This window comes from Neovison vison, chromosome 4, assembly GCF_020171115.1.
Source record: "Neovison vison isolate M4711 chromosome 4, ASM_NN_V1, whole genome shotgun sequence".
Classification (NCBI taxonomy): Eukaryota; Metazoa; Chordata; class Mammalia; order Carnivora; family Mustelidae; genus Neogale; species Neogale vison.
The window spans coordinates 216,804,543-216,919,663 of record NC_058094.1 but is presented as its reverse complement, the minus strand read 5'-3'; the positions used below and the strand labels follow the sequence as shown (position 1 = coordinate 216,919,663).

Sequence of the window (115,121 nt, the reverse complement as noted above, 5' to 3'; positions counted from 1 at the left end):
GTGGTTGGGAAAGCAACTATTTGATCACACGGTGAATTTTTATTAAGCATCTGCTATGAGTCAAGCACTCTTCTAGATGCTAGGGAAGCAAGAGCAAACAAAAGTGAAACTTCTAGGGGCGCCTGGGTGGCTCAGTGGGTTAAGCTGCTGCCTTCGGCTCAGGTCATGATCTCAGGGTCCTGGGATCGAGTCCCGCATCGGGCTCTCTGCTCAGCAGGGAGCCTGCTTCCTCCTCTCTCTCTCTGCCTGCCTCTCTGCCTGCTTGTGATCTCTCTCTGTCAAATAAATAAATAGAATCAAAAAAAAAGACTCACTGTTTAAAAAAAAAAAAAAAAAGTGAAACTTCTATACTCGTGAAGTTTCCATTCAGAAAGACAGACAGTAATCAGATCAAACATCAAATTTATCAACCGGTGGTGAGTGCTACGGAGAAAAGGAAAGCTCGGGGCAGCAGATTGCAACCTGCTGCTTCATATACGTTCAGGGATGTCTTTGCCGATTTGGTGACATTTGGGCAGAGACCCAGCTGATGGAAGGATCCAGTGTCTTGAGCCTGTGTGTGTGCATATGTCAGGGTGGGACAGTGGCCGTACATTTAAGTAGAGAGACCCAGTCTCCATTCTCCCAACAATGACAAGGCCACCATTCTGTCCTTCAAGCCCCGTAAGGGAAGAGGAGGCGCCCTGGGACAAGTGTTCTATGCCCAGTGAAGCTGAGGGAACAGACCCAGAGGATTCAGTCTTAACTCTCCAACTACAGCAGTCACTTAGCGACCTGGCCAGTCACATGGGAATCTGGGGGAGTTTTTGGTGGGAAAGCGCCAGGACTAATGAAAGAGGGCATATCTAAGAGAATATACACGTGAAGACCCTGGTTCCATCCCTTGTGACACTCTAGATGTGTGTCTGAAAGCGGTGATCTCATTTTTTAATGAGGATAATTTCATTATTTACTCATTTAAACTCTACACCCAACATGGGGCTTGAGCTCACTGACTGAGCCAGCCAGATGCCCCCCTAAACTTTTTTGATTATGTGGCCAGTGGTAAAAATCTTTCATCTACCCCATAAGTGTTTGCATTTATTTTTAAACTATATACATGCACTACTGAGACATATAGTACATATGTTAAAAAACATGCACAAAATAGAATTAAAAGGCTGTTTTTAAAAATGAAATACACAACAGTTGGAAAATATTTTTATTTTATTTACTAACGGTAAAAAAAAGTCCTACGTTCTCTCAGCAAAGAAAGAGTAGTGTTTATTTTATCGAAAACAATGTAATTCAGTACTTTTCAGTATTTTGAAAATGTTGGTTTAACACATCATTTAGGGCAACAGAATCACATAGTGATAAGTATTTCTAAAGACCAATTTTCAAATTTCTCTCTTCATCGCATACATTTCTTTAAAAAAAAAAGCAGTTAATACCTCCTTTGTAGCTTTAAAAAACTTAAGGGACCCATTCAGCATGTTCATTTCCTTCACAATACCAGCTACTAGACGCTGTGACCCTCAGGGGTCCATCAGCAAGAGAGAGCCCACTGCAGACCTTCCAAGCAAACAGGGCATTAAGAAGCTTAGGGCATGTTTAGGAGGACTGGACGCGTTTTGGGAAGTTGCCACCAAGGTTCAGCAGGTCTAAGCAGTTACTAGGAGGTTGGGGCGGTCACCCAGGTCAGAAAAATGCAAGGAACCCCCACTGCTGATTAGATCTGCCCCAGTTACAAACATGAGGGCTCACAGATCACCTAGACCCTAGGGGAGAACTTGGACCTACTGTGACCTACCCATTTTGCTAGGTGCTGCCAAAGAAAAAAGTAATACCACTTTTTCCTCCCACCTACAAAAATCTCACCTGCATATACCAGCAGAAAGAAAGTACATCCAGAACCTTGAAGGCAAAGGAGTATGGGAGGCATCATTTCCATAATTCCGGTCCCTGGACCACGGAGAGCGAGAGCAACACACACGGCTGCGGGGGTGAATGCTGGCTAACAAGAGACTGTGGACCCCGCAGGAGTGTCCCCCCTGATCGTGTCTCATCCTCACGGAAAAGAAAGGCAATTAAGAAACACTTGCCTCTCTTGTAAAAGAAAAATAGCAATTAATTTTTCAGTTGTAAAACTCCTGTGAATACTTCCCAACAAGATAATCACTCAGTCTCTTGGCAGTTTATAGGATTTTCACGGCTACTTTGCATTACATAGTAATTTCTTCTGTTGAAAGGTATTACTTTTCATCACGTTAACCTAACCAATCATCTCCTGTAGCCTATAAACTGCAGTACGTTGTAAAAGAAGTAAATGGGACTATGAACAAGCAAGCCGACATGCTAGATGCAGGCAGAGAGCAGCGATCTATTCCTCTCCCCACCGTGGCTCGCAGACCTCCTGGCTGAATTCCTCCTTGCCAGCATGAAATTGTGATGGTTCATGCAGCTATTCCAAGAGCTAACAGGACGATTAGCTGTTTTTCTTTGGTTTTAAGAAAATCCAGGCTGTATGACATTTAAAATTCCAAACTTCACCCATCGAACTTCTCCCCGTTGTCGGCTGCGGCTGCCATGGGCCAAGAAGGGTGGAGGACACGGCCAGCTTCTCCATCTCCTTGACCTGCTCTTTGCTCCTCAGACACGGCCTGTTTGTGGAACAAGCTAGACTTGGCAGGGGTCAAGATAGCCACTTTATGCTCTCAAGAGCGCCCCTACAAACCTGCTATGATGCTTTGTTTTTTCCTTCTGCCTGGATGACAGCTCCGGCTTTTCCAGTCTCTGCAAAGTAACAAACAGGATGAAGAATTTCCAGCCTCCCCTCGTCATTTCAGAAATAGCCTCTCTTCCTGGGCATTGGCAAGTCTCACCCAGTCATCTAGTAAAACTTCAAATGTCAGTTAATTTCCAACTTCTCCCCTTCCCCAGCATGGCCCATCTGCGGGAGGATGGGGGTCACGGTCAGCGCCATTCTGATTTGCCACACACACTTCCTCTTCCCAGCGGCGGCTGTTCTGGGCCTGCTGTCCCTACTCAAGTGGCAGACCTGCCATCTGGTGCTAGTGTCCTCTGGGAGGAGCTTTCCTCACACGTGCTTCCTCCTGGGTTCCCCAGACTCTGTCCATCCCCGCCATCTCTCACCTGAAGTTCCTCTGTAGGCCACACCTTCTCTGGTTACTGGGATTCCTACCCCAGGCTCCCCGCCACTGATGTCATCTCAAGCCTCCAGAGGTTCCCTTCAGCTGGACTCCTTCTTAAAATGAGCGAACTTCACTCCTTTCTTGAGAACTACATCAGGCCCACAGGAACTCAGGAGCTTTGGGCGTGCAAGCCATTCCATTCTGAACCCAGGCTCGTCTTCTCAAGGAGCTGGCCACCGACGGGTTGCCTCTTGGCTTTTAGGAGGGAGTCAGACACCGGTCCCTGTGTCCCTCAGACTCCACAGGATGTGTCAAGCTCTTCAAATGGTCCTCTTGAAGTGCCCCCTCATTTGGCACGAGGCAAAGAGGAAGCAGCCCCACCCTCTCTCCGGGTTGGGGAGACTTCGGGAAACATCCAGCATACTGACAAGGATGTCCACAGAAATCCTCTCACATTCTCTTACATCTCCTGGGGTGGATGCCAAGCTAATCCTTCCCAGTAGTGAGCTAGTGCTTCCCAGGATCCATTTATTTCACAGTCTCTTAGCACAGGCGGCATAGGTGACCTAGCTCCTCCTCTCTTTAGAATGTGGACAGACTTGGCGCCTACTGTTTTGTTCTCAGCCTTTGGGGTTTCTGGTGAAACTGACACAGAAAGAGTCCTATTTTAGTAAGTGAAGTTGCTATGGTCAACCCCTCCTCCTCATGGAACTCCTGTCCTTTCCTCAGGACACCTGATGCACGGGGGGTGACAGACAACAGTCTGACTTATGAACTGGGCTGTGAAGGTACAGTTAATAGAGAATTAAATACTAAAGAGCATATATAATTTTATATTAAATATTAATATGTACATATTACATATTTACATATAAACTATTTTATACAAAATATCTATAGGCTTTTGTTTTTGACATTATGAAAGATGAGATGTGCAGAGACTCCTCTCAATATAAAACACCATAAGCGCTGGGTGAGATTTTAACAAATACGCACACACAAAAAACACTTTTTCAAAGCGTGACAGAGCTGACAGTAAAGGAGTCAGAAGAGCCAGAGATGGCAAAGGAAGAGGAATAGGAGAGTGAGGATGAAGCAGCATTTGCCCTGAAGAGATCTGTTGATTTCCTGGTGGCCTAGAGTCAGGATTTCAATTTGCCATAGGCCATCAGAAGCAAAGAAGGCCTCAGACTAGCATGGGAAAGGTCAGATCAAAAAGTCTTAAAAATTGGGGCACCTGGGTGGCTTAGCTGGTTAAGCGTTTGGCTCAGGTCATGATCCCAGGGTCGCGGGATAGAGTCCTGCGTGAGGCTCCATGCCCAGTGGGGAGCCTGCCCCTCCCCAGACCACTCCCCCATCCCTCCCCCACCCCGACTCCTCCCTCTGCTTTTGCTCTCTCTAATAAATAAATAAAATATTTTTTAAAAAGAATTATTTAAAAACTCTTACAAAATGATGGAAACCCCAAATTGACCTCATTGGTGGGAATGAAAAAAACATCCCTGATCTCACTAAGAAGAGACTTTTGTGGGGTTGTTGTTTTTTTTTTAAGATTTTATTTTTTAAGTAATCTCTACACTTACCCAACATGGGGCTCAAACTCACAACCCTGAAACTGAGAGTCACATGCTCTACCAGGCAGGTACCCCGAGACCTTTCTGTCTTAATCTCAGCTCAAGGTGGGCTAGCAGGGTGGAGAACCTTCTGTAAGAGTTCCTAACCAAAAGCAATAACCCGTCACATGCTTTAGTGGCTGAAATTCATCCTGTGTCTGAGGCCCTGAAATCCTTAAGCTAACGCTTAGTTTGGTGTGGTCCTTGGTTGGTAATGTTCCTAGGAGCAAGGAAAAAGCAAACTCAAATACTCTTTAGAGGGACATACTTTAAATCTAGGCCTCAAAGAATAGATGAAGCTAAAAAGTGTAGAGATATATAATTTAAAAATCACTGAACACAAAGATAAGCCACTGTGAACAAGTTAGCAGAAAACAATAAGACTGGACCCACAGTTTGGGTCAAGATCTGACTCTGGTGCTTGGGACTTGGCCCTGAGAAATGCCCTCTGAGGCACTCAGCCTGGTTCTTTTTTTTTTTTTTTTTTTTTAAGATTTTATTTATTAATTTGACAGAGAGAAATCACAAGCAGATGGAGAGGCAGCCAGAGAGAGAGAGAGAGAGATAGGGAAGCAGGCTCCCCTCGGAGCAGAGAGCCTGACGCAGGACTCGATCCCAGGACCCTGAGATCATGACTGGAGCCGAAGGCAGCGGCTTAACCCACTGAGCCACCCAGGCGCCCCACCCAGCCTGGTTCTTAACAGCACATGCTAAGGCCCCACCTTGGCCTCTGCCCTTAGTATACATTCCCAGCTAAGAAAGCTGTTTATAAACCCTGGAAAAAACAACCTCACAAGTGAAAATAATCAAATATTTGAGGAGTAGAGTCACACCAAAAGAGACAATAACTGGAACAAACTGAACTGTACTAGACAAACCAGAATGGAACAAATCAAGAATTTAAGATAAGCATAGTAAAGATCCTTCCTGAGATAGGAGGACAATAATGACAAATAAGCAGCTCTAGAGAACCAAATGGAAATACTGGGTATGATATATGTAATAGTGAATAAACCTGATTGATTGGATAAAAACAAGAACAGCTACATAGCTGAAAAATGAATAATGATCCAGATCAGCTCAAGGAATTTTCCCAGAAAGTACTAGAAAGAGATGGGGAATATGAAAGAACATTGAAGAAATGATGATGTAAATATCTGTACAATATGTGTTCCAGAAAGAGAGAAAATAGATTTAGGGAAGAAAATATTTACAGAAATCATAAGAGCTTTCAAAACTTAAAGATAAAAAAGATTCTAATACATAAGGTCTCATGGAGCACCAAACAGAATAAATATGGCAAAACTAAATTTTGACACATTATAGTGAAATTAAAGAACACCAAAGACAAAAACAAAGTTCTAAAAGAAGGAGCAGATAGTCCACCAAAGAGTAAGAATTTGATTGACATTAGTTTTTCTAACACTGGAGACAAAAAAGCAACCGAGTCATATTTTCTAAATGTTGAAGGAAAATAACTTAGAATATTATATCCAGCTAAACTAGTCTATAAATGTGAGGAGGTAAAAATGGTAAGTTCAAACATGCAAGGCCTTAGAAAGATTACAGTACAAAGTCACAAAGTTTGGAAACTCTCCTTGAAGAAGTACTTTTATACTTAATATACTTAGCTATCTACTATAATTATACCAATATATAAGTACTTAATAAGCACATGAAAATATACTCAACACCACGAGTCATTAGGGAAATGCATATCAAAAGGATGAGTTTCACTTTATACCTACGCAATAGCTCTCATCAAAAAAATGGAAAATAACAAGTGTTGACAAGCACACAGAGAAATTTAAGCTCTTCTATATTGTTAGTAGAAATGCAAAATGTTTCAGCTACTGTGGGAAACAGTTTTGTGGTTCCTCAAAAAGTTAAACAGAGAGTTTCCATATGGCCCAGCAGTTCCACACCTAATCAGATATTATTAGTACATACCTAAGAGAAGTGAAAACATACATCCACACAAAAACTTGTACAGTAGTCCCCTTGACCCACAATTTCAGTTACCCATGGTCAGCCATGGTCTGGAAGCAGATGATCTCCCTTGCGACAGCGTTAGAAGGTGGGTGGTAGCCTAATGCTACATCATAATGCATATGTCATTCACCTGCCTTCATCTCAACATGTAGGCATTTTGTAGGCAAGGGTGAGTACAATACAAGAAGATATTTTGAGAGGAAGAGACCACATTCACATAACTTCTATTACAGTATATTATTATAATTGTTTTATTTTATTCATTATTATTAATAATCTCTTATTGTGCATAATTTAAAAATTAACCTTTATCTTCGGTATGTATGTATAGGAACATAGTATATGTAGGGCTCAGTACTAAAAGTTTCAGGCATCCACTGGGAGTCTTGGAACATATAGCACTTGGATAAGGGGGAACTACAGTACAAAAATGTTTATAGCAGCATTATTCATCCTATCCAAAATGTGCAAATGGCCTAGGTGTCTATCAACTGATAAATGGGTAAATAGAAATGTGATATATTCATACAATGGAATATTATTCAGAATATAGATACCTGGGATATCAAACAACAATAGGGCAAACACATCATAAAGAAAAATGAGAGACATTATATATTGGTGGAAAAAAAACAGATCAAAAAGATATAACCGTAAAGAACATGGATGTACCCAATAAAATTCATTGTTTCCTGAAAAATTAGACTGAAGAAGATTGAAAAAGACTGGCAAGACTTAAGGAGAAAAAGGGAGTGATGCTTATAAACAAAACCAAGAATGAAAGAGGAAAACAAGGATACATTAAAGATTATGAGAATAAAAATATTATGAATACATTTCTAAGAAATTTTCTGGAGGTGTAGTTCATGTTATTGGTCTTATAGGGAAAGTACCTGATATAATCCAACTCATACCTATAACCATCATTCCCAGAAAATTAGGAATAGGAATTTTTTAAGGACTCTTTAGGAATTGTTTTAGGGATTTTTAGGAATTTTTTTTAAAAGATTGATTTTATTTATTTATTTATCAGAGAGGGGGAGAGAGAGAGAGAGCATAAGCAGGGGGAGGTGGCAGGCAGAGGGAGAAGCAGACTCCCCGCCAAGCAAGGAACCCCATTTGGGACCCTGGGATCATGACCTGAGCTGAAGGCAGACACTTAACCAGCTAAGCCATCCAGGCATCTCAGAATAGAACTTTAACTTCATAAAAACTATATACGAAAAATCTAGAATGAACACCACACTTAACGGAGAAAATAGAGATAAGGAACAAAGATGTCACTGGTTTTTTTTAGATGTCGCTTTTACCACTACTCTTTAACACTGTATTAAAGGGCCAGTGTAATAATGATCTAAGATAAGACAAAAGTGAAAGAAGTGGAAGAGGAAATTATACTGTCCTCTCCCCCTAGCTTATCTATCTATGTATCTATGTATGTATCTATCTATTTAAGCAATCTTTACACCCAATATGGGGCTTGAACTCACAACCTAGAAATCAAGAATTGTACGCTCTACTGACTGAGCCAGCTAAGCACCCCCTGTCATTTTTTTTGTAGATTATATGATCATCTCCATTGAAAAGCTAATAAAATAATCACGAGTTATTTGAATTAGAGAGTTTAGCAAAGTTGTTGAACACAAACTCAACGTTCAGAAATCAGTAGCATTCCCTGATACTAGTGAACACTATTAGAGTGTATAATGGAGAATAGCGTGCTATTCATAAAAGCAATTATAGAGTACCCAGAAATCAATGCATGAACAATACCTCTATAGATCTCTATAGATCAAACCTAAAACTATAAAGTTAATAGAAGAAAGTGTAAGAGGAGATCTTTGTGACCCAAGGGTAGGGAAGTATCTCCTAACAAACCCCTCGACACATATCTGTAGAAAAATGGATCAATTTGACCATTAAAAATAAAGATTTTCTGTTCAACAGAGGATGTCATGGACAAAGTTAAAAGAGAGATTATAGATGAAAATATCAAGCACATCTCAACCTGGTAAGAGATTATTATCTGCAACAAAAAGAGAAAATGCAATTGAATGATGAGCAGAGATGAACAGCCACCTCGCAGAAGACTATCTAGCCAATAAGAAATTGGCGGCAATCTAGGTATCTACCACCGGAGAAACATTTCTGTAAACTGTGGTGGATATATAGTATGGAAAACCATGCAGAGATAAGCAACACACAGGATGCCCACATAGCAACACGGACAAAACTAAGAAAAGGGAGAAAAGGGGGAAACAGCAAGATTTATAGCCCCAGACCATTTGTATGAATTAAAGGTGTACACACACAAAATAACACGACTTTAGAAGTATACATGGACGGCAAGGGCCATGTATCAAGTGGGCACCTATGAGATACGGGGGACTGGGGACTAAGGAAGGAAGGAGAAACTGAATCTTATAAAGAGAGGGACTGAGTTTTTGTACTGAGTGGTGATGACCATGTGCTATGAATTGAGGCCTCTGATTAATGCATTGCTTTGCATTTGAGGTACAATAAAGCAAAAATAAACTACACATAGCACATACATGTTGTTTAGAGTGGGAGTGGCCATCTGGCTGCAAAGGGAGAGCCTGAAGTCAGACTGTGTGGAATCTGACCCTTTGATTGTCCCCGCGGAGACAGTGTTGAGGACACTGAACCACTGGGTCAAGCTTTCACCTATACCACACTCACCTCTAGACTACTTAGTTACATGAACCAAAAGATGCCCTTTACTGTTTTTGTTGAACAGACTTTAGTTTTAGAGAAGGTTCTCTTTGTTAAGCCAGGCGTTTGACACCTGCGATCAAAGAATTCTGATGTTTATCCACTTCTGTACTTTAAGTACTAAAAAAAGGAAAGATTTTTTTTTTTAAACACTACGGCTTCACCTCTGTAGTTTTGGAAGTTAGGAGAACAAGAGGAAGCATGAGTTTAAGAAATGAATTTAAGAAAAAAGGCAGGAGAGAGCGAGAATAACATAGCCACCGTTCATTAGCTTGTATGTGCTAGGCACTATGCTAGGTGCTTTCCAGATCTAGTCTCTAACTCAGCCACGCCCCCACCATTGGCTATCATCACTGCACATATGAGGAAACAGGCTAAAAGGAGCTAAGCATCTTGTCTAAATTAGGGCCACAGCTTTATAGCAGGGACTTGGGAACCCATCTGTCTAATGTCAGCGTGATCTCCTTCACGCTATGCCACCTATTAGAAAAAAGAGGGGGGAAACGGTAGAGGGACAGACACAGGGACACAGAAGAGGTAATTATACAGACAGAAAAAACAAGCCATGTCAAGGCACACACCGATGGGGGAGAGCATCATTTTCGAGGTAAGGATCCTCATGACATACCGGGGCATACTGGCATCAGAGGGGCCCGTCCTTCGAAAAATCACATGATCTCACTTGCCATGTAATTCAACCCTCGGTGCACCCAGAACCAGCTTTTCTGCTTCGATTTCCAATTTTCAAAACCCTTTAAAAAAATGGTTTATCAAGTACTTCTCAAAGCTTTACTTGGATAAGAAGCAACGTCAAAGATCCCAGACACTGACTTTCACCTCTAGTACGGCAGGTCATTATTACCTATACCAGGATGAACTTCTATATACCTCCACAGATATCACAGTCAGCCTTGTGACGGTCATCTAAATGCTCATCAGTTAAAAACAGATACAATAAATAGTGATGACACCACAAGTTGGAATACTGTGAGCTGTCAAAAAGAATGACACAGACCCCCATGTACTGATGTGGAATAACCTCCAAAATAACGGGAAAAAAAAAAGTACGTTTGCTAAATTTATGCTTAAGAGTCAGGTACGTATTTATACCGATAACTGAAAAAATTGGTAGCACTGGCTCCTCTGAGAAAAGGATATAGAACCATGGCTAGGAAAGACATACTTTGTACTCACTGTATGCCTATGTACTTGGTACTTTTTTTTTTCCTATCCCAAGTGCAAGGATAATCTTTTCCCGCCACCCCCAAAATCTTTATTTTATTTTTTAAAAGATTTTATTTATTTATTTGAGAGAGAGAAAGTATGAGAAGGGGGAGGATCAGAGGGAGAAGCAGACTCCCTGCCAAGCAGGGAGGCCGATGCGGGACTCAATCCCGGAACTCCAGGATCATGACCTGAGCCAAAGGCAGTCACTTAACCAACTGAGCCACCCAGGCGCCCTTTATTTTATTTTTTAAATTAAGTAGGCTCCATGTCCAATGTGGGGCTTGAACTCATGACCCTGAGATCAATGATCCAGAGTTGCGTGCTCTACCGAGCAGCCAGGTGCCCCCAAAACTCTTTATCTTAAATCAAGCAGTTCATTTTGTCTTCTCTCCAAAACAGATCCAACTTTGGGATCTAATAGGATCTGAGTAGAAGAAATACAGTCTTTTCTTTTCCCTTCTCCCAGTGATGACACAAGGAAGAGCCTCTTTCCCATCTCTCTCCCTTTCTTCATCCAAGGCCACCTGTTTGTTTCTTTAAAACAAACAGAAAAAAAACCTTTCTCATGTCCTCCGTGTTTGTTGAAAATACTTTTAGGTAAAAGGATGGAGAAAAAGCACTCATACCACCATTCTTTAAATTTTGGGAGTGTTAAGTTTTTCTATTTATTTTTCCTTGCCTATGTGCATTTACACATATATTGGCTTTCTTAATGCCTGGATATCTTTGCCATTTCTTATTTTAAAAATACTTTATTTAATATATTTTTAATTTACTTAACCAATCCTAACATGGCCTTAGACTATTTCAAACTTTTACATCATTGCGCAGAATCTTTGTACAATCTATTTCCCCCTTAGAATCAACTTATAAAAGGAAAGTAACTCTACCGCCCATTAATTTGGCCTTAGAGCCCCATTTGTAGTGGCTGTTCTGTGTCCATGTCCTAGACAACCACTCTCCCATCCTAAAGCTCAGGTCTGACACCATTTCCTGCCCACATGGACAGTGTAAAACATAGTTCCTGCTCCATATATCTTTCTATACTCCCTTGAAAAACCCCACCTTCCAGACACTTGACCTTCATTCAACTCTAGAAGATGGGTTGCATTTCTCTACCTGATTACTTGCTGGCTCTCTAAAGGTTATTCTGAAATCCTTAACTCCTGGAGCTAGGTTATCTTCTTAGAAACTTTTCAAACCACAGAATATAATACATAATAAAACAGAACGAGTTTGAATGTTAAGAGCTAAGGCTTCCTGGTGCGGATTCCTGGGTCACTGTGCTAGATGCTTTACAGGCCTTACATAATTTATTAATTAGAGTTATATGAAAAAAAATTCCGTGGTCAAATAAGATTGGGGAAATTCTAGATTTAAAAATATCTTGCTTACAGGGGCACCTGGGTGGCTTGGTTGGTTGACCTCAGCTCAGGTCTTGATCTCAGGGTCATGAGTTCAAGCCCTGTATCGGGCTCCATATTGGGCATGGAGCCTACATTTAAAAAAAAAAAAAATCTTACTTATAATAACACCTTTAATGTGTTAATACACATTTACAAGACGGTGACAACATAGTTGAGTGTAGTCAAATAACAATAATTATCTTTAGGGTTATTACTTCCCAAGAACTGGCTTTGGCAAGTCTGTCCTTAACATGTTTTTTAGTAAAAACAACTGCAGCCTATTCTCCATGCACAAGGACCAACCCTTTTAAAAGTTCATGTTAATGATAAAGCACCAAAAATACATGTAAGTATAAGGAAAAAGAAAAAAGCACTTATATAACCACTCTTTATATATTTTGGAGTATATGTCCTTTTTCAGATTTTCTACGTGTATATACATACACAAATGACAAACTGTTTCTCCAACAAGTTCCTTTCTCTTTATCCTTTCCCCACCCCTTCCCCAGAGTTCTAAGGTTGACTTCTTTTTCCACCCTTTATCTTACTTGCACTTTTTTTAGAAGTCTTCTACAAGTAAGGATTTAAATGATTGCTTTCTTTTTTTGGTCTTTATTTTTTAAAAAATTCTAAAGTAATCTCTATACCCATTGTGGGACTTGAACCCACTCCTCCAAGATTAAGTCACAGGCTGTACCGACTGAGCTAGCCAGCCAACCAACCCCATGGAAGATCACTTCTGCAGATAATTCTCACATCTACATTTCAAACCTTGAGCCTGGCAGCGCCCGCGCGCGTGCGCACGCGCACACACACACACACACACACACACACACGCACGTACACACACGCCCTATAGCCTGAAGGAAGAACCTAGTGGGCCTGTGTTCTAGGACTTCCAGCCTGGCTTCTACTAATCCCAGTGCACACCTCATACCAGACCAGTCTCTTTCCTGCTTCTTCCTGACTCTGCTCACTCTGCTCAGGACATTCCTTTTTCCTTCTTCCTAGCCAAATCCCAGTATCCCGAGACCCTGCTCAAGTGCCATCCAACTGACAAAGTCTTCCCAGCTCTCTCCAGTCCTGTTTCTCCCCTGCTCTAAACTCATATGTCAGGCAGCAATGGACCACACCTTTGTGACAAATTTTGAACTGTAATCTTTTAGCTCGTCATGAGATAGCAGAGTTTGTTAATACACTGACGTGGGGACCCTGCCCTTTTCTTCTGTTTCTGATAGCGCCCGGCACAGTATAATACAGACAACAGATCCTCAAACACTACTGATAGAATGAGGTATTAAAACCCAAATTAGCCAAATAATACAACGGACACGAGAATAATATGTACATTCCTCTTTATTTAATACAACACATAACACATACAAAAAGAAAAAAACACTCATGTAAAAGGTCCTGTCACAGAAGGATAGACAGGAAACATCTACACTGAATCAAATAAGGCTCCTGCTTTAAAACAGGGGTTTGCTAGCTATACCTGGAATATGAGCAAGGCTGTTGCAAAAAAACAAAAAGAAAAGAAAAAAAAAAAGAAAAAAAATTCCCTGCACTGAAGGGGTATATCCATAGGGCTAATTTACTAAATTCACAGGTCCATATTTAGGAATGTTTAAGCCCTCTCACATATCCAAAATTCATCAGGGTTTTATGAAATGTGTGGTTATTTTTTTGGTTAAAAAAATTTACCTGTCCTTCTTTCTGCTTAGAAAACAGTGACAAGAGCTCTCTAAAAACTAGAGACCACCAAACCACCCAGAGTTTGGAAAGCTCTACCATTCAAGTTCAAAGGGTGTGCAGAACAGAGAATGCAAAGGCAAGATGGCAGTGGGAACTTAACTTCTCAGTCATGTCCTGGCAGCCCGTATTCAATCCACCGTGGAAAAGACAAAATGGAAATACCTCGGCTCAGTGCAGGGGTCAGTAGCAGCAGTTTGTCCATATTCCTGCTCTAAGTAGAGCCGGAAATTAAACAAGCACCAGTTCGTCTCAAAAGAGCCTTATACAAACACACACACATACATACCCACACCCATTCACATGTCCTCACCACCCCCTTTTATTTAAATTTATTATTATTATTTTTTTTTACTAAAATAATACAAAAAAGGGAGACAGGTATATTTACAAAAATCCATGGCTGGTACAGTACATAATTTTTAAGACACACTAAATGCTACAATCTTTCAGGTCCTGAGATTATTACAAATATCAACTCAAAGCTGTGTTCAGGTCCAGTTTTAAAGGAGGAAAAAAAAAATCCCAAAATATTAAGTCACACACTTATTTAAAATACAGTATATCCCTTCAAGTTAGCAAAAACGCACCTCCCTAGAAACAAATGCAAGACAGTAATCAGTGCCCTTTACCCAGAGGAGCTGCAATTCTTTAGGCTCCTTCCTTCGAGATCGGTTGTGGAACATGTTGGCATCTCTGTCAAGTGTGGAGGCGGCTAAAGAGGAAGATGTATACCTGGAGGGAAGTTCCTCTAGAGAGTGAACGTTCACTGTATTGGTTAAGTCCTGTTTTTCCTTCTGTTACCAAATAAAAGTCTTTCCCTTATCAAAATTCATACCCCAAGTGTTGGAAATATGTGCTCACCCAGACTAAAAATCAGAATCCTTATTCCCAATCAGTAATAGCAAAAAGATCTGCAGTCCCACAATAATTTTACAACTGCAAATAAACTTTCTTGCTTGTAATAAAGAGAGAGAACACCCATCCCTTAGTTACCTCGGTAGGCTCTGATTAGCGTATTATTTGGGTCACAAAATTCTCACCAGCCAGAGATTTCTTTTCCTTTTAAGCTTGACAATGTTTCGTGAGCAAAACACAAGGGCAAGCCCCAGATAACATACCTTTCTTAAGGACAATTTGAAATTTTTGATACTTTCTATAATTTTTTAATGACAGCCAACAAAAGGACAATACAAAGTTTGAATCTTTTCTGTGGCTGGATGTAGATCAGAGGAAATGATTTGTAGGCTGAAAACCTGCCTCTGCTGGTGGAAAAGGCCCCTTGCTTATTGGAAGGTCTCAGATGGTATATGTAATTAATTATGTAGGCAGAGCCAGGATTTAAAAAGTCGGCCAAAGATGGCCAACTTTCTAACTAACTATATAAAACAGCAATAGATTTTATCAGCTGAGAATAACTTGTCTTTTAGTGCCCCTAGCCAAAATCAGGGTAATCCTTGGTAGTTTTGCAGGTATGGGAAAGAAAAACTCTTATGTGCCAGTCCAGGGCACACTAACCTTGCAAACAGCACAAAATAGCAAAAAAATGAGGAAAGGTTGGCCTCAAGGACAGAAAATATAAGATAGGGAAGGTCTGACAAATTAAAGGCAGGTTGTCACAGAAAAACATGCTGACTGGCTGGTCTTGGTTACTGTTGACTCTTAAATGTGCTTAGAGGGTAGATGGAGTTGTTAACTTCAAAAACAGAAGTATTTCCAAGTTATCTTGAGTAATACTTATCTTTTTTATATTTCAATTAGGTTTCCATTAGTGCTCTATTATAAAATATTTTAAAACTAGATTTAAGATAAAATAGAATTGTATTATCATTAGCAAAATGGGAGCAAATAACATACAGAGTTTTCTGAGGAACATAAAACTGGTTCTAGGAAATTATATGGCCCGTGTGAAGCAGACCTTTGCAAAGCAGGTTTATTCCAGGGGAAGGATATGAAAATAAGCAAGGCAGAGTATTATGAGAAATAAGAGCCCTTAACAAAGGTCTGCATCTCATTTGAATGACCTTGAAAAATATAAGGAGGAAGCCATGAATTGTAGCAACCACAAGGTATAGTAGTAGAGAAAGCTAGTTTTTAATACAAGGGAGAAGGAAAAAAAAAAAAATTCTAGTCACCAGTGAACTTGATGCCAAATCCTGGACATAGAATCCCCTTTGATTAGACTACTGAGGTTTCTGAAAGTATCCTTGACCTGTTTGGGATACAGTTTGGAAAACTGCTAATGGTTCACCATAAATGGCAATATGTAAGAAAGGTTAAGAAGTTAAAGAATAACAGTATGAAGAAATTAAATAAAGATCACAAATAGCTACTTTTAAGCCAATGATACTTTGGGAGTATCTGAGAAAAATGTTAATTTTTCATTTCAAAGTTGTTCAAAGGCAGTCTGATGATAAGCCTCCACCAAGTCCCTGTCTGAGTCTGTGCAAGGACAGGAACATTGTCCTGGACTATGCCTGCAGTCTTCACTTCTGAATGCAGTGGAGACCCAGGGAAGACCGCCAGAGTGAGTGAGAAAAGGACGTGAAAGTCTAGTCTTTCCTCTAGGGACTCCTAGCAACTGGGTGATGAAATGGTTAACTTAAGGGCTCAAACTAGAGGTAAGAAGTAGGAAGAAAGGAATTCAACATTAAATATTCAAAGCCATTTTTAATTAGAGTCTGACCAACTGTTCAGCTCTACAAACCTGAACACTGTGCCACAGAATCTAGAACTTTCTCAGAACTGAACATTGGGATGATTTCTTCTTAACAACCCCAAGACATTCCATGATTCTCACTACAGTTTTGCACTAGAAAAAGGATCTGTACTTAAGTTTTTCAATATAAAGTTCACATTTCAGGATAGATGAACACACAAAATATCTGTTTTATGCTTCTGTTAATTTTCTCTAGAGGAACAAACACACATTCAACAAAACCCTTATGCCTTATTTCTTTGGGTAGAAGTCATTTAACAGTTGTATTTGAAGAATGGAAAGAGGGAAAATGTGGAAAATAAAGAGTATGTTTATCTGCATAGTTGATATTTAGAGGTTACTAACTAAGGCGTTATCTTGAAAAAAGCAATAAAAAGCCAAAAGGTGATTTTTAAGACAAAAACATCCTATCACTAGATTAAATGGGCCTTGGCCCATTGTGGGAATTAACACAGATGCTTTGTCTGCTTGGGCCTGGGGCTTTCTCTTGACTCACTTGAGCTGGGTAATTTGTTCCTCATCCTCTACATTCTCTTTCCTGACCCTGAATATGTGCTATAATTTAAATCTACACACACTCTCTAATAATTTTTGCTTAGCATTTAGCACTAACTACAAACACAGCATCCATTTTTTCCTGTTGCTGTTGTTTGAAACGATAAAGGAAAATTCTAAGTATCACTACCTAACATGCCAGGATGAGAGGGGGATAAAGAGGGGGAGCTTCATTTCTTCTTTAGAGATGGGCAAAACATGCTTCCTTCTGTCCCTTCCCCTTCCCACCCCACGTCCCAGCTAAGAAGTGAATCCTGCTTCCTCTCTCCCATTTTCCTACAACCTGAGCAGTGGATGGCTCTGACTCTTTAAGGGGTGGAAGAAGCAGGAGTTACACAAAGGTAGACCAGCTAGTGTCTACCCAGCTGTGTGTAGTGCTTGCCCCGACAGCACAAAGGTGGATAAACCTGTAGTGACAGGATTAGTACACAGTCTCTGATGTACAAGGACGAGGAGACGCCCATTCATTCCTCGAAGGTTAAAAGCTTGGCTGTCCATCACCAGACAAGTGACATAAGGAAATTAAATTGCGAAGATGGAAAAGTGAGGCAGCTAAAACTTGCAGGATCATTTATCAACTCCAATAGCCAATCATCCAAACTTTACCTAGCTGTAGCTCCACAACCTTGGCAAAAATCACACGTGTATTAACATCATAAAAGGCTAAAAAAACCCCCAAACCTACTTATAATTAAGAAACTTAGTGTGACTCCCCCGAACCCTTGTTAACCTGAAACTAACCATTTTAATCCCACCACAAATATGTTTAAATAATATGCATCTAAAGTAGAATTCCAGTGATTTTTCTTTAAAATTAAAAATCTTATGGTACTTTTATACCCATCACAGGGAAACATTTTTTAGCCTCTGTGGAAAGATGGTAATACTTTTTTAATTACATAGGACATTTTAGAAAAACTCAAAGTATTTTTGAAATAGTAAAGTCTCTGATATCCCTGGGAGGTAGGTGAATATTATTATACCCAATTTTCTAATGGGTAATCTGAGGCACGAAGGTTAAATGATATTCCCCCTGTTAAATACAGTAATTCCAGAGTAACGCGTCTGAGCTGAGGCTGCCTGATAGTGCTTCCGCTATCCGGTGACTCTACCAGGAGCCGCTGCTTTCTGTTATCCACCAGTCTCCTCTTCCCAATTAAAATGTCTTTAAAAGGGGGCACTTATTAGATATATTTGTACTGGTCTCTGAGGATTGGTTCAGCTTAGTCTCCCTTTGTGTGTCATATCTGTTTTTAACAAGAAACAGATGAATCTTAGATACTGAAGATTACACTATTCCACTCCAGGGAGAACTCTAAATAGCTATAAAATCAGATTAAGCCAAATATAATAATTTGGCAAATGAAAAGAAAACCGAAGACCTCTCAAGAATGCTATAGTTACGTGAATGTTTACGTGAGTATCTGAAGTCTAAGTTTATTAACCTTTTCACAGATATGCAGCTGTATGAATTCTTCGAAAATCATTTTCCAGAAGAAAATACGATGCACATTGAATGTGGACAAAGCTGGTAACTTCCTTCAAAACGTACTCAGACATAACACCGATCTCCTAACTCTGGCTCCCCCATGTCTTTACGCTTGCCTGCCACAGTGCACCTATATCAACCTGACCCTCAAAAGACTCTTGTTATTCCAATGCTTTCTCCAGGATTACTCATGCCAAGTTTGAAGGGCAGAGAGCAGAGGGTTACATCCAGGAATAGTCAATGAGTCCACTAAATTTACTTAAATTGAAATAAATGACTTATTCTATTTATGTATTTTTGTTAATGTCTACAAACAGATATTCAAAGGGGAAGATAGCATCTTGTGTAAAGACAATTTCCCAATCTACCCATTTTAATTGACTAAAAGCAATGGAATAAACAAGCCAGAAGTTTTGCAAACATCAAAAGGGCTGTGTTTGGAAAGGATGCAATGGTACAGCAGCTACTAGTTATATATATATATATATTACATATGTATACATATATATACACATATATATGTATTATGTATCTTACACATATATCCTTATACATATAAAGAAAAGGAAGAATATTACAGCATGACATGACGTTGGCAAGTTTGAGATTCTTCCTCCTGAATCCCCTGACTTATAAGCCTGTACTTAGGATATCTGAGAACACTTTTAAGAGGGGGAAAAAGAAAGAAAAAAAAGGCACTTAACAAAGACAAAGGCCTGAATTGAGCATGTTTTAGAGGAGTAATATAAGCATTTTACCAGAGCTAAGAAATGATTTACAGAGAGTTAAACTTTTCCCCTTCAATTTTATGAAATAAAACTGTATAACATGTTTGTAATCGGTCATTTACCCACTACTGCACTTCTGTTTCATTATTACAAAAGCAAAAAAACAAAACAAAACAATCATACATGCACAATAGAAAGTACAAGTGCCCCTTTTGAGAACATATGGTCAGCAGAAACTACAGTGCTGAAGCACAAGGGAAAGTTCTCAAGTTCGGCCTGATTATAGATTTTTCTCACTCTGCTATTTCTAATTTAAAACAAAGAGAGTCAAAACAGCAACAAACAAAAAAAGAAGCCAACACAAATTCAAAACCTACATGATAATAAAAAGAATTCCGGGACCAGTGTGCTTTTATGGTACACTCCTAAAATAAAGTATCCTAACTCTATGTATGGGTCAAGTTATATGACAAAACCTCCTAGAGATAAAGAACTGTAAATCAGATTATAATCGACCAATACAGGCAAAGTTCATTATACAAGTGTAGCAGCAAATATGATAGACAACTGGAGTTCTAGGAGACTGTCCCAAGGGACAGAGAGTTCTCACAATCAATGGCAGTTTGAATAACAGTAGAGTTTCCATCTCAGAAACTGTCGTGAACCAAGTAGAGGAGGGAAGGGGTGTGGTAAGGGCAACCGGAGAAGAAAGACTAGAGGGGCCTGCCCTTTCCAACCCTGGGTAGTAAACAATTTAGATCTGCTTTGGGAAGGGAAAAAAAAAAAAAAAAAAAAATCCTGGGTTAAAAATCTTTTCCAGTAAGTTGTTTTCAACAGGTGTCAAACCCACAGTATCCAAACAAGTATGTGCCCGGTTCTTCCTCCTACCTTGGTGATGCAAGAAACCCTACTCAACTTCTGTGATATTAAAAAAAAAACGTAATTTGGGCTAACAACATCCATCAAAGGGGTGGCAGGCATAAAAGAATGTATGAACACGAGCCTCTGATTTCCTCAGAATATCAGGATTCTGCGACTTCAGATTAACTTCACTTCTTTTTCCCAAACGTTTTTCTTCAGGTTGATCTTAAACCCCTGATTTCTTTTACCCTCTGATCTCAGAAGCATATGAGAAAGAATTATCATTGAGTTATAGTGGAATTATTGCTTGCATTGATTCTGGAGGCTCTGAATGAGCTTGACACTTTGCTCCCAAACAGTCTCCAACCGAGGCTCAGCACGGCTGTCTCTGAAGACAACTCCGCTGACCGTTATTGCTTGTGAATACTGAGGATTAACTTGTATGTACAGTAACAGCTTATACATCAGTGAAGGCAATTTAAATACAAGACAGTTGAAAACGAACAGCTTAAATTTTCCTGAATCAAGAGTCCCGCCGAGTGGGACATAATCAAGTGTGCTGATTATTTTTGCATTGGGATGTTGCTAATGCTCTTCGGAAATACACGTTGCTCTATATCCTTTCTGACTACTCACCATTTTAAAAAATAACATAATTTGACTTTTAAGTGCAAAAATACAGTATGAGTCACAAGTCTCTGGGCTAAAAAATAACTAATTTATATGTCTGTATTTAGTAAGAAAAACTGTAAAGACAGGTGCCCGTAAAGTATGGACACCATTTTCAATGTTATGATCTAGAAAAGAAATAGTTCTGTATTTACAGGTAGGAGCTCTCTGATCATACTTATCTATTTAGAAATAAAAGGATGCTTGTTTCATCTGTACAACACAAAAGGGTAGACTTGATTGAAATGGACGTAAGTTAGTGAAAATGTGGTATGGGGCTGAGGGCAGGATCTGGCAGCAGTCCTCACGGAATCAAGACTGAAGAGAACAGAATATCATCTCCCTGTATATGGACTTCTCAGAGCCAAGGGCCTTCAGATATTTTTACTGGTTAGTTACAAAATAATACTTGGGGGAAGAATTGATAATCCTGTTCTTCTCTAACGGAGACAAAAGAATCATCAGGGATCTTCACATGGCATGATTGAGAACTGATGGATTTCAGAAACTGAAATTATTCCCTGACTTAAACTAGTGATGCATTTTTATATAGAAATAAATTTATGTATACACACAGATGAACACGTGCACAACTATCAGCAGGAAGAGAGATTAATATGCACTCTGACTCCTGGTTCAGGAAGTGAGACCAAGGTCAGCTTCCCAAAGGCAAAATCCTATACAGACAGTATTAGCAAAGACTTTTTTTTTTTTTTCCCAAATTAGATAAGAGCAACAGGTATACTACACTGGAATAACTCAAGAATTGGGTAAGCTTCCCTAATTAAATAAACCAAACAATCTTTAATCAGACATATTCAATTCAAGTCAAGCCTCTAGGCAACATTGCAATATCCTTTGGAAGCATCCTCTAGGGTGGACACAACATTCATATTTGTTCTACTGGTAAACTAAATTCTTAGAGGCAAGTAATTATAGCAATGATTCCTCTGAAACAGTCCTCTGCCTTACTGTAACATTTTGGAAATAAAGTTTTCAGTTACTTATTAACTTTTTACTATGAAGCAAGCCAATGTGACTCTGAAGTCAAAATACAGGTAACACAGATCTGAACAGATCTGTGATAACTCATTCAGTCCTGTAGGCTATTTGGGACTTTTGTTTAAAAAGGAAAAAAAGGCCACATTAATGCACTTATTTAAATAAATCTAAAGGTATAGGGTGACTTGTAATGAAAACATGCAAATCTTGCTACTACCAATCTGATGCCATTTTTTAGGTGAGTCTGTTATAAATGGATCAAGCTTACACCAATCTTGGGTACGGTTTAAAGACATTCAGAAGTCTAAATAGGGAGAAAAAAAGAGTGAGAGAGAGAGATTGATAGAGACAAGACCAATGACGATGAAAAAAAAATCAAATGTATCCAAAAAGAATCATAAATTTCTCCCTTAACATCCTTTGTTGAATATGTATTTGCATAAGGAAGCGATGATAACTAAGCAGTCTTACTACTGTCTGCAGGTTTACTAATGTATCAATATTCTCAGTAAATATTAATAAAGCTTTAAGATCCCAAATGCTCCAAATCCATTTCACTACACTGGACACAGGGAGTAAAAATACATTGTGATTGTTATAAAAAATAATCCCTTGTACACATGATCTAATGTAATTCCTCCCTTTAAAATACTATCTTAAAAATTGCAAAAATATAATATATGCCATTTGAATGACCAGTGAAGAGGCATGTGCAGTACACACTTACACCTGTCTATATCACCTGAAGTACCACTAGCTAAAAGACCAGGAGAAGTTGTGAGCTGAGGGGAAGCTGGGGAAATCTACAGTTCAGAGCGGTAGGCCTGCAAGGGCTAAGAGCACCAAAGTCGCAGCCCTACGTCAAAAATCCCCATTTCTGAAGAGAAAAATGTGAACAAAGCCACATTTTAACATCAAGAATGGAAATAAGAATTAACCAGCTCAATACCAGATGCACAAATCACCTGAAGAAGAGTTAAGTACCTGCTTCTGAATGGAAGACGAAATTGACCCTTTTACAAAAAGGGGGCATCAAAGTTTCGTCTGTTAAGAGCAACAGGCTCAATTTCTTGACTTTTAAAAATCTTGATGATTTAATAATATATATCACTGTGCTAAAATAACTTTCCTGAAGCCTCTTTAGTCCACTGATTTACACGGGGAGTTGCTACACACTGGAGAAGATTCAAGTTTGTTCAGGATTGTGTGAGGGTATGATATTTACTCAGCTACTGTCTGTATCAGACACAGGGTCATTAAAATTTGTGTGGCAATTTGCTGCATAGTCCACTCAAATAGACATGATTGTTACTCCTGACAAACTGGCCTAATTCCAGATATATTGCCTTTTATTATGCAATTATATCTACAAGTGTTCAGATCCAACCCCCAGGATGGATGGAGTATACCCAAATCCTCAGATTCCTTCTTCCTCCCCCCGCCGGGGAAAAAATCAAATTTGTACTTCTGTGGGTTTGACAACTGAGTCTCTTTCAAGTCAGTTAATATGATAACTTTGTCTTTCTTTAGAGGAGACCAAAGGTCACTAACTTTGCACGAATGCATTTCTTCCTCCTGCACCTGGCTTTACTCAAGTAACGTTCTCTTTCCTTTTTTCCTCCTCACCACAGTGCTTGGGACGAGAGAATGTAAACATCGACAGAACAGCAGCCCTATGACCACAAGAGGACTTTCCCATCAGGTAGATTCCATCAGCCAGCTGAATGTCTCATCTCCATTGCTTGCTGGGAAGTCACTGAGATTTCCGTGGTAATTTAGTGTCCCCTTTACTTTGGCCTCCATCTGAGAAAAGAGGTGTTTAATTGGCATGGGTTGGCATGTTATAAAAAAAAAAAAGATAAAACAAAGAGAACAATTAACTTTTAATATGCATGTGAAGGTCATTGCTAAAAAGATAACCTTTAATATCTTACATGGTACAGCATTAGGTTGAGAAACATAACATAAAGGAGATAAATTAACTCAACAAAAATGATCCTCTTATCTCAAGTGACTGTGGTTTAGTTGGTTTTCAGCTGAAATACTATTTTCAACAAGTATTTATAATTGACCTCGGAGCCAACTGTGACAAATGCTGTGAGGATTATAAAGGAATATAAAAGACATAATCCTCATGTTTAAGGAACCTACCACATCTTTCAATTCCTTTAGAAGACAAGGTCAATTCCATTTTCCTGTGAGTGAAATTAAATTTCTTGTCATGACACAGCATTTGATAATGAATTCCCAATTATTTACATAAATGAATACAACACACAGCAAAAATCCAGCTGAGCTTTTGTTTTGGTCCTAACTGGGCTAGAGTTGTAAGTGATAAGGAAAAGTCTGCTCCTGCGAACAATGGTTTCTAGGTTTACGTACGGCTTTTTAACTTTTGTTGGGAGGATGTTGGTTACTCTTTTTAAACTGGGCGAGAGTAGGACGCAGTAAGCTTGAGAGCTAACAGAATGTTAAAAAAAAAAAAAAAAAAGTCCTGCCTTAGCAAGGACAATGAAGCCTCCCTCTTCTAGGCCTGAGAGAAAAAGTCGGGGGAAGGCATGAATGGTTGAAACACACAGGTGAGAAAGAATAAATTACTGTACTGTAAGATCTGTCCTAAGGCTGGAGGAGACCATGAAAGTCACATTGCTAGGTTCATTCATGTGATATCTAAATTACTCCCGTAAAACATAAAACAAAAAACTGCCTCTACTGAAGAAAAGCTAGATCAATGAGACAGGATAATTGTTTCAAAAGCTGTATAAATGAACACTATTAAAATAATTTTGGTGACATCTAAGGAATTGGCTTTTTCATTTATAATGAGATATTATGTGCCTGTGTTTGGAGAGACAATAATTTTGACCTGACGTATAAAATTAAATTCCTAAAATGGCAAGGAAGGACTATGCTCAAAGAGGTATTGGTAAATTAGCAAAATAAAATATTCATATTAAATGAACTGTGAGATTCTTTAGACCAAGGTTTGGCCCAAGGCCCAGATGTGGCCCACCACTGCTTTCTAGTTTTACTGGAACCCAGCCACACTTATGTTGATGTTTTTGTCTGCGGCTGTTTTTGCACTACAATGGCACAGTCAAGCAGTTGTGATAGAAACTACGTGACCTGCAAAGCTGAAAATATTTACTATTTAGGCCTTTTTACAAGAAGTTTATATGTTATATAAAAAGACTATATAAAAGTTAAAGTCATTCTTTCAAGGGCTGAGTCTGGGGCAGCTTACCACTTAGGTCTTTTACAGGATTAATTATAACCCGCTGCCTTGAGATTGCCACACAGCTCCCACTTCTGCATGTGGTCAACCATAAACTTGTTCAAAGATCATTTTAAATGCAGTGGCCAAAAAGAATAGTGAGGTCCCAGTCAACCCCCAAAGCTGAACAGTTATTTCTGTTCAAAAGATCCTGAAAATGGTCTTCAAGAATAGTATCAACAGTCCACCGAGGTCAACTGCTGGTGAAAGCAAGAACCTTGAGGCCAATATGTGATGTCCAGCGTCTACTCCCTAATCTCACATTTCACACGGATCTAGCCGGCAGGCAAGTTATCTAATGCATACAGTTTGGATCGTATAGACTGAATCACTGCTAAAAGGCAGAAAGGTTAAATGGTTAAGAATACAGCCCGTTGGGACGCCTGGGTGGCTCAGTTGGTTAAGCAGCTGCCTTCGGCTCAGGTCATGATCCCAGCGTCCTGGGATGGAGTCCCACATCGGGCTCCTTGCTCGGCAGGGAGCCTGCTTCTCCCTCTGCCTCTGCCTGCCATTCTGTCTGCCTGTGCTCACTCACTCTCCCTCTCTCTCTCTGGCAAATAAATAAATAAAATCTTAAAAAATTAAAAAAAAAAAAAAAAAAGAATACAACCGGTCGAGTCAGACTGTCCAGATTTGCATTTCAGCTCACTTCCTAGGATTATCATCTTGGGCAAGCTGCTTACCTCGAATACAGTTTCCTGGATCTATAAAACTGGGGGCTGTCATTAGCTCACTCACAGGCCTGTTAGAAGGATTAAATTAGCTAATACATTAAGTAGTCACAGGACCACTTGGCACTTAGTAAACCTTCGATACATATGAATTATTATAATCAATGGACATGATTTTTGTACACTGTTAAAGGAATCCTCTTCTTTGTCCTCATTTCAATATAGTAAACACATGTCTTCAAAAGGTTTTTTTTTCCACATGTAACAAAAGGTCTCATACCTATTTCCTTTTTCTTATAAGGAGTTTGTTGTTAGTAAGAATTTAGTCATATGAAAATCTGTTTTTTCCAACCTTTGTCATCTCATTCAGTTTTCAGAAAAGGTTTGTAATCCGATTTATAAATCTATATAAATATTAAAAGATGAAAAAATAGGTGGCTTTCTTACCATTGAATGTTTGCTGTAAATGTGTAGGCAGAGGTGAGTGGGAAAGTGTTGCTGCATGCTGAGCTCCTGGCTGTAAACCCTTTAGTAAATCTGAGAGAAAAACAGACCTGTCAGTAATCTTCAACCTAAGATTTGAGCCCTCTTAGATCAAAAATAAAAATATTTAATTTATCTAATGTATGATATAGCCCCTAACTTCAGAGTCTTTCTTAAACTAGAGCACACTGAAAAATTTATATGTATAAAAATATGTGTATGCAAATAACCCAGCAACTACGACTCCCTTTTATTAGTAGTTTCATTAAGATAGAAATGTGGTATAGATGGTTCCTTTAAGAACTGTTAATAAAATCTGATTCCAGTAATTTGACTTACATATAAATGAAATAAATTGCATTTCTTAAAAAAAAAAAAATTCTGTCATCTTCACTAACTCCACATGGACTATTCTCAATGGGAATAGTCATGAGGTTTCCTGCTCTGACACACTAGGAAGCCCAGTAACTCCAAGAGCCCCACTTACTCTGAGTTAGGCTATGGTGGAAAGCGGCTGAGGTAGATCCCGAGGTGGTTGTCACTCCAGCTGTGTCCGTTCCAAAGCCAAGTAGCTCCAAGGGAAACTGGAAGGGCATGGTCACTGGAACAAGGCCACCCAGCATCCCAAAAGGAGTCACATTTTGATTTGTTACAGACAAAGGTGATGTCATGAGAGTCAGAGGTGAGGCATTAGCCAATAATGACGCTCCTGCTGTGGACTGCAGAAACCAGGGGTCAAAATACATAAGAAATCAAATCTTTAACCTGAATTGATTTATTTTATCTAATATCCGTATGGGCGCAAGACTGTGTCCTATATCTAACAGAAATGTTAGGAGACAGAAAATGAAGACTGAGGTGAAAAATACATTTCTAAGAGCTACCCATATTGGTTTAGAAATTCATTCTCTATTCGGCTCTTCATTGCCAGTTTAAACTCCTTATTTTAAAGCCAGTATTACCACTCGTTCACTCATACCTCACCTCAGACTTCCACTTTTCCACTTTTGCTCCTAAGCCCTCCATCTGAACTATGGGTCATTAATTCCATAACAATTTCAATTTGGTCTTTGAAAATGCTTGGTAATTTCACTGTTTGTTTTACCATCTTTCCTGATACAACTCATGTGGTTAGTGTTCTAGATGAGGACCCTCTCAGAGCCTGTAACACAATACCCCCTGCTTTCATCATAACACCTTAAAGAAATGAGGCCATCCACATGTTCTTCCTCTTCCTTTATTAGCTCTAACTGCCTCTCCTCCAAAACTAACCATCTGACCTATGCCATGAATCCTCCTATGCCGAACTTTCTGGTACAAATATCAAGTATTATACCTTTCTCCAAGTTTCCTCTGCCTTGTCATACACAGAGACCTCATCTTTTTTTTTAAACAACCACAGTTACTCCTGGCTGTTCCTCACCCCCTAGAAACAACCTTATTTGTATTCCTTTTGTTAATCAAATTTACTAAATGATACCCTCCATTCCCCACATTACCTAGTTTCTCCTTAACCCCTGAAAGCTGGTTTCCAGGTCACTACTTTTCTGAACATAAAGACTCCTTACAGTAAGAGGTGTTTTAACACTCCTCTCTCTGGGCGTTGATGCCAGGTGTAAGAAAAGTACATTTAAATCAGAAATACAGTTAGCTAACATTAACTAACTTTCCCTAAGAAATTACTTACATACGCTTCCTTAAGCTAATTTAATTCTTTGAACAATTTTCTATCTTTTCCCATTTTGGCTTTCTTTTCTACATGTACTTATCAATTAACATTACAATAAAATTGTCTCAGTATCAGATATTATCTATGATAGTTGGTGCAACTGTGACTTTTCTTTTGTAGTCTTATTTTACCAATTCTAAGTTTCCCTGGCCAAAATTTTTACAGTTCTAAATTCCGTCAGAATACTGAATTCTTCGAATTTTAGTCAGTAATCGATGTTAACTATCATCAGGTTTATTTTGTGTGCTCACTCCTCTTCAGTAAACATTACTAGTAAAGGGCTTATCATTTTATTTCTTAGTTAATATATGAGAAAAAATTTAAATGATCTTCCCATATATATATGCCACAGCATATATATTTCTTATACTGAACAGTCCATGCCACTGCTAAACAAAAAATGAAGAACACCTTCCAGAAGGCTTTAAATCTGGTTTTACTACTCTTTCTCTAATAGCCTTCCCTTCCTTTATATCCTTTGTTAGCTCTCAAATTTACATCCTCGTCTCGGTTTCAATTCTGTAAATCTAAAAGCTCAGGGAGGAATGGCACTTGGCTATGGAACACTCATCAACAACTGAACTCAGCAGCTCCTGTAATCATGTGACCCCCACCTTATAGCTCAACAGCTATCATTAATAGTCTCGTTCTTTCTGGGCATCAGGGCTTAAAACCTTAGTTTTTAGACATCATAAAAAAATGGACAAGATGAACTTACTGTCAACATACCCATTCTTTTTCTTTTTTTTTTTTTTTAACCACCACTTCCTCCAACACTTAAGTACAAATCTTCATCACTTTATGCTTAGACTTGGCCACTTTTTTCTAGTCTTTCCCTTAGTGAGCCAACTATGATATACAAAATGGATTCACTGGAAAAAATTACTAAATTAGAAATAAGGACACTTTGGGCGCCTGGGTGGCTCAGTGGGTTAAGCCGCTGCCTTCGGCTCAGGTCATGATCTCAGGGTCCTGGGATCGAGGCCCGCATCGGGCTCTCTGCTCAGCAGGGAGGCTGCTTCCTCCTCTCTCTCTGCCTGCTTGTGATCTCTCTCTGTCAAATAAATAAATAAAATCTATAAAAAAAAAAAAAAAAAAGAAATAAGGACACTTTGAAGCAACTTAGATAGAAGGGATCCTGCATCAATTTAAGAATTAAAACTTTTTTAAAATCATAATTCTCTTGTAATCTCAGGATAAGATGAAGCACACACTCCAAGACTATGTGCCCCAAGTGGAGGCCCCTACAGAGGAACATTAAGTACTGCTAAGAAGGAGAACTCATGCTTTTCTGGAGAAGGCTAAGTGAAGTATTAAAATAGCTGGAAAATGTAAATTAGGGCAACTTTCCAAATTAAGTGAGCGATCAAAAATGATGTCATGCCGTAACTGTGTAACAGTTTGTATTTTCAAAAAACTCCCATGTCCACTTTTGTTTATAAAACCAAAATGAAACATCAGACTATCTAAATATTACATAGCGTTCATAAACTTCTCTCTCCCTATAAGATGGAGACCTTTCAAAAGTCGGTCGGGTATCCTACTGTTGATATCATCCAGAAGCCTAGAGGAGAAGCTGCCAACCAAAAACAGGCAAACAGTTCAGGATAATGTTCCATAATCAAACATACTTCCATGACCTACATATTTCATTTCCAAGGGAAAAAAATGAAGGAAAACCATGCTCTTCCTGTGGTGGGTATTCTACATATCTATGCATGGATGTATGTGTGTGTATATATATATATAGAGAGAGAGAGAGAGAATTTTAAAAAACCACCTCCCCATTCTCTACAAAAACCAGGGAGATATTTTGAAATATAAATCTATGAAGACCCTCCAATGGCTTCCCACTGCACACAGATTAAAACCCCAAGTTTTGATCATGGCCTGCAAGGTCCTCCATCACATGGTTCTGGTTGATCTCAGCCCTCCTCACCTAATCCATCTCTCCCTAGTCCAGCCATGCATACCTACATGTCCGGCTCTTTCCTATCTCCATGTTTTCACACCTACCACCTCTCTAGCCTGGACTGTTTGTTCCCTCCTATCTCCAAATGACTGTTTATTCAATTCTCAGCTGAAATGTTATCACCTGAAAGAGGCTGTCCCCAAATCCCTTACCTATGTTAGCAGCAATCACACTCTACCATATTATTGTTTTAATTTTTCATAACACTTAACATTTTTAAAGAAAATTTGTTTTTATCCCTCTACCTAGAATATATGCTCCCTGACAGAAGAGACCTTGAGTATGGTGTTTACCCTAGCTCCCCAGCACCTAGAAGAGTGCCTGGCACATAGTAAATACCTCAGAAACATTTGCTTAAGGAGTGAATTATTTGGGGAATTATAAAGTGGCAAAGACAGGATTCACAGAACATCAGTTAAGCTGAAGGGCAAGAAAGAAGAGGAAAGCCTTGAGCAGGAAGTTATTAAATACAAAGCAGGGAAAGGTAATAATCTGAACCCAGAAAGATTTTAACTTCTGTTAAGCCTGTCCTTTTCATTCTGCAAATGAACAACAGATAGCTGAAGATGTCTTTCAGACAGGTGCTGAGTATTTTACTGGCACAGACAGGGAATCTTCTTTTAGTGTTAGAGTTCTAGAGAGACACGATCTAGAGACCAAAAGGTTTCAATGAGAGGCTATGTTAAAAAAACAAAAACAACAACAAAAAACAAACCACAGGTTCTCCCAAAGTTACAAAAAACCTTATTCAATTACTGATCTTTTCTTCAGTCAAACCAGTAAGACAGAACAAAAAGGATCAGATCTGAAGGAAGGATCAGTAAGGCCTTCAAATCATAAAGTCATTTTGGAAAGGATGAAAACCAGAAGGAAGGAGCTAACTTTTTGGAAATACAAATTTTGCCATATAGGTTCCCTGCTGACAAATGAATTGATATGCTAAGCATCTAGGTTCTCCTGGGGTAGATGATCAAATACAAGAAGGACTGGCAGGAAGGGGAAGGGTGAGGGGTGGCAGCAGGGGGGGTGCAGAACTCAGAGACTCTGGAGATGGCAAAGGATAAAGATTTAACGTTCAATTCAAAGTGAAGGGGGGAAAAAGGCATTTTTCTTGAGGAAAAAAGCCAAAAACTTAAAATAAGAAAGCAAATGAAACCACAGTTTATGGTTTAACTCAACAGAGACAATACTTTACATAGTCATGGATTTAACCGAAAGTTGTAATTTTATTCTTTTAGGAGAATGGCAAAGGTATAAACACAGCTAAAAAAGAGTTATCATGACCAGAGAAAACAGTAAAATGAATAACTGTCTTCCTTTCATTCATAATATTTAAAAACACAGAAAAAGCTATGAGAATTAGAAGTAACTGATGCTGGGAAGGAGGACCCATGTGGCAGGAATGTTATAATTCTGAATTTCTGTTATAATTCTCTCCTTTATTCAAACTGAGGATTAACGTTAAACATGGTCAACATCTTAATAAAGGTAATACACAAAGAGGAATGTGAACTAACTTCCAGACGTTAGTTATAACTTAAATTTTAACATACAATCCCTAATCAGTACTTTTTTTCATTTCATTTTTGATGAAAGTAAAATTACACAAATAAAACATCAGTGAGTCCTAGATTCCAACTAGTAAAGTATCAGTTAACTGAATTTTGTTTATATTAGAGTTCTGGAATAAATGAATTCATTACTAAGCCTACCGTAATGGCAGAGTAACGATCTAGGTTTCATGTGTTTATGAATACTAATGCTTAGTTTGTACTCAATAGCAGAAAACATCTATAAACACCAAGGTAAAAATTCTTTCATTAGATGTTCCTATTCCACATCAACAGGAAGCAGTAAAAAGAACACTTTCTAAGACAACGGAATTCCACAAATCAACAAAAGTCATGTTTTCAAAAAACACTTTGGAACCTAAGAACACATCATAACATGTTATGTATTTTTTTTAAAAGCTTGTTATGAAACAGCATATTATGTGAAACCCATTTTCTTGACAAGAATCCAAGAAAGTACCAGGAATGGGGGACTTTTCTTTTTTGTGTATTTGCCTACCATGAATATGTATTACTTTTTGGGATGGGGGACAGGGAAGAAGAATCTTTAAGAATCAAACTGGTCACATGAAGGACAAATCTGACAAGTCTCAGGATACAGGGAGTGGCAGAAAGATGAAAACAATGGCAGAGAAGATGACATGGAAAGGAGAGAGACAAAATATGAAGGATAAAGAGTTCTCAACAAACCTAGGGCAAATGGTTCAGAAATGATACTGAAACAATCATTGAACAAAATATTCTTGAGTTGAAAAAGCCACCAGCTATAAACTTATAGATTAAAATCTAGCCTAATTCGAGAATACTTAAAATTCAACGAAAAAGAGAAAACCTTACTAGCATTTAGGCAGAGAAAACACAAACAAGGGAACAAATATTGGAATGGCCTCAGACTTCCTATAATCCTCAATACTAAGCAAAGGTTAGTGGAACAATATTTATACAACATAGGGAGGGAGACAGTTAATGAACCCAAGAAGTCAATATACTTAAGTGTGACAGTCAGAAATTACCAGGTATGTAATGCTAAGGTAAAATAGGTATGTGTTAGCCTTCTTGAAAAGACTCTGAGTGAGGCACTCCCTCTAACTGTGAGAAAAACAAATTAAAATGGGGAAACGGTGGAATAAAAGGATTATTGATGGTAATTTGACATAAAGAATTATATATGAGTAACTGCAAAATTCATGACAAATAAAAAGTTTATTTGAAGACAAATGGCTAGGGACGCCTGGGTGGCTCAGTTGGTTAAGCAGCTGCCTTCGGCTCAGGTCATGATCCCAGCGTCCTGGGATCGAGTCCCACATCGGGCTCCTTGCTCCACAGGGAGCCTGCTTCTCCCTCTGACTCTGTCTGCCACTCTGCCTGTGCTCGCTCTGGCTCTCTCTCTCTCTCTCTGACAAATAAATAAATAAAATCTTTTAATAAAAAAAAAAAAAAAAAAAAGACAAATGGCTAAAGAAAAAAAACCCATATGTACAAATTTGATTAAATACAAAACTCAAAAAGTTGGCAGGGGAAAGGGGACTAGAGAGAGGAAGAAAGGAGACAAGTGAGGGTATGTTAACCTCGTAAGTTACTGCTTTGTTCTGGACTCTGACAACATATCATTTTAACTATGCATTATGTGTTTTTCAAAAATTGCAGAAGTACGTATGTGCTACTTTACCGGGGGGGGGGTGGTAGGAATCCACATCCCAACAAAAACCTCACCCACCAACTATCCCCAGTACTGTGATGTCAACATCAGGAAATTCCTTGGCCACAAGCTGTAATAAGCTATTAGGGACAACCCATAAGCACAGTTATTGAACAGACTCAAAGGGAAGATCACACAACCTTACACTTTATCCCACGAACGTATGTAACATACATACCTGCACACTGGCTGTTACCACTGAAGACCCTGAGGCAGAGGATGGTCTGTGTGGAGTAGACAACGGTTTAGTAGCACCCTGTGTTCCACTTCCTGTTCCCCCAGAGAGACTAGTCCTATTTGCTCCGCTTGAGTTTAGGCTGCTACCTCTGCTGGCAGGTACATTCACTGCGATGCCACTCAAGCTATTCTTCCCAACAGTTCCAGCGGACGAGGAGTTGGTGAGCTTTGAAGGGGCCTGAAGATTTTTTGTGGCTGGAAGGCCTGAAGTGCGATTGGAGGGCAGCAAATTCAAGGTGGGCGACTGTCTGCTGAGGTTTATCCCACTGGGCTGTTTGTGGACTGGGTTGTTACCGCTGGAGTGGCTACTCTGGGCTACGAGTGCATTTGGACTGGAAGAGCTTGGGGGTACAGGAGGCTTGGGAGCGGGGTTGGATTTCGAAATAAGTTTAGTTGATACTGAAGGCTTAGCTGACAGAGAGGGCTTAGGCGAGGCAGAAGGCTTAGGCGAGGGCAAGGGTTTAGGAGATGTGGCAGGTTTTGGAGATGCGGCAAGTTTGGGGGATGCAGCCATTGAGAAGGGAGATTTGAAACCCTGCGTGGACATCTGTGACACCATAGCCTTGGCTAAGTAGTTACTGGAGGTAGTGGTACTGGGTACTGTCCTAGAAACCAGGGGATGGGACCCTTGAGAACCATTTCCAGGTGAGGGAGTAGATAAGGGAAGGCGGTACATGAGTGGCTTATCCGAAGTCTTAATAAGCGGGGATGAACAGGCAAGTTGGGGATTATTACTTAATTTCACCACTGGGTTGGTCTGTGATTTACTAATGGTTGCTTGTAATGGAGACACATAGTTTTGTTGGACAGCTGAATGCTGGTGCACCTTTGTTACTTGTGTTAACGAAGAAGCATCCTGGGCCTCAGGTGTTCCCAGAGCATGAGAGGAGGCAGCAACTTGGGCTTGGGAAGAAGAGGACACGTGGGTCTGTGAAGAGGAAGCAGCATGAATCTGACTTGACCTCTGTAGTCCTTGTTGAAGCAGCCTGGCTGGCAAAGGTTCCAAGGAAACTTTAGGGTTCTGAATTGAAGAACCAGCGATAAGGCCTGAAGAGATGCCAGTATGAGCTAAATCCTGGGGTTTCTTTGGTACTGGCCCTGTGTGACCGGCAATAAGACTGGATGAATGTGCAGTCTGAGGAGAATCTAGTTTTTTAGGAGCAGCCAGCGGCAACTTACTCATGATACTTGCTAATTTTTCTTCTCTCAGTCCTGGACGAGGTTTTGCAGTTGGCATGCTTATCCTTGAGCCAGCTGGAGGGCCTTTGTTCCCATTGTTGATAACAGCTAAAGCTTCAGAAACAAGATCCAGTGCAGGTGGATGGAAAGAAAGGTCTTCATCTAGTGAGTCATCAAGGCAGATGGTCTCCTGGGCTGGTGTAGAGCTAGAGCTGGCAGAGGCCACGGCAGATGTGCTAGAGCTCACTGAGGGGCCACCAACGGGAGCCGCCAAGGAGGCAGGAGTTTTCTGGTCCTTTTTTGGACTATACTCCTAGCATAAACAGCATTATAGTGGAACAAATTAAATGATTAATAAACTAAACTACTAAGTATAGTCTAAATAAACTACTAAGTATAAGTCTTAAAAGGACAAAGAACTTCTCACAATGATTAAAATTCTACTGGAAATCTTTAGACTGAAAAAACCGAAATGGTTTTGAGGACAGAGCTCTTGACTGAACTGTCCTCAGAAGCCATAAGCATCTGATACATTGCACACAGCTGCCACACCTTAGTGAGCTCTTCTAAGAAGACGTGAAACCAAGCCAAAGGAACGTTCGTATACTACTTGCATTACTGGTGAAATCCTTCCTCACCCCAGCCTGCGGGCATCAGATACTGATCCAAATCCATCTGTTCAGGGACTATACTCTTTTTATTCTCCTCGTACCTAGGAGAAATTCTGCCTTTATCCTAAGACTCTACCCTCCTAATGTAGTATGGTTTTTGCTGGGATACTGACCCACATTTTCTGCTCCTTGTATTTCTGCCTCTGTATGCCCTGTCCAATAGCCACCCATAGCCAATACATAGAGAAAATGGTACATTCAAACTGGGACTCAATCCAAGCACACTTAAACTGTGTCTTCTATTCATTATGGTCATTTTAATTTATTCAACATATATTTACTAAAGTATCTACTATGAGCAAGGCACTGTACATTAAGAAAACAAGGTTATGGGAATTAAAATTCTGAATACCTAAGATAATTTTTTTTTTCAAAACATTTACATTTCAAGGAAGAGAAAAGAAAATTAGAACCTAGTTTAAAATATTCAAACAGCAAAAGAATTAAAAAGTAACTTTTTGGGGGTGCCTGGGACTAATGTATCAGTTGGTTGGACTTCCAACTCTTGATTTCAGCTTAGGTTCCCATCTCAGAATCCTCAGATTAGGCCTGCATGGGCCTCTGAGCTCAGAGCAGAGCTCTCCCTCTCTCTGCACTTCCTTCCCTTGTCCTCCGTCTCTCTCAAATAATAAATAAAATCTTAAAAAAAAAAAAAGTTGTTTCCCTTAAAAGGCAAATATAAATTTGACTCAAGTCATTTTTAAGATTAAGAAGAAATACAATTATTACATAAAAAGCACTTCAAAATTTCTTTGATTAGTTTCTTAAAAAGAAATTCAAGTAAACCTAAACCCAAAGTCTTGAATTCCACATCAGTTTATATAACCACAGCACTTACCTTAACCATAGTGGGGAAAGAATGGAGAGGAAGTGTCTTTACCATCACCTTCTAAGGTATTACAGTAAAGAAGCTGTTAAGAAGGCTGTTAAACTCTGACTTCCTCAGCAATTTTTCTAAGCTGCTATTCTGAAAGCCCTGATGGAAAACTCCACTACCTCTCAGAATTCTGTAGTATAACTGCATTAAGTTCAAAATTGTCTGTTAAGATGAATGGGTAATACATATGAGACACGTTTGCTTTGACATGCCATCCATCCAAGTTATGATTAGTGAAAATACCATTTTTATTTAGAAAGAACAGAAACTGAGGGTGGGGAATGTCCTGGAATAATAATGGTAACACTACCAATAGAAAACTGCTTTTTAAAGTAACTTTTCATTTTTTTAAAAGGATAAACTGGTTTCATTTTTAATTTTCTTCCTTTCTATGTATCTATTTATTTATTTATTTTAAGTTCTAGACCCAATGTGGGGCTTGAACTCACAACCCTGAGATCAAGAATCATATGCTCTTCTGACTGAGCCAGTTAGGTGCCCCTAAATTAATTTTTTCTTCTAATGTTAAATCTACTCATGAGTACTATATAAATTTATACTAGCAGAGATAATTGTCCAGAGAGTATAGAAATGAGTCTAAAAAGCAGGTTATCCCATTTAGAAAATGGTAATTAAATCTGAATAAATGAATGACTGTTTGGATGGCTCAAAGGAGGGCTGGCAAGGACAGAGATCCAGAAAGAGGGATGGTGGTTGTGTAGCAAAAAGGAAGAGCTTTTTTTCCTGGAGACTTTTACTTTTCTCCTTACTGTTCTGTATTTCCATTTTCTACTGTATTTCCTTATATTACCTTTGTAACTAAAATAGGTATTTGAGGGGTGGTAGGGCAAACACAAATCAGCAATATAGTTTTTCTATTTGGGGAAAAGGAAACAGTAATTTAATCACAAAGACACAAACAAAATAGGTAGTTCCCCTACACCACCCTAGTCATTATTAGAATTCGGATAAACATATGCTTGAATAGATGTATCAACATTTAACCAATACTCTATGGCGAGTATTAGGAGTGTACAAATAAAGTGTCAAAGCAAAGCATGAACTCAACACATGTGATGCAATACTGGCTCATTATTATTTGGATTAGAAGACAAATGAGGTAGGTAAGAAAAAAGACTATTTACTCTGTATTCAAAGAGCCTCTAATGCTAAAGGTTAAGAAGGCCACAGAGTAACGAATACTGACCTACTGGCCATAACCTCATAAGCCAAGAAACTCATCTATTCAAAGAGATGAAAGCTATGGGGAAAGTCTAAAACCTAAAGGCTGTTGGCTTTCTTTACAATTTTCCTTTCACATGATTATAATTTTCACTTCTATAGCTTATACATGATTCTTTTTCAACTCTGCTTTGTCTATTTGGTATTTTTGTCCCTTCTCCTTCTTTAAATATTAAACAAGTTAAATTCCTTTATGTTCTAAACCCAATAAATCCATCACTTGCCCTTCTCAAGGATCTAATTCTGTCAGATGTTTCTGCTGGCTCTCACTCATAGCAACTTATTTCCTCGTGTTTTCATATTTTAAACTCATATTTGACATGGTATATATGTGGTAAGCCTTTGGGGCCTGGGATGAAACTGCATTATTCCAGAGAGAATTTGATAAGCCATTTGCCCTGGGTTAATAACTAATCTAATACCTTTACGTTCTTTTCAACGCTTGATGATTCCCCAGATCTTGTAGAAGCAGTATAAATTAAACTCCTAAACCAGGGAAAATTCTCAGGAAGGACTTCCTTCCCCTAATCTAGAACTCGGGCCAAGACACCCAAGTTTCTTAATATTTCTGCTGGTGAACGGATTTTTTTTTTAAGTCCTTCCTTTTACTAAAGATGTTATCCTTTGAAAGTCCCAGGTTTATGCAGAGTTTCAGTCTAATTCCTAACCTATGTAAGGCAAGAAACTCCTATCTGCTGCGGTCTGAGAAGAAATTTAAAAATAAACCATAAAGTGATGGATGAAAATCAGCAAATGCACCTAAAGGCAACCAAAGTTTCAGTGACAGATTAACACTCCGGCAGCTTCTTCTCTGTTTTAGGCCTTAGGGATTTCTCTTACATTTCTGTAATCTCAACTATGCATTTAAAGCATATTTGTTATATTAAAGGATATTTGTTTTTATAGAACACTTCTAATTTATATTAGGTTAACTCTTACTATTTAATTCTCTGAAATACAATGGTTCTAGGAGTTTTACAAAGTTTAAAAACACTCTTCTTAAAAGTATGGACTCTATCCACCTGTGCCAAATACATACATTCTTTGCATTTTAAGAATGTATTTCAATACTCCCCAATTATGATTAATTAAGATTTGGTTCAATATTTACCTTCACTTTGGGTTTAGGTGCAGGAATCACCTTTTTCTTTGCCCTAAAACAAGAGATTAAAAAAAAAAAAAAAAAAAAGCCACTTCAGTAGCAGTTAGGTCACCATTAGGAAATTATAACATAATCTTGTCATTACGTGGGTAACTTCTTATGCTATTTGGAAAACTCTATGAAGGAAGGAACTATAATTAAATGCTCAGTTTATATGTGAATATACAGTATCATTTCCTCTAATTTCAATCAACTGGAAGAAAGGCCACACCATTAGCAAAATACCAATTAGAGACAAAGGTTTTTTAAAAATTAAATGTAAATGCTCAAAATTAAAAACAAAAAAACAAAAACCCTCAAGACAGGGTAACAAAGCTTCCTAAGGAGACTCACTTCAAACAACTGGTAAGAATTTGTGATTATTTATAGGAAAATAAAGCCTCAAGAAACTTTCAGTTCAAATTAAACCATAATTTGAGGAGAACCACTGCCAAGAAGTTATAAATGAGATGACATTTTAAAAACAAAACAAATCTTTGTTTTTAGAGAAAATTATTTTAATATACAAATTCAAATTAAAAATGTCAAAATGACAGGAAAAAAGGCAAGAAAAATACCATGGAGCTGGAAACCTTTGGGAACCAGTGTGAAAAAGTTTGAAGACAAAAAAAACCTTACAGTTCCATAATAAGAGGAAGTATTCAATGTTGAATTAAAGGGTTAACAAGCCAAAATATCTCACACTGAGTACTTCCATTTCACTGAGTTGAAAATGTCATCCATTAAATTAACAAATATCATGATTAAAATGGTCAATATACAACTTCATTAAGGGAACAGTAATTTTCAAAGTTTTTTTGATAAAGACCTTTGGGGCCCACATATCCCATTGATTTCCACTTTCTGATATTAAAAACACGAGTTGGTCATAGTAATAAAGCTATTTAAAAAAAAAATGGGGAAGAGGATCTATGTAAACATCAGTTTTAGGTTTAAAGGAATTAATTATTTCTACCCTGAATTGTAACAAATTTGATTTTATAACAGTGGGGAAATTAAAGGCCAGAAATATTACTGACACCAATATATACGTATCCCCTGCCCCAGGATAACTAAACCACCAGCAATAAACAAGAATGGCAAGAACTGAAAGCCATAACCAACCCAATACAACCCTGACAGTACGCTAACGAAGTGTCCCTCCTAAGCCTTGCAAACATTTCCATTGTGATTGTATGCAAGGAGACGGAGAGTTCTGTAAGTTACCCAGCTGTTAGCCAGACCTCTTAGAATACCTAAATACAGTGATCCATAAATTCTTAGCAACTTACTAATATTTTATTAACTATTACTATACTTCTATGCTACAGAGAAATAGCTCTAAGTTGTAGGTAAAAATAAAACTCCTGAAGTCGACCAGTATTCCCCCCAAAATATAACCACGAAAACTCCAGCTTTTTATTTTTCCCTCTTAGGTTAAGAGACCTTACTTTAGTACTCACATCACTAAGGAAATACCGAGTTTTGAAGAGAAGGGAAGGAAATGAAGAATAGGTTAATTTTTGTGGAATGAAACACTCTGCAAGGCAAGGCAGGGTAGGTATGTATAGGAAACCATCTTGGAATGCACAAGGCTATAGGTTAGCTACATTAATGGTCACTAAGAGAGAAAGAAAAAGGACCAAAGAACTGGAGGGAGAAAGGCCCAGGAACAAAGGAAACCATCAGAACCTTCCTATTTACATGGCTCCTACCTAACAAATCTTGGGCCAGCACACATTCAGTTTTCTGGATAATAAATGTGTTCTCAGGTTTACACAAATAGTAAAAATGATTTTTTTAAAAGGCAGTAGTAAAATGGGAGATTATTCAAATGTACATTTAAGTACTATTTCACCAGCCCTTGTTTACTAAAGCACATAAGGTGAGCAAAAATAAATGAAGAAATCTGGAGTCTGTTTTACTCACGGAGCAGAAGTAAGATGATTATGTACACTCCGGCTCTCCTTAAAAAGCATTCTGCAAAAGTTAAAAAGACATGATTATTTTTGTGTAACAGATCATTATAGCCAATTTCTTGTTTTAGTTACACAGTTTTTCAGCAGTCTATTACTCGCTTATTTATCAAATGAAAGTTACAATGGCACAGAGTAAATTCAAAAATCTATTTTATAGTCAGTTTTATAGCACATTTATTTAAATCTTTAACAGACCTTTTTTAAAATTGAAGATGGAATGCTTTAAGATGACAGAGATAGCCACATCTATTAATTTCAACATTCTTAACTCTTTAAACTTTAAATTGTGCTACTCTTAACTTCTGAGATACCACTCTACATTGACTATTTTGACCTAAGGTTGGGGCTGCCTTTTCTACACTCTCCATTTTGTATTTAGTTCCTTATCTTCACAATACCCATGTGAAGTTCCCCTCCCAAAGTTCCTAACCATCTTCTACTCCTCCCATTTCTCTATTAGCAAATTTAGGTGCAAAAAAGAAAAAGGAGTTGGCTAAAAAAATAAAAAATAAAAAAAACAAATAACCACCCTTCATGTCTATCTCTATATCTCACATCCATGTGACTATTTTGTCTTTTAAGTGCTTGAAGTTTTCAAAGCAGAGGTCATCTGCGATGACTAGGTTCTTCGTAAAATGAATGCCATATATGTGTGTGTGGGTGTATATACGTATATATGTATCGTTAATAATAGCAATAATAAGAAAAGTAAAGTAAAATCTAGGATGTCATATTTCTTACCTTGCCTGCATCCAGCCCTTAGGCCACAATGGTTTCACCTCTGTCTCCATAAAGGATTTAAGATAATCCTCAGCGGACTGGCTTTTATTTGGCTCTAACTCATAGCATCCCAATTTGATCTCAACAAGGTTACATAACAAAGTTCTAAACAGATTAAAAATATATATTTATATATAAATCTGACTGCAAAATTGTGGAAAATTAAGCTTGAAACAGATTTTTTTAAAAGCACATAAATCTGACAGCAATAATAAAGACTATTATCTCAAGAATTCAGATGACATGAAGATAAATAATTTCCAATACACATCACTCATTGCAACTACAGCCAAATCCCCAATATGAAACAATTTCCTTTGATACCTTTCATCTAGGCACCAAAGATCGAAAGGGATAGTCCTGTAGCCAAACCCTCTACTTGGGTACGGAAATACTGGTAAAAAAGATGACTGATTATACAAGTATATGGAGTACTTCACCTTCTGAAACCAGTATGACTTACTTAATTATTAGAAGATTAGCTTATAAAAAGTAGGATATGAAAATAAAAGTGAGAGCACTCTAAGAATATTAGGATCAAATCAATCTTCCTTTGAATGAATTTTTCCTACAGACTAATCTTTGGTTGTTTGCAATCTACTCTTTCATTTACTATATATTCTTTTTTATTAGAAACCTTAGTTCTGCATTATCTATTTGGTTAAAAGTGAAGGCTTTGGTTAAATTTTACCTGATGGTGTCATTCCAGTGGAATTTCTTTCTTGGTCCTATGACACGTTTCCCTGGTTTCTCATCATCATCTTCCTCGGATCCATTTTTTTCTCGTTCTTCATCTGTTTGCAACCTAAAAATGAAAAAGATTTTATGAAGCAGAGGTTTTTTTTTTTTTTAAAGATTTTATTTATTTGTCAGAGAGAGAGACAGAGAAAGAGTATAAGCAGGGGAAGCAGCAGGCAGAGGGAAAAGCAGGCTCCTCACAAAGCAAGGAGACAACTCAGGACTCACCACCTGGGCTGAAGGCAGACACTTAACCAACTGAGCCACCCAGGTGTCCTGGGAGGCGGAGTTTTAGCCCAACAGTGCCTATGATATGCTCCAGAAACACTTATTAAACCGTTTAACTGAATATTAACTCAAAAGGGAAAGTGAATGGGGAATCTACCTTATATGTAATACTTTGAAATGTGTTATAAGGTGGTTTGGTATATAAGGTTTTCAAACTGTAACATAAGGCCATGAATACTTATATTTCAGTTCAGAAAATATTTGTGTCCAACTTCAGCCAAATTGGCTGATGTGTGAAATGGGTGACCAGTGCCAGCTCTTGCTTTGATCACTCCCATACACTAAATCAAGAGACCTTTTGCTTTTAACACAAAAGCAATTGAATGGGGAATGTTGTGTCATTTAGAAAACACTCAATTACACCACTTCAGTGGTACATGTGGATTTCTACTTGGTGGTAACATCTACGTAAGACCAATCCTTCAGAGCTAAAAATATTTCTCAAATGCAAAAGCCGCTCCAAACAGAAGAGGTACATACTTGGCACACTTAGCTTGACTACGAGCTTGGCAGTCCTCCTGGTATTTAAATAGCTGTTCAGGCATCACGTTGCTAACAGCCAGTTTCAGTTTTTGCAGAGGTTCTCTTAAACGATCATCCTGAGGAAAAAGTATACTAAAAGTTTTTTTAAAACACATTTACGAGAATTAAAGCAGATCCACAAAAGACATTGATTATGGATTTGAAATGAAAACCCATTTTTTTAATGTAAACATATTTAAATGTGGATGCTTCTCCTACCACACTGACCTTTCATAATGCACACCGGATAAAAAATTAGGATGACCATACTTCCCAGACCGCCAACGAGAATCCCAGTTTTTGCTTGGTACCCCAAGCATAATTAAGTGTTCCTGACATTTTTTTCTTAAGATTTTTTTTTAATTTGAATTTAGTTGACACACAATGTATTCCTTTACATTCTTAAAAATGTCCCAGCCAATAAATTATATGGACACTTTAAGATTAAATACAGATCAAAATCTATATGCAGACTACTACTGGTTGATCACCATTATGAAGAGGAAGCAGTACCATAAGTGGAGATATTGCTCTGCAACACTGGAACATAGGATTCGGTCTGGGAGACGACAAACAGGATGCTGGCATCCTGTTCTTTCATTTAAAATTGTTACTAAATATGACTTATACTGCAAGCAAAAATGCAAGGTCAAGGCCAAAGAGAAAGAGGAAACTGTAAGACTCTTACTATTTTCATACATACCAATTAATAAATATAACAGCACATATGACACTGTCTGCTATAAAAATTCCATTAAAAGAAATGTGAAACATCCAGTATCATGGATCCTAGGTGATCACTTCTTAATTATAGTTGAGACTATCTGGAACAGCCCAAATATCCATCAACAGTAACATGAATAAATTAATTAGGATGTATTTATAGAATGGAACACCAAACACACTGTACAGCAAATGTACTCCAAAAATGGAGTTCACCACATGTAAAGACACAGATAAATCTGAGGTGCATAATGTTCAGTGTAAAAAAGTCAGTCACAGAAGAAAAGTATGGAGACAGTATGACTCCATTTATATGAAGCTCAAAAATAAATAAAATCAAACAATATATAGTATTTAGGGAGTAAAAGTACACATGCTAAAACCATATGAAGAAAAGCAAGGGCTAAGATAAATGTCTTCTTTTACAGCCAAGAGGGATACTAAATAACTTCAAATATCAAATCTGGTATGTTCCTTAGAAAACATCTTATAATGTATAAAATGTTGTTCTCCTGCCTCTAGATCTTTTTTTACTGGTACCCACTCTGTCATGTGAATGTATGGCAGTTAGCTCCAACTGCCAGTGTCTGAAGGAGCCAGGCACAGACACAAAATCTGTGATCTCAAGTAAATTTCATTTGTTTATTTCTCTGCTTTAAACTGAGAAAGATTTCCCAATTCAAAAGATTTTTTTTTTTTTTTTTTTAAAGAGAGAGCACAAACACGCATGCATATGGGGATTTGGGGAGGGGCAGAGGGAAAGGGAGAGAGAATCCTGACCAGGTTCCATGCCCAGCTCAGAGCCTGATGAAGGGCTCAATCTCAAAACACTGAGATCATGAAATGAGCCAAAACCAAGAGTCAGGCTGTTTTATTAACAGTTGTATAATACTTATAATAAACAGTTCTATGTCTCTCAGATCACATTACAAGTGGTCCAGGGCACCACATTCATTCCCCCATTAGAGCCATGGGGGGACTTAGACAGCCATGTTGTGCTATGTGACTCCCAACCTCTGGCCGGAAAAGTTTTGGTTGACCCAAGATAATATAATCAGATTTTCTGACCCATGAACTTGGATTGGGATGAGAGGGCTAAGTCAGTCTGTGTGTGTGGCTTTTCTGTAATATAAAACCTTGAGACTAAAGTAATCTTATTTTCAGGGGCACCTGGGTGGCTCTGTCAGTTAAGCTTCTGCCTTCAGCTCAGATCAAGATCCCATGGGTCCTGGGATCAGGCCCAGGGAGGTTGCTTCTCCCTCTCCCTCTCCTTCTGCCTGCTGTTCTGCCTATTTGTGCTCTCTATCTCTCTATCAGTTAAGTAAATAAAATCTTTAAAAAAAAAAAAAAAAGTAATCTTATTTTCAGATGACTTACAAGGATAAAAATGAGACATGGGAGATGGGTAGAGAGAAATAAGAGTTAATCTAAATTATTAGTTCCCATCCCTTCCTGGCTGTTATTTTTAATTCCATGAAATACCTTTATTAATAGAAAAAATGTCATTTTGGGTCTTAAATTACATTTAAGTTCTTTTCCTTTACTTGCAAGTTATAAATATTTTTAAAATATATAATCAAATAAATCATTAAGGGAAGTGTAATCAGGGCAATGAAGATACTAAAAACCATTTTACATGAAGTGAAGAAGGGGACATAATACAAGCTTTCAAAAACATGAAAGCTGTGAAGGTGACAATTATATTTATGAATAGGCTCAAAGGTAGAACTAGGACCAATGGGGTGGAAAGCACCTGGATTTGTCTCAGTGCATGGAAGAATTTTCTCATATTACAATGAAATATGTTTCTGACCACTGGAAGCATTCAAACTTAGACAATTACCTAGTGAGGTTGTAGGGGAGGAGAATCTAGCAAAACATGGATGATTACACCAAAAAATCTCTAAGTTTACCCTGGGATTCTTTCCATTGGTTTGTGTAAAGTAGGTGTGAACATATCTGCATAGATCCAGCTCAGTAATGAAAAAATGGAGTTCTAAATCTGTCATATATTTCTTGAGGGCAAAACTGTATCAGCTGTGGAACTGAAGTTATTTTACCAGTCCAAGAATCTATGTCTTAGAAAACATTCTCATCTAGACTTATCAACTGTTAAAAAATATAAGTTTTTTCAAGAGATCCAATATGCCTTTGACAACTCCTATAGTTATTCCATATGTACAATAAGACTGTAAATATAAAGCACCTAATACACAAAAGCCCCCAAAAGAAACCAGTCTCTTTATAGGTTATAAAACCCAAGATATGGATATTATTATTCCTTGTCTTACCTGGACGTTGAGATGTAACTTCTTTAGACGTTTTACCAGTGTTTCTTTATTGCATGGCACAAAAGCTTCAAGATGGGAGTAGACACCACTACGGATGACAGGGCCTAGTTCCTGTAGCTGTAACTCGATGCTGAACAAAAACAATGACAAATAAATAGTACAGAGCTTCCTTCAGGTACTGACACAAGCAAGGCGGCAAAGGCAGTAACTCTTCCCTCGTTTTATCTTTCCATGATTTCCTAAACAGTATTTTTCAAGGAGAAAATACAGAAAGAATTTAAACAACAATAAACTGATGAATAATTTTTTTATGAACAGGGGTAAAGTCTACATTTTGGGATAAAGCACAGGAACTCAATTAACCAAAAGCTTATTCCCTCCGACAGATACTCATATCCTCTCTCCCCCACTGCAATTGCTACGCTAGAGAGTTACATAGTTTTGATGAATTTAGAGTATTTTTTCCTTACAGGTGTTTAAAAAAATTTCAGATTTGGAAGAGGTGAAGCCCTTCGGGATACACATAGAGACTGTTTTTCATCCATCTTTGTCTCCTCCATTATGCCTGCACTGCATAAGCTAGATATTTAGTAGTTCGTTCAATTTATTCCAATTCTTCATTTCCTGTTTCCATTTGTAAATTAGTTTTTTAGACCAAAAATAAATTGTTAAGTGGGTATTTAATGTAATAGTTATTAAAAAATAAAAAATAAGAAAAGGAGAAGAGTTTTAACAGCCACCATACTCTCAGCAGGACAAGTCTACTAATCAATAATTGAGGTTTCTACTAAGATGAAAGACACTGTATCTATCTGGCAGCTGCTATTGTAGGAAGGTAGGAATGCATATTGATTTGAAGGCCAAGACCAAACTGGGGCTCTTGGCAAAAACTATGTCCAAATCATCCCATTCTATTATAGGAGAAGGTGCAGATATATTTAATAAATAATTTTCACAAATATAAGATGAATCCAAAGAGTCAATTAATAGCATCTGGGGAAGGAAAGAAGCCCTCCCATATCAAGTATATCCATAATTAAAAGATACACTGCAATTTCAGAAACAACAAAATGAAAAAAAAAAAAAAAGAAACAACAAAATGTGGAGAACTATGCTCTTAGCACTGGCCATAAAAATTCTTGGTATTAGAGAAGTCAAACACATAGATGAATGGAAACATGTTTAGAATCTATAAGAACCAGAAGGTCAGATGCAGAGGATCATATGGGAAACAATCACTACGGTCATGAATTCTGTGTATAAACATTTGGTTTAAATAACATTAAAGGAAGGATCTTTATTAAAAGTCTAGACTCTGGGTAGGAGGCTTTCTAGGCTTGCCACATAATTAAAGATTAATTAAGGCTGAAAATAAAATAGAAACTCCAAGTAATAAGAGATTCCAAGTAAGAACAGAGTGACTCAATACACACTTATAAAAATCGGTGGTTTCCAAAGAGAGGGGAAACTCAAAAACACAAAGAGCTGACTCCCTGCTCCTATGCCAATACCAGGTAAAAATTAGAGAAACATATTATCCCTGAAGGTTACCAACAAATTGGTCTATCACAAATATATACAAATTCCTACCTAAGAGCAGTTATATTTTTAGCACACATCCCTCACACATTTAACTTTTTTTTTTTTCTCACTAAGAATTCCAATCTTCTAAGGTCTAAGAAGTACCTAAAACACATGGTAATGAAAAGTTTGAATTTCAGTAATTTTTACATTTCAAAAAAATAAAGGTTCCCCTAAAGCAACAAACTTTCCCTGAGCCTGTCTCCTTCTATCTATCTACCAGGTTCTTTCACTTCTTTAAGTGAAGTCTATCCCCAAAGCAGATATCCATGCATGGAAGTTATGTCTGCCTTTGGCTCAGGTCATGATTTCGGAATCCTGGGCTACAGCCCCACGTCAGGCTCCCTGCTCAGTGGGGAGTCTGCTTCTACCTCTTCCTCTGTCCTCCCACCCCCACTCATGCCTTGTCTCTCAAATAAATATATAAAGTCTTAAAAAGAAACCCAGGATATATATCTCATTCAATCAGTTTAAAAATACTAGCAAAAGAAAAGCCAACTAACTCCAAATGAATTCTGGAACCTACTTCATTTCCTGAATTAGTCCTCTAGTGTTCCATATATCTTACCAACACTGTCCACATAACAGAACCACTGAAAACTAGTAACTGAGGACTTAGGGAACAGTAATCTAAATACAAAATCCAAAACAGTTCTTATTTTATAGCAAGAATTCAAAAGCCTGTTGATTGATAACACACAAGAGAGATGTAAATTCCTCCTAACCCTAAACAACTTAAGAGTATCTGTTGAACACAACTCAGGCTGGATTGGGATCATGGGCAGAGTCTCAAGATTTTATTAGCAATGTATGCATGAGATAAAGGAGGAAATAGGGAAAAGAGGTTAAGTTGGCAAATTGCATATTTGCTGATCCAAGTCAAAATCAATTAAGCAAAAAGAGAAAGTGTTCTTATTCCAACAAATTCACCCCTTTCTGCCCAGCATAATGAAGCAGTGGTGAGGCAGAGCCAATACACCTGGATAATTTCATAAGAATTTACTTCCCAAAATAATCATGTACCGTGGGCTCTCAGTCTAGAGAAACAAGGAATGTTTGTTTAGGGAAGTGGAAACGGAGGCTAAGGGCATAAATAAGTGATTAAAATGGAAAACATTAAACTCTGAACACTACAGCTTTATAGTACTGGAGGCACACTCTGTGAAATAAAAAATAGACGGGCTCTAACAAAACTCGAGGATTTAAGATAGACATAGGGAAGATTAAGGGAAGCTGCTGGGGGCAGGGGGATGCCTGGCTGGCTCAGTTGGAAGAACATCCAACTCTTGATCTCAGGGTCATGAGCCCAAGCCTCACACTGGGCATGGAGCCTACTTTAAAATAAATAAAGTAAATTTTAAAATAAAAACAGTTTTTAGAGGGCAGGAGGGGCAACTGGCCAGCTCAGTCAGTAGAGCAGGTGACTCTTGATTTGAGGGTCATGAGTTCAACACTCTTGCAGGGTGTGGAGATTACTGAAAAAGAAGAAGAAGGAGGAAGAGGAGGAGGAGGAGAAGAAGAAGAAGAAGAAGGAGAAGAAGAAGAAGAAAAAGAAAGAAAGAAGCCTGCTAGTGGAATGCTGATATTCTGCTCATCTGAGATGTTATGTCCCAAGGATGGTCCTTTCTTTCTCTCAGGGGAGAAAAGTCAGTCCCTCTTACAGAAGAGTAAAATAAAAAAGCACTGTCTTAATCATAGGAAAAGGACCTGATCCAGTAAACTTGGGGCTCTCCCGGTAGAAAGAAAAAGCAGCCAGTCAGCTTCCTGATTAGGGAATCTGGGACAGCTCTGGTTAGTAATGGTTACACTGTTTATTGAATCTGGGGTTGTAAAAGGAGCAGGCGCAGGCAGGAAGCATTTGCCTTGCTTCCAGGCAGACAGAATCAATCTGAAAATCTCTGGCTAAAATAAAGAATAGGAATAAGAAATTCCTCGGTCACCAAACCAGTAGCATACTAGGTTAAATATTTTATGGGTCTGCAGGGGACCAAAAAGATTTTTTAAGTACTCTGGAGAAAGAGAGATTGCACTTAATTCAAACAATAATCAAAAGGGAGAGGGAAAAAACAAACAAACAAAAAAGAAAATAGTTATGAAAGCAAACCAATTCATCATTCTTTGTGTCTTATGAGAAACTCCCCCAACACACATTTAAAAGACAGGACTCAACACACAGTATTGGAGACACTGCTTGTCTCTTAGTATATAATACTATCGAACCACCAAGAGCAGGCACACATTATTTTCACGTGAGAGGAGTAAAATCTGCTGCTTTCTCCAGGATTGCCTTTTTTACCCAGTTCTGCTTGCAGCCAATTATACACTCCACTTCTAAAACCAATGGTCAAAATTTAAAAGCCAATAGGTTTACAAGGACAGCTTAGGGGACCACAATCTTAGAACCTGCAGCTTCCTTAGCATCAAACACCAGGTAAGAGGAAAACTCACTAATTTAAATAATCTGTATCCTATTTAAGCCTTCAGCCTCCCCTTTCCATTCTTCCTTTTGTTTTCTCCACACTGCCTCTCTCCTACCTCACAACCAGAATTTCTTCATTAAACCATACTTTCCATTTGGCTATAAATGTTTGTATGAATTAATTTTGCAAGATGCCAATGGAATTATTCTTCTCAAATCTGAATGAAAATAGAAGGAAAATCATACCAATTTATTTATTTATTTATTTTTAATTTTTTTTTTTTTAAAGATTTTATTTATTTATTTGACAGAGAGAAATCACAAGTAGACGGAGAGGCAGGCAGAGAGGGGGGCGGTCCCCGCCGAGCAGAGAGCCCGATGCGGGACTTGATCCCAGGACCCTGGGATCATGACCTGAGCCGAAGGCAGTGGCCCAACCCACTGAGCCACCCAGGCGCCCCAATTATACCAATTTAATAAGAATACTCAGAGCTGTTCCAGAAAGACATTTTCATACAAAAGTGACAAAAAAAAAACCCCACATTTAAATCTAAAATAATATTCAACCTGTAAAGCTGGAACCAACTGTATGTTTAAATGAATTCTTAAAGTATAAATAACTTTTAGGCTTTTTAATTAAAGAAGAGAATTACTTACTCCAGAAGAATATTATTCATATCCTGTGTAAAGAATTTTTTCCTTCCTTCTTCATCAAAAAGTTTGGCAGCCTAGAGAAACACAAGATTGTCAATATCACTTTTTTTTTTTTTTTTTAAAGATTTTACTTACTTATTTGACAGAGAGTGTGCACATACAAGCAAGGGGAGTGGCAGGCAGAGGGAAAGCCAGAGATGGCTGTGGGGCTCAATCCCAACACCCTGAGATCATGACCTGAGCCAAAGGCAGACCTTTTTTTTTTTTTTTTTTAAAAGATTTTATTTATTTATTTGACAGACAGAAATCACAAGTAGGCAGAGAGGCAGGCAGAGAGAGAGGAGAGAGAGGAGAAAGCAGGCTCCCTGCTGAGCAGAGAGCCCGATGCGGGGCTCGATCCCAGGACCCTGGGATCATGACCTGAGTCGAAGGCAGAGGCTTTAACCCACTGAGCCACCCAGGCACCCCCAAAGGCCGACCTTTAAGGAACTGAGCCACCCAGGCACCCTGCCAATCACTTTTAATAATCACATTGTTTCCATATTTATTTACTAAAGGATAAGCTTCTTTTTTTTTTTTTTTAAATTTATTTGACAGACAGAGATCACAAGTAGGCAGAGAGACAGGCAGAGAGAGAGAGAGGAGGAAGCAGGCTCCCCGCTGAGCAGAGAGCCCCATGCGGGGCTCGATCCCAGGACCCTGGGATCATGACCTTAGCCGAAGGCAGAGGCTTTAACCCACTGAGTCACCCAGGCGCCCCAAGGATAAGCTTCTTGAGAGTGGGGCTACTGTGATTTACTTCACTTTGTATCCTCAATACCCAGCTTAGTACATGGCATGAGTAGGAAATTAGAGTGTAACAAATTTAGCATATATGCCAATGTTTCCTATTACCTCTGTATTTAATTTTTCTTAATCCTAACTAAATTAACATACAAGACTTCCTAGTGCTTTGGGTATCTTGTGTACTTGACCATCCACAGGTTTATTAATTATTGCTGTGATCTCCAGGATAACAACAAGCAGATGTCTCACTTTCTACTGAGTGTCTACAAAGTATCTACCTGATATTCTACACTTTATATTCATTACCATGTTAATACCATGCCAATGACATTGGCATGACTGCCCCCACTTACAAACAAGGAAGCTAAATCTGTCAGAGGTTACATGACATGCCCCAAATCACACCACTAATAAGTGGTGGATCCAGGACTCAGACACAAGCTTTCTGACTTCGACTGCACAACACCGTCACCCTGTACAGACACCTGGCTTCCTGCAGCCTGTTTAGGTTCCACCTAATTACTTATAACCAAAAAACATGGGCAAGGTAATTATCAAGGGATAAGCAAAAATTAATACAATGAGATTAATTTCATTGCTATGTTTGTCACCTCAACCAGGTGACCAGAAACCAAGTTATCAGCAAAACCCACCAGAAGGAAAATACACTGGGAAAATCACAAAAGATGTACTTGAGGTCCATGAGGTATAAAACACCAAGAAGCCTGATCGAATAATCTGAGCAAGCCATATGCTGACTCAGCCATCACACCAAGTTACTTGACTTTACATGTAATAAATAGAAGAAAATTTCTAAGATGTGCTTCAGTACTTCTTAGCATGAAAACTGGGTATGTGTAGGGGGTGGAACTATATGAAAGGCACAGGGAAACTAAACTTCAAGAAAAATAATAAAAAGTCAAGAGGTTGAACAGTGGAAGAATATTACAAAGTTAAGAAAAGAGCGACAAGACACAATTCTTTCTCACACAGACACAAGCATTTAAGCTAAGGATGACTTCTCACCTCCTAAAGAAAAAAATACCATACTCATATTTCAAATAAAACATAAAGAGAAGTCATAGATACCAGCAAGTGATATCAAACTTCTTACTGACGATTTCCTACCAAGGAGTCAGGGAGCACCTGTATTAACCCTGGCAGGGCTATTAAGAAAGAGAGAGAAAGAGAAATACGTTCTGGTATATAAGATATGACAAAGCTTTTACAAGACTGTAACACACTCATTACTAATCAATTTTGCTTAGTAAGTAAAAATGAATGGCATATAACATAGCAGACAGAGTGCCTACAATGGAACTCCCCAGTCCTGCCTTTAAATGCTGACCTTCAATCACGGCTCAGCCATTTAAAAATTATGTGGCCTTGGGCAAAACACTTCACCTTTTGAACCGTAGTTTCCTCATCTATTAAATGGAAGATCACTACGTACTTCACTTGACTGTTGGAGGATCAGACTACACAGTAGGTAAAGCACACTAAACCCAATCAGGGTACTATCCCCCGAATGGTAAATGCTATGTGAGACACAGAAACATTGCATTCAATACAGAGTACAGGTTTCTGCTAAATAAACAAGAGCTATTTTTTTTTTTTTTTAAAGACTGTATTTGTTCATTTGAGAGAGAGACAGAGAGAGCACAAGCAGGAGGAAAGACAGAGGGAGAGGGAGAAGGAGAGGGAGTTACAGGCTCCCCAATGAGTTGGAAGCCTGATATGAGACTAGACCCCAGGACCTGGAGATCATCTGAGCCACGCAGGCACCCCAAGAACTATTATTATTAATAATATCTTGCAAAATGTGGATCACATCACTAACACTTTTTAAAACGTATAAGAAACTAAAGGTTTTAGAGATAGGCAACGTGGGAAAGCAAGAAGCATATACGTTGGAGTTAGGTGAACCCTTGTGGCGAAAATCTGGCTCCACAACTTACTAGTTGCACAGACATGACCAAGCTATTTAACCTACCTCAAGTTTCTTAACCACAAAAAGGAAATAATACTTATATTTCCTATGCAGAGTAGCTGAGAAGATTAAATAAAAACCTGCTTACTACCGAATCTACAGACTGTATACTTTTCAAAAAATAAGCACAGAAAATAGCAGAACAATGAAAACAAAAGAGATGAGTAACAGGATAAAAAAGAAAATGACAAAGATCAATTATATAATTATAACAACTGTAAAAAAATAAAATCATTTGTTAAGAGAAAGGACTCAGATGAGGCCAATAAAGAAATTAAACACTATCTATAAGAAAAAGAGCTAAAATAAAATCAAAGAGGTTGAAGGTAAATGATGAGAAAAACTACGATGTAGAAATAAAGAGAAAACAGTCTACAATAAGTCAGACAAAACTAAATTCAAGGTAAAATGCAGTAACAGCACAAAAAGTCACCTTCAAATGATAATCACCACAAAGAAGATCTAGCCATCAAGAATTTTATGGGTCAAACAACACAGCATGGAAATAAAGCAAAAATGATGGCAAACACAATTTATAACCTAAGAAATATTGGCAATAAGATATTTTAACACACTTCTCTAAATTCCATACTAATGAAATATAAGGGCCTAATATTTAGCCAGAGCAGCTGCTCCATACTGCCCCTGCCCCCCCCCCCTTCAGGGAACTTACTTAAAAACAAGTTCCAGAAACCAGTCCCAGGTAACAAAGCCCAAATACAAGCGTGGGTCAGGCCAGGTGGAGGTATCCAATCGGTGGGGGCGCATACTGTCTCCCTAGCTACAAAGGAGTATGGGCCCTGCCCTTTGGGCGCCAACTCTGACCAAGGTGACAGGCTAGTTCAAATATCTACTATAGGGTAAACTGTAATTCAATTGGTCACTTATGTGTGACCTAGCAGGACTGTGCAGCTTTCTCTGTGTTACAATCTCACTGGTCACCTGTGCGTGGCCAGGCCCAACAACATGGCCTTTGCCCTTAAAAGCCTTGACTGCAAAGAAGAGAGAGGTCGCCTCTTTGCAAGAGACGGCCGTGGCTGGTCAGTTTGTTTCTCTATGCTTGGCACAAAATAAAGCTTTGCTTGACCTTCGCTTTGTATCAGTCTTGCTCCTTTGACCATGGACCCAACATGAAATACATTAAAATAAGTAAAAATACAGAGGAGCCAAAATTAAGTCACAACTTCAGAAGAAATGCTAAAGAATAAAAAATCTGGAAAAAAATAATAGAATTACTAAATAAAATCTGTAGGCCAGTTACTAGAAAAATTAGATAAATCTAATATTCCCATAATCAGGTATTTAAATTTCAGGAAAAGTTATGAAAAATAAATACAATATAAAGATGATTAGTAAATTTTAAAATGTGACATAAGTTGGGTACTACAATCCCATGAGAAAGAAGCAAGCTATATAGTCCATACATTATCATCCCATTAATTATTTTTTATAATGCTATAACATTTGCAAATGAATGGATTAAAATCCAGAAAAATAAAAAATTTAATATTGGTTATTTCCGCTGGAAGTGGGGAATGTCAGATTATGGGCGATCTTTCCCTATGTACATTTAAAATACATTTAATACTGTGCAATTTACTTTTGTAGTCAAGAAAAAAAATGAGGACTAAAATATGGCATGGGTTCAAAAAAAGATGTTAAAGTACTCAAGAAGGGCCTTTTAAGCTAGGTTGGGCATGTTATTATTTTAATATTTTATTTATTTGAGAGCAAGCAAGCGAGCATAAGCAGGGGGAAGGACAGAGGGAAAGGGAGAAGCAGACTCCTTGCTGAGCAGGAAGCCTGCTGTGGGGATTGATCCCAGGAACCTGAGCTGAAGGCAAACTACTTAATCAACTGAGCCACCCAGGGCGCCCACTGGCACGTTATTTTAAGTCAAAATACTATCTCCCTGAGATTAAATGAAGTGTGATGACACTTATCTGGATCTGCAGCTAGTTAAACAAACATTATGAATCCAAGTCAACCTAGAGAGGTATCTAATGTGACATGCTAAGGTTCAGCCCTCAAGTTTGGCCTACTGGGAACACAATGCACGCTTACTAAATGTGATTAGCTGAAAAAATCAATTAAAAAATAACTAGATGTTGATAGTTTGGACCAAGTTCAGGTATGCTTTTGTAATGTTACTATTTGCTCCTCCCTTCTCTCTATTGTCTTTATGTGACTTTTTTTTTTTACAATAAAAATTGTTATTTATGAAAGCCATGCTGAAAAATATTTATAAGATAAGGGGCACCTGGGTGGCTCAGTCCTTTATGTGTCCGACTCTTTTTTTTTTTTTTTTTAAAGATTTTATTTATTTATTTGACAGAGATCACAAGTAAGCAGAGAGGCAGGCAGGGAGAGAGGAAGGGAAGCAGGCTCCCTGCCGAGCAGAGAGCCCGATTGCCGGACTCGATCCCAGGACCCTGAGATCATGACCTGAGCCGAAGGCAGCGGCTCAACCCACTGAGCCACCCAGGCGCCCCTAAGTGTCCGACTCTTGATTTCAGTTCAGGTCATGATCCCAGGGTACTGGGATCAAGACCCACTTCAGGCTCTGTGGTCAGCTGGAATCTATTTGAGGATTCTCTCCCTCTTCCTCTGCTCCTTCCCCCTCACACTCACTTCTGCAAGCATCCTCTCACTCTTTCTAAAATAAATCTTTTAAAAAATTTATAAGATGAAATAAAATAATAAAACAGTCACCCATAAATGTTGCTGTAACTATTCCTACTTCAAATCTAAGACCTATACATACAGCCAATGCCTAAAAGGAAATACAGAAAATTGTAAGTTGTTTATATGGGTGCTGGGATTGTGGGTTATTACTTTTGTCTTATAGAAAGCATTTATTGTTAAGTTTATGTGGCAAATAAGAAACAAGGGGATTATTACACTTACTACACGGAGGTCGTCAATGCGTTTTTCAAGAAGAGCAGGCAGACCCTCTGGGAGTGTAGGCACCACCTTGGGCATAACCTGAGAGGCATAGGTTGGCTGGGTGGTGTTTCCATTCTCTCCCCCTGACTCGGAGAGGGGGCTACCATCAGAAGCAGCATCCAGTAATCTGTCAAAGTCGAAATCATCTAGCATCTCTAGAGCATTTTCAGCTTCCTGAAACAGTTCATGTTCGTTTGTGCCAACAAAAATAGGGAGGTCCGGATCAGCACTGTTCAGATTTAAGTCCGAGACGTCATTTCCCAATGCTACAGCAGTGGAGGGGGGTTTATTCAGAGAGGAGGATGTTAAGTTCACTGGGACTTTGGGGTTAGGCTCCTTCTTTAATGCATCCTTCTCTTTCTGAAATTTTCGTATCATGGCAGCTAGAGAAAGAGAATCTTTATAGCGTTTCTTCTTTTTTTCAGACTTGTGGGAATTTAGAGCCACAACTCTGTGAAGAAAAAAGTCATCCATTAGGCTACGTAGAATTTTAAAGTTGAAAGCTCCATGTAAATAAGCAGGCATAGATCATTAAAACAATCATTTGATATGTGGGAGATCAAATTTCTTATTAAATTATCCTTTTATCAAAGCATCTTTCTCATCATCTGGATGATGGTCACTGAGGAAAGGTCGACAGGTAAATGGTCATCAGAGTGAAGAAAATGAATGGACTAAAGTTAACAGAAAGAAACAAAACAGAATGTAGCTCAGGTTTATTAGAGAATATGAAGTTAAACTTACTACTGTTTTTGGAATGTTCACATTCTTAAGCACTTCTATAAAGTGGTTGCCTAAGAAATAAACCAAGTAAAGAAATGCACTCGCTGAAAACAGAGTTGCCTTACAACCAGAGAAGCTCACAAAAGTACAACTTCAAACTGATACTCCAGGTGGTTTGTGCTACAAGCTGCCAAAGAAATGCAAAATCTTTCTAGACCCTATTCTATCTGCTGCTACGTTCTGATCACTTTCACTTTCCATTCTGGGAACAGCCATGTGAGGCAATCATATACGTGTAATTTTCTGTGACAATGTTCTCCCTCCAGAAACCATGGGGAAAAGGTGGTTTCAGTTTAGTTACTACTCTCTCTAGAAATCTTTCCTACATTCTATGGCTTATATGCTTCTATATGCACTACAGAATCAAAAAGATGATTTGTACTTTCAAGGCAAGCCCACGTTTCATTAACCGTTACATACTCCAAATACATATACTCCAAATACAAATAGAACAATACCTGGTATACAACAGGTACTTAATAAAGATTTGTTGCATGTATAAGTTATGAATTTGAGAAAATGACAAATTCAATAAAAGGCATTATAGACTTTGTTCCCAAAGAAGTTTACTTGTAAATAATGACCTTTTAATATATTCACTAGTAATCTGTATGTTTTTCCTTAATTACTTAATGACTCCAAGGTCACTAAAATCTCATTTTACAGGAGGATAAATACCTCCCTACATCAATCTTTTGAATACTGATAGGCCAAAATGCAGATGCACCTCCCCTGGCAAGGAGGGGAAGAAAATCCAGCCTCTCCTAGTATCTGTCCCTTAGTTCTCCAAAAAAAGTCATAGAGAAGCAAGAGCAAATGGTAATTTTATGAATGCATAGTATAAACATTTTATTCTTATGACTTAAGTCTTTTTAAGAAATTCTACTTGATTTTTAGAGATAATATCATTACCTCAAATTATAAGCATGAAGAGCTAAACAAATGCCTTTTTAAATAGTAAAACAACTATAAATTGTTCACACAAAGACTACTGCCAATCCTCAATCCCCAGGCATCTAATAAGCTTAGTTTTAGCACAGAAAGTTCAAAACAACTGTTTAAGTCTTATACCATCTTTTCAAACTGATTCTTGTTGGTAAGAAGTTGTAATGAGCAAAATACTTAATAAATGAATGTGTAAATCTGATCTAAGGCACCGTGAATCTCTAAAATGCTAAGCCCTTCTATTTATCAATCAATAAATATTAATTAACTAAAATTGAAGATGACAGATTGAATATTGAGTGTCGTGAGAGGTCCGACTGCTGTCAGACATGGCCCACAGACATGGGCAGGAACATGGCCATAGCAAACTGGAACTTCCAGATTATAAACAATGGAGGACAGAAGGAAGACCATTAGAAACTGTCCAGGAGAAGCTGGCTGCACGGACCCATGGGGCCGCAATGAAGCCTGGAGATACACCGGTGCTTTTGCAAACAATGTTTCCTTTGTTGGTGCATTATTAAAAGAATTCAAATGGGGATTTGCTACATTTGTGGTAGCTGTAGGAGCTGAATATTACCTGGAGTCCAAGAATAAAGATAAGAAGCATCACTGAAGATATTACCTGGAAATATCTTTTTTTCTTTTTTTTAAATACCTGGAAATATCTTAAAGGCTTCTTAAATCTCTTATAAAAATAAGATTTCTTCAATGTACTTGTCTGTGTGTTTCCCCTTAAAGAATACTAGTAAAATTTAGTAAAGAATACATGCGCAAAAAAACCCCCCAAAACCTAAGATGATAAAACTTTCTACTTACTAATACTTACATCAAATACATATAAATATTATTAAATATAAGTTAACAGCCATTTACATTTATAAATAGAGTATTAAATTAGACCCAGCAAAGCTGAATGAATTAATGCTAAATATATCTTTCTAAAAGGGCAGCTGGTCATCTATGACCCTATGATGTTTAATTTTACGTACCCCAATTGCTTGGGTACTTTTTTCCTTGGCTTCTTCTCCTTTTCCCCTTCCTCTTTCCGCTTCCGCTTCTTCATTTCAATGTCATCTTCTTTTATTTTGGGAATCTGCAAATGATAGAAGAATGTATCACTTATCTGAGTATCAATGCTTTACTCTTTTGATGGTATCAATATAGCATCCAGGGTAGTTTTCTCTCAAGGTTCAGTGTACATTACAAGTGCTTGTAATAAATGCAGATTCTTGGGGTATACGAGCACTGCGTGGTTTTTAACAAACATTCTGGTCATTCTGGTATAAGTAAGTCCTTTGATCACACTTCAAGAAACACTTAACTAGGGGCGCCTGGGTGGCTCAGTGGGTTAAAGCCTCTGCCTTCAGCTCAGATCATGATCCCAGGGTCCCAGGATCGAGCCCCATATCGGGCTCTCTGCTTGGCGGGGAGCCTGCTTCTCACTCTCTCTCTGCCTGCCTCTCTGCCTACTTGTGATCTCTGTCAAATAAATAAATAAAATCTTTAAAAACAAACAAAAAATAAACACTTAACTAAGGACACTCTTCATTTCCTATAACAAGGTATACATTCCATACAATTAGCTTTATAAAATACATCTTAGAAAAGGTAATAGCTTTTTACCATTTCTTTTCTTCCTTTTTTTTTTTTTGTTTTTGCTTTTCATCACTTCTATACCGAATCTTAACTTATCCTAGAAACTTACTCTTACCCCCCAAATAGCAGATTATAAGACCACATATGGAGAGAGAAGTTTTAAAAGAATACAATTCTCCTATGATGTAATTATCAATTTCCCCTTATCTACATAATTTTACCTTAAAGCATGTAAATAACTACAGATTCATTAAACAGTGGTTAGCATTTTATTTTTCCTTATATTCACAAGTAAATAAAAAAAGTACACCCTATTAACTGAACACTAATTACTACTGCAATGCTGGATAAACTTACTTTGGGTGGCTTGTGCTTCTGGTTGTCTGTAATATCTTCTTCTTCAGTATCTGAAGCTTGGCGAAACTGCAGTGTGCCAGTGTTGATGTAAAAGCCTCCATATTTTGTTGTTAGAGAAGCAGGAACTAACTCGTCATACTGTATTAAAAAAAAAAAAGGTCTCAGATACATCCTATTATTAATTCTATAAATATATCAAAGAATCAATCACTATGTCAGCACCTTCCTTAAATCCTAACTACAAACCTGCATACAATGAGGATGTTGGTGGAATAAATTGAGAAAAAGTTAGTATCTGAGATAAACATGAACCTGAATTACTCAGTGTTTATAAATAATGGAAACTCTGGAATAACAACACAAATTCTATCATCTGCTGAGAAAAATTTAAAGATCACTACTACTATTCTTAATGATAAATGATTCTTTTTTTGTTTTATAAATCTTTATTTATATATATATTTTAAAGATTTTATTTATTTATTTGACAGAGAGAGAGATCACAAGTCGGCAGAGAGGCAGGCAGAGAGAGCGAGCAGAGAGCAGGCTCCCTGCTGAGCAGAGAGCCCAATGTGGGGCTTGATCCCAGAACCCTGAGATCATGACCTGAGCCGAAGGCAGAGGCTTAACCCACTGAGCCACCCAGGCACCCTACTTACGCATTTTTTAAGTGAGATCTACACCCAAAATGGGGCTCAAACTTACAACCCAGAGATTAAGGGTCACATGCTCTATCTACCAGCCGAGCCAGCGAGGCACCCCAAGAACAAATGATTGTGATGCGAAATTAAAACAAGTTAAAACAGATGATTAAACATTCAGGCAAAGAATAAATTTCATTTTCCAACATATCAGTATATAATTTTATTCATAAGAAGATTATAAAGAATAACAAAGTTACTTCTTGTGTCTTAGCTCTAAGCTATTAGGTGGAAATTTTTAAAACAAAAGCAGCAGAGTATGTGTTTAAAAAAGGAGAAAACTAACTGCCTAGTTCATTAAGCATACAGTATCAAGAGCCAGGTACTTGGCTTGAGCAAGAGATGAAAATTACCTAAACTAGACTGAAGGTCTGACCTAAAATATCACTTAAGCTGATGTCCTCTAAGCTTGGATTTTAAAGTTTATCACCTTTCACCTGATGAAAATGGACAAAAGCAAACATTAAATGAAGGTCAATCTTCACCAAATAATGGAGTCCTAGGTGGTTGAGAAAAAAGGAACTACTTACCTAACAGAGCTACATACCTGCTACCTATGGTCCCTAAAACTCTACTTACAGGCTCTTCATATTTTGTATTTTTAAGAAAGTCAGATTTTTAAGGAGAATCCTTTGCCATGGACAAGAAATATACAGCATGTACTAGTTACTCTAAGAATCCTAAGGCTAAGTACAAAAATTTTGCTTTTAACTTGTATCCTTTTCAATTAAATAGTGAATAGAAAAAGAAAGAATTTCCAGTTTAATCACACTGAATCAAAGAGAAATGAAGCAGGGGGGAAAAAAGGAATGAATTGCTTTCTTGTTGCTTCATTTGATGGGCTACTATCAAGATCTATGGGTAAAACCTTCACAAAGAGTCCGGTACTATCTGTAAGCAAAAAAGTGATGTGAAGAGTAGAGAATGAAAAGTGAAATGACTCTGTAGTAATTATTTTCTGGAAATGTGTAATTGCGACAAAAACATCTGTACTTTTCGCTTACACTGCTTTATAATTTACAATGCTTCTTCATATAAATTATTTCACTTGGTCCTCCTAATACCTTTGAGGCAAAAAAAGACAAGTATTATTCCCATTTTATAAGTGAAAACCAAATTTAGAGGTTAAGAACCTTGCCAGAATAATTTTTTAAAGCTTATAGTAGAGGCTCTGGCTGTATTTCAAACTATCCACTATATCAAGCAGCTTTTCTGACAGGAAACACATTCATCACTACATTAAAGAGCCACATGGTGTTGTCCGTATCTGTATGCTGCAGTGTTTTACTAAGCTTCCCCTATCGGAACACTCTTCAGGAGAACAAGCTCTTTATGCATATTTAATTTAGCCCTTTAAGTAGAATGCGTTAAGAGGCAATGGAATACTGAACTTGAAAATCAGAAGGCCTGAATTTAGATCCTTTGGCAATGAGTGGCAATTGTGACCCAGAGGAAATCATTTAACATTAATACTTTGGGGTTGTGTAACAGTGACAACATTACTTACTTCAGAAAGTTCTAGTGAAATTTAAAAGAAACAACCTAAATAAAAGTGTTATTCATGGCTGGTATTATAATTGATTAAATAATAAAGAAAAACATTTTCTTTCAGTCTTTACAGAATCTGGCAATATCAGTAAGACTAAAAATAATCTTCAAAAAAATTTATTTTCAGGTATTTATAGCAGTAAGTAGTGCATGATTCTGACAATTAATTAGAACCAGATTATTTAAACCCTATCAAATAATTACAAACAGTGAAAGCTTACTGGTAATACAATCAATGAAAAGAACAAAAAATCATTTGGTTGGATTATAATTGTCTGTCTGAATTATCTCATAAAAAGAACCCAATAGGGACGCCTGGGTGGCGCAGTTGGTTAAACGACTGCCTCCGGCTCAGGGCATGATCCTGGAGTCCCGGGATCGAGTCCCACATCAGGCTCCCAGCTCCATGGGGAGTCTGCTTCGCTCTCTGACCTTCTCCTCGCTCATTCTCTCTCTCACTGTCTCTCTCTCTCAAATAAATAAAATAAAATCTTAAAAAAAAAAAAAAAAAAAGAACCCAATAATCTGTTAAAGATAACAATACAAAATTATTTGGCAAGTCAATAAACAAGCTGTATTCTAATTCAATTTCCTCTTACAAAACAGGAAACTACCTCATCCTCTAAATGTCAACAATTAATTCTAAAATTTTTAAACAACTTATACCTACAAACTTTGTCCTTATTTATTAAAGCAGTAGCTTTCAAATTCTCTTCAACACCAGCCAAGAGGAAAATACACCAGTATACACACTCAAAACCCAGTGCATGCACACGCACACACACATTAAAAAACTCACATAATCTACTATGATTTGCTATGATAGCTCCTATTCTAGTCTACTTTGTTTTCATTAAAAATACTGGCCACACTCTCTATAAATTGATACATGATCCAATTATGGGTTGCAAAAATCAGTCTGAAAAAACACTTCATTCAAATATTCTGATCATAGCAAAGAAAATTGGGTAATGTTAAAAGATCTGCTTAGAAATCTTTAGAAACCTAGTCAAGTCTAGAATCTAGGAATTTCGACTTGTGTTTCATATCAAGGTCAAAACTCTTAAAAACATTCCATCCTTCAACCTACAAAAAGGTTTGTCAACTTTTCTGGTAACAAGACTTCTCAACCCCAAAGAGCATTGTCAGTATTTTACTCCTATAGACCAGGCTGTCTGGTATGGTAAACCAGTTTATGTCAGGACACTAAAGTAACTCATGAATATGATAGGGTACCCATGATGTCTCCTGCTGGAAGTTCTACCTATCACTTTCCTACCACTGAATGCCTTGTATTCATCTGTATAACCAAGCAGTGTATTCACAGGAAAAAGAAATACTAATTTGTGGGTAGTACTATAATGCTTACCCTGGTGTCACTTTCTGTATATTCTAAGAAATCACTGTACAATGCAGAGGATACTATAAGTCCAGGATTTAGATTATTCTAGTGCATTGAGAAGAATGCAAGAACATATACCTTACCTACTCCCAAACACAGTACGTCTACTTTCATTTATTATGTGATCAATGGACTGTTACAGTCCTTAAATGCTTTCCTAAATTCCTCTTCATTTTGTAAGAGAAAGAGGACTCCAGGGGAAAAGCTGTAGGGCTTGATCAAAACAGACAGCAATAAAGGCTGGCATTCAATCAGCACCAGTGCAGAAAGGGCTGGCAGCAGCAACAAAATAGAAGTACATTTTAAAGATGTCTGCCAGATTAACTTCAACCTAGTAGCTCCAATCTTCAAGTTCATATGGTTCTTATCTAAAAGTCATTTGAAAATACACCTGCCCAAGTTTGGGAATATCAATAAAAATTCAAGATGTAAATACCCTCGATCAATAAATCTCACCGCTAGAAATTTATCCTATACGTATATTTGCACTCTATAATTAATCTTACATATTTACTCAAGTACACAAAGATAAACATACACAGATGCGCAACTGTTTGTAAGCACATAAAAGTGAAAACAATTCAGATGTACATCAACAAAGGACTGGTTAGTAAAAACAAATACTGAACTATTTTAGTAACTTTATCCTTGACTTCTATCCCAAAGAATTGCTGCTATATTAAAGATACATTACTCACAGCTTCTGAGTTATCAATAAATGGATCTGTCTCATCATAGCCAAAGCCTATATCAATTAAATCTTGAAGCCGATCCTTCCGATGTTTACGGGGTTTCCCACCCTGCAAGAAACAGATATGTCAGACTGATATCAGTATTCATGCTGTTTCCATAAACTTAAAAAAATAACTGTCGGAAGAATTCCAAATAATTTTTATAGATAATTCCCCTCTCCAAGAGGTTGAATTCAACCCCCCCCCACTCTGAATGTTAAATTGTGCTTAGGGACTTGCTCTCAAAGAGTAGAGTATGAAAGGGAAGGGAAAAAGTAACTTTATAATGAAAAACCTGGCCAACATGACCTTGGCCAGGTAATCAAGTGCAACAACATCATGTAAGTCGTTGTTGATAGCAATGTACCCTTGGTACGTTGCGATAAAAATGGCACCTTTGTGGTCTTCTCACAAAAGCATACATGCCCAGGTAACCACAAGAAAATATACAAATTAACCATAAAAAAAAAAACAACAGGCAGGGGTGCCTGGGTGGCTCAGTGGGTTAAAGCCTCTGCCTTTGGCTCAGGTCATGATCTCAGGGTCCTGGGATCGAGCCCCGCATCGGGCTCTCTGCTCAGTGGGGAGCCTGCTTCCTCCTCTCTGCCTCTCTGCCTACTGTGATCTCTGTTTGTCAAACAAATAAATAAAATCTTTAAAAAAAAAACAAAAAACAGGCAAACTAAACTGAGGGACATTGCACAAATAACTGACCAGTATTCCTCAAAGCTTATAAGGATAATTAAAAACAAGGAGAAAGCTGATTAACTGTCACAGTCTAGGTGAATCCAAGGAGACATAAAAACTGAATGTGATACAGTATTCTGAAAGAGATTCAGTACCTAAAAAGGGCATTAGGGGTAAACCAGTAAAAGCTAAATAAAACATGGAGTTTAATTAATTGTAATATAACAATGTTGGTTTGTTAGCTGTAACAAATCTACTATACAAACCTAAGATATCATGGGAGAGAGTGGGTAAGAAATATATGGGAAGTCTCTGTATTATCTTTGTAACTCTTCTGTACAAACTACTCATAAATTTTTTTAAACTCCCAGAATTATACACATTAAACATAAAAGAAAATGAAACATGAGTACATGTATATACACGAATAAGATCTGAAGTCTAGTTAACTGTATTGTGCCAATGTCAATTTCCTATTCTTGGTAACTACAGCTATGTAAGATATTGGGAGAAACTGGGTGATTGGTACAAGGGGACCTCTCTGTATCATATGTGCAACTTCACGTGAGTCTATAATCTCTTTAAATAAAAGTATTTTAGGGGCGCTCGGCTGGCTTAGTCAGTAGAACGTGTGACTTAATCTCACGGTCATGGGTTCCAGATCCATACTGTGTGTAGAGTACTTAAATAAATAAATGAAAACTAAAAGAAATTTTTTTTTAAAAAGAAAAACAACAATTTAGGATGCCTAGGTGGCTCGGTTGGTTACATGTCCAACTCCTGATCTTGGCTCAGGTGTTGATCTTACCATTGTGAGTTCAAACTCTCCACTGGGTTCCATGCTGGGCATGGAGCCTACTTAAAAAATAAATAAATAAGGGTGAATGGGTGGCTCAGTTGTTTAAAGTGTTTGACTCTTGCTTTTGGGTCAGGTCGTGATCTCACAGATCATGGAATTGAGCCCTGTGACAGGCTGCCTGGTTGGTGGGGAGTCTGAGGATTCTCTCCCTCTGCGCTTGTCACCCCACTCTTTCTTTCTCCCGCTCTCAAATAAATAAGCAAACCTTTAAATAAATAAATATATAAAATAAAGTAAAACAACAACAAAACAAAAAAGAACCTGTTAGGGTACATCCCATTATTCATGTCCCACTTTTTTAAAAAGATTTTATTTGAGAGATTGCAGGCAGGAGAGCACAAGCAGGGTGAGCAGCAAAGGGAGAGGGAGAAGCAGACTCCCGCTGAGTAGGGAGCCCCACATAGGACTTGATCCCAGGACCCTGGGATCACGACCTGAGCTGAAGGCAGACACTTAACCAACTGAGCCACCCAGGCACCCCTATTCATGTCATAGTTTAGAATTCTTTACAATATTTACAAAGAACTCATTTTATCTTAGGTATAAATGTTACACATAGGCTAAAAGTTATATATAAGCTTCTTATAAGTAGTTAAGTGAGCAGGACTATTATTGTGGCACTACTAAAACAAGTGTATAGTTCTATCTTTAAGACTTATTGTAGATATTCAAATATACTCACTTGAATTTAACTATACTCTCTAAGCATCTCCCTAACACCCCTTGACCCCTGACTTTTTTTTTTTTTTTTTTAATTAGCACAGTAGTGGGCCACGGGGAAGAAGATGCTCAGAAAGAGAGAAAACAGTAGTAAGCTGTAAGGATTCTGCCTACCAACATATCACCACGGAACCAGAGTAAGTCCACCAGAAAGCATGGGATGAAAGATGTGAATCTCTTACTCAGTTTCAATTCTCAGTGTGTCTTTCTTCTAATGGTGAAATATGGGTTAAGTTGTGTGCAACACGGCCCTTAAATAAAAAACTGCTCTGGGCACCTGGGTGGTTAAGCGGCTGCCTTCAGCTCAGGTCAAGATCCCCGGGTCCTGGGATCAAGCCCCACATTGGGCTCCCTGCTCAGAAGAGAGCCTTTTTCTCCCCCTCTCTCTGCCTGCCACTCTGCCTACTTGTGCTCTCTATCTCTCTGTCAAATAAATAAATAAATAAATCTTTGAAAAAGAAAAAGAACTGCTCTATCTTCTTTCCATGAAAAGAAATAATCTGCTCCAGTGTTTGATGGAAAAAATGGTTATGCTGGACCTGCTGAGAGATGTCACCAACATGGTAACCACCCCTTTCTCAATAATTTGTAAAAGTATTTCAGACTACATGTTACATTTGTGTTACATACAGATGTTAAAAAACCTAATCCCCATAAGCTATGACTTCATCGTATTCTTTCTGGGGGACAAGACAACACTACATCATTACCACCAAGAAAGTCATTATGGTGTGAGATAAAGTAGTGGGTTCCCATATTTTTTATTTTACAAGTCAGGTACATTTCAAGAACAATTCTGAAGACCGACACAAGGTGACAACCCTTGTTTCATTTTGCTAAGTAAGGTCATTAAAGACATAAGCTCACAACAATAATCCTTCTTAAGAAATACTAGTTGGCAACCTTAAACATACAGACACATATGTAACATATATTCATACACACACATATACACAGCATGTGTGTGCCTATATGCAACACACATAATAAATTATTCTTATTTTTCCCATTTGCCAGGTCTGCAAACTGGAACCCTTACAACTAGGTTATAGAACTACCGTTAGAATCAGAAATCAAAAAAAAAAAAAAACAAAAAAACAAGAAACCTTCCAACAAAACCCAAAATCAGAAGTCAGGGGACAGAAAGAGGTATTTCTAGGATAGGAGTTATTCTGTTGAGAAAAGTCATGTACAAGCAATTAAGTACATGAGGGACTGTTTCACCCAAAAATCAGAGAGTGAGCTCTAAAAAGAATACAAAAACCCAAAGATGCATAAAAACTAACACAAAAATATCTTAGCACATGAAAAAATACAAAAACAAATGAAGAATACTAGCTCTGCCACATAGGAAATATATTTAAAGTTATGGGAGTTAGCAACGTGAAAAAAGCCACATGTGATAAACCCACAGCTAACATCATCCTCAACAGGAAGAACGGAGAGCTTTTCCCCTATAATCAGCAACAAGACAAGGAAATTCACACTCACCACTTTTATTCAACATAATACTGGAAGTCCTAGCCACAGCAGTTAAGACAAGAAAAAGGAATAAAAGGCATCCAAACTGGTAAGGAAGATGTAAAATTTTCACTATTGTAGATGACATGATACTATATATAGAAAGCTCTGAAGAAGGGGCACCTAGGTGGTTCAGTAGGTTAAGCCTCTGCCTTCAGCTAGGGTCATAATCTCAGGGTCCTAGGGTCAGGCCCCGCATCAGGCTCTCTGCTCAGAGGGGAGCCCACTTCTCTGTCAAATAAATAAATAAAATCTTAAAAAAAAAAAAAAGAAAGAAAGAAAACCCTGAAGACTACCAAAAAACTATTAGAACTGATAAACAAATTCAGTCAGATCTCAGGAAATAAAATCAATTTACAGAAATCTATTGCATTTCCTTTTTTTGGTTTCTTTTTAAAAAAATATTTATTTATTTATTTGTGATAGAGAGAGAGTGAGAAAGAGGGCACAACTGGGGGGAGGGGCAGAGGGAGAGAATCTTCAAGCAGACTCCCCACTGAGCAAAGAGTCTGACAGGAGGCTTGATTTCGTGACCCATGAAATCCACTGAAGCTGAAACCAAGAGTTGGACACTAAACCAAGTAAGCCACCCAGGCACCCCAATTCATTGCATTTCTATACACTAAAAATGAAGCAGCATGAAGAGAAATTAAGAGAACAGTCTCATTTACAATTGCACCAATAATAATAAAATACCAGGGAATAAACTTAACCAAGGAAGTGAAAGACCTGTACTCTGCTAACTATGAAACACTGATGAAAGAAATTGAAGATGATACAAATGGAAAGATAAACAATGGACTGGAAGAACAAATACTGTTAGAAGATCTATACTATCCAAAACAATCTACAGATTTAATGTAAACCCTACCAAAACACCAACAGCATTTTTCACAGAACTAGAAAAAATAATTCTAAAATTTGTACAGAAGCCCAAAAAGACCCCAAAGCAAACTTGAAAAAGAAAAACAAAGCTGGTGGTATCACAGTCCCAGATCTCAAGTTATATTACAAAGCTGTAGTGATCAAGACAGTATGGTACTGGCACAGAAACAGACATATAGATCAATGGAACAGGATAGAAATCTCAGGAAAAAACCCCATTGTTATGAGGTCAATCATCAACAAAGGAGGCAAGAATATACAGTGGGAAACAGTCTCTTCAACAAACAGTGCTGGGAAAACTCGACAGCAATATGCAAAAGAATGAAACTGGACCAATTTTTTATACCACACACAAACACTCAAAATGGATTAAAGACAGTGTTGAGATGTAAAACCATAAACATCTTAGAAGAGAGCACAGGCAATAATCTCTCTGACATCAGCCACTGCAGCATTTTTCTAGATTGTCCCCTGAGGCAAGAAAAACAAAAGCAAAAACAAACTATCGGGATTACAACCAAATGGAAAACTTCTGCAAGGCCAAGGAAACAACCAACAAAACCAAAAGAAAACCTAGTGAGTGGGAGAAGATATTTGCAAATGACATACCCAATAAGGGGTTACTATCCAAAATGTATGAAGAACTCATATACCCTGACACCAAAAAAACAAATAATCCAATTTAAAAATGGGCATAAGAAAAAAAAAAAGAGGGCATAAGACATGAACAGACATTTCTCCAATGAAGACATAGGGATGGCCAACAGACATGTGAAAAGATGCTCAACATCACGTATCTTCAGGGAAATGCAAATCAAAACCACAATGAGGTATACCTCACACCTTTCAGAATGGCTAAAATAAAAAACATGAGAAACAACAAGTGTTGACAAGGGTGTGGAGGAAAAGGAACCCTTGTGCGCTGTTGGTGGGAATGTAAACTGCTACATGGAAAACAGTATGGAAGTTCCTCAAAATATTAATAATAGGATTACCATTTGATGCAGTAATTCCACTACTGGGTATTTACCCGAAGAACATGAAAACTGTAATTCAAAAAGATATATGCACCCCTATGTTTGATGCAGCATTATTTATAATAGCCAAATTATGGAAGCAGCCCAAGGGTCCATCAGTAGATGAATGGATAAAGAAGATGTAGTTTATACGTATGTGTGTGTACACACACACACACACACACACACACACAGAGGGATATTATTCACCCATAAAAAAGCATGAAATCTTGCCATTTGTAACAACATGGATGGATCTAGAGAGCAAAATGTTAAGTGAAATGAGTCAGAGAAAGACAAAAACCATACGATTTCACATGTATGTGAATTTAAGAAACAACAGAAATGAACAAAGGGGTAAAAAAAGAGAGAGACAAACCAAAAAATAGACTTTTAACTATAGAAAACAAACAGATGGTTACCAGAGGAGAGTTGGGAGGGGTGTGAAATAGGTGAAGGGGGTTAAGAGTACACTTATCTTGATGAGCACTGAACAGAAAACAGAATTAATGAATCATTATATTGTATACCTGAAACTAATGTAACACTATACAGATGACTATACTGGAATTAAAATTTAAAAATTAAATTAAAAATAAATTATGGGAGTTAAAATCATTATACCAAGAATATAAGAATAAACATAGATGCACAACAATGTTCAGAAACTTACCCTAGTATGTAAGAATTTAACATGAGAAAGGCAACATTACAACTCAGTGGAGAGTAATTCATAGATCAAATAAATGGAATTAAAGATATTTATATCATCTAACAAATTATAAACTTTTTAAATTCTGGTAAAATGGAGAAGAAATAGGGCTGCTCAAGTACTGCTAGTAACATTATACCAGAAACTCTTCTGGAAAGCAATCTGAAAGAATCTGCCAAGAATTCTGCCATATTCTCACATGTTCTTCTTTTGCTTCTTTATTTTCCAAACTTCCTATGAAGTACTAATGTCATAATGGAAATATACTAAAATAATTTTTAAAACCTTTTACCTTATTTGACCTGATCAATTCTATGTAAGCTTATTTTGAACCACTACTTAGATCCAAGAATATTATGCATAAGTAGAACTTATGCTACAGAAAGTCGTATGTTGGGGTGCCTGGGGTGCCTAGCCAGAAGAGTATGTGGCTCTTGATCTTGGGGCCATGAGTTCAAGCATCACGCTAGGTGTAGAGATTACTTAAATAACTAAAATTAAAAGAAAAAAAGTAATATATTAAATATCAGAAAGTATTTAAATTTAAGATAAAAAGATGTAGGGAAGCAAACTAAGAGACTCTTAACGACAGAGAAACTGCAGGTTGATGGAGGGAGGTGGGTAGGAAGTGGGCTAAAGGGTGATGGGCATTAAGGAGGGAACTGGTGATGAGCACTGGGTGTTGTATGTAAATAATGAATTACTACATTCTACTGCTGAAATCAATATTACTCTGTATGTTAACTAATGAGAATTCAAATTTGAAAAATAAAAATAAAATAAAATATATCGATAGAAAAAAGAACTGAAATTTAAGTATGAAATTCCCATCCTGAAGAAACTTAAAATAAGACAACCTACTCAACAAATTAACTAAGTGCCCACCAAGTGCCACTCTTCATGGATTTTATATTATTGCAGACAGGAGAAAGATTAAACAAATAATTACAGTAATGATAAATAGTAGAAAGGAAAATATAGCTAGTACTAGATCTTTTTAACAGAGGACTTAACCAAGGCTTTCCTGAGATGCTGATGCCAGATAAAGACGAATGGAAGTAATCACTGCGGAAGCCACTGAAAGGATTATAACAGCGAAGTAACCTGACAAGGTCTGTGCTTGACAAAATGAATCCCGCTGTTGTGGTGGGGAATGAACACAGACAGGAAGGAAATCATTAAGGCAGGGAAAAGATTCAAGAGATTTGCAACAAAGTCCTAAGTTACAGGGGGGTTAAAAGTATATTTAAGTACCAGTGATAGTGACGCCTGGGTGGCTCAGTTGGTTAAGTACCAGTGATAGTGATGATGATGATGATGATGCCGCCAGCTACTACTCACCGAGTGCTAACTTTGCATTAGCACCTATTTTTTTTTAAAGATTTTATTTATTTATTTATTTGAATTTTTTTTTTTTTAAAGATTTTATTTATTTATTTGACAGAGAGAGATTACAAGTAGGCAGAGAGGCAGGCAGAGAGAGAGAGGAGGAAGCAGGCTCCCTGCTGAGCAGAGAGCCTGATGCGGGACTCGATCCCAGGACCCTGAGATCATGACCTGAGCCGAAGGCAGCGGCTTAACCCACTGAGCCACCCAGGCGCCCTATTTATTTATTTGAGAGAGAGAGAGAGCAAGAAAGAATGCAGGGAGAGGGAGAAGGAGGCTCCCTGCTGAGCCAGGAGCCCAACCTGGGGCTTGATCCCAGGACTCTGTGATCATGATCTGAGCTGAAGGCAAATGCTTAACCAACTGAGCCACCTACACGCCCCGCATTAGCACCTATTCTAAGTGTAACTACCTCTTATTTCATATTTGGAGAATGGGAAAAGCTAAAGCGTGGAAAGGGCAAATAACCTAAGACCATAGGGACAGTAACTGAGCCAATCTTCAAGCTCATGACTATCTGACTTCAAAGTGTCATTCTATTAAAAGTTCTACAAAAGAAGGGTGTTTGGGTGGTTCAGTCGGCTGAGTGCCGGACTCTTGATTTTGACTCAAGTCATGATTCTCAGGGTGGTGGGATCGCGCACCAAGCAGGGAGCTCTGCAGTCAATGGGGAGTCTGCTTGAGATTCTCCCTGTGTTCCTCACCCCCGCTCGCATTTGTTCTCTCTAAATAGATCTTTTCTTTCTTTCTCTCTTTCTTTCTTTCTTTCTTTTTTTTTAAGTTCTAGAGAAGTTATAGCACCTCTGGGGTCATTTTCCCACTTGGAGACACCTGAACTCAATACCAAAAACTGAAACTGGTGTCCCCACTATCAGTCACCTCCAAATTAGCTTCTCCCACTTGACATTCCGACTTTATTCATCCTATTTTTCTGCCTTACAACTCCACTATTCGCTAAAATTTAAAAAGACTGATGATACCAAATGTTAACAAGGATGTGGAGCTAATAAGCTCTCCTACATGGCTGGTGCAAAATGGAAATAGCCATTCTGGAAAACAGTTTGGCAGTTTCTTAAAAGTTAAACATACACTTCCCATATGACCTAACAATTCCACTCTTACTATTTAGTCAAGAAAAATGACAACATATGTTCACACAAAGACCTGTATGCTTACGTTCAGAGCACCTTTATTCATAGCACCCAAGAACCAGAAACAATCCAATATCCATCATCCAGTGAACAGATAAACTGTGCCACATCCATTGAAAAGGATTACTACGCAGCAATACAAGGGAAGGATCTGCTGGTAACATGCAACATGAGGCTGAATTCATGCTAAGTGTAAGGGGCCAGGCACAAAGGACTTTAAGATTCACATTTTTAGAAAACTCTGGAAACGGCAAAACGAAAACAAAAACCTATACAGACACGAAGGAGATCTAAGATTGCCAGGGACCAGGGGTAAAGGGAGAGAACTATTTGTAGAGAGGTAAAAGGGAACTTTATGGGAAGATGAAATCGTACTACATGTTTATAGTAGTGGTTATACGACTGTCATTTGTCAAAATCCATAAAACTGTACAATTAAAATGAATTAATTGTATGTACTTAAATTATCTTCCATAGTTCTGATTTTTAGAACCCCTCAAAATGATTTCTACTTCAACTCTCTCCCCACAAACCTTTGTTCACGTAAACATTCACATCTAAAATTTCCTTTCCATTCCATCTGTCATTGCTATGTCAGCCATTGTTTTTCACTTAAATGCAATGAATGCCTTAATCAGCCTCTCTTCCTTCATTTATCCTAACTTATCCTGCATAATATGATCATAAAATACCAGTTCCTATCATTCCCCTGCTCAAAATGCTTCAGAAGCATCTCAACTAGAAAATAATCTAAAACACTTAATATGGCCCTTAATTAAATGCCTTCTACATATTGATTTAAACTACCTTTCCAACTTTTTCTTACAATTTTCCAACTTGAACACTTTGATCCATTCAATCTCTCTGTCCATTCTCCTCCTAAACACACTTATGCTTATCTTTCCTCTGCCTTCCCCTTACTGTGAATAATTTCTTACTCCTCTTTGAATTCTCCCACCTTTCCTAGCTAGTAAGTTTTAAACCTTTTCTCCTTGATGCTTTCTACTTAAAATCAAAATGATCTTTTTCTGCTCTCCTAACATATTTTTTTTTCTAGGCATAGCTAGCTGCCTATAAGACTTACCTAGGGAAAACTAAAATGCAAACAGGTTCTGTCGGAATGGGCACAATCACACATACGCAGAAGTACAAATAACTTAATGCATAACTAAAGAGATTCAGGAACATTTAAGTCTAGTCAAGGTGATCAGCAGTAACCACTGGAAAGTGTAGCTGCTATTAACAGTTATGAGTCCATAATCTAGTATATGCAATAAAATGGCTAATTAAGTAAATGTGAATCAATGTTAGTAAACAAAATGGCTAAAGCTTCACTTAATAGTAACAGTATTACTCTCAATAGTTCTTTCAAAAAAGGATCTTACAGGTCTAAGATCTTTACCAAGCATCCTATTAATTACAGCATCATAACAATAATGAAGGTATAAATTACATATACTATGACACATGCATTCAACGTTAATAGCCATTTAAAAATAAGGTGGAAGAGGAATATTCAATAATACAGAAGGCAACAAAAGCAGATTACCAAATGCTATGTACAGTTAGGCTAGACACAGAAAAGGTAATATTCAATAAGCATTTGACAGTGTTCAACTTAACTGGTAATTGTGGAGATGATATTAAAATAGTAAGATCTTGCTTTTTTAATTCTCATACAAACAGAAGGATCTCATTTATGAGGAACACAACATAGCAATATATGCCTATAGATGTATATAAAATGCTCAATGAATTCTAACAAGCAGATCACCATGGTTATTACCAATAGGGAAGGGGATATAATTGGAGGCAGTGGTAAAGGAAGATTTTGTCTTAATAATATGTATTATTTGGATTTTTTTCCCCTTTGGTTCAGGAACTGGAAACCTCCTGGACAAACTGTAAAAGAGATGTAACACTTTGAATTCATTTTAAATGACAGGAATGTATCCATGTATTACTGGGATGTTTAAAAATAATTTTTTTAAGTTCAAGAGAGCACATCTGTAAGCATACAATCATTTTTAAAAACCCTGAAAGGATACACATCCAACCATTAACAGTGGTTAACGGCTGGCAGTGGGATTACAGATTAGGTGATTTTTATTTCCTTCCATTTATCTGTATTTATATATTCTTTTATAGTGAACAAAATCTTTGAAATATGTAAATCCTTACATAAATCTATCCCTAGGAAAATAAACTCCAACAGTGATTATTATCTCTGAGGACAGAACTGGTTAGCTGGGAGTTGGGAACAGGAGGGAGATTTACTTCACATCATATTCCCTCTGTACCTTTTGAGTTGTTGTTAAGTACATGTATCACCTATTCAAGGGTTTTATTTTCTTAGGTCTGGATCACCAAATGTTCAATACCATTTGGGTTTTCACTCCAAAATAGGTTCTGCTTCCTAGACCCATGTTGGGGATTTACTAGTCCCTACTCCAAATTAGGTTCTGCTTCCTAGTCCAATGGTGGGGAAAAAGCTTTGGACAAGCTGTACTTGACACACTCGTTCCTGAGTAGCTCGTTCTTAATTTCCTCCCCAAGAGCCAGGGTTAAATAGCCTTTCCTCTACCTATCAATGGCCTTCTGCCAAAGCATTTACTGTCAGGCACATTACAGTCCCTTCCTTCATCACAGAGGCCAGCAGAGTAGAGTTTTCTGGCCTCAATTTACTTCTCCTCATCTCCTGGCCATCTTGAAAACACTTCTCCCTTGGCTTGCTCTTTTTGCCGCACCTCCTCTTTTCTTTTCTTTTTTTTTTAAAGACTTTATTTATTTATTTGACAGACAGAGATTACAAGCAGCCAGAGAGAGAGAGGAGGAAGCAGGCTCCCCGCTGAGCAGAGAGCCCGATGCGGGGCTCCATCCCAGGACTCTGGGACCATGACCTGAGCCGAAGGCAGGGTCTTTAACCCACTGAGCCACCCAGGCGCCCCTGCACCTCCTCTTTTCTATTCTCCACCCTCTAGCTCCCCAATTATGCTCAAGTCCAGTGATATGCAAATGGTATGAACTGGAACCAGACGCTGGAGAGTTGCCCAAAAGACTATTCACAAATACTAAAATTTCACCTAAAGGAACTCAAGATAGACTGGCAAAGGATCGTATTATAGTGTCCTCCCCACTAGGCCTGTTTTGGACTGGTCTCTTTTCCAGCAGCCTTAGCAAGGAGACTGCCTGCAGTACAATCACAGTCTTACTTGATAAATTCCCTGGACCAATGCAGTTGTTGATGTTCCACAGTTTACACGATAAATGCCTCTGATAAAAACACAAAGCTTATTTTCCAAATTAAAAAAGAAAACCTTGAGTTTTGCTACACCTAAAACAAAGAACCCCCTTTAAATCTATTCCCCTAGGGTACTGGTTTACTATGACTCAAAAGAAAATGCCTTACTGACTCATTAGTACTTGTTTAACCTGATAATCAGTGTTTCAAGCCAATGCTGCCGGACTGCACTATAACACTAAGCTGGAAAACAAACAAGGGGCACCTCAGTGGTTCAATCAGTTGGACATCCGACTCTGGGTTTTGGCTCAGGTCATGATTTCATGGGTTGTTAGACTGAGCCCCCATCGCCCCATGCTCATTGGAGTCCACTTGAATATTCTTTCCTTCTCCCCACCCACTGCTCTCTCTCTCTCTCTCTAAAATAAATAAATAATCTAGAAAGGAAGAAAAGAGAGAAGGAGAGAAAGAAAAACAAGATGTTCCTAGTATAGGACACCCCCTCCCCCAGCAGATGCCTCCAGGTAATAAGAAACCTAACTAATAAGCAATGTTCATTGATCACCTATGGAAGACAGGGGAAACATGATACTGAATGCTAAGACTTCAGTCCTTAACTGAGAATAAAACATCTCCTGGTCATCAAGATTCCTTATTTGTCCCAGCCCAGTGACAACCTTATCCTCCACTTCCGTTGATTTCCTTAACCTACCGATGGAAAATAGGACAAATTTAAGTCAGTGAAAAGAACGCCAAGAGCTGACTTAACAGCACAGATAAAGAATAAACTAATCACCCTTTAGGATATAGGGCCTTCCTTCCAAATACTCTAAAACTGCTGATTCTTGATTGTTCCTAATGGATTTAAGGAAGTTGAAGAGAATCTGTTCAACTCAAAGAGGGCAAGGAACTGAAAGGGCATGTCATGGCAAGCGATTACAACTGATAACTGCAAAAGAGAAAGCTATTACTTAAGAATTTTCCCCTGTACTGTATTTAAGAACCCCCTAATCTCAGTTTGTTTGAAAAGGTCATGATGTTTTTGCTGAATGTGTAGTATCACACTATATATAGTAATGTAGTTGCCCTATAAAAGCTAAGTACACTGGTACGTGTGCTTCATTAAATAGAATTTACTTTGTGGTGTTGTTAACAACTATTTATCCAACCTGTTTTACTCGGAAGTCCTACCATGTTGATCTTTATGGACCAGACCTAACGTAAGGCCAAAACATACAGAGGAAAACCAGCCAAGGAAGTTCCCAAGGAAGCACTAACCCCTCACCAATTGTAGATCATTATCTAATATGAGTAACCAGAGAATTCTTAAACCTCCCAGGAAGATCGCATAAATGTTTTCTCACATCCACTTGTGCCAGTCTCATATTTGAGGACACTTTTTAAACAACCAAGAATTATTTCAAGTGTAAAAGCATATTTCCTTTCCACTCAATTGAGTAGTATTTATTGAAGAAGTCACTCATTGGAAATTATCAGTTATTCCAAATATTGCTATTTTCTTATTGCAATATTATTCACAAAGATCAAATTATGGAAGAAACCCAAGTGTCCATCAGTAGATGAATGAATAAAGATGATGTGGTGTATGTGTGTGCACACACACACACACTGGAATATTACTTAGCCATAAAAAAAAGAATGAAATCTTGCCATTTGAGACAACATGGATGGATCTAGAGGACATAACGCTAAAGTCAGTTATAGAAAGACAAATACTATATGATTTCACTCATATGTGGAATTTAAGAAACAAAAGAAATGAACAAAGGAAAAAAGAGGCAAACCAAGAGATTCTTAACCATAAAGGAACAAACTAATGATTACCAGAGCAGAGGTGGGGGTGGGGGGAAGATGGGTGAAACAGGTGAAGGGGATAAAGAGCACACTTAACAAAATGAGCACCCAGTAAAGTACAGAATTGTTGAATCACTTTTTGTGCATCTGAAACTAACATAACACTGTCTGTTAATTATACTGGAAATAAAATCAAATTAAAAAATATTGCCATTCTTTAAAACATATCAGGACAGAATCAATTTTAAAAGCCGAAAAACAAGAAAATTGACTTTTTATAAATATACTTTGTTTCTGATTTAAAACAGTAATAACTCCATTTGAACTGCTTTATTTAGAAGACTGCTCAGAATTACTTTATACCATCAAATATACCTTTTACCCTCTCTTTTAAAATAAATATGAAGCTATTAGAGCTCTAAGAGTTTAAAATCACATAGAATTAAGCATTAAATGTGGTATTCAAAGTCTATATGGTAAAGAAAGTGAATTTTAAAGTCATAATATGATTTCAGAAATGCTAATAAATGCTTGGCAGAACACATGTCTTCCTATACCATAGGTCATTCAGATTCAAACAGTCTTAGCTGAGCCACTGCTAGGCACCAGATACTACGCTAAGCACTTTCATTGAGATTACTGAATTTAAATCCAATTCCAGATTAGCATGAGGTTTCAAGATGGCTGGGCAACAGTGAGAAAAATCAGTAAAAAAAAAAAAATCTTCCACCCACACAGGTTACCCTATGCCCTAGAAGGCTGAAAACAAGTGCGAACAGCTTTTGTTCCACTGAGCTATGGTATATACGGCCTCAGAAAAAGGGTACACAACCTAGAAATCACTTAAAAACTGAGCTGAAAATTCAGGCTATCCAGGAAAGTAGAATATTTAGCCTAAACATTTGGAGCCTTAAAATTGCCAATGAGGCAAAGAACACAAGCTTCTACAAACTGTATCCTGCTTCCTTTCTACGGTAACCAACAAGAACAATTTGGAGCCTATGAAGAAGTGTCCAAAGTTGGACTTAGTTCTGTAATAAGATTTATGTACCCAAACCAATCTAGTATACTCCAGGTAAAATTAAGTACTAAATAGTTACATTGCTCTTTTCCCAAGAAAAAATGTAGCAACTGATGGTGAACATGCACTGTCACATTACCTGAACAGTAACATAAGAGGAAACAAGACACAGGCAATAAAAACAGGACAGGATAGAGGGGAGAAAAAACAACAACAACAACAAAAAAACCCATTCGATACAGGGTGCTATCTTTAATAATTTCTATTACTGCATTTCAACTACCAGGGCTGTCTCAATCCTTCTCCCCCATGCAACTGCTGCAAGAGAAAGGACATGTCCTAAGCTCCACGGTTCTCCTTCCTTCTCCGCAAGTGGAGGCTGTTCCACTTCACAAACCTCCTCTCCAGCACAAGCAATGGCTACACATACTCGAGACCACAAGAAGCCCATAAACTGGCCTCCCAGCCCTCTAACAAACCACTCAATTCATTGTTAACATCACTTATAGACCCAGGCTCCCCTCACTGCACCTTATCTGTCCCCGTATCTGGAAACCCCCAATGGAGTTTAACTTGCTCAGTTCTCTGAAACTTCCTGCAAATGCATTCTTCTCCACAATGGAAATGGCATGCCCTCCCACTTGCACCAATCACCCTGCTCACAGAAGAGAACGGCACAGGGAGGAGTCAAGATGGCGGAGAAGTAGCAGGCTGAGACTACATCAGGTAGCAGGAGATCAGCTAGAGAGCTTATCAAACCATTGCAAACACCTACAAATCCAAGGGAGATCAAAGAGAAGAAGAACAGCAATTCTAGAAACAGAAAATTGACCACTTTCTGAAAGGTAGGACCGGCAGAAAAGTGAATCCAAAGCAATGGGAAGATAGACCACAGGGGAGGGGCCGGCTCCCAACAAACGGCAGAGCAACGGAGCACAAAATCCAGACTTTCAAAAGTCTGCTCCACTGAGGGACATCGCTCCAGAGGCTAAACCGAGGTGATGCCCACGTGGGGCCAGCATGGCCCTAGGTCCCACAGGGTCACAGAAAATTGGGGGTGTCTGAGTGTCACAGAGGTCGCAGGTATTAGAGTGGGGAAGCCGGCTACAGAAACAGAGCCGAGGAGTGAGCTCTCAGCTCGGGGTTACCTTGAACCAGTCGCAGCCTGGGTGAGCTCAGAGTGCGGCCAGAAGCCAGGGAGACGGGAGTGATTGGGCTCTTTTCTCTGAGGGTGCACTGAGGAGTGGGGACCCGAGCTCTCGGGTCCTCTAGGCCAGCAACTGGGAGGCTGCCATTTTCATTCCCGTCCTCCCGAACTCTACGGAAAGTGTTCAGGGGACAAAAGCTCCCGAAAGCGAACGCGAGCAGATTACTTAGCCGGGCCCCTGGTAAGGGCGGTGCAATTCCGCCTGGCGCAAAGACACTTGAGAATCACTACTACAGGTCCCTCCCCCAGAAGATCAACAAGAAATCCACCCAAGATAAAATTCACCTACCAAGGAGAGCAGCAGAATTCCAGTGGAGGAGAAAGCAAAGCACGGAACTCATGGCTTTCTCCCCGTGATTCTTTAGTCTTGTGGTTAATTTAATTTTTTTAAATTTTTTTTCTTCTGCTTAATTTTTTTTAACTTATACCCTTTTCTTTTTTAACGTTTTTAAACTAATTAATCTAATATATATATATTTTTTTCTTTTTTATATTTTTTTCTTTATCTGTTTCCTTTTTTTAATTTTTTTTTCTCCCCCTGAACTTCTTTTTATCCCCTTTCTCCCTCCCACGATTTAGGGTCTCTTCTGATTTGGTTAAAGAAATTAAGAAGAAATTCATTTTAGACCCGAAGACACCTCCAGATTTAAAGTGAGGGAGTGGAAAACAATTTACCATGCTGATGGACATCAGAAGAAAGCTGGGGTGGTAATCCTTATATCAGATCAATTAGATTTTAAGCCAAAGACTATAATAAGAGATGAGGAAGGACACTATATCATACTCAAAGGGTCTGTCCAACATGAAGATCTAACAATTTTAAATATCTATGCCCCTAACGTGGGAGTAGCCAACTATATAAACCAATTAATAACAAAATCAAAGAAACACATCGATAATAATACACTAATAGTAGGGGATTTTAACACTCCCCTCACTGAAATGGACAGATCATCCAAGCAAAAGATCAACAAGGAAATAAAGGCCTTAAATGACACACTGGACCAGATGAACATCACAGATATATTCAGAACATTTCATCCCAAAGCAACAGAATATACATTCTTCTCTAGTGCACATGGAACATTCTCCAGAATAGATCACATCCTGGGTCCTAAATCAGGTCTCAACTGGTATCAAAAGATTGGGATCATTCCCTGCATATTTTCAGACCACAATGATCTGAAGCTAGAACTCAATCACAAGAAGAAATTTGGAAAGAACCCAAATACATGGAGACTAAACAGCATCCTTCTAAAGAATGAATGGGTCACCAAGGAAATTAAAGAAGAATTGAAAAAATTCATGGAAACAAATGATAATGAAAACACAATGGTTCAAAATCTGTGGGACACAGCAAAGGCAGTCCTGAGAGGAAAATATATAGCGGTACAAGCCTTTCTCAAGACACAAGAAAAGTGTCAAATACACAACCTAACCCTACACCTAAAGGAGCTGGAGAAAGAACAAGAAAGAAACCCTAAACCCAGCAGATCAGGGCAGAAATCAATGAAATAGAAACCAAAAAACAATAGAACAAATCAATGAAACTAGGAGCTGGTTCTTTGAAAGAATCACTAAGATTGATAAACCCCTGGCCAGACTTATCAAAAAGAAAAGAGAAAGGACCCAAATAAATAAAATCATGAATGAAAGAGGAGAGACCACAACTAACACCAAAGAAATACAAACAACTATAAGAACATACTATGAGCAACTCTACGCAAACAAATTTGACAGTCTGGAAGAAATGCATGCATTCCTAGAGACATATAAACTACTACAACTGAACTAGGAAGAAATAGAAAACCTGAACAGACCCTAACCAGTAAAGAGATTGAAACAGTCATCAAAAATCTCCAAACAAACAAAAGCCCAGGGCCAGACGGCTTCCCGGGGGAATTCTACCAAACATTTAAAGAAGAACTAATTCCTGTTCTCCTGAAACTGTCCCAAAAAATAGAAATGGAAGGAAAACTTCCAAACTCATTTTATGAGGCCAGCATCACCTTGATCCCAAACCAGTCAAGGATCCCATCAAAAAAGTACAGACCAATATCCTTAATGAACACAGATGCGAAAATTCTCACCAAAATACTGGCCAATAGGATTCAACAGTACATTAAAAGTATTATTCACCATGACCAAGTGGGATTTATTCAGGTCTGCAAGGTTGGTTCAACATCTGCAAATCAATCAATGTGATATAACACATTAATAAAAGAAAGAACAAGGACCATATGATACTCTCAATAGATGCTGAAAAAGCATTTGACAAAGTACAGCATCCCTTCCTGATCAAAACTCTTCAAAGTGTAGGGATAGAAGGCACATACCTCAATATTATCAAAGCCATCTATGAAACACTGCAAATATCATTTGCAATGGAGGAAAAACTGAAAGCTTTTCCGCTAAGGTCAGGAACGCGGCAGGGATGTCCATTATCACCACTGCTATTCAACATAGTACTAGAAGTACTGCTCACCCTGCTGAGCAGAGAGCCTGATGTGGGACTCGATCCCAGGACCCTGAGATCATGACCTGAGCCGAAGGCATCGGCTTAACCCACTGAGCCACCCAGGCCCCCCAGCAATCAGACAACAAAAGGAAATTAAAGACATCCAAATCGGCAAAGAAGAAGTCAAACTATCACTCTTCGCAAATGATATGATACTGTATGTGGAAAACCCAAAAGACTCCACTCCAAAACTGCTAGAACTTGTACAGGAATTTAGTAAAGTGGCAGGATATAAAATCAATGCACAGAAATCAGTTGCATTTCTCTTCACCACCACCAAGACAGAAGAAAGAGAAATTAAGGAGTCAATCCCATTTACAACTGCACCCAAAACTATAAGATACCTAGGAATAAACCTAACCAAAGAGGCTAAGAATCTATACTCAGAAAACTATAAAGTACTCATGAAAGAAATTGAGGAAGACACAAAGAAATGGAAAAATGTTCCATGCTCCTGGATTGGAAGAACAAATATTGTGAAAATGTCTATGCTACCTAAAGCAATCTACACATTTAATGCAATCCCTATCAAAATCCCACCCATTTTTTTCAAAGAAATGGAACAAATAATCCTAAAATTTATATGGAACCAGAAAAGACTTCGAATAGAAAAAGGAATATTGAAACAGAAAGCCAAAGTTGGTGGCATCACAATTCCGGACTTCAAGCTCTATTACAAAGCTGTCATCATCAAGACAGCATAGTACTGGCACAAAAACAGACAAACAGATCAATGGAACAGAACAGAGCCCAGAAATAGACCCTCAACTCTATGGTCAACTAATCTTCGACAAAGCAGGAAAGAATGTCCAATGGAAAAAGACAGCCTCTTCAATAAATGGTGTTGGGAAAACTGGACGGCCACATGCAGAAAAATGAAATTGGACCATTTCCTTACTCCACACACGAAAATAGACTCAAAATAGATGAAGGACCCCAATGTGAGAAAGGAATCCATCAAAATCCTTGAGGAGAACACAGGCAGCAACCTCTTCGACCTCAGCCGCAGCAGCGCCTTCCTAGGACACTGCCAAAGGCAACAGAAGCAAGGGCAAAAATGAACTATTGGGATTTCATCAAGATCAAAAGCTTTTGCACAGCAGAGGAAACAGTTAACAAAACCAAAAGACAACTGACAGAATGGGAGAAGATATTTGCAAAGGACATATCAGATAAAGGGCTAGTGTCCAAAATCTATAACAAACTTAGCAAACTCAACACCCAAAGAACAAATAATCCAATCAAGAAATGGCAGAAGACATGAACAGACATTTCTGCAAAGAAGACATCCAGATGGCCAACAGACACATGAAAAAATGCTCCACATCCACTCGGCATCAGGGAAATACAAATCAAAACCACAATTAGATACCACTTCACACCAGGCAGCATGGCTAAAATTAACAAGTCAGGAAATGACAGATGCTGGCGAGGATGTGGAGAAAGGGGAACCCTCCTACACTGTTGGTGGGAATGCAAGCTGGTGCAACCACTTTGGAAAACAGCATGGAGGTTCCTCAAAAAGTTGAAAATAGAACTACCCTAGGACCCAGCAATTGCACTACTGGGTATTTACCCTAAAGATACAAATGTAGTGATCTGAAGGGGAACGTGCACCCAAATGTTTATAGCGGCAATGTCCACAATAGCCAAACTATGGAAAGAACCTAGATGTCCAACAACAGATGAATGGATAAAGAAGATGTGGTATATATATACAATGGAATACTATGCAGCCATAAAAAGAAATGAAATCTTGCCATTTACGACGACGTGGATGGAACTAGAGGGTATCATGCTTAGTGAAATAAGTCAATCGGAGAAGGACAACTATCACATGATCTCCCTGATATGAGGAAGCAGAGATGTAATGTGGGGGGTTAGGGGGTAGGAGAAGAATAAGTGAAACAAGATGGGATAGGGAGGGAGACAAACCATAAGTGACTCTTAATCTCACAAAACAAACTGAGGGTTGCTGGGGGGCGGGGAAGGAGGGGTGGGGTTATAGACATTGGGGAGGGTATGTGCTATGGTGAGTGCTATGAAGTGTGTAAACCTGGCAATCCACAGACCTGTACCCCTGGGGCTAAAAATACATTATATGTTTATTAAAGAAATAAACAAATAAATAAAGATTAATTAAAAAAAAGAGAGAGAGAGAGAATGGCAGAGATGGACTGATGAGTTAAATAAGAAAAAAAATAGTGAAGCAAGTATACCAATGTCTCCAACTAAACCTTGAGAGCTGGATGTGGCCCCCTAGAAGCCAACATTTCAAAGTAAGAAAAGAAAGAAGAAAATCCATATTTCAGCCTTCTTTTGAGAAATGTAAAGATTTGGCAACCCTAAGCCCGGTCCCTGAGAAGTGACAAAGGCTGGAGCTGAGCAGCAGCTGTCCCCTAGTTCAAATAAATCCCCACCTTTACTGTTCAACTGGCCTGCTTCACTGGTGGTTTGGTGGGCATCTTGGGGTCATCTGACTTTGCTACTCCTGAACTAGAGAACACTAAAGGAACTATTAGACAGTAAAGTATAGTCAATAAAGATCGTCAGTGATTATTTACGACTGATCTTTTGTGAGAGCCTAGAACTGGACAAAGTGTACTCTCCCACATCACTTTTGGCCCAACGAGTTTCTTAAAGGATTCCAAATAATTTATTGCGGTCTTTAAGAAGACCCTAATAATTAAGAAGAACCTGTAAATAGTGATTGAAGGACTAAAAAAAAAAAAAAATGCCATTTGGAACAGAATGCCTGAACTAAACTAAAAGATCAAAATTAATGGGGTGGTCAATTAATAGAGGTTAAAAAAATCCCAGACATGTTTATGTTAAAAAGAATTTATGAGGGACGCCTGGGTGGCTCAGTGGGTTAAAGCCTCTGCCTTCGGCTCAGGTCATGATCCTAGGGTCCTGGGATCTAGCCCCACATCGGGCTCTCTGCTTGGCGGGGAGCCTGCTTCTCACTCTCTCTCTGCCTGCCTCTTTGCCTACTTGTGATCTCTGTCAGTCGAATAAATAAATAAAATCTTTAAAAAAAAAAAAAAGAATTTATGACATGTATAGAATACAAGCAGTTCTCTATAAGAGTAATATGTTTAAATAAACAGTATTTCATATTCAGATAGCACTTTAAATATTTCTAACATTAAAAATCTATTTTTTCATCTGATGTTGACAAAACCCCTGTGCTATAAATATAAAGTTGGCTAAGCAGATAGTGTTCTCCCCTCAGATACCAAAGCATAAAAAAGCCAAGAGCCTGTACTAAGGTCACCCAGCTAGTTAATATGGCAAAGACAGGATTAGAATCCAGCTATGTTAACTCATAATCCTGTGCTCCTTCCACTACAATACATTGTTGCTGCCTCTTATCCACTGGATATCCTACAAAGGGTAGAACAACTATTCCAGGGATTACAGAGAAATGTGGTTCCACAGGAGACTGGAAGAATCCATTCAACGATTCTGCACCAAAGTCTCCAAAATTCCTTCAAATTTCAAGACTCAACTGGCCCTTCTACGCACTTTCAAATCCCCAGAGTCTTTCAGCTCCATAGACACTGCTTGGTACTACATTTGTGAGTCATATGTATGTCTCATTTTCCCAATTAATTGGAAAGTTCCAGGAGAGAGCGACTATCATGCCCCTTTGTGTGTCCAATGTAAATGCTCAAAAACTTTTTTTAGGGGCGCCTGGGTGGCTCAGTGGGTTAAGCCGCTGCCTTCAGCTCAGGTCATGATCTCAGGGTCCTGGGATCAAGTCCCACATCGGGCTCTCTGCTCAGCAGGGAGCCTGCTTCCCCCTCTCTCTCTGCCTGCCTCTCTGCCTACTTGTGATTTCTCTGTCAAATAAAGAAATAAAATCTTTAAAAAAAAAAAAAAAACAACTTTTTTTATACATAAAACTTAACCAAAAACTGCACCTCTTGTTCTAAGAAACAATGACTTAGAAGCAACCTTAAGTGATTTTCAGAAATAATAAGAACATCTAAATTATAATATGAAGGAAACAAAAGCAAGAGGAAAAGGTGGCTAGTTTTATGTTTTATAAGTCTCCAAGAGGGGCGCCTGGGTGGCAGTGGGTTTAAAGCCTCTGCCTTCAGCTCAGGTCATGATCCCAGGGTCCTGGGATCAAGCCCCACATCGGGCTCTCTGCTCAGCGGGGAGCCTGCTTCCCTTCCTCTCTCTGCCTGCCTCTCTGCCTACTTGTGATCTGTCAAATAAATAAAATCTTTAAAAAAAAAAAAAAAAACTTAAAAAAAAAAAAAAACTTTATAAGTCTCCAAGAATGAAGTCCTCTTTTTATCACTGCCAAAAAACAAATTTCTAAGGGAAATGTAACTTTGGTGCGTTAACATTTTGCAAGATTTTAAATGCAGTATTTAAAAGCCTATTTACAGGGCGCCTGGATGGCTCAGTGGGTTAAGCCGCTGCCTTCGGCTCAGGTCATGATCTCAGGGTCCTGGGATCGAGTCCCACATCGGGCTCTCTGCTCAGCAGGAAGCCTGCTTCCTCCTCTCTCTCTCTGCCTGCCTCTGTGCCTACTTGTGATCTCTCTCTGTCAAATAAATAAATAAAGTCTTTAAAAAAAAAAAATAAAAGCCTATTTACTTAAAATATAAATATACATATAATATATGCATAAATATAAATAAACATATAGAACACCAAAAAACCCTTAGTTGTTTAGGAGTTGTCTTTTGTGACACCCCAGAGCCTAGAGCTGGATGAAGCATCATCTGTCTCCCAGTCACTTTTAGCTGGATGACCTTCTTACAAGGGTCCAAATCATTTGTTTTATATAATGCCTATAATTGTTATAATATACACACTTAATGCCTATAATACTCATGGCATATAAAGGCTTCATGACATAGGACATCTAAAATCTCTGCTTAGAATGGAAATGAGAGAGTAGCCAAAATAAAAATCTACAGAAGAATTACAGCCCATTAATTTAAATTATAACAAGAACATCTTATCCCTGCACAATGGCAGTGCCTGGAGATATCCCAGTTATTTGGAGCTCCATTTTACACATCAACCAACTTCTTCAGAACATTGGTTTTTCCATGCCAAGAATGATTCCAGGGCTCCCCAAGATGATTTTTTTTTTTTAAAGATTTTATTTATTTATTTGACAGATAGAGATCACAAGTAGGCAGAGAGGCAGGCAGAGAGAGAGAGAGAGGGAAGCAGGCTCCCCGCTGAGCAGAGAGCCCGATGCGGGACTCGATCCCTGGACCCTGAGATCATGACCTGAGCCGAAGGCAGCGGCTTAATCCACTGAGCCACCCAGGCGCCCCTCCCCAAGATGATTTAATGCTAACTCTGAGGCAGTAGATCACATACTGAATCACATTACTTATAGGATCATATGATAGGAATTTTTCCATTTGCAAAGGGCAATCCTAATCCTTAGTTTTAAAACCTATAGAAAAATAAGCACTCTGATGCACTGCGGGAGGGAATGGAAACTGGTGACTTAGGAACTGGTAATTTGGCAAAATATAACCAAACTAAATAAACTAAATAAATGCATAAATCTTTTGACCTAAAAATTCCACTTCTAGGAATCTGTCCAAGAGATAAACTTGCAAATATGTAAAATGCCATGCTACTAAGTAATTTACTGTGGCACTACTTATAAGAGCAAATTTTTAGAAACTTGGATCATCTGGGGACTGGTTAAATAAATTGTGGTATGTCCATATTATGGAATACCATGAAGCCCTAAAAAGAGAGAGAGAGAGATAAAAAAGCTCTCTTTGTACTGATGTGAAAAAATCTCCAAGTTATAGTAACAGAAAAAAAGCAAAGAGCAGAACTGCATCTTCTGTAATGTGTAAAGAGATATGGGGGTGGAGTTAATACATGTATACACAGAGAAAAAAAAAAAAAGAGAGATATACATAGATATACCTAAACATTTCTAAAAGGATCCCCAAAACATTACATGCCCCTAGGAAGTGAGATTATGTGGGTGAACAACAGAATGAAAGATTTTTCCCTCTCTAATTTTTGAGTTCTGAACCACATAAATATATTGCCTGCTTAAAACATTAAATTTAACCAATGTATTTATTAACTTATATAAAAAAGCTATAGGGGTGCCTGGCTGGCTCAGTTAATAGAACATGTGACTCTTCATCTTGGGCTCATAAGTTCAAACCCCACACTGGGTGTACAGATTACTTAAAAACAAATATCTTAAAAAAGAAAAAGCTGGGTGGGGCACCTGGGTGGCTCAGTGGGTTAAAGTCTCTGCCTTCGGCTCAGGTCATGATCTCAGGGTCCCAGGATTGAGCCCCGTATTGGGCTCTCAGCTCAGCGGGGAGCCTGCTTCCCTCTCTCTCTGCCTGCCTCTCTGCCTACTTGTGATCTCTCTCTCTCTCTCTGTCAAATAAATAAATAAAGTCCTTAAAAAAAAAGAAAAAGAAAAAGAAAAAGCCATAGTATGTTAGGATTTAGAACTTGCAAACATTTTATTGTAATTAAACACTACAATTTAAGTAACAACTTTTGCTACTCTTTCCATCAAAACACCCACCAGTACATCCCTAAAATTTTTATATAGTCACAGAATATAAAGGCAGAAGGAGACTTGAAACATCTTCAAAAAAAGAAAACTGGGGCCCAAAAAGGTTAAATAACTTTACCAAAAAACAATTTGTAGATGGCAAAGTATGGCCTACAACCTGACCTCCATTCCAAAGTATTCTCATACATTTCCCCGACCCCAAACAGATTCATTAGCACCAGGAGCCAACACCTATCAACCAAGATCCCAGTTGCACAGGGAAGATAACAAGAATGACAGGGCTAGTGTGAGCTGACCTCCTATCTCTGTGAGATACTCCGCATTACTCAGACAGGAAGCAGAAGGTGTCTTTCTTTTCATGAGCTGTATTTTAGTAAAGTGCCACGGAGTAAAGCCATAGGATAAAGATGGGGAAAGAAGGAGCTTTCCTACAAACTCAATTATGCTAGAAAATGTGAGAAAAATGTTAAGCAACTTCACAATCAGGTAATTAGAATTCACTTTTATATTAAAACAAGTATCAATCTACTTATGGCATAGGGTATAAAATGTACATGAATGTTTAAGGTAAACAAGATACTTTCAAAGAAATTTCATACTGCTGCGGATTGACTCCGATCCCAGAATGTGTATGCTAGAAATATACATGTTCATTTTCTTAAACTCAAAAGAGGCAGGAAGGCTTAAGAAATACTACATCAAAGGAATTAAAGCAGCCTTCTCAATGGCAGAAAAGGCAAAGGATTAGAGGTAGAGAGACCTGGCTATAAAGCCTGGTTCTTGCCACTGTGTGACCTTGAGCTGAGAGCCTCAGTTTCTTCGTTTGTAAAATGTGGTATTACTTACTATGTAGTTTTAGGAAGGAAGGATGGAAGATAACATATGTTAAGCAAGCTTCCTGGGCTCTAGAAGGGGTGCAATAAATGATGGTTACTATTTTAGCCACCACAAACCTATCAAAATCTTTGTCTAACCATTTATTTGGGTTCAATTTATGAGAGCAAAACAAGGTGGGGAATGGATATTATAAGCCTTCCCAACCAGTCACCAAGAGTGGGGGAAACAAAAGTCAATAAGGTAAAATTATCTAAATTAAGAATATATTATACTCACATATTTCATTTCAAACTTCTTAGCCAACATTTCCACTTCTTGCCTCTCTTGATGCTCATCATTAAATGGGTCTTCTGTGTGAATGGGCTTCTTCTGATTCAAAGTAAATAGGAAAAGAAATGTGAGTATTAATATTACTTTAACCAGAGTTGAATGCATCCTTAAATTTAATAATTAGAGTCAAATTTTCCAAATAATAACAAATAAGTTAGTGGGTGCCTGGGTGGCTCAGTGGGTTAAAGCCTCTGCCTTCGGCTCAGGTCATGATCTCAGGGTCCTGGGATCGAGTCCCACATCGGGCGCTCTGCTCAGCAGGGAGCCTGCTTCCCCCTCTCTCTACCTGCCTCTCTGCCTACATGTGATCTCTGTCTGTCAAATAAATAAATAAAATCTTAAAAAAAAAACCATATAAGTTAGACACATTAAAACTAGAAAGAAATGTTGGTTCGTAGCAAAAATACTTGCAGTTTCAATGGATTCTTACATACTCTAAGGTTTTCGTTGGTTCATAACTCAACAAATCAAATTGTCTCCTCCCTACAAAATGATCTATGGTCACCCCATCCAAAATAAAAAGGCCAAAAATTCCCCAAGAAAAATTAGGTAAAAATGAAAATCCCACTTATAACTCTGGTTTGAGATCTTTCCCCTCAAAGTAACTGCTTTGGTCAGGAAATGCTTCTCAAAGGCTCTCCAGGTTATTAACCGACATCAACCCTGAACCATATGCCCTAGCTACCACGAGGGTATTTGCAGGGGCTATAGCCTTCTGCTGAGGCCCAGCATCAACACCTCAGTCTACATCACCTCCTTTTTGTCCATCAGTATTCCTTCAGGGAGTACATACTTCTTTTAAACAAAGCTAGAAAACTGAAAGTTGCAAATAGACTACATTCCCATGGCTTCCTTCTAGCAGGGGAGAATGAAAGTTTATCATAATACATGGTTTTAAAAAACCACACACACAGCTAGGATCCCACATTTACCATCTATTTACTAAAACAAACAAAAAGATAAAGCACAACCTTTATTCAAGTTTACTATTTTAGCAGACACCTTTCATACACACACAGGTTTTCAATACAAAAAAAGGGAAAACAAGGAGCTGCATATGAATAAAAATGCTACCTGTATCTAATTATGGACAACTGACTAGAAAGTTAATCTTGGCTAGGTGTTTTTATGAAGTAGCTTCTTCAAGTAATTAAAAATAAAGAATATTAAAACTGAAATACTGGATAAAGGTTTGGCTGAATCTGAAGGAAAAAAAATGCAGAGGGGACAAAGATCGGCACACTTTGGAACTGACACACTTCATCCTGGATATGAAAGCTGAGATACAATTAGTCTAAAAATATGACAGAAAAATATGAACAGAATGAATACAAAACAATTCATCAGACCTAAAGTATTAGAATAAAGGGATACTCTTTTTTTTTTTTTTGAAGATTTTATTGATTTAAGAGAGAGAGAGCATGAGAATGAGCATGAGAGGGGGAAGGTCAGAGAGAGAAGCAGACCCCCTGCTAAGCAGGGAGCCCGATGCAGGACTCAAGACTCCTCCTAGGACTCCAGGATCATGACCTGAGCTGAAAGCAGTTGCTCAACCAACTGAACCACCAAGGCACCCTAAAGGGATATTCTTAAAGCTTAAAAAAATTAATCTTAGAATCAATGTTTTAAATTAACTACTGTAATAAGTAATGTATTTACAAAATCCTTTATCCCAGTCGGAGTTACCAGTGGAATGAATATATATGACATGAAAGGAATAAATAAAGCAGGGGGAAGAGACTGATAATGAAATAAATACTAGGCATATTCAAGAGATAGCCTTAACTTAAGACTAAAGGACAGTGTGCAACCACCATGCCTTGACATTATCAACTGTTGCTTCATGTCACTGTGAAGTCCTGTCCCATTTTATATGTGAAGTGTAAACACATGGACATATATTTTCTAATAAAAATTACCTTAAATGTCATTATATAACATTCTGTATAGACTTTATAGAGGAATCAAGAGTAAATCTCTTACTCTTCACAGTCTAAAAACAGAGTTAAGAAAAATGACTCACTTTTCTCTCATAGTTAAGAAATACACCCTACCCACAATCAAGGCTCTAAGTGAGCTTTATGTTTTCCATGTGAAAAGATAATCTGCAAATCAGTAAATATCAAAATTGCCAACTACCCATAGGCAATAACATTATCGTAATTTTGTCCTTTGATATTAACTCATTAACACCATCTTCAGATCTTTCAGATGTTATCAAAAATATGCAGTATGACAGACAATGGAATAGCACAGAATTCTCGAACAGTATAACTACATTGACACTATAATCACTTATTCCTTTTATAGTAAATGCTCAATTAATCACATTCACAAGTGGATGTTCTGGTTAACTGATTCTCTGATTTACTATGAGTCAAACAAAAATTATTTGCATATCAATTACTGCCAGAACTTATTACTAAACTGTGCTATTTCTCTTTAGCCAGAAATGGTGAACAAATTCATCTTTGAGGATAGAGATGATGGCAGTGCCCCAGTCATCATCTTTAACTACTTCAATCAGAGCTTAGTAGCTTAGAGAGATAACAAGATTAAAAGTTTAGCTAACCTGTGTCCTTACAACCTGACAAGAAGGGGTTTTGTTCTTGCCAGCATACACTTAGTTAACTGTGCTTTTCCTCATTAAAAAAATAATAAGAAGAAGAGTATACAAAAAATTCTGATTGTATTCAGTTAACCTGGGTTTTACTACTCATATTTATGAAGGGGGGGTGATTTAAATGCACCCCAATATAGGTGGTATTCACATGCAACAGATTTATACTTATACCTATCAACTAAAATCTTAATTCAGTGACAGATGGGTATTTCAAAATTCAGAATCTTTTTGCTTTCATTTTATACCATCTCCTTCTCTCCCCTTTCTACTCAAACTCTGTAACATGTTGTTCAATTACAACAACTCAAAGTTTAGACTATTTTGAAAATATTATAACATCCTTAAAAATAACTAGACTCTCCTTCAGGGGAAGAAAAACCAAATTTGGGAATTGCCACTCTGCAGATCAATTCTGTTGATCTCATTTAGCTTTTTGTTGGGTTTCTACTACTAGGATTTCCTTTCATGGAAATATGACAACTTCATTTAGAGAAATATCTTCTACAATTCCTCATGTAATAAATATGTTCATTGGGAGTAATCATTAGTAAATCTGGCAAAACTCGGTCGCAAAGATGCATTGTATAAATAATGGGGGTTTTTTGGTTCAGAATACAAGTGATATATAGCTGAATATACAAGAAAATTCAACCAATATACCTCTAAGTTGATAGTATAAACAGAAAAATGAAACTGAATTATTTATCTTTCTCCTATTATATGAAACTAGTAGTTCTGATATTATCAGATAGCAAGAAAGGGTGTCAAATTTAACTTTTTTGCCATAATTAAAAGGTACATATGTATTATTAATCATGGCATGAATATCATAGCATTAGGAAGATAACAGAAATCTCTGTATTTCTACTGTAACTCTAATTTTAGTTCATTTTGGCAGGATCCTCCAAATTTAAACTATACAATTTTAAGAAATTTTGTTTTACTAAGAATTGGTACTGGTACAGGAAGAAGTACTAATAAAATTATGTACAAGCACTTTGTGCCTTAGCCTCCTCATCTGTAAAGTGGGGGTAATGGTTCCAATCTCAAGGAGCACTGCTGAACTAAATTACGTAAGCCATACACCTTACTTAGAACTGTGTCTAGCACACACATAGGAAGAATTCAGTAAATGTTGGCCTCCATAATGTACTTTTACCCAAATATGATGCTTTTCATCTGTAATTTATAGGGAGTAAAACTGCACACTCACTTGGATTAGATAAAATACAATTTGAAAAATGCTCCAATCTAGTATTTTCAAAATGCTTTTGGAAAAAAAACTAACATCACATTTATAAAAATAGTAGTGGCACTAAAGTGAGTCTGAAGGACAAAATGTGAAAATGGCCAAAATGATCTCTACCCTTAACAATTCATTGTGGCTGCAAACATTTAGTAGTGATTTGGCCACAGAGCAGTATTTGTAAATAATGATCAAAAGATTAATTGGCCTTAAAATAAACAAAATCCAGTGACTTGTTTCATATGATTTTTAAACTTAAGAATCATCCAAGTACAAAGATAGTTGAGAATAAAAACAAAACAAATGACTTCTGGAGTCCATTAGACCTGTGCTAGAGCAAAACCTAAGAGCGTAATCTCTAAACAACAGAGGAAACTGTTCTTTTATTACTCTATCATTTCCCTCTCTACTTCTAAAGATCACCAAAACCTACAATAAAAATTACAATTACTAACAAACCTCTCTCCTATCACTGTTGTTCACCGGTTCCACCAAAGGCATACTTCTATATTTTCAACCAGTTCCTAAAAATTCAAAGCTGTGTTTCATCGGTCTCCAAAAATTACAATGGCTAGTGCAACATCCTCCAACCTAGACTTATAAACTAATGGTATACACTCAAATAAGACAGTATGACAGCAGGCGCCAAATAAAACAGGAGACACCTTCCCATTCAATTACAGTAAAAACAAACTCTAGAGAAAACAAAGCTAAGTAGGTGTACCAATACCAAGGTGAGAGAGAAAAATAAGTAACCAAATAACCAAGCCGCTTCTTCTTCATTCCTAGAGTGGAATCCTTAGTCTGAAAATTTTTAGATTACTTTCAAATATACTTCTAAATTAAGAGAAATACCCTACGCTCATAAGCACATCTCAGCGCCAAGCATAACAAATAGTGATGAAGAGGAGGATATGGAGGGGTTACACTATCTCCCTGCTTCGGATGGGGGGCGTGTCCCCCAAGGTTTTCTCTTCCTTTCTACTGGAACGACTGCTGGAGCTCCACAAGGAAAACGCAGCCACGTAACTTGCAGAGCCCCCAAATTCTGTGCGGGGAGCAGAAAGGTGTAAATTCTGAGGTCTCGAAAGGTGCAGAGGAAAACCGGCTCCGAGCGGCAACTGGAGCGGGTGCACGAGGCGGGCGGGGGGGGGGGGTAGAGCCGGGTGGGCGCCTTGGCCAACCCAGGGGAGCAAGGGAAAAGCAGCACCAACCACTGGTCCACCCGTCCGGCCCCTGCCCCCTCCAGCCCACCCTCCCAGGCGACCCGAGACGCGCAAAGCCGGCGTCGGAAGGTGCGAACCACTGGGAGAAACGGACGCGTCCTGAGGCTCCCAGGGTCTGGGGGGTGAGGGAGAATCTTCTGTACCCGTTGTTCTCCGCACAGCAGCAGCTCCGGGTAACTGAACTCCACGCAGCTCTCGTCGGTGGGATCCTTGAGCACTAGCTCCAGGCGCACTGTCTCCCTCGGCGGCCTCTGCTGCGGCTCGGCCCGGGAAGCCGACTCTCGTGGCGGGGGCGGCTGCAAGTGCAGCTGAGGGAGCGGCGGCGGCGGCGGCTCGGGCCGCGGGGGCTCCCGCTGCAGCGACATGGGCGGCTCGGCGCGGCTGACCTCGCGCTGGGGGAGCGGCTTCTCCCGCGGCGGGGGCTGCGCGTCCGACCGGGGGGCAGCCTCCCGGGGGGCCGGCTGCTCCACCCGGGCCGGGTCGCGGTACGGCTGCGGCTCCAGCCGGGGGGGCTCGCGAGGGTATTCGGGCTCGCGTTCGGCCCCCGGGTAGTCGGCCTCGCGCCGCCTCACCGGTGACAGGCTAATAAACGCTACTCTGCGTGGCTCCGCCATCCCCACTGTTCTGGCCCTCTGCCTTCGCTCGAGCCGGCGCTCGGTTCTACGCCGAGTTGTCTGCCTGCCCGCCCTTCCTTTCGCTTTCCGTCGCTTTTCTTCCCTCCACCGCCCTCAGTCGTCTCTGCCGACGCCACCGTGAGTGCAGACCGTGCCCCCTTCCCCGCCACTATGTTCTGATGGGCTCCACCGCCATCGCCAGGGTCGCCGCAGCCGCCATGTTGGATCCCCCACATAAATAGAAGCAGGCCGCTGAGCGGGCGCATGCGCAGACAGGAGACGCTCGCGTCCACCGTCGTGGCTGTGGCTCAGTTTTCCTCTTTTCCTCTCAACAGTCTGGAGTCCAGACAGGTCAGCGGAAGTGACGTTGTGGCAGGGCCAGTTTCCTTGGAAACGGAGACGCCGTCTGAGCCCTTCCTAAAAGGGAGGGGTCTGGGGTTTCCCGAGCTTCCCACTAGCACCCGGAAACCCGCGACGCATGTGGGGGTCAGCTAGGAGCGAGCGTCTGGATGTGCCTGGGACTGACCTAATCATGGCGCTGGATCTCACGCCTCCCGCCCTCGGCTCTAGAGAATCGGGGTTGTCAAGCAGGTTATGCGAGGCGGATACGGAGAAAAGGGTGACGGACGCGAGGACCAGCCGCGGTGCCTGCCCGCCCAGCGCCCCGCAGCCGGTGAAGTGTCGGGGAAAGAAAGGAAATGGCTAACTGCAGCCGGACTCGCCCTGCGGCTTCTCTCCGCAGAGCGCCGCACTGACTCCCACAGGCCTCCCTGTCCTAGACCGGCTCCTGTTCTTCTCGCCCGGCCGCGGTGGGGACGGTGTGTGGCGCGGTCGTAAAATGCACAATACCGTTTTGAAGTTGGGTGATTGAACGAGTACAGTAAATGAATAGTTCTGGGCTCGTCCATAAACTGTCGAAATTAACAGAAAACGTCTCAGGAGGATTTGGTGGTACTTTAGGGGACATACTCTCTGAAAGTAGAATGCTCCACGACCCATTTCGGGCTGGAGGGGAGCCTTGACGGGGGAAGCCTTGTAGGCACACCGTGGCAAACTAATTGGAATTCAGATTTAAAAGGACCGGAGTTATTGCCCATTTTAATCCATTAAATAGAAAGCAAATTCGAGGGCCCGCGCTCTGCATCCTGAAGAGAACTCATGCCTTCTGCTGATTTCATTAACCGAATTAACAGTGTTTAACACCTACTGAGGACTATTTGATTAGGTCAGTATGACGTCATAGACAAATTCTCAAACATTTTTACTGTTACTTTTACTGATTGTATGAAGATACTGATGGGATGGATGTCTCCAAAGGTCCCTCCCAGCTCTGAATTGCTATCATTTTTCCTTGGCGCGCTGTTTAATCTCCCTTATCTTCTCTGCAGTTGCTCCCATTTTGCTTCTGCACTAGTGGCCTCATTTCTAGGTTGTTTTAGCAGCATTTAAGTAAACTTTCTGTCCCCATTCTCTTCCTGCCAGTCTTGCAGTGAGACTATATTAATGCTTCTAAACACGTTTTTTTGTTTTTGTTTTAAGATTTTGTTTGAGAGGGAGGGAGACAGCGAGAGAATTTGAAGCAAACTGCACTTGAGACAGAGCTGGGGTGGGGGTGTGAAGCGGCGAGCTCAATCCCACAGTCCTGAGATCATGACCTGAGCGGAAATCAGGAGTGGGACACTTAACTGAGCCACCCAGGTGTCCCTAAAACACTTTTTATCATGTCAGTATTAGTCCTAGCTGCAACTTACCTACAAAATAAATTCTATACTTCATATAGAATGCATAGTCCGTATCACCCACAGTTTAGCTCAGACAGCAAAAAGGTGGTCTGTGGGCCAGATCCTTCTGCAGGTGTGTTACTCTTCCAAAGTCCTCTTCTAACTTCTAAAGCATTGAGTGTTTTTCTGACTTTTGAACCACAACTCACAGTGAGAAATAGATTCTACACTGAAACCCGGTATACACACACATACATGTCTTGAAATACAAGCTATACAAAACGTTCTGTGTAAAATAAAGTAACAAAATTAATACAATATAAAGGTATTTTATAATACAATTTGGAAACCAATCTTAATATAAGTGGTACAGAAGCAAGTTAGTAAAGATTTTATTTAAAGCCATGGAAGTCTCTGCCTGTTCATAGGTTCATTCCAGTCTAGAATGCATGAGGACAATGCCGCATGTACATCTGGTCTACTATTGAGCCTGATCTTTTTTTATTTTTAAAATGGGTCAAATTGAACATCCTAGTTCACATAGGCATTGTGGATAGTAACATGAATCCACTTTCTTCTTAGCAGTAATATCTTTAATCTTAATCCAACATAATAATAAATTTCATGTATGGCAATCATTTTTCTGTGTAAATGAGGTCCTAAACCACAGCAATTTATTCTCTTCATAGAACATCAACTTTAATTCAATTACTTAAGGTTTTGAAAACCAAATGAATCTTACTATGATTTTCATTTCATATTTCAAATTATCTTCTGTTTTTAGTAGTTTTCAATAATTCTTTTGTATCTCTACAATTTCCTGAACCATATTTGTTGTCCCATCACTTGCAATTCTATTACAAATTTTATAAAGGTTTTTGTGCATTATATTATTATCCATTAATATAATGAATAACATTTTGTCCATTATAAACTGTACAAAGGTTTTTTATTGACTTAAGTGCTGTTCTCTTATTGTGAATTTGTTTTTCTCCATACAGAAAATAACTCCTCTATAAAATTGGCTTGCTACACATATCTGGTGCAAAAGTACAACTCGCAGTATTAGTACTCCCATCAAGTTGGACTGTAACTGCATGATAATCATTGATTCTTCTCAGTGTTCTGTGATAATTGAGTTGATACTATGCTATTGCCAGGAATCATAGCTTTGAATTTATCAGCCTCTTTGCCACCAAAAACATATGCACCAACATATTGGAGGAAGCAGTTTCTTAGCACTTAGTGCGAATCATTTTTCTTCTGCCACAACTAAACATAAAGATTGTCTTTTTCATTAATATTTGTGAAGCAACTGAGAAATTGTGCCAGTAACTTTATGCCTTTTTCCTTAAGAACTTAGTTTAGGGACTTAAATATTATATTTTCAAATGTCCTCTAATTTTGAAGATATTCATCTTTCCTTTGCCAGAAATGCATTACCTTTTCCTTCTTTGAAATGTAAAGCCTATTTTCCGATTATTAAAGGAAGATTTTTTTCTCAGTCTTTTCACTGCACTTCCAAATCTAGCAGATACACCTGAACACAGTTCCTGTATTTTTCACTTTATTATTTCTTTTCCTTCTAATAATAAAGCAACTTCTTTGGAACAATTTACACTGATTTGATTAATAAATAGAACACACACACACACACACACCATAAGTTTAGTGCATACATACATCATAAATGATGACACGCCTTTCCCCCAAACATACGTTAAGTCCTTCATTGGAACTCGGTTGAAAAGTCTGGATTTTTCTATCAGCAATAAAGTTCCCCTATACATAATTTCATAAATCACAAGTAGTTGTGAGAAATAAAATTAGACTGTACAATGTTATCTGTCCAAAAATTCTACCCAGAAATTCCAGTATATTAGCTCTCCCTCCTGGACTTGAGCCTTGAATAAGGATTAGTGAGGTGCCCTGATACTTTCAACCCAATTAAATTCTGTTGTAGCCTATTTCATTTTTTAAAAAATGCTGCTTAGACCTTTAAAATTGATTTCAGCTTCTCACTGGTTGCAATCACCGGTTTGAATGGATAGCCGCCTTATCAGTTAGAGACTGAATAGGTGAGGAAAAATTAATTCTGTTGCTTTGGGGACTTTTTAGGGGTACAGCATGTCTATGTTGTACCTTGGGAATTCGAGAAATCCTAAATACTCTTGTTCAATATTAAGGGCCTTTGAGGAGGATGTGAAGAGGTCAAAGTCAACTCCTCTTGAGTGCAAAGTCAGAATATCTTTGTCTTAAATCTTAGATTTTTAAAAAAGATTTTATTTATTTATTTATTTATTTGTCAGAGAGAGAGAGAGAGCACAGGCAGGCAGAGTGGCAGCAGAGGCAGAGGCTCCTGCTGAGCAAGGAGCCTAATGTGAGACTCGATCCCAGGACGATGGGATCATGACCTGAACCGAAGGCAGCCGCTTAACCAACTGAGCCACCCAGGCATCCCTTAAATTTTAGATTATCAAAGATATCTAAAATAGTCACATTATTTAACTATAATTCTATAAGATCAGGCATTTTGTTTTCTTATATAAAATATACAACAAATAGGGCGCCTGGGTGGCTCAGTGGGTTAAGCTGCTGCCTTCAGCTCAGGTCATGATCTCAGGGTCCTGGGATTGAGTCCCGCGTCGGGCTCTCTGCTCGGCAGGGAGCCTGCTTCTCTCTCTCTCTCTCTCTCTCTCTCGCTCTCTGCCTGCCTCTCTGTCTACTTGTGATCTCTCTGTCAAATAAATAAATAAATAAATCTTAAAAAAAAATACAACAAATATAAAACTCCTGTGAGATCAAGCTGCTCATACCCTTTTCATGAAAAATTACTACCCACAACATCTTCGGCACAACAATTTTATAATTTTACAGACTCTCAAATCTTGTGCTGAAGATTAATGTTCAACCCAGGGTATGGTAATCTTGCACCTGTGGAGACATATACTTATAGAAAAGGTAAAAAACAACCCCGCTGTTTAGTGCTTCTCCTTTAGGGTTTTATCCTAGAGACAGAACAGCAGGGCTGTCCCCAGATTCTTGTTTCCCATCTTCCTTAAAATGAATGTGGTAAGATGGTTGCCTTTTGGAGTCGAACAATTGGAGAAGCTTAATTGGCAATAACAGTGAAAACATAGAAAGGTAAAATGGACCACAGTTCAATGTTATGTTAATCCTTCTTATGTTAGTCTTGTCAGAGGAAGACACATTTGAGTCAAGACCAGAATATTTTGGGAAGATCCAAAGGAAGAATATAACAGAGAAAGAAAAGCAAGTGCAAAGTTTGTGAAGGGAACAAACTTGGTGAGTTAGAAGAAAGGTCAGAGTGAATAGAGGGTACAGATAGAAGAGACAAATCTGAGAGGGAGATAGGAGTCAGCTTACATGGAATGTTGTAACGTTGGGATTTTATTATACTTGAAACCAGAGCCATTGGAAAATTTTAAGTAGAAGAGTAATATGATCTTAGAAAGTGGCTTGTCAACTATCTGTTGAATGCTACCAAGTCTAGTATGATGAGGACAGGGAGATGATTCCCGCACTTGGCAAAACTTGGCAAAACGGGGGTTATTGGTAACCTTGAGTTTGGTTTGGTTTGGTTTGGTTTGGGCAAAGAAGATTGAATTACTCATACTTGGTTTGTGGCCCATTGTCATCATTGATGACTCTTCTCTCTCTCTCTCTCTCTCCCCTGCCCCTCTCTGAAATTTCACCTTATCATCATTCCTTATCTCCAGTGACAGAATTATAAAGTTTCATTTTTTATTTCTATGTGACTTTGTAAATATGTGGTTTTTATATGCAAATATTTTTAATAGTAAATTTATTATTATACATTTCATTCTGTTTCTTTTTCACTCAACACTGTATTTTTAAGATCCACCCATGTTTGCTGTCTGTAATAATACACCAGTTTATAACTTTTTTAAAAAGATTTATTTATTTGAGAGAGAGAGCAGGGGGGAGGGCAGAGGGAGAGAGAGTATCTCAAGCAAACTCCCTGTTAAGCACAGAGCTTAACTCGAGGGGCTCAATCTCCTGACCCTGAGATCATGAACTCAGCTGAAATCAAGAGTTGGTTGCTCAACCAACTGAGCCATCCAGGTGCCCCACTGGTTTACAACTTTAGAGTACTAATCTATAGTAGAACGTTTTCCTATTCTCTTAATGATGAACACTCATAATACCTCTTGCTCCCCCACCCCCCACCCCACAGTGCAACTATGAACACACTCATATCCCCTTTTGGATCTGTGTGAAAATTCCTGGGAGACATATGATCAGGTGAGAACCACTGAGTCCTAGGACACACATACACATTAAGGGACTGCTTTCTAAAATGGCTGCATGAGTACATGTGACTTCCTATGTTATATCAGCCCTCTACTCCACCACCACCATCAAATCCAGTTTAATTTTTGCCAGTCATTATTTTTTTAAATTGTATTTATTTACTTGAGAAAAAGTGAGAGAGCACGAGCAGGTTGAGGGATAAAGAGAGAAGCAGACTCCCCACTGAACAGGGAGCCCGATGCAGGACTGGATCCCGGGACTCCTGGACTCTGGGATCATGACCTGAGCCCAAGGCAGACGCCCAACTGACTGAGCCACCCAGGTGCTCCAACCAGTCATTATAATTCTGATTTGCATCCCTCTCTTGACTAAGGGAGTTGGGCATTGCTTCATATAACCTGTTTTTTAAGTTTCCTGTAAATTATCTCTTTGTAATCATTTTCCACTTGTGCATTTTCCATTTCCTGTCTCTTGAATGTACAATAATTTCAAATCAGTAAGGAAAGAAGAGTTTAAGGAGACTGGGTAGCCATCCACAGAAGAAGATAATTGTATCTCACACCTTACGAAAGGATACATTTCTAGTGAATCAAAGTCTTAAAGGTAAAAAATGAAATCCTAAACACTTTAAGAAGAAATCTGCAGAGACTGAAAAAAATAATCTCATGCTAGGGAAAGTCCAAGTACAATTGATAATTTCAACTATTTAAAATAAATTGCTGCAGGACAGAAAAACAGCACTAGTCAAAAACAAATGACAAAATGGAAACAATTTTGCAACGTATTTCACCAACGGTGTATTTCCCTAATCTATAAAGAACGCCTACAGATCAAGGAGAAACAATAATAATAACCTAATAGAAAAGTGGAGAAAGATATCAACAGTTAGCTCACAGGAAAGGAAATTGAAGCAACTGTTCAGCAAATGTAATGTGCTCAACCTGACTCAACTGCTGAATCAAAGAATATGTGTCTTTTGAATTTGATAATTGCCCTCCATGGGAAGTGTCAATGTATATTCTGCTAGCAATGTATGAGGATTTTTTGTTCTTTTTTAAAGATATTTTGAGGGCGCACACATGAGTGGATGGGGAGGGATAACTGGGAGAAAGGGAGGAAGAGCAGAGGGAGAAGGAGAAGCAGAATCCCCAGTGAGCAAGGAGCTGACATGGGACTTGATCCTGGGACTCGAGGATCAACTTGAGCCAAAGGTAATCGAATGAGCCACAAAGGCGCCCCCGTATGAGGGTTCCTATTTCCCAGTACCCTTGGCAATATATTATGCTATCAGACTTTTTGATCTTTGTTTGCCAAGCTGTATTTATTTTTATTCAAAGATTTTATTTATTTATTTGACAGAGAGATCACAAGTAGGCAGAGAGGCAGCAGAGAGAGAGGAGGAAGCAGTCTCCCTGCTGAGCAGAGAGCCTGATGTGGGGCTCGATCCCCGGACCCTGAGATCATGACCTGAGTCTTTAAGGCAGAGGCTCTAACCCACTGAGCTTTAACCCACTGAACCACCCAGGTGACCCTAAGCTGATATATTTATTTGATTTTGGCATACATCTCCCTTATGATGAGTTAAGCCATACAATGGAATTCTTTCAAAAATCTCATTACTAAGATCTACTCAAGTGAGAAAAGCAATATACAAAACAACCTTCAGTGTACTACCATTTGTGTAAAAAGAAGAACATTGTGTTAAAAGGAAGAAATAATGTATTATTTATATATACATAATATATCCCTGGGTGTATATTCACAAAACTAAAAAGCGATAGGAGGAGAGACGCTGTATGGCCAGTTTTAGAAACAGAAGAGGTTTACAGAAGCTGAAGACAGTCTATGTGTGCCTGTTGTGATTTGAAGCCAACTCTGGTAACTAAAAATTTGCATCTTTTTTTTAAATTAAGAAATTCTTAACATACAGGAAAATGTATACAACTTGATGAACTTTTCTTTTTGTATACAGCCCTTTGCCCTAGTACTCACTGAAGAATCCTAAGATTTCCTTCACCCCAGAAAGGTACTTCATGTCCCTTGCCATTCAGTATCCTCTAGAAGTAATTCCCATTCTGATTTCTACCCGTCATAGATTTACTTTTTTCTGTCTTTGAACATTATGCAGAATGACACAATACGTACTCATATATATTATGACCGGCTTCTTTCAATCAACATAATGGTTTTGAAATTCACCCATGTTATTGCATATTATCAATAGTTTACTCTTTTTTTTCTTGTTGTCAGGTGTTCAGTTAAGAATATACCATAACTTGTTACCCAGTGAATGTATTGATGAACTTTCTGTATGCTCAGCTTTTATGCTTATAAAGTATAATCATTTTCTTTTTCCAATTTTAAGGGAAGTGTCATGGAATTTATGTTGCAAGCTTCCCTTGGGCAGAATGGGTTTTGTTGCAAATTGTGCTTTAAATAATGAAATACTAAACTAATAGCAGATGTAGTCTCGAACACACGAGCTCGTAACCAGGAGGCTGGGCTGTGGAAATTTCACACTGCAGAAGCGGGAAAACCATACAATTCTGCGTGAAAGTCAGATACTTGAGTTGGAAAAGACTTTGGGTGTTATTTGGCACAGCTGGGCAGATGCTTTTTTTTTTTTTTATTTTTTCCCCAAATTTACAAATGGTACACGGACATCCAAAGAAAGGAGAGATCAAGAAGGTCTGGAATAGTTAGGAAAATTTTATGGCAGGAACAGGGACTTACTTCTTAAGGATGATGAGGATGTGGATACATAGGACAAGGGAAGGCACGACCATAGCCTTCAAGACAGACTAAAATTCCCTGGGAGGATGGAACGAGCTGTCTTGCCCCAACAAGCTTAAAAGCAGGGCATTGGGGATCAGAACTGAATAATAAGAGAACTTTCATTTTAAAGTATCATGAAAGAAATCAGCCTAGGTGAGCTGAATACACAGAGAAGTTTGTAAAGCCAATGGGAGAATATTTCCTAGAACCCACGGGAAGGAATGCAATCAGGCCCCAAGAAGCTGGAACCAGGATGCTAGTTCCAGGGACTAGAAAAGCTGCATGGACTCCTGGGTCATATTCTGTCTCCTTTCTGCTTCCCTCTCAGATCTGTTCACTCTGCCTTCCTCTCTCTGTGACTAGCTTTCCTGGCTCCCCAAGGTATCTGATTAAAAATATGGCCTCCTTATACTTCCCCCAGTTTTGTTGTTGTTGTTGTTGTTGTTGTTTGAGAGACCAGCCCAGACTAAGACAGGAAAACTTTCCACTCGATTCCAAAATTGTAGAGAGGATTCTCTGACTGGCCTCGTTTGGGTCAGGTGCCCACCGCCAGATCAATCAACTGTGAAGAAGGTGCGGTTACCAGGAACTCACGATGAGGTAGCTGGAGATCGAGAAGGGAGACAGGACACTGCTTTGGGAAAGGGTAAGGAGGCTGTCGGGAGTCCACTTGATGTCCACGTCATGAGGCCGTGGACCCAAACTGTGGATGATGCTTTGTGGTAAAATCACCATGAATCATAGTGATGGCTTCCTAGAGAGAGAGAGAAAAAAAAAGTGTCACGTATAACAAAAGTAATTCCAGAAATGACAAAAATCCAGACACTTCCATTGCCATAGAAGAAACCAAGAACATCCCCAAAGAACTAACCCTCACTTCAAAAACACAAACAGCCTAGGACCAGCTGGTTTCCCAGGGAAACTCTACCACGCGTTTGTAGACCAATAGGTTTGCTGTTACTTAAAGTGGTACAATGTAGAGAACAGGAGAAAAGCGTCCTGCTCCTTCTCAGGACTGGAGCAAAACTGATTCCACATCCTGCAAAGACCCAATCCACAAAAGAAAAAAACACTGGGGCGCCTGGGTGGCTCAGTGGGTTAAGCCTCTGCCTATGGCTCAGGTCATGATCTCAGGGTCCTGGGATCGAGCCCTGCATTGGGCTCTCTGCTCCTCAGGGAGCCTGCTTCCTCTCTGCCTACTTGTGATCTCTGTCAAAAAAATAAACAAATCTTTTAAAAAAAAAAAAGAAAGAAAGAAAGAAAAAGAAAAAAACACTAACAACCTAAGCAGGGATACTGTTTTCCATCTCTCAGGACGACACACTTGAAACAGAATGGATAGTACCAAACCGCACTTCTGTGGAACGGGGAGACTATCACTTTCACTCATTGCTAGCAGAGACCAGAGTCCCCAAAACGTCCGCAGATGGCAATTCAGCAACGTCTGTCAGAAAATACTAGTATACACTGTCTTCACCCTTGTGTTTACACTTCTGTGAGTTTATCCAAGACCTGTAATATTTTGTATGTATGTGGTTCACCACCCCAACCCTCACTTTGATTCATTAGATAAACATAAATCTTTTTTTTCAACCAACCAACTCCTTTACTTATTAGGGGTAGCCATTTTTCTAGTTTTAAATTAATTAATTTCAGAGTTGACTAGTTTTTTCTTGTGGAGTCCTTATGTTTACTTCAATGTTGCTTCTTCTTTTTCTTCTTTTTTTTTAAAGATTTTATATATTTATTTGACAGACAGAGATCACAAGTAGGCAGAGAGAGTCGGGGGGCGGGGGGAGAAGGATCCCCGCTGGGCAGAAAGACTGATGTGGGGCTCAATCCCAGGACCCTGGGACCCCAAACCAAGTCTAAGGCAGAGGCTCTTTAACCCGATGAGCCACCCAGGTGCCCCCCCCCACTTTTTAAAGATTTTATTTGTTTGACACAGAGAAAGAGAGCACAAGCAGGGGGAGCGGCAGGCAGAGGGGGGAGGAACAGGCTCTCCAATGAGCAGGGAGCCAGATGTGAGTCTCCATCCCAGCACCCTGAGATCATGACCTGAGCCAAAACCAAGAGTCTGATGCTAAAATGGCTGAGCTACCCAGGTGCCCCTACTCCTTGATAAGTTGCTTAAGTCACTTGTTTTTATTTTTTTTCTGTTTATTAATAATAAGGATTCAAGACCTTCACCTGTCCTCTGAGCTTTATCTCTAATGAAAACAGTCTGGATAGTCTCACCCAAAATGAAGAGAGGGTTTTTTTGTCTAGGTTTTTAATTTGCTATTTGGGTTTTGTTTTTTTTTTTCCCAGTTGGTTGGTTAAATTGTTTTTTCTTTTCCTTTTTGATGTTTAGGTGGCAGGGTTCTTAGTTCTGTGGGTAACTTCTACTTAAAACATTGTGATTTAAAACCTCTGCATTGGGGGGCGCCTGGGTGGCTCAGTGGGTTAAAGCCTCTGCCTTCAGCTCAGGTCATGATCCCAGGGTCCTGGGATCGAGCCCCGCATCGGGCTCTCTGCTCAGCAGGGAGCCTGCTTCCTCCTCTCTCTCTGCCTGCTTCTCTGTGATCTCCATCTGTCAAATAAATAAATAAAATCTTTAAAAAACAAAAACAAACAAAAAAAAACCTCTGCATTGGTTCTGTTCTCCAGACACGTGCTTACTAACTCCGTGACTTTGGTGCAAGCAACTTCAGCATTCCATGCGGCAGTTTGTAAAATGGAAACGATGATATACATACTTTTTAAAGTTCTCGAAATTACATGAGTTAATATATGTGACGTGACTTGATGGGTAACTGCAACATGGTAAGCCCTTACATAACTGATGGATGTTATTTGCTTTGTGGCCTAATTTACAGTCAGCTTTACTGAATGTTCTAGGGTTCCCTAAAAAGGAAGTGGTTCTGTTTTCAAGGCATGAGCTATATTAACAATATTCTTTATTAGTTGTGACATATAAGTTACCTATATGCTTTTATTTATTTATTTTTTTAAGATTTTGTTTATTTATTTGACAGAGATCACAAGTGGGCAGAGAGGCAGGCAGAGAGAGAGGAAGGGAAGCAGGCTCCCCGCTGAGCAGAGATCTTGACCTGAGCGGAAGGACCTACTGAGCCACCCAGGCGCCCCACCTATATGCTTTTATTCACATTTTTTTCCTTTTCAACTGCTGTGAAATGGAATCTTTTACAACAACTGTCCTTGTAGCTCTTATCATTTTTGTTTGTTTAAAGGTTGATTGATTTAACTGAGCAAGTGAGTGAGAGAGACAGAGACAGAGCATGTGCGTGAACAGGTGGAAGGGCAGAGGAGGAAGGAGACAGACAGACTCCCTTCGGAATGGGGAGTCTGCTCTGGGGCTCAGAAGAGGACCCTGAGCTCATGACCTGAGCTGAAACCAAGAATCAAGAGGCTTAACTGACTTAAGTCACCCAGAAGCCCCTTATTTTTGTTTTTTTGATGCTATTTCTTTCATTGCATATTCGTAACTGCTGTATCTTCATTGAGAAATGGGCCTTTTGTCATTCAAAGTGTATTTGTGTGTTTCTTTGACTTGCTTAATGATTTTGACCTGGATTCAACCCTGTTTGGTTGTGACACCTGCTCTCTTTTATTTGCATTTGCCCAATTATGCTATTGCCCAGCTTTTTATTATCAACGTTTATGTGTAAACAGCAGCATTAGGTTTTGCTTTGTGATCTAATCTGCCAATCGTTTTCCTGTAATAGGTGAGGGCAGCCCATTAACATTTTCCACACGAGAGGTATGTTTGAGCATAGATCTGACACATTATTTTCTATCATGCTTTCTTCTTTAAGCCTCTTCAAAAATCCCCCTTAAAGTGATCTGTTTGCTTTGTTTAGTGTATGTTACTTCTGATAATTTGGAAGGTTTGTATTTTTATTCTAATAAGGTCACTTTATAATATGCTTTTTCTCTTTGTTCCACTATGTATTTTCTCTTTGTTCCACTTTATGTTTATTTTAATTTTATTTTTTTTTTAAAGACTTGATTTATTTGAGAGAGAGTGAAAGCCAGAGAGATCACAGAGAGAGAGGGAGAAGCAGACTTCCCTACTGAGCAGGGAGCCTGATGGGGGGCTCGATCCCAGGACTCTAGGATCATAGCCTGAGCCAAAGGCAGATGCTTAACCGACTGAGCCACCCAGGTGCCCCTATACTTTGTTTGGTTTGGAATTGTAAACTACAGTTAGGTAACATTTGATCTATTCCCTTTAATGATGCCTTAAAGATGAAATATCAGTGAATTACCACTACTTTCTACCTTTCTGTCAGAGCGAAGTATTTGGTTACAGTTTTCATGTACATTTCACCAATTTTCTAGTAACATTTTTTGTTTACCATTTGACTTCCTTCCTTCCTTTTCTTTTGTGTTATTTTTCTGTAGACCCTTAGCAGTGTTGTCCATTCATTGGTTTGAATTACTCATCTTTTTTCTTTTTAACAACTTTTTAAAGGATTTTATTTATTTGAGACAGAAAGATAGAGAGCATGAACAGCGGGGAGAGACAAAGGGAGAAGCAGATGCCCCACTGAGCCAGGAGCCCGATGCCAGGCTCCATCCCAGGACCCTGGGACCATAACCTGAGCTGCAGGCAGATGCTTAACAACTGAGCCATCCAGGTGCCCGATGAGTTACTGGTCTTTGAAGAAGATGCGTTTTCCTGGACCCGCTGTTTTGGTGAATATGTATGTATATTCGGGGACCCCAGGGCTATGTGTCCGTCTGGCAGGTATTAAGCACATAACCCGGAGGGTTGGAGTTAGTCTTCTCCTTCATGACCAGCTGTGGCTCAGTTCTCAATGATGTCTTCTCAGCTACACGGTAAAGTGTTTCCTGCAAATATGACTCATCTCTGCGATTCTTTGGTTTGCTTGACTTTCCCTGCTTGTTAGATCTAAATTATAGCCTTTTTTCCCTTTTATCTTTGTGCAATGAGATATGAAGCCAGCTTTTCCTCACACACGCCCCCAACCCTCCCCATACACGGTCACTTTCTATCCCCTCTCCTCCTAAAACTGTTGGATCTATTTTTTTGTTGGATCGGTGTTCAGTGCTTATAGTTTTATGACCTATAAATGCTTTTTACAGCTGACCCATGAAGTCGGCTATGATTACTTTTCCTTCCCTGAATATTTGAATAATGATTGTCTCATTTGCTTTGTTTTCTATGGAGCTTATCTCCAAACTCTCTTCTCACTATGGTAATAAATGAGGTATTTTTTTTTTAAAAGACTTTATTTATTCATTTGAGAGAGAGACTGACAGAACATACAAGCAGGGGGAGAAGCAGAGGGAGAGAGAGAAACAAGCTCCCTGCTGAGCCAGCTGGGGTAGTGGGGGGTCGGGGAATGGGGGGCTGATGGGGTGGGTGGGCCTGATGTGGGGCTCGATCCCAGGACCTGGAGATCATGACTTGAGCTGAAGGCAGACACCCAACATCTGAGCCACCCGGGCACCCCGTAATCCTGAATGAGTCTTTTTTGGAGCCTCTGACCTGCTCCGGTCTGTACTGGTTGACCTCTGAGACTGTTGCCCAGCATCTTGAAGTATACCTCCGTCTTTACCCTGGACATTCCCTTCACTGGCTCTTAACTTGGAGTCCTCACTTCTTTACACGCTGTGTCTTCTTGTTTCCTTAGTTGTTTTTTTTTCCCCACCATGTGCTTGGTCTAGCACATAATTCAGGAGATAATTTTATGTCTGAAAAGAATGTCTGAAAAGAAATTTGTTCTGCTACATATTGGAATGACAATTTCTAGTTGGAAATAATTTTCCCTCTGAATTCTTAAGGCACTGCAGCTTTGTTTCATAGCTTCCAGAGCTGCTGCTGAGAAGTCCAATGCCATTTATCGATCAGATTTTGTTTTCTAATCGATTGGAGTTTTGACTGTTCGCAACTTGTCTCCACCTCCCCCACCTGCCCCAGCTTTAGTTCTCTTTGTCATCAGTGTTCCCTTAATTTTCCTTTTTAGTTCCTCTGCCACCCTGGAAAGATGCCCAGGTCAAATCCCAGTCTCCGAATAGTGTTTGTGACCTTAGAGAGTGAGCATAAACTTAAATCTGGGTTTCTTTATTAAAAATAACTTTATTGTACAACACCAAATCATTTATCTATCTGGTGTTTGTTACATGACTGTATGCATTTGCTAAAACTCATAGAACTGTTAGTTCATATATACATGTATATTTCACGATTTCTCCAATCCTTTCCCCCAAAGGACGTATGGCCATTTACTCAGGTGACAGGACACTAAGGAATCCCCAGCTCTTTTGAGGACTCTGAGATACAGGGTCCTAGAATGTGCCATGACCCCACTGTTGGAGTGGGGGCCCCAAGTAATAAATATAGTTCTGGCCAAAGGCCAGCCCCTCATGGGTCCACTGATCCCCAGATCCATCTAGTGGACATTTTCCCTTCATTTAATATATAATTAGGATCCACACACTTGATAATTAGAGAAACTCCAGTAATCATCTTGTGGCAGTAGAACCTTTAAGGCACTGTGGGGTGTGAATTATTTTTTGTATCAAATTAGGAGGCAACCCATCATACTTACTAGGTAATGACACTGTGGTAGTGGGGAGAGAATGCAGTATAGGCCACGTGACTAGACAAAGCATTCATTACAACCATCCCAACTCACAGGAAAACAAAGGTCAAAAAAATCACAACGGAATTGCTTCACAAGAATAAATGAGACCGAGGCTTCAAGCAAAGTCCGGTTCTGAGTAGTTCCTTTGTTAAACAAGCAAGGAAAGCCTTTTACTAATGGCGAGTTAATTAAATTCTGTTGGCTTGCAGCAGCTGATGGAAGTATCCAAAGAAAATAAATTAGCCTTTGGCAAGAAAAGTTGTTCAAAGAGCCGGGGGTATCGGGAGTAACATTGATACTTGAAAAACGAGGCGAACAATTCAGGTGGTTTCCTGGGCTCTTTGTTCTGAAGTCTTCTTTGTCTGTTACTTCAGCTAGTCAGTCACTCCACCTTTGTTCTGGAAAACTAGTGTTTGATGGTATAGATTTTTACATAACTTTACTTTTTCACTGATTGAAAAAACCCCATAACTTAAATCTTGGCATCTTAATCATGTTTTAATCAATCTTCATATTGTTGTGAACCAGATTTCTAGAACTTCTGCATCTTGGAGGGCTCAAACTATACCCATTAAACCACTGCTCTTTTCCTTTTCTCTTCAGTCCCTGGGAAGCACCATTCTACTTTTTGCTTCTGTGAATTTGGCACTTTATTTTTTCAAAAGATTTTATTTATTTATTTGACAGAGAGTTCACAATTAGGCAGAGAGGCAGGCAGAGAGAGGGGGGAAGCAGGCTCCCCGCTGAGCAGAGAGCCTGATGTGGGGCTTGATCCCAGGATCATGACCCCGGTGAAGGCAAAGGCTTTAACCCACTGAGCCACCCAGGCAACCTGAATTTGACACTTTAGATACTTCACGTCAGTGGGCACATAGAGTGTGGCAGCTCAGTCATGTCCCAACAATTTGTCTTCTTAAATGTTCCACTGCAAGAAGTTTCACTTGAGGCTCATAAGGCAATATTCTAGAGCAGAGCTCAACAAACCTCTTCTGAAAAGGTCCAGATCATAAATATTTTAGGCGTTGCAGGCTGAGAGGCAAAGTTGAGAATATTATGTAGCTATTTACATGACAAGAGAGAAAACAAATATCCCTAAATTTCTTTATTGAATCCCCTCAGTAAATGTATAAGCTACACTATCCCATCATTCCACTGCTTCTACAGTACCTTGCAATTATTCTTTAGGTCACTGTTACCCACATTTTCACTCCAACACACCCTTGTAATTTCTTCTTCTTCTTTTTCGGGTAGGTGCCACACCCAACATGGGGCTTGAACTCACGACCCTGAGATCAAGAGTTACATGTTCTACCAACTGAGCCAGCCAGGCACTCCAACTTGTAATTTTAAAAACGTGAATAACACGTCTCAGCTCCACCATATTAATAACTACTCCTTGGTGAAAAAAATGGCAAAGGAGAGTATAATTATATGTTTCTAGAGGAAATAAAAAACAGAAGGGCAAGTGTAATTATTTAATTGTACATAGTAGGAATGACCCGTACATTTCAGGAAGCAATAGGACTCCCTTGAAATTTTTGTGAAGTATGTAGTCATGTCTCAGAGTGCAGAAACCCTAATTAGAATCCCATAAACAATCAGAGATCACTGAGAATCCAACTTTTTCTTCCCAATAGGGAATTCATTCATACAGGTGGACTGTGAGTTTTTTATGTGGTTATATTTCACTCTTTGCTTTAGTCGGTAGGAACCCTAAAGGTGAACTTCTGGCCCATCTCTAGTGATTCTGGTATGCCCTTTTGTGTATGAACTCTAGTCTTGGCTTCTTTTACTCTCAAATGCCTTCTATTTATACTCTGTAGCAGGTATTTTGGTAATTTATCACCAATCTTTTCTGGAACACAGTGGGATGTAAGTAACTTACCAAATAAATACATGAATACATGAATGGATATACAAAAACTATGATGAATAAAATTAGATGTAGCCATAGTTTAGGCACAGTTTAGGTTCACCCCGCAGTGTACTCACTCCATATATGATCTGTGTGTCGCCCTGAGAGGGGCAGCCTGAGTGGGGGCCCTGCTACATCTGCTGCTTTCCCCTGCTTTGCCCCAACCACCAAGGTGGTCCCTCCTAGTTGTATATGGCATCCAGATTTTATTTCAAGGAATGGTTTTGTTGCAACAAAAAGCATCAATCAGGCCATACCCTACACACTCAATACACAAGCATCAGCTGGTCATACTCGTCCAGTGACAGTGTGAGGTCTCCACTCTTCACTTAGTCCTGCAGCCCAGGGTTCGGGATGCAGGCACGTCAGTAGGTCTCTACGGTTGCTTCTCTGACGGCATCTCTAAAGAGGCAGAATGCTGCTTGAACACTATCATCAGATACCCACAAACCTCAGAAGTATTTTAGAGGGTGAAGAAGCAGAGATGACCATTTCTCTAAATCAAAATGAGAGAATCCTAAATAGAGGAAGTAGTAGATCACGAATTCATTTTGCCACTAGAAAAGTAGATATACTGTGATCCGGTAATGCACGCTTGCTCTCCCCTAAGTGTGCCAAGCCTTAGCGGGGGATAGCAGGTCCCTGGGCTGCCATGTGCTTGGATATATGTTGCACACACTGCATGTGTGCTGGAAGCCGGGGCATCTTGCCAGTTGCAGTGTTTCAGGATCCATTCAGATTGCTGCTCGCCAGTGAGGCAGGAGGTGTCGCTTTATAAGGGACACAAACATTCCATTGCTGCCTTCTTTTTTTTTTTTTTTAAGATTTTATTTATTTATTTTAGAGAGAGTGAGCAAGAGTGAACAGCAGAGGAAGAAGGACTCCGCACCTAGCACAGAGCTTGATGTGCCCACAACCCCGAGATTATGATCTGAGCCGAAATCAAGAGTTGGATGCTTAACGGACTGGCCCGCCCAGGAGCCCCAACCCACTGCCTTATTTTCTCTCAAAGCTTTGTTCCTATTGCCGACAACAATCACACACTATTGTGTTTAGTTGTATATAGTCCAGTTGGACTGAGTTCCTTAAGTCAGGACTTTCATTATCTATCTTTGCATTCCTGACTCCCAGGATATGCTTGGCACACAATAAAACAATAATTAGATGAGTCAGAATTACATGAGGTCAGGTCTCACAAGTCCTTTGTTCTACCAGCTACGGTATGCTTAATTATTCAGTGACCAAGTAT

At 38.8% G+C, this 115,121-nt stretch overlaps 1 protein-coding gene, 1 non-coding gene and 1 pseudogene across 3 annotated transcripts; 1 reads left to right on the top strand and 2 right to left on the bottom strand.

The window, feature by feature from the left end:
- Positions 1-13,443: 13,443 nt before the first annotated feature.
- UBN2 (ubinuclein 2) lies at positions 13,444-96,760 on the bottom strand. Of its 2 annotated transcripts, none has more exons than XM_044246685.1 (17): positions 96,078-96,760; positions 90,786-90,878; positions 64,357-64,458; positions 60,008-60,145; positions 59,044-59,147; positions 56,285-56,774; positions 50,605-50,675; positions 45,948-46,077; positions 42,892-43,010; positions 42,077-42,190; positions 41,347-41,490; positions 40,556-40,606; positions 38,597-38,639; positions 33,458-35,008; positions 26,796-27,027; positions 26,273-26,362; positions 13,444-23,683 (listed from the first exon to the last, which is right to left on the bottom strand). In XM_044246685.1, the coding sequence occupies exons 1-17, from the start codon at positions 96,546-96,548 to the stop codon at positions 23,634-23,636; spliced, it is 3,993 nt and encodes a 1,330-aa protein (XP_044102620.1). In that variant the 5' UTR covers positions 96,549-96,760; the 3' UTR covers positions 13,444-23,633. The 2 variants fall into 2 exon arrangements, with proteins under 2 accessions (XP_044102620.1, XP_044102621.1); XM_044246686.1 differs by having other exon boundaries at positions 26,796-26,892.
- Positions 58,381-58,667, top strand: LOC122905121 (annotated as a pseudogene).
- LOC122905777 lies at positions 75,196-75,250 on the bottom strand. Its single transcript, XR_006384453.1, has one exon. It is a non-coding gene; the product is annotated as a U7 small nuclear RNA (small nuclear RNA).
- Positions 96,761-115,121: the final 18,361 nt, after the last annotated feature.

Coding starts and splice junctions, on each gene's coding strand:
- UBN2 (XM_044246685.1), bottom strand. CDS start 96,548: ATGGCGGAGCCACGCAGAGTAGCGTTTATTAGCCTGTCACCGGTGAGG. Junction 50,676..56,284: donor GCATTGACGACCTCCGTGTA/GTAAGTGTAATA, acceptor GTGTTTCTCTAG/GCTGCCAAACTTTTTGATGA. Junction 42,191..42,891: donor AGTCAAGCTAAGTGTGCCAA/GTATGTACCTCT, acceptor TTTCATTTTTAG/GTTGCAAACAGATGAAGAAC.